Source organism: Aulostomus chinensis, chromosome 20 (assembly GCF_037954235.1).
Source record: "Aulostomus chinensis isolate RoL2024-O1b breed Wild chromosome 20, RoL_Achi_v1.0, whole genome shotgun sequence".
Taxonomy (NCBI): domain Eukaryota; kingdom Metazoa; phylum Chordata; class Actinopteri; order Syngnathiformes; family Aulostomidae; genus Aulostomus; species Aulostomus chinensis.
In genome coordinates, this window is record NC_141339.1 from 2110287 (window position 1) to 2240595 (window position 130309).

The 130309-nt window shown below is 47.7% G+C and overlaps 6 protein-coding genes and 1 long non-coding RNA gene across 9 annotated transcripts; 5 read left to right on the forward strand and 2 right to left on the reverse strand.

The window, feature by feature from the left end:
- The first annotated feature begins 14466 nt into the window (after positions 1–14466).
- Positions 14467–19145, forward strand: zfp36l1b (ZFP36 like 1 zinc finger CCCH-type b). The gene is made up of 2 exons (XM_086190566.1): positions 14467–14663; positions 15780–19145. The coding sequence occupies exons 1-2, from the start codon at positions 14610–14612 to the stop codon at positions 16776–16778; spliced, it is 1053 nt and encodes a 350-aa protein (XP_086046692.1). The 5' UTR covers positions 14467–14609; the 3' UTR covers positions 16779–19145.
- Positions 19146–26330: 7185 nt separating this feature from the next.
- rad51b (RAD51 paralog B) lies at positions 26331–47233 on the reverse strand. Of its 2 annotated transcripts, XM_086190564.1 has the most exons (10): positions 46989–47233; positions 46387–46500; positions 45018–45122; positions 44697–44833; positions 44507–44626; positions 43423–43606; positions 41257–41299; positions 40055–40173; positions 35464–35542; positions 26331–26650 (listed from the first exon to the last, which is right to left on the reverse strand). In XM_086190564.1, the coding sequence occupies exons 1-10, from the start codon at positions 47070–47072 to the stop codon at positions 26544–26546; spliced, it is 1092 nt and encodes a 363-aa protein (XP_086046690.1). In that variant the 5' UTR covers positions 47073–47233; the 3' UTR covers positions 26331–26543. The 2 variants fall into 2 exon arrangements, with proteins under 2 accessions (XP_086046690.1, XP_086046691.1); XM_086190565.1 differs by lacking the exon at positions 40055–40173.
- A 2011-nt stretch (positions 47234–49244) lies between these two features.
- On the forward strand, positions 49245–55622 carry nus1 (NUS1 dehydrodolichyl diphosphate synthase subunit). Its single transcript, XM_086190573.1, has 5 exons — positions 49245–49868; positions 50613–50744; positions 53276–53428; positions 54277–54376; positions 54843–55622. The coding sequence occupies exons 1-5, from the start codon at positions 49475–49477 to the stop codon at positions 54931–54933; spliced, it is 870 nt and encodes a 289-aa protein (XP_086046699.1). The 5' UTR covers positions 49245–49474; the 3' UTR covers positions 54934–55622.
- Positions 55623–57196: 1574 nt separating this feature from the next.
- Positions 57197–71673, forward strand: slc35f1 (solute carrier family 35 member F1). 2 transcript variants are annotated; one of them, XM_086190556.1, is made up of 9 exons: positions 57197–57547; positions 59819–59994; positions 64368–64495; positions 67518–67677; positions 67810–67966; positions 68331–68383; positions 69518–69672; positions 70548–70766; positions 71313–71673. In XM_086190556.1, the coding sequence occupies exons 1-9, from the start codon at positions 57453–57455 to the stop codon at positions 71667–71669; spliced, it is 1500 nt and encodes a 499-aa protein (XP_086046682.1). In that variant the 5' UTR covers positions 57197–57452; the 3' UTR covers positions 71670–71673. The 2 variants fall into 2 exon arrangements, with proteins under 2 accessions (XP_086046682.1, XP_086046683.1); XM_086190557.1 differs by having other exon boundaries at positions 70548–71463.
- A 1703-nt stretch (positions 71674–73376) lies between these two features.
- Positions 73377–82476, forward strand: serinc1 (serine incorporator 1). Its single transcript, XM_086190558.1, has 10 exons — positions 73377–73533; positions 74129–74290; positions 75377–75570; positions 76120–76199; positions 76991–77128; positions 79320–79489; positions 79926–80016; positions 80302–80443; positions 80556–80780; positions 81455–82476. Exons 1-10 carry the CDS (start codon positions 73495–73497, stop codon positions 81591–81593), a joined length of 1380 nt encoding a protein of 459 aa, XP_086046684.1. The 5' UTR covers positions 73377–73494; the 3' UTR covers positions 81594–82476.
- Positions 82477–82838: 362 nt separating this feature from the next.
- hsf2 (heat shock transcription factor 2) lies at positions 82839–95514 on the reverse strand. The gene is made up of 12 exons (XM_086190555.1): positions 95275–95514; positions 94760–94868; positions 93033–93160; positions 91619–91743; positions 90800–90875; positions 89907–89968; positions 89396–89474; positions 89104–89237; positions 88236–88517; positions 87010–87112; positions 86179–86245; positions 82839–85539 (listed from the first exon to the last, which is right to left on the reverse strand). Exons 1-12 carry the CDS (start codon positions 95365–95367, stop codon positions 85208–85210), a joined length of 1590 nt encoding a protein of 529 aa, XP_086046681.1. The 5' UTR covers positions 95368–95514; the 3' UTR covers positions 82839–85207.
- A 15236-nt stretch (positions 95515–110750) lies between these two features.
- LOC147242184 (uncharacterized) lies at positions 110751–117985 on the forward strand. The gene is made up of 4 exons (XR_015110763.1): positions 110751–110793; positions 114620–114754; positions 115371–115489; positions 117757–117985. It is a non-coding gene; the product is annotated as an uncharacterized LOC147242184 (long non-coding RNA).
- The last annotated feature ends 12324 nt before the right edge of the window (positions 117986–130309 follow it).

The window sequence follows — 130309 nt, forward strand, 5'->3', positions numbered from 1 at the left end:
CGCCTCGCCAGCCTGCAGCACGGGAGCGATGTCTGCTTTTCTCAGACGAGCGTGCGCTTGGTCAGTTGTGTTATGGGAAGCCAGAACTCCCTCCCATCGGTGTTATTGAGTCCAGGCCTGGGCTGCCTGAGAGGAGATGTGACCACAGCACAAAAGCTCAACACTGAGATCTCCCCTTTGAGTTCCTCAGGCTTCCTCACTACAAAGCTGTTCAGCGAAGTGATGTGGCCTGAGATGTGTCCCTGAGGAGAAGAGCCACATGAGAGACACACGGCAAGAAAAAGGTCTTCCAGCTCTAAGAAAATCCAGCTCCGTCTTTCTCCCACAAAAGTGGGAATGAGAAGGTTTCCTGCAACGCCGCTGTGTTCTGCCGTGACCCCCTGCTCTCTGCGTCAGTGCCGTCTAGACCCTCAACCTCTGCTCAACTCTTCCTTTCTCTCCACAACTTTGTTCCGTCGCAACAACAAAAACCCAAATCCTCATCCTGCTTTCAGCTCAGACTCATGGCCTCATTAATCTGTGTTTATCATGTTTCTTTTAATTCATGAGACATTTTGCCTTTGTGGTCGCTCCAGATGGAGGATACTGTGGAATGGATTAGATAAACGCAAGCTGTAACTATGGGCTCACAGAGTTGAAGCAACATTGAGTCGTTTGGAGGAGTGACAGCACCCTCTACTGACGCTGGGCTGCGCTACACTTTAGTTTTGGATTTACTCTGTATTCTCATGGACTCTTTAGTTTTAATCTTTGTGGCGCTTGCGATTTGTTTATTTTTCTGATCAGATGTTTTCTCTTTCTGTTTTACTTTGAAAATCACTTTGAAATGCTGTACTTCCTGTCTTTGTCTATTTTCCTGCTTTTTTGAGTGAGTTGCCTGTGTCTCCTGCAGCCAGCCAGTTCTCGGCTCGGTCCTTGGCTTGCTCTCCCACCTGGTTCTTGTTGTGTCCTTAGTGGAGTGGGTTGGATCAAACCACCAGAAAAAATCCTACCTGCCGTCATGTTTATAGACCGCAGCGTCAATGATTAACACGCTAAAATGAAACTGTGTCGGCCGCCCACCACCGTCACCAGAAAGCGAGTGTTCAGCTGCGTTCCACATGACCAGCAGCTTCCTCCCGTCAAGAGAATGAGGATCAAATGAATAAATGTGCTCCTCATCATAATGGCAGGATTCAACACAGAAGTCACGCTGCCGTGTTTCTGTTCAGTTGGGCTCCAGATGAGCTTGCTTCTCTCTGAAGGCTGAACACAAACCAAATGTAGCTCATGAAAGGGACGGAGGAATCCACAAAACAAAACTCCCCTGAAACTGAAACAGTAAGCGTGCGCGTGTTTATAGGTCAGGACAGGAGATACTGGCCTGCGAGGAAGCTCCTGAAGGACTGAACGTGCTCAATAATGCTGTTTGGAAGGAGGTTCAAGATGATAAATGCTGAAGAACAAGACAACACAGACAGGAAGAGTTCATGTAATCTTAGTTGTAAAACGTTGTGTAAACATCCATCATCCATCATCCATTCATTTTCTACCTCTGGGAGGCCACAGTGCTGACCGCTGCTCCACCGTGCCTCCATGTTGTGTCCAGTAACAATCTGTGTTTCTGATGCACACCCCCCCCCCCCCCCAAAGAACTATGGGTCATTCAGTAAAATGTGGGGTGACATAACAATGGAATATACAGTAATAGATAAAATACATAAAAAATCATGCAGATTCTCAGATCCACCAGTGTCATACAGGTTGGTGCGACCTGGACTGTCAGACATTTGACTGACAGCTGAACTGTCCCGGACTTGAAGGTGCTCCTAATATTGCATGAGTGAGGTTCGAACGAGGGAGAAACCTCCTGCTCCTGCTGCCACCTGCGCACCAAGTGAGTAACACTCATGCAATTCAAGAGTGATGGGTGTCTGTCAGGCCAGCTGTGGCTCTGTGACCCCGACGGCCGTGACTCCTGGTGCTCCAGTCACTGCTTTGATTACTTTAGCATGAGAACAGTCCAGGAGCCTCTGATATTTCCAGGCTAGAGTTGTCTCATAGCTCAGCAAGGGACCAACAGTTACAGGAAACTCACTCCCACGCTCCTCTCTTCCCAAAAGAACCCCGCCCCCCCAGGGATTAGATAGGAAGGCATTTTCCTGAAACTCGTGCTCTGCCAAAAGTGGTTTACGATGAACGAGTGAAGCTTCTGCTCCTGTTCTCACAGCTGCTGCGTCCCATCAGGAGCTGCAGAGTAGTTTCACTGTCACGTGAGCCTCAAAGCCTTTTCTCTGATGATGATGTGGTCTCCAGCAGTGAGAATCAAAACTCTTTCCAGCTACACTGAAACAGAATGTAGATTCCAAACCAGAGTCACTCCACTCACTTTGACAGAATAATGAACTAAAGGAATTTCAGTAGCATGAAGTCGCCCATCATTGCCTCTGAGGAGCAGGTTGTGTTCTCACGCGTGTCTGGCCGTCTCTGGTGGGTTATCAGAGTGGTGGGGGATGGGCTATGACAGAACCCATGACATTTTGGAGCGGATCTGAGTCATTGGTTGTCCACTCAAGTATTTTTTAGCTTTTGTTTGGTCGAGTTTATGTTTTAGGTGCTCAGACACATCAAAACTTCATCATCATCATGAAACTGGCACGCCACAAATACCTTTTCTGGGGCAACGGGTGCGACAGCTGCTGAGGGATAACGTGACGATGATGCAGCGCAGGATCAGTCTGGCTCAGAGGATGTGGAGGCGCTGTGTTTAGATCTTGTGAGGGGAAAAAATATGAGGAGACATTAGTCACCAAGCTTCACTGACATGTCACCTGTGGGATGAATGTCCAGTAAATGTCACACATCACACAAACGCTCAATAAACATACAGACATCCTCTCCCCGGCGCCCCAGCCTGGGTTGGTCGTGTGCCCAGGTAGCACCACACAATCAAGGGCTCTCCACTCGGGATCCACAGCCTGATCCTAGCTCCTCGTCAACCAATCAACCAATCCCAATCAACCTCTGCTGCTTCAGTGGAAACTTATCGTAGGTCCTGCTGAGGGATTCGCCTGAAAACTCTCTGCATCATTCCACATTGCACCTTTGACACTACGGCTTCCTCTCACGTCACTGGTTTCAGCCTCCTCTTCTCCTCCGTCCCGCTGCTCATGACCCTGAACTCAGTATCAACGCATTGTTTTGGAGGACGCCTCTGTCCTAAAATGCATCTGGAGGAGAGAGGAGGCTCGCTGGAGGGGCTGTTAGCAGGATGCACAGGTGTATCCTCGATGGAAGAGTTTCCAGCACTTGTGCTGGTGTGATGGCTGGTGAAACAGCTGGATAGTACAAACCATGAGCAGCTAGTATCGGGGGAGGGGCTACATGCAGACGCACCTGTGGATTTATAAGTTGTCACTCAATCACAATCACACTTTCAACACCGCTCTGCTACAGTCATGCATGTCTTAATATTTCCTGCAATCCCATTACAACAATCAGGACATGATGTTCACGTGTGCAAACATTTATACGAAAATAACCTCAAATCTTCCAATCAACAAGAAAATCCTCTGCTCCTCTGCACAGCTGAGGTAGTGAACTACAGCACGACGACAGGAAACGCAGCATTGTTAACGCTGCGCCTCCTCTGGATGTTGTTGATGTGATAATCAGAGATCTTGTTGTGGACAGCGTCATCGACAGCAGGCTGCGGGTCTCCCCTGAGCTTTGTCTCCCCCGACATCACTTATGGTTGCCCGTGTGATCATTAGCATGCAATCTGATGCCTTCCCCAGTCAGCAGTCAACTATCCAGCCAGGCGAGCCTACAACAGCTGTTTGACGTCACCTTCAGAGTGCAGCAGGACCCACAACTGTCTGTCCTGAGTCAGGCTGTAGTTTCTGACTTGTGGGGAAAAAAAAGAAAAACCTTTCAACTTCTGTATCTTGTCATCAAACGTTTCTTTAACCAAAGCACACAAATTCATCCTGATGTCACCGATCAATATTCTTCAACCTCTGCTCTGATTACGCCATTGATTGATGTTTAATGACTCTCCTGATGTCTCTCACTATCACAGACTGCTTCTATCCCTGTTTACTGGCTTTTGTGAATATTCTTAAACTCTTAATGTTCGAGCCAGACGTCAGCAGCTCCTGTATCCCTCACTGGAGAGCCTTCAGAAGACACTGTCACTGACACACAAGTGCAAAAGGAAGAGCGAAGGATTGAACCAGCAGCACCAGGCAATGCAGGACACACCCTGAAGGCTCCTGAGGAACCTGTCAAAAAGGCATTTATGTATTTGTTTTCTCATTTGTTAAAAACAAGCCAGTTTGGTTTATTTGTCAGTGAAAATGTTGCAAAGAAATTTAGTTTGCAAGTGCTCATAAGCTTTGTTCTTGGATATGAAACACGAGTTCCTGAAGTAAACTTGAATGCTGTGGTTTCCATTAATTGCTATAAATGAGATGAATTATAAGTTCTCATGCTCCCTTTAGTTCCCGGGGCGCCTGAGTGCTCAGCAGTCAGCGTACCTGCGGTGTCACACATGTGCAACTTCAACATCTCACTGAAGCTGCGACTTCTGGACACTGTTAGCTCATGGCTCTTTTTTTTAATGAAAATTTCTTCTGGCCTTTAGAAATTGCACCTTTAAATCCATCCATCCATCCATCCATCCATCCCTCCATCCATCCATCCCTCCATGTTCCCCCTCTTCTCCTGTTCAGGGTGGTGGGGGTGGAGCCTATCCCAGCAGCCTTCCCCCTGGACAGGTCACCAGTCCATGGCAGGGCCAACACATAGAGACAGACAACCATTGGCTCTCCCAGCCACGCCTACGGTCAATCTAGAGTCTGGATTAACCTGGTCCCTCTTGATGTCTTTGGACTGTGGAGGAAGCTGGAGTACCAGAGAGAACCCAGCAGGAACAGGGAGAACATGGAGACTCACACAGAAAGACCCTGTGCTGCAGCCGGGGCTCCACCCACAACCTTCTTGCTGGGGGGCCACGGTGATGTTATTCCAAATGCAAATATTGTGGTATATGTTATAGAGTAATGGGCATGAAGTTGTTAGTCCATACAGTGTCTGTATACTTCAGATATCCTCATAAGGGGAGGTATTTTGATACTTTGATGCTTCGATGATCCACCAGATTGTGTTTTCTGATGCCTGGACTGGGCCAGACAAATAAAACACACAAAATCCCCTCATAGAGGATTTGAGGTCACAGAGACCCAAACCAGTTTTTCCCTTTTCTGTATTCTTGGAAAAGTAAATGATGCAGATGGAGAATTTTACTGGCGATTAAAATGTTCGATCATTTTGAGAAGCACTGACCTTCAGTCCAGTGGTTTTATTCTTTATCGGCCTTACAACTGGCTTTACTGACTTTGAGAAGACAATCGTGATGTTGGATTTATTGAAAATATTGTATTGTGCAAAGGTTCCCTGTCTGCTGGGTAAACGCACCGATGCTGGAGGGTTAATACTGACAAACGCCACACGTGCAGACGCTCACACGACAGATCCAAACATCCTCGCAGAGTTCTCAGGGATTTTCCTTTCACATCAGTTTTCTTTATTCCGCTTAAAGAGGACAAACATTTGATATGAATGTCTATTGTATTATGTGACGTCAAATGGCATGAACAGGAAGGCCACCCAGAACAGTGACACGGCTCACAGGAAGTGTCTATGTGCATTGTGCCCGTCGCCATGAGTCATTCCCTCACTTGTCATCAGGTCTCTGGTGTTTTGAAGAAAACAAATCTGAAGGTTTTCACTGAGCAGAGGGAACGGTGAGGGGAACGGTGAGGCCACGGCTGCTCAAACTTGTCTTTGGGCGAAGAACTAAAAGGTTTGGTCGCCAAGTCATCAAGTGGGCAAGCAGGTGAGCAGGTGAGTCACAGCTCAGCCTGTCTGTCATTCACCTCACACAACAAGTCCAGCTCCTGAGGGTAGAGGGAAGTGGTAAGTGGGAGGTGAGTTGAGCTCTTCCAGGACAGGCTCCGTGTGTGCCTTTGCTCATGTACGTTAAGTTTCATCTTGGATGAGGAGTTCGCAGTCGGATGTTATGTTATCAAGGCATCGATCAAGTCCACAAACTTCGATGTGAGCAGACCATCTAGCCAGGCTGGCAGGGCAGGGAATGATGGACTTCTGTATTTCATTCATGATTAAATCACTCTGGAAGTGATGTCAACAACGCTGCTCCCCACTGTCCTGGTCATGCACAGTCAGAACTTCTCATCTTTTTTTTTTACCCCCTCCCCCCCAAAAATACTGAAACATTACTCCATGAGGTATTTTTCTAATGCAACTAAAAGCAGTTGGGGCACAGACAGGGAGGCACCCATGTAAACTCCTCCAGCCTCGAGGGTGAACGGGACAGTCTCCCGAGGACCCCTTTCTGCTGGCCAGATCCAGCACAGAAACCCACCAAGCACTAAGGGATACGCATCCTGTAATCCATGCACATCCGCAGGGTCCTGTCTTTTCCGTGGGAAAGGGAGGGATTATGGGCTAAAGCTCCCTTTAATAGCCCTGCTGCACAAGTTTCAGTTTTGCACTTTCACCTCCTCATTCTGGCTCAGTCAAACTACAGTAACGCTGCTGGACCGAGGCCCCGCGTATGAAGACCTGTGGAATTTTTACTGAAACATGTCGTATGCTTAAATCTGTAAAAACTCTGCATGCACACACACACACATGCACACACACATACACACACACACACACACACACACACACACAAAGAAAAGTCAGATATGAAACAATGCACACGAATGATTGCAAGCATATTTCCTCCGTCCATCCCAGTGAGCATGAAATTGAGCCTGGATGCATGAGTACAACAGTCCTTCCTCTCTCCACACAGATGATTATAACAGGCCCAGTAGTAAACACACACACACACACACACACACACACACACACACACACCTCCTTGATCTGGTCACATGACAAAGGTGAGCCAAGTGAAGACCAAAAAGTGAAACGTCAGCCAGTTTGAGAGGCAGCACACAGCCCTAAGTGTTTTTCCTGCCTGTCTATCCTTCATATCTCCGACACCATGACAGCTCAGAACCGCACACAGGGACGCTTGCATGTGTTGCGCCAGGAGGAATTCCATGGTTTTGTCATGTGATATTCGTGCGTTTAAATGTTTGTCACCATTCATTTCACTTCACTTCAGGGAGATTCTACAAAACCTTTTCCTGTGAAACTCCAGCAGGGATTTTTGGACTAAAAAAAACTTCACCCAACTTTCCTTCAGTATATGACGACTGGATCTCTTGGTGAACTATCCCTTCAACATTAAATATGAACTTTTAGTGAATGTATATTAGAAAGTATAACTTGGAATAGTAAGTTAGCACCTCTGTTCCACCTTTCAATCATTTCTTTGGCATTTTGGGAAAAGAAAACCTGGTTCATGCAGCAGAGAGCGATAAATGCTGCACTGGCCAGTCCCAGATTTGAGCTCAGAGCTCTTGTTCAACCGTAGACCTCTAGTGGAATAACATACCATCGTGTATGAGACCAAATAAATCAGATATCTGCTCTTCAACACCCCCATCCCTCCCATGCTTTCTTTTGCTCCATCAAAGTGCAGACCTCAGTCCCCCATAACAAAAACAACAAGGGGGAAAAAAGCGTGCCATGGAAGATTTTCAAAAATAAACCACAATGTATTTTGTATTGCTAAATACCACCATGTCAACTGTCAGGCGCCAAGCACTGGATGCCAAGGTCTGTGGGATCTCATTAGGCCCAACGTGTTGGTGGGAAGATTGCCACAGCAGATTGAAGGGTGTAAGAGAAGACACGGAGAGGGGCTGTGGAGCAGAAGCCGGCTTTGACTTAAAAATACTCCCTGTGAGTGTGGTCGGTGCGCTTGGATTACTGCTCCCTGGAAATGAAAAACAGCCTCATACTGCACTCTGGGAACACCAGAATACAGCCAAGAGGGTTATATGAAGCTTCACTGACGAGAAACTTTCAGAGCTTATCTTTCATTATCATCAACACTTACCTGAGGGACTGAGTCCTGACCCCAAGTGTGGAGCAGTTTGACCTTCACTCTATTGCACCACTGTGATGAAGAGAAAGCTGAACCAGAAGGAGAGGGACTTGATCTACCTGCCAGTCTCCGTTCCTACTCTCACCTACGAAAGAACACGATCATGAATACAGGAGGCAGAAGTGGGTTCCCTCAGGAGGGTGGCTGGCATCTCCCTTAGGGTTAGGGTGGGAAGTTTGGTCATCCATGAGTAGAGCCCGTTCAGGCATCGACTCAGGTGCATCAAGCTGGAGGAGGCCACGCAGCTGACTGAGGACAAGGAGGGGGGACTGCATGTCAGGCGGGACATCAGGATCCCCTAGTCAGAGCTGGTCAGTGTGGCCAGAGAAGTGTTGGAGCTGTTGACTTAACAACCCAACTTTAGATCCGATCAGCACCAACAGGCTGGTTTTCTGCGGGGGCTCTGGCATATCAGTGCTGTTAAATAAAACGTGCAAATAGGGAGAACACAGTCATTGAACAACGCACGCACACCAAAACACAGAGACACACCGTAGTTACACAACTGAACTTTTTCCAGAAGAGCCTTAAAAGCAAAGACATCTAGATGTGTGCGCTTGTTGCCTAGGGCTGCCCCCGAAGAGTCGGCTAAATGTTAGTCAGAGGCGAGCCTCTCGGCCAGACCAAGCTCCAGTGACTGGGGGGGGGAATTCCACGAGCATCAGTCAGAGACATCCTCATAGTCACACATCCTCAAGCTTGCGGACCCCATTCTTGAAGATGTGTTTATACTTTTTACCCATTTTAAAGTGTACAATTATAAAGAAAACTGATATAAGAGCCCGATGTTCTCTCTTAATGACATCACGTTACAATGGAACCTTTCTCATTCCCCATATGGCTTACATCAATTCACCCGGACACAGCAGGTTTCTACTAACATTACTGTAATAGCAAGAGTCCGAGTAAGGACTGAATTTGACCATACATGGTTTACACCACTCTCCACAAAAATTCTACTGGTTAGGTAGAAAACCACTGATGGTTGGGGAAAGATCACGGCCATCCTGCATGCACCCCTCGCGGTGGCCGAAGCAGCCCCACACACTTGGGGCTGTGCTGAGGAAAGGACAAGAGTCTTAAAACTACAATCCCATTTAAGTTTATAAAACTCACTGAGGTCTAAGGAGCAATAAGTGTATTTTTATCCCAGACACACCTTGAAAACACGCAGTTGGTTCTGGGAGACACATTTAGAGATTCAACGAGCAAGAAACCTGCAGCACTCTCCCCCAAGGTCAAGCCCTTTTGTGTCAATCAATGACCAGTATTTAGCCTCATACCAGCAGGTCCAGACAGAGACCACGAGCTTAAGCAGTGGATACACCTGGTTCTAAATCAATCCTGGCCTGAGTCTCCTACAAGGGAGACGTGGGACCCAAATAGCAGCTGCATGCTGCAACATCCAGGGTGGGATTCAAACAACGGTTTTTGCAATTGTTGTAGTGCTAGCATGGAATGCTAGAGGAAGCAACAGGACCCCAGATAACAAGGGCTACCCATGGCTATGCCTGCCCCTATAGTGGGTCTCTGTGTTCAGGTACGATCATGCAGGTATGGTCCATAGACTGGTCCGTACCTTGCTAGAATAACTAAGGGTTTTCATTATTATGATTGTTATTTCTGGCTACTGAGATAATCTCTCATTCAAGTTAAATTGTGAATATATTCTCGTCCTCCAGTGACAGGTTACTCTATCTTCTGACAATCCAGAATATTTGCATGTTCGCCATTTTGAAATGTAGACAGTTCCATTTTTGAGCAGAAAAGCCTTTCTCTATTTTTAGGATTATGCTATTTACTTGATCCTGTTTTATTTTTTTACCCTTTCTAAATGTTTCAAGATTCACTTTATGGGAAAAAAAAAAGTATGAGACCACCTCCACATACTGTAACATCTACAGGGTTTTTTTTCATGACATCCCATTCTCAATCCATAGGAATAAATATGGAATCACTCCCCCCTTTGCAGCTGTAACAGCGTCCGCTCCTCTGGAAAGGCTTTCATCTGGATTTTGGAGCACATCTGTGGGAATTATTACATCCAGAGGAACATTTGTGAGGTCAGACACTGATGTTGGACGAGACGTCCTGACTCGCATCAGTTCGTCCTGAAGGTGTTCCATGGTGATGAGGTCACAGCTCGATAAGGACCAGTCAAGTTCTCCCGTACCAAACTCACCCCTTTACGGACCTTGGTTTGTGCTTTGGGGCACAGTCATGCTGGAACAAAAAAAGAGCCTTCCCTAAACTGTTCCTACAAAGTAGGAAGTATAGAAAAGTCCAAAATGTCTAAGATTTGCTTCCACTGGAACAAAGGTGCACCGGCCAAACCCACTAAAACAGCCCCATAGCTCCACCCCTCCCAGCTGGCAGGGTGCAGTCAGGCAGGTCTTGTGCTCCTGGCATTCACTGCCTCACCCAGATAGAGAAGTGTGATTCATCACTCCTCAAAGCACACTTCCACTGCTCCTGGTCCGGTGGGGGCTCGCTTTACTCCACGCCATCCGTTTGTGTTTCAAGATGTAAGACTTGCTTGCAGCTGCTCAGCCATGGAAACCCACGGCAGGAAGCTGCCGGCGCTCAGTATTTGTGTTGATATCGATGCCAGAGAACTCTGCAGTCATTAAGTCAGCACTATGAGCCTCCGCAACTTCATTGTTGAGTTGCTGTGGTTCCTAAACACTTCCACTTTTGGAATAATGCAACATGGAATATCTAGAGGGGAAGAAATTTCATGATCTGACTTGCAAAGGTGGCATCCTATTAGAGCAGCACACTCCAATTCAGAATCACCCATTGGGTCACAAATGTTTGTAACAGCAGACTGCTTGGCGAGGTGCTTAACACCTGTGGCAACCGGCCAATGACTGGCATTGTCATTGGTAGGGCGTTGACGTTGAGATTGAGTTGTTGGTTGATATTAGTAGTAGTAGTAGTAGTAAATGGACTCAATTTTATAGAGCGCTTTTCTACCTTAGCAGCACTCCAAGCTCTTTACAGTGTCGTCTCAGTCACCCGTTCACACTCTGATGGTGGAGCTGCCATGCAAGGCACCAACCTGCTTATCAGGAGCAATTATGGGTCCAGTATCTTGCTCAAGGACACTTAGACATGGTCACCGGGGTCAGGGATCGAACCAGCAACCCTTCGGTTGCTAGATGGCCACTCTACCCCTGAGCCACGCCACCCATGTAGAAGTAGTAGTAGTAGTAGTAGTAGTAGTTGAAGTAGTAGTATATACCTAGGAATCTCCTTGAATCCTCTGTGTGGATCAAATCCCCCCAAACCACCACTGAGACTAAACTGCATGACAGAAACTAATGGCTGTGAAACAAGGAATGACACGAGCTCTCTGGCGTTCTTCTGTACTGTTCCACAAACCCTAAATGACAGTTGGCATTGATTCAGAGTTTAGTTTAGTTTATTTATATTCATATTGCACTTTTCATACAGAAACTGCAACACAAAGTGCTTCACAGAAATAAAGGAAAACAGGCAACATTAAATAAAATATAAAACAATACAATAAATGTTAAGAACCCGGCCTTCCCAACCCACATGACCACGTACATGCATGCACCCCCCCCCCCACACACACACACACACACACACATACACACGCATACACACAACCACACACTGACTGTCAGTAGGAACATGGCAGGGCACTGAAAATCCTAGTGAGGAGAGACCACCTATGGGAGCCATCCTCACCGGGAGGTGCCACAGCCCACAACCACAGGGAGCGCCGCCACCGAGACCTGTGTACCACTCATATAAAAGTGATCATTAATTACAGTCACTGAGGGCACGTATGATGGACATCATTTCTGTCACCTTTACCTTCTACTTCACCATATAAAGAACACACTGCTTCCAGTATTCGTGCTCGCTATCGGTATTGATCCACTGTGGATAACTGCAGGAGATATTGTGTGTGGTGTGAGGGTTCTGGGGACCCAAACACAGGATGAGAGCTCAAGGAGGAGGGTGGAGTGGCTGCCTGGAGGACTTTGGGCCCTGATGTAGCTCTGTAGGCAGGGAGAGAATCCTTGGAGAGGAATTTGTTCGCAGGTGGAGATCAAATGTGTGGAGTCATTTTGATTTTTCATCCTCCTCATCCTTCTTGGACCCAAGAGCTGAGCAGGCCATAATGCACGGGGCTCCAGTGCAAAGAGAAGAGGACTGTTGTATGACAAATACACTGCACAACTCAAAACAGCCCACCAGACATAGTTCACAGGTCACTGCGAGTTCAAAACCCTTCCTGCTGTTATCCAAACTATTCCTCACCAGCCACAACTGCTCAGCAATACATTCAATCAAGCAACATATGAAAGTGATCACATTCACCCCTCTAATCTACAGCCTGCCAGACCAGATCTGAGGTCTGAGGCGGACGACTGGAAGAGCTCCAAAACAACCAACATTATTAAGTTGTGGTGAGACACGGAGAGAAGCCCTCCGAGAGATCATAACCCAGAACACTGCAATAACTTAATCCAGGCGGAACCAAAATAGAGGCCATTTAATGAGGATGGTTGACAGAACTATGGAAACCATGGAGAGTATGACTCCCTCGTGCATAACAAAGGCTTCAGCCAATCAGCCCAAAGGACGAGGAATGTAGAACAAACCAAACCATGTGATGGGAGCCAATTAAAGAGGGAACCAGGTGAGGAGAGAGACTTCAATGAATGTGAATATCCTTGCTGAAGATGAGGACAAATAACTTGACACCTGCTTATGGTGTGTTCTGAATCCAGATGTTGATCTCTGTATAGGTTTGTGTCAGACGGTGCCTTGGACAGACCGATGCTAAGATATGGTACCATACGATACATTGTGATACAATGTGATGCTATACGATACAATACAATACGATGCGAGTTGATTTTACAGGAAATGCTGTGGATGTTTTTTCTAAATTTGTAGATATTTAGATTTGTGGATGCATTTGCTGTTGTTGTTTTTGTTGAGTGAAATGTAACTTGGAGATAAACAGATAACAGTGAAATCTCAATAATCAAAACAGTGAAAATGCAGAAAAAAAGTTCAAATTTGGGGTGGCCCGGTGGAGCAGTGGTCCTCACTGTGGCCCCCCAGCAAGAAGGTTGTGGGTGGAGCCCCGGCTGCAGCACGGGGTCTTTCTGTGTGAGTCTCCATGTTCTCCCTGTTCCTGCTGGGTTCTCTCTGGTACTCCAGCTTCCTCCACAGTCCAAAGACATCAAGAGGGACCAGGTTAATCCAGACTCTAAATTGACCGTAGGCGTGGCTGGGAGAGCCAATGGTTGTCTGTCTCTATGTGTTGGTCCTGCCATGGACTGGTGACCTGTCCAGGGGGGAGGCTGCTGGGATAGGCTCCACCCCCACCACCCTGAACAGGAGGAGAGGGAGGACATGGAGGGATGGATGGATGGATGGATGGATGGATGGATGGATGGAGGGATGGATGGATGGATGGATGGATGGATGGAGGGATGGATGGAGGGATGGATGAATGGTTCACATTTGCAGTTTCAAATCTGATGACTGAGGCCATCCCATCTACGATCATCTCACATGCTGGTGTGGGGCCCTCCCCGTCTTTCAGCACACCCTACGGAAGTCACAAAGGAATGATCAGCATCTTGTCCAGCCTCCTGAATGAAAAAGAAACAAATACATAATTAAAAATCAATTTCCAGTTTCTGTTTGTAGAATCCCATCTATAGAAGAGGACAATGCCCTCTCATCAAGTGGCTTCATGAAAAATGATCATTCTAGTTTTTATTTCTCTGACTGACGCTGCATCAGTTTGCTACAAACAAATGTAGAGGCTGATAGCTTTGGGATTAACTCTTTAACTGACATAGTCATAGTAGAAATCAGCAAAGTTTTGCTTGCCAGCTTAAGCTGCTGGTTTAAATATATATGTACATATATATATATATATATATATATATATATATATATATGTGTGTGTGTGTGTATATATATATATGTACACACACAATGTTGTGTTCTGATTATATATGTATGTATACATATATAAACACATAGTATACATGTAGTAGTATACAGTATAGTTTACATACATATATACACATACGCATAGTATATGTACACACATATATGTATATACTATATATAGACGATATATACATGTGTATATATATATATCTATGCACTGTGGGCTTGACATGTACACACAAGAACAAAATGAAGTACGATTACCCCGAGTAACAAATGAAGAGGCAGGTGAGTGAATTCAGACATACAGATGCGGGATAATTTCACACATAGACAGGTGCAGTTACATGATTTTCCTCTAGAGGCGCTGTTTCGCTTCATGACGACATGTCCCCGGTGTGTAAGCAGCCGGAAGCCGCTCACTGCGCATGCGCGGTGCCTGGTGAAAAGCAACTGCGCACCACCGCGGAGAGACAGAGGGGGCTCTCTGTGGGGCAGGGAACGCAGGAACTCGAACTATCCCAAAAAAGAAAAAAAAAAAAGAACCGAAACAAAAACACACCAACTCCTCTACTCAGCAAGCATGGCAGCGACTATTATTTCTCCATTCTTCGAGTATAGTGACGTTTCCAACAAGGTAATTGACGTCTCTTTTGAAGGAATCAGTCGAGTTTTTCGTTGTTTTTTTTAACCGAGAAAACAAGCTAGCATTAGCATGGCCACTTTCTCTGGTGGCAGGTTACATGTGAACGTTCTGAGTGTCGTGACGGGTGATTTAAATAATTGAAACATGTTTGTTGGCTAGTTAAAGCTGCATTGTGTCTCTCGGACTCACCTTTTGTACACAAGTGTAACACAAAGTTAAGATTTATAGTGCTAGCTGACTTGGAATTTCTGGCGCAAAGTTGCAGAACTGAACATTAATTAGCTTGCTCTAAAAAAAAGTACGTGTGACGCCGAATGAAGTAGGCAAGTGTTGAAGGCCAGCTGGTGCGCCTTACGGGCTTCTTGACAGGGTTCCACAGTCCAAAGGTAAGCGAGGCGAAAGCGCCGGAGCTCAGCTGCGTTATCTCTCGCTCCGCGTGTCTGCGGTCAGAGGGCGAACTTTGTTTGGGTGGTTGAAGGTCGGTGATGGTCGTGCAACTGCAAATCTTTGAATTGCGTCACAGAGTTCGTGCAGCGTTGTGTTTTTCATCGAAGTTGACGGCTCGCTTCCATTCAGGTTGCAACGGGATCAGAAAAGTGACCTCAGCGCATTGATTTGGCGCTGAGTAAATGTCTAAAGGCCATAGGAGGGAAACACTGGCGGTTCAGTCGCACTCTGACAGCCTGCAGGCTAAAGCTGTCTGAGGTCAGGCTTGTGTACACCAGCCATGAGAACACCCGCCTACTCTGTCCGTGATTTATCGTAATTGTACAGTAATTTCAGTTTTCATTAAGAAGTTCTTGTCTGAAACTTCCAACTCCTGACAGAATCTGCTGTCTAGCCACTGTATTTTCAGCCTAATTGTGCTGCCAATTGGTCTTTTGTCTTTATGATTTTGCTCAAACAGGAAGTGAACTTGAAGAGTGATGTGTCCATCCTCTGACACCTGGAAAAAGAGATGGATGCTTTTTTGTTCCGGCGCAAATCTTTTAACTTGTCTTGTAGCTGCTGTGACCAGGTGACGCAGAGGCTCGCTGATGATTAGACGGCTGGCTCAAACTGTCAGACTCATCACTGTTGATCACGTGTTCGCTCTTCCCTTTGCAGACCAAGATGTTGAACTACAACACCAGTTATGGAGGATCTCACCTCACATCTGCCCCATGCTCTGGTGCCATACTCTCCCCCTGCACCCCCACTGGGTCCCTGCTGGACAGGAAAGTGGTGGGGGCCCCCTCTGCAGGAGACCTGCTCCAACACCGTCACTCAGTCAGCCTCTCCAGTGCAAAATTCAATCAGAACCAGTTTATAAACAGCCTGAAGTCAGATCATCTGTTGGGCGGCAGCAACAACAAGGAGAACAGTTTCCGTGAGCGGTCCTCCTCTGAGCTGGGCGACGGGCTCCAGCCTGCCACTCAGGCTTGTGTGAGTGGAAGCAGCCAAGTCAACTCAAGCCGCTACAAGACGGAGCTGTGCCGGCCCTTTGAAGAGAACGGCTCCTGTAAGTATGGAGACAAGTGCCAGTTTGCTCACGGCATGCACGAGCTGCGCAGCCTGAGCCGCCACCCAAAGTACAAGACTGAGCTGTGTCGCACCTTCCACACCATCGGCTTCTGTCCCTACGGCCCCCGCTGCCACTTCATCCACAATGCAGAGGAGCGCCGCGGGCCCCCGCCCCTCTCTGCTCTCAACAAGATGGAGCGCCCGCGGCTGCAACACAGTTTCAGCTTTGCTGGCTTCCCCAGCTCCAGTGGTCTTCAGGACAGCCCCACCTCTGTCACCCCCCCACCCATCCTCTCCACTGAAGACCTGAGTGAGTGGCAGAGCAACCCCTTCACCTACTCTAGCCAGGAGCTTGCCAGCCTGTTTGGCCCCAGCTTGGGGTCCCCACCTTTTTGTGAGTCTCAGGGGCCGGCCCCACCTTCCCCAACCACCCCTTGTTTTTTCCAACCCACTTCAGAGAGCCCCCCCAGCCCCCCTGACTCTCTGTCTGATCAGGAGGGGTACCAGAGCAGCCTGGGCAGTCAGAGCGGCTCTGAGTCCCCCCTCCTGGATGCCACCCGCCGCCTCCCCATCTTCAGCAGGCTCTCCATCTCTGATGATTGAAGCTGTGAAAGACTGGGCGCCACACGGGGGGCAGATGGAGACCCTCCTCCATCGCCTCCCGGCCCTGTTTACAGGAGAAGAGTCACGTCACAATATCAGATGCCTTCCCTCTCATGAGGATTCATTTTTTGGAATTTTAAATCCGATCAAGTGTCTTCACCACGATGAACCCGTGGTGAGCAGGATCATGTTCATGTGCAGGCAGACGCTGGTGGAATCATTGTGAAATGTAGCTTGTGTGCGTGTGCGCGTGTCGTTGACGCCTCCCAGAGGCTTGGGACACCTCAGTGTTTGGTTTTATGGATCAGAGCGAGGCCGTGAGATTCTGTTGGTACCCTGGTGTTCATAAAGCCATCAGTAGGCTTCACACATCCACCGTCATGTTCCCTTCACTCGTGGTCATGGTGATGTCATGTTCTTATTTTTTAAAGGCTGTGAGTCGCTGGTGCTATGTGCCTTGTTTTCATTGAGCCGTCGGCTGCGGAGCAAACTGGAAGATCTCACGTCGTGGTGTCATTTTACTGTGCAGTCTCACCAAGATTGGCTCTTCATTTAGCAGCACCATCTCTGACATCACTGCATGTCATGAGTTCACACGTCTGTCAGGGTTGCTGCTGGACTCCAGACTGACGAATCACATCTGGCCGCCAGATTCAGGCCTCCTGATTTGCAGAGAGAACGTTTGGATTTGATTTTACTAATTTGAATGTGTAATCAATTCTTTCAGTTTTGACCTCAAATCTATTTTTAGTTGTGAATATTTACTGTTCGGCCAGGAAATATTTAAAATTATCTCAGAAGTTGATGTTCACAGTGGCAACTGAAGAAAACTATCATACTGTAGGTATTTGTACCTCTAAGCTGACCCAGTGTAGGTGAATGGAATGCAGTATTTGCTGCTCGCAGTATTGAATAGTATATTTAATTGGATTCAGCGGCGGATGAATTTCGACGTAGAAGCAGTGAAGGCGGGGTTCTGTGGGTCACTGGCCGGGTCACCAGCAGACCCGCTGATGTTTGAACTGCCCCTCCTGATCAGAGTATCCGATGCCACTAAAGACGACGAACCTCCAGCTGAAACCAGGCTGAGCTAACAAACTATCCTCCGACGGCGTGGAGCAGCGAGCGGCACTTGTGCCTTCTCTTCATTTTCCACCTCCATCTTTAGATTTCAAGCTCTGCTACATTTTCCAGCTTTTTTTTGTGTCATAAAACATCAGCACCCCCCCCCATTATGTTATTATTGTATAGTTAATTCCATAAAGCCTTGTGTAAGGGCTTAGGATGTCTGCTTATTTATCAAATTATATTTATTGCTGATCTGAAGCATTTTTATTTTGTATTTATCTGGTTAATGAAACAATAGAATATATATTTTCTTTTATGTTAAATTATGATCTTCCTCATTAATCACCAGATTGTGAACCTTTTATTTTATTCACAGTTAATATATTATGCTGCAATGCCTTTTTTGTAACTTGATTTTATTTTGAAACAATCTCAGTTTTAAACGGAATGCACAACAGATTTTAATTTATTATTTGCTCCTCCCACGTGGTGGTGTGCAGGTGGTGGTTGTCACCATCTGAAGGCACAAACACTGGTTGTACAAGTCAAGTCCCCCAGTGCATGATGGGAGTGACAGTCTGCAGCCGCCTTTATTCTAATCAGGTGACCAAACTGGAGCCCTACAGTTAATTGTTGAGGCAGAGTGAACAGGCACACAGGAAGGGCTGCTGGGTAACGGTTCCACACTTGAAATTGCACTAAAAGTTTGAGGAAAAGCTGTCTGTAACCCTCAGGTGTGTAGAACGGTAGCTTCAGAGAGCCGAGCTGGCGGCGTGTGTGTTCTCCCTCGAAGTGACAGGAGTTCTGGTCGGAGTGACGGCACCTCCGCCTGCGTGGACCGGCTGGAGCTCAGGCTGCAGCTCGAGCCTTGAGAATGTAGACTGCTTCTCCAACAGTCCCATCTCTCTTATCGCTGTAATATTGGGGTGAAATTGATTATCAGTGTTACCGGGTGTTTAATTCGGTGACCGAAGAGTAGTTTTTAAGCTCTTATTTTGAAAAAAAAGATAGCTTTCCTTTCCAGTACCAGATTTACTTGCACTTTTAGTGATGATGTAAAGTTATTTTTGACCACTTTTTCCCATGAAGTGCCTAAAATTACATTCCAGGTTTCCAAAATGTGCCTTGATATTTTTCTATGGGTGGAACGGCGTAGTCCTGAAGGTGAGGCAGCTGTTGAATGTATCCTCGGGCAGCAGCTGCTCCTCACAGCAACGACCATGTTGATGGTTCATTTTGTTATGACAGATTGCAGTTAAAAACCAATAAAACATGTATTTATACTGAAGGTGTGTGTTGGTGTTTGTGAGAAACTAGTTTTAACTGTCAGCGACGCTTCCATAAAGACACCAGTGCACTACTGCAGTATTGTCCTCTCCAAGCAGTTTTAGTACGAATACCACAACTACCTGCAGTGTCTTCAAGCTTGGTGAGCTTACATGCTGTTGTTTTCTCAGCTCTGGCCAACGTAAAAGCTGGCAGGTTTCCACTTCCTCAAGTCCGACCCTGAGGTGCACCATTTTACCTGACGCGCCCCAAATGAGACAATTAGTTAACGAAGTGTTTTACTGTTACTGAGCTCATGAATGTAAGTCAAGGAGCCCAAGTACAGAAGTCACGATGCTGTTAAAACAAATGAGGCATTGCATTTCAAAGACAATCTACAGCGTTGGTGGCACTGGAGTGTGGATGCTGCAGGGTCCAGCACAAGGAACCTTCCCGCTTGCTGCTGCGTCACTGAAAACCTCCAGATCAACAAGTCAGGCCACGCCTCCAGAAATCAGAGGGACTTCAGAGCAAATACATTTGGTCTAAATCAGAATTCAAACATATATCTTTGCTCCTGCCTGGTTTTCGTTGCAGACAACCAGCTGTGGCGTCTGAACGTGTCACCGATGGAGTCAAAGTCAGCGACACCGTCAAAACATATTTACAAGAAACACAGGAAGTGAAATAGCTTTTGTCACAGCTTCAGGTGCTTAAGAGGTTTTGAAAGAATTCCAAATACAAGATTGCATCTCCAACAACTAAATGACTTTCTACTCCTGCAGCTTGTTTCGGTCTTGTGGGTTATTCTGAAGTTTTTGGAGCGTGATGCCACCACTAAGATGATATGAAACCTCATAACGGGGTTTTACGGGAGGGAGGCTCCTTCTCAACAGACTCTGGTCCCGAGCCTTACTTGTTGATGCTGCCTTTGGATGAGAACGTGTGGAGCTTCATCAGGCCTTTACGGCACACAGATTAGATTGTGTCTCCAAGTCCCATTGCATGCTAACTGAGTCCGACCCGGATGACAATCACGCAACTGTTCCTCTGGAAATGTGAAACATCAGCGTGCGGCTGCCCGACCGCTCGCAGCTGCTTGTCTCGACGCTCGAGGGTCACCAGTCTAAGAGTGTGGCGCGCGCAGTTCAATGGGCTCAGGCTACGGGGGGGGGGGGGGGGCTGCACCATGACGAAGTCCCACATGGTTTCAATACTGGGAGAGCTCTCACTCAGCAGTGTGGACTGGAACCAGTCACAGGAGTCTGGACCACATTCTCTCGGGGGTTTCAAACGCGTCCTGGGTCAGAGCGAAGGGTCAGCTGTTGTCCTTTGTTTAAACTGAAATCCAGAGTGAGAATGGCAGCGTCTGATAACGTGAGAGGCTCAAAGCGAAGACATCGTCGTCATCATCATCATGGTTGTTGTTATGGCTGCAATGGATGTCTGTGCTGGTTCTATTCGGTAGGAGCTTGCTGAGAAACACTCCCATCCAGACTGTTTGGTTTCTCTCTTCTGCCATTAATTTCTCACTGCCAAGGATGAGGAGAGCATCACCGGCTGCACTGCTCCCTCTCCTGTTAATGAGTTAGCACCTCTTGACCATCAGCTGATCTCTCTCTCTCTCCCTCTCTGTTCAAACAGCCAACACCATCAAAAACAAGACTATCGTTCCGCCAGCATGAGAATGTCAGTGATCGACTGTCTGGCCGAGTTGATCTGCATGAACCACAGCATCAAATAAAGATGTTTCTTCTCTGTTCATTCCGAGCGACATTCCCATGCGCGCCTTCCATGCGTCCAGGGGTCACATTAGCGTTCACGCTGGATGAGGCTACGACCACGTCAGAATGCGGTCTGAGCGTCGGGTCCTGGACTCACAGCTGCCCACCGAGGCCGGATCTCTCCAGGATGCCTGGGAATAGCAGATCTGTGCCAGGTCAGAAAGTGGGAAATGTTTTGGTTTTTTTAAACTTAAAAATAAAAGTCTCTAAAAGGTGTAAAGTGTAAAACCAAACACTGACTAGTGAGCCGTTCCAGAATGTCAGAAGATCAAAGTCTCAAAATGTCCTCATGTGAGATTAGAGCCAAACTAGTTCAATTTAAACTCTGAGGAGGATTTGTTGGACCTCTGCACAGGGTGGGGCTAAGACTTTGATCCTGGACCTGTCTGTCTTGTTGTCATCGGGTCCAATCATGAGGGACAGCTGCCCGTTAGACTACTGTCCTTACAGGCCAGGACTTCCCATAGTTTGATTAAGAATGTAAATTCAGTGAGTGAATGTGTGTTCTTGAAACGTATCCCGGGGTCGGTGTCTCACACGCGTGTCCACACTCCAGACTTCACAGGAGCACAGCAGCTGGAGAGATGGTGTGTTCACACACACCAGAGCGACTGATGACGGTGGTTAAACATGGCGGTGGGGCGAGGAGGGCAGAGGAAGGTGGAGGGATCAGCTGCTAATGGTCAGGACTGAAACGGACTTATCAGTACTCAGCTCGTTAACAGGATGTGACAGGCTGTGAACGTGGCACCCGCTCCCACGCTGGGGAGCCTCCAGGGGAAGTTTGACTAGTTAGCCAGCAATGGCGTCACTTGTGGTGGCTTCTTCTGGTTTCTCTGACCAGTAGACAGACAGTTCATTAATTTTCACTTTACTGGAACACACTGCAGATGGCTGGGATGCGTTACTCTCAGGTGGGCGAGAGATGGGTGCAAAAGCAGCCGACTTCTCATCGGAATGAGGGCGTAACTTGAGAACGACAAATCAAAACTTGATGAAGGCGGGGTCAAGGGTGCAGGGGCTGTTTTAAAAAGAAAAGACTTTGAAACTGGAAAATATGAGGTGCTCTTGTAAAATGATCCTTTTTATTTTCTGTAGTTCTGTAAAAACTGGCACTCCTCAGGGATCAACCCTGGGCCCTTTGTTATTTAGCACATGGATTAATGACGTCGCTTGTTTGTCCATCTGCCAACACGCAAATGTACACTGATGAGAGTCATTTATGAACACGCTACTAACTGTTGGCGTGCTGCAGAGTAACCAACTGTAGTCCCCGTCCATGAGTCTGATTGGTGGAGAAACTCAAGTAACAAGAACAACCTTAAAGAGACAAACCACCCTGATGTCGTGGCTGGAGATGTTGAGGTCATATGTGGTTATAATACTTTGGCGTCACTCTAAACTTAAATCTGAGTTTAAACTGTATTCCTATGTTGTTAACAGTAGCCAGACCTATCCAATGTAACCTGTCTGACTTTCTCCAGATGTATGTAACCAGCAGCCGTAGCAGCGAGCGCCTGTATGAACGCCACTACCTTTTCCCAAAAATCACATGGTTTCACAAGCCTGTTGCAAGCAGGTACAACTACTTTGAGTGACCGACACCTTTAATTAAGGCTGAACAGCTTAATTTGCGGCTTTTAACGCGAGTAGTCTGAGGAGCCTTTCATTTGAAGTGACCACATAAAAATGGTGAACTTTCCCTTTAACTTGAACGGTGCTATGTGGATAAGTCGCTGCAAACCAGCAACTTTGCTGACCTTTGAGTGAAACGTGAAAATGAGAAAAACCAGGTGACCAAATTAGTGGGGCTTGAACTGCTCCACCGAAGAGACGCAGAACGAGTGTGAGTGAACGCTGTCAGCTAAAGTAATCTGGAAGTCACCGAGCGATCTAACAGAAGTCCAGTCGGTCTCTGTTAGGAACGTCCAAGCGCGATCTGACAGAAATATAACCAGCACAGCTGTGGATGCACTCACCGGCTTTTCAACGCTGGGTGAGTCACCCAATCACCAGAGGGGACATGAGCGGGATACGTTCCTGGTACGCTCCATGAAAGTCCAGCTTAAGCGTTTTTGTCATAACACCCACAGTTTCTTAGTTAATAAATCAGTGTTTTTTTCTCCCATCTCATGCATGAGACCAGGCTGCTGCATCTATCCGGCTTCACCACGTGTTCACATTTGGTGACTAACACTGATTCACCTTTTAGTGTCAAATGCAACTGAGGAGAGGAGCATGTAGGCTTAAGACAAGGCGGAGGATCTGGTGCCTCTGACAAATCATGGCGGCCAACAGGCACCCAACAGTTTCTACTTTGACTTTCGTGCCCCCACATAATCCCCAAATACACTTCTAGAAAGTTACGGCAAATTAGTATCATTTTGAATTTAAAAATAATCAACCCTCAAGTTCTGAAAGAAAAATTTGAAGTTCCCATCAGGCTAAAAATGTCATTTCCTCAGGTGGCAGCGGTGGCGATCCCTCGCTCCTCTCACCGCAACCATCAGCACAGGTGTTTCTTGCAGGTAATCCAACACTTAAAGTGTAATCTGGTAATCCCTTGGTAGTCTGTTAGAAATCTTTCCTCCTGTAAAGTAGATTCACATTCACGACACGGGAGCAGTTTTTTTCTATTTCTACATTTGTGACTCTGATTTCTCACTCATGCTGGTGGTCATGTGATTCCCATCATGTCGCATCAGCAAAAATACAAGCTTGGCTCCGGTGACCTGAACACCTTTTTTCCTTGTAGATATCTGCACCCTACATGCTGGGCAGGCCTTCTGACCATCTTTCATTGTGATGGAGTGGAAACCACAAGCTGTCCTCAGCGAAAGGTTCTGGACCGACAGAGAGCCGTTCCCTTCGGTGGGTCCTTCTCGAGATGTCTTTGAAGAGCCTTCTGAGTTTTTGTCTCAGATGGCAATAATTCAGACCATGGACGAACCAAGTTGTGTGTATTGACTGGGAGACAATCTTGGAAAAGCATTTTAAACTGGATGCTGTTATTCGCCAGCTGCAATCTTCCATCCGAGCAGCTGGAATGCGCTTCAGCGAACTGCGGTGTGGTCAGGAGATATGCTGTAGAATAATTTAACATTCCTCTCCCATGTGTTCTCATCTTCATCCTTCTTGGCTCCAGTTGTGTTTGCACTGTGGAGATTTTGTTATAGATAAAAAAAAAAGGAAAAGAAGATGAACTGTCTCAGCCGCAGAAGTGCTGAGCGCGGCCGCTCCCTGCACCCGAGGCTGAGCACGGAACCCTTAAACTCACCCAGCAACCTGTCCAGACGGCTGGAACGTCCCGCTGCCTCTTTGTCAGTAAAATGGCATCCCCGGCATCGTGTGGGTGAGGGTTCTAGTACCCTGGAACCACATGAGCAGCTGTGTATTTATTAAATCTCTAACAATATGGATATCTGTTTGAGGAGAAGAGAGGCGACGTAGTTTTGAAGCTGTGATTTACGATGAGTCAGTCACATTTCTAATGACCAGAAATAAAGACGCTTTGGTAATACCGGGATACAGTGAGCTGAGGTTTGTTGGGATCTTTTCGCCGCCACGCCGGTCAGTGAAGCTGTAGAACGCAGCCAGCGGCATCATCCCTCCCTGGCCCGCAGGCCAATTCAGGCTCGATCTCGTCATCAAGATCAAGCTGCTCAAATTCACCCGTCCTCCAGAAACCGGGACCCGTCTTCGCCAAACACGAGATACAGTCTCCTGGTCAGTATTCACAAAGCTGCTGAGAAAAACTTCAGAGCAAGGGGCGGGGCTATGGATGACATCATCTTTCAGGCACAAGCTGACTTACTCTACTGACAGCGACTGGCTGATGAATCTGAGTTTACGTCAATGCAGCATAATTAAATACGTGATAATGAGATGAACTGCGTCAAACTGTCACACATCCGCCGTTTCACAGCCATGACACAACGCAGGTGTGGGCAGCGAAGCCAGCTGCTCAGCTTTGATGCTTTAATCACGCGCCCTTCAGATTCAGAACATTATCAGACCAAACAAGTCAAATCATGATAGAGGTAGGAGCCATTGGCAGGTTGTGTGACGGCCAGGACCGTTGGGCCAGCTTCACAGTCTCTGGGCCACAGTGCTGCATCGGCTGGATGGGGGAGGGGCAAACTAATCAGGGAACACTTTTTCATTGGATTAAAATGAGCACACAGCCCTAAGTGCAGGATGAGCCATCAAATGTTTCAAGGAAAAGATTTTGTAAAACCATCTGGTTCTTATTTCTTGATATATTTGATAATTATCAAGAGATAACAGAACCTTTAATTCTCCTCTCACCAGTGAGGTGCCCAGATCGCTCCCTCCTCCAGGGCCAGAGGAGCCAGTCCAGCTGGAGATGTTGTTTGCTCGAGGGCTCAGAGAGAAGCAGAAACTTGGAGCTGGTGTTCACCGAGTAGCTGAGCTTCCAATCTTCTACTTATCAGTGAGGAAAGGGAGCTGAGATTAGCAGTGGAGGGCTGCTTCGCTGACGAGGCTGAAACTGCTGGAATCAGGCCGTGAGCCTGCAAGGTACAACCTTGGCGGTTTTACCCCCCCCCCCCCAGCTTTGCCTGCACATTTGGATGGAGCTCTCCACACAAGGCGTAAGCTATTTCTGACTGTATCACTGTTGTGATTGGTCAAGACTCAGACATCAGTGTCATCTGATTGGTCCTCGTGGGTCACCTGAAGAAGGCATCAGAGCCAAAACCTTGTAACAATAACGTTAACTGAGTTTTCCCACTCCAATTCTTGACTTCCTCCTGTTGAAAACGTCTGTGATCGTCTGTCGCTAGGACGCATCAGGTTTGACCCTTCGTGTGAAGAGAGCCGTCTGAATGCATCCATGGAAACACGTAGGTTCCCCAACACACATGAAGAAGAGAAGCCAGCGTGATGGCGAGGACAAGGAGTAGAACACGCGGGTGCAGCAGCGGCGGAGCTCCTCCTGATGTCCCTCACGTGTTTGCTCCTCAACAAAATTCTATTTTTCTAAGCTGAAATTCCCGTATGTCGAAACTGACAACCTCACGGCGGACGGACAAATACGGATGATGCCACTGAGGAGATTTCAGATAGATTTCAACGGAAAAGTTAAGAGCTTTCAGCAAGCTAGAGCTCACTCAGAGTAATTAACCCTTTCAGGTCACACAGCAGATGGTCAGCTGGTACGGTTCCAGGTCCGGTGCATCGTCCAGCACTCCACTGGAGCTCTGCTTGATATGTTTAGGAAGCACGGCGACCCTCCAGTCCTTCTGTCTGAAACCAGAGACACTCAGGCTCAGCTTGTTCTCTGGGACATGAAGGGAACCTCGTCGAGTGCAGGCGCGTTCCTTAGTGACCTCACTATCATCCCAGTAACGGGACCGACCCACATACACACAACAGAAGTACGGGGAATACGTAAATACACAATATACTTGTCTGTACTTTTCCTTTATTAACAAAATAAACAGAGAAGCTAGCTTACTGGTTGGATGCTGGCGAGCAGCTAGAACGCTGCCACGGCCTGAGTTCTAGAACCTCCACTTACTTTCCCCTCACCACTTCTAGCAAGTTTACAGAATCAAAAGATATCTGAACGCAGACCTGCCACACCCGCCTGCTGGAGTTCAGTTGGTGTGGTCCGTGAATCTGGTTAGACCGAATCCAGTTGGGTTGAATCTAGGTTGAATCCAGTCTGCACCCTGATTGGCTGGAGGCCTGGATCAGTGCCCTCATACACGGTCTCGTGACTGTCCTTTCCTAGAAAGCAAACAGAGACAACCAGTCAAACACGCCATCATCTGTCAGGCTTTCCTCAGGCCAAACTCCATCCAGCTCTCAGCTGCGACGTCTGTTTCACAGCTTTGGCAGCAGACGGTCACAAGTTGGAGCCTGAGAAGAAGGATTTCTCTGATGCAGTCAAAGGTCCATGTGGAGGCATTAACCCGTCCACAATGAAGTGCTGTCCTGAGACCAAAATGACAAAGACATCGCAGTTGTGCACAGAAAAACCCAAAACTTTAGAGGCGGATGCTGGACCAGACGATGACAGAACTTGAAAACAGGAAAGATCTGCTCTCCCTCAGACATCTGAAATGAAAATTAACACTCCTTCCTCCAATAAACACCCCGATAGCTTTTTAAGAGGCACAAGGAGAAGCGGTTGTACTGCGGCTTTTTAGTTGATTTCACACATCAGAATCTCAGTTGTTTGCCTCCTCCAAGGTGCGAGAGTGTCTAAAAGCGTGGATGAGCTTTGGTTCACAGACGAGATCATAAGACCTTTGTACAACAGGAACACGGGGAGAGGCATTTTTAAGAGGTCAAAGGTGACTGACATCTCATTCAAGTTATTCTGTACTTGGTCCTCTAATCATGTCAATGTGTACTTAAACTACGTCTCAGGCCATAAGGAGCGAGTCACGTCGAGTGAGTGTCGGATGTTTCCCCAGCACCCCCACACTGACCCACTACGGTGACAGAGTTCCACTCCAAGACCGGGCCCCACACCAACCCACCACCAATCAATCCCCCGGTGTGTTTGTGAGGAGATGTTCTCCTCCAACGTGGACAGAAGAGGCTTGGATAGTCTCAGGTGGCTGACAGTGACGGCGTTTCTGTTCTATTTTGTGTTTGATTTCCAGTCCCAGCGCCGTAAGGTCAAGGTCAGAGCGGCAGTGCACGGGCTCAGACGGGCTGAATGTGTCTGAGAGGTGAGGAAGTCACAGAAGTTACCAGCAGAAGCAACAAGCTGTCACCAGCTCCAACGTAGTCTGTTGATAGTGAAGCCCCGACCGCTCCTCATGACAAAGATTGTGACCACATTCACCCCGGATTTGTGTTACCATTACCATTGGGGGCAGGGTTGGTGGAAATGGGGCTGTACGTACTAGTCTGGTACACGGAGAGGTCCCCCTTCCTATGCAAGAACTGGACTTTTAAAATACACGTTAACCTGCTAGCAGGACTGACGTCCTACTATTCATACTCAGAAACCTGCTGACAATGATGGAAGTCAAATGACGCTTCCATCAGCGCGAGATCCACCTGGAGCTGTGAGCAGGTCTAACAGCAGCAGGCAGCTGCCCTCCAATCAGACTCGCTCCCTCACTGGTCCACTTGTTGAGGTACGAGACAGAAAAAAGCGAACCAGAGGAAAGACTGACTGCCAGCACCTGTGAGGGGCACAGCGCCCTCCGCGTACAGGCACGCAGCTACAGGAGACCACCAGTCAAGTGGTCTGGTCCAACTGTAGTTACAGCTGCACCCTTAGGAACCCACTGATTGTTTCTTGTACGCATCATTTCCTCTCTTCAATCCCAAGATTCTGCCTGAATATGGAGCAGATTCCACTTTGTGTTGTGCAACTCCTTCCTGGTGGAACTGGAGTACTGACATCACCACCAGTATGCTTTTGTTGGACTCTTCCTTCGTAAGTGTTCAGTGCACAGATGTTTTCTCAGCTTTCAGACACACACCTGAGCCCAGAGCGCGACAGAAGAGGACAAAACGACCCAGAGCTTCTCTGCAGTAAACAACTTCCAGACAAAATGTGCGGTTTCGGCCTGGTATAAACAAAGGGGTCGGGTCCTGACCGAATAATGGCTTCCTACACATCTGATCCTTGTTTCTGTGGTACTGAAAGCTGCATTAAAAAATACTCATTTTTAAATTACCTTTACACAGGTGACAGGTGACGTGATTACTACCTCATTGCAATCCCTCCTGTCAGTGAGGGTAGGGGCGTGGCCTACCTGGGGAAGCGATGGCACCAGGACACACTATCAGAAGGAGGAAAGCGGCAGTGGGATGCTTTTGGAAATGTTCAGAACCCCCCAACAAAGCCTCCAAATCCTCCAGACCTCGACCCAACAAAGCATCTGGGGGGTGTGCTGGGCAAACGAGTCTGATCCACAAAGGCCCCGCCCACCACGCCACTTACAGAATCTGCCGTTAATGTCTTGGTGCCAGATACCAGAGCTCACCTTCAGAGGTCTGATGGAGTCCAGGCCTGGATGGTCATAATGTCACAGCTGATCTGTCTGCAGTTTAGAAATAATGCAGAAGCTCACTTGTTCTCTTTGTGGGTCAAACCTACAGGCTCAGGTGACTCTCAGGTGTGACTTCAGTCTGTCTGACTGTCCTGCTGCTCATGTTTTGACAGAAAGCCCCACCTCAGCATGGGGGGTGGATGCAACACACGGTGCCCACTAGTCTCACTGCATTGAGGTATACTGACACGGAACATTCCACAAGAATCTCTGCTCTGAAAGCATTACCATCTCGTGATCATGAGACTCATAAGGAATAACAGTCATGCCAACAACAATCTCATGAACTGGACGGACCTGCTACCATTTTGGAGCTGCTATTAGTTTTAGAGGGGGCAGATGTCTCTTGTCCTGTCAAAGGCACACACACAATTTGAAGAGGCTGTGTGGAGGGAATACAGAGCAGCAGCTGGCCTGAGGCGAGGCTGAGGGGCAGCAGCGGCGTGGACGCTCTCACGCCACAGTGATACTCCATCAACAGAAGGAGTAACAGTGTTAGCTTATGATTCATGTCATCGAGCTCATGATTTCTTTGGTCAGCAGCTGCAAAGCACGACACTAGAACTCTCCTCTGTGTCCCTCACGTCCCAAGCTGCGGCATGGCTCTCTTCCACAACAGATAATGGACCATAACAGACTTCTTGATAAAATAAAGGTAATTTCAAAAAACAAAAAAAACTGGCCAAAACAAGTGCTTGATTGAGAGAGTAAGAACTGTATAAAACTCAGAATTACTCAGGGAGGGGAAATAGCAAGGGAGGGTGGTATTTCTTTACAAGAGCAGCACAAAGAGATCTTTGTGTGCAGTGCTGAGAGTGAAGTAGAGCCAGGGCTTAGGGAGTGTTTAACAGTGCGCGCTGACTGCATTCCTGCAGTCTGATTACGCGCCACTTTTCATTTATTCTCCCTCAGACTTAACTCTTCCCAGCCCGTCGTCTCCCCTCATCCTTCCTCTCCTTTGCCTGAGTTTGTTCCTGTTTAACCCTTACGTACTGTTCGGGTCAAATTTGACCCGGACCATACTGTGACGGTAAGGGATTCGAACAGTATGTGAGGGTTAAAGGAAGTTGGTTACTCAGGTGGAAGTTTGAACTCTGCTGGCAACGATGTGAAGGTGATTAGGCTGTTAACTGATCATCCAACAGAAAAGTAGTGCTGGGAATCAGAATCTACCAAGTTAATCAATGAAAATCCGATGATTAACAGTGATTCATCGCAAGATGAACCACGACTACCACTACCACTACTACTGGTATTTTTGGGGGGATGAAACAAGATCATGTAATGGAATAAAGATGTGAGTGGAAACTTGTTAAACTTAATATCTCAGTTGAAATGATTTTGAATTGGAATGTCTTGATTTGTGGTTCCGTGTTTGGTTATGGTTGGCCCACATATGATAATCTGCAAATGCAGGTGGGTGGGAACATGCTGCGCCTTCTGTTTACTGAGATCTCAAAGGAAGACATGTTTGTAGTTCAAATGTCTCGCCTCAAGTTCCAATATCATTTGGTGAAAAATGGGTTTTATTCAAAATGTCGCAGAGAATTAAATACGACACTCCCTGCAATCATAATGCCGACTGGTGGGGTGCACTGTTACCATGGAAATGTATGCTGAACCAGGCACTGACTGCCATTTTTCCCAGATGAACTGACACCCATTCACACCTGGACCACCTCCATCTAATGAATTGAAAACCGGTTGTGTCAAAGACTCAAGCGACACGTGGGACAGTATCGGGTCAGTAGAGGGTCACACCTGCCAGCATCTCCCCCCACCAGTGAGACACAACTGAAGAAGCCTCTTGTATGAGAGGAGAAAGATCTTCAGGAAAACTGAAAAAAGTCCAGCATCCTTCGACGCAGCAGTTGAGAGATGACCCGGTTGACCAAGAACCTTCACCATCGTCTTCCTCACCTGAGGAGGAAGAAGCAGCATGCCAACTAGACTCGTGCTTTCAGAGAACTCACTTTTTTAATGGGGATATAAATAAATAACTGTACCCATCACAGAGCTGCACATAATACGCTGAGTGTCACGATAAAAAACAAAACAAAACAAAACAAAAAACAAACGACACCAGGACGTTGAAACCCCATGTGGGGCGTGGATGGTTTCTGACTGTATAGCTGGAGCAGCGCACCATAATAGTTGCTTAAGATGTGTATCCGGGGAAGTGCTTTGTCCAATTTTTGCGTAGGACTAGAATAACTTGTTGATGATTGGCGCACATCCCGTGAAGTCTGTTGGCCCTGATAGGACAGTGATGGGGGCATCAAACACAGCAAAAACCACCAGCAATCACACAGCTAAATGAAGCTAACTCACTACCCTCCTCACACAGCTGCTGAGCATGAAGAGAGAGCGGTTGTGGTTCCGGTGTAGCAGGGTGGAGCAGGAGGCTGGTGATTTCTAGAGGAAGGAGGTGGCAGGTCAGATGGGCGATGAGGAGCAAGTGAGCGCGTCCAAAATGAAACCCTTCACAGTGAGATCAAAGACAAATCCGGCAGATTAAAGTCTTACAGGATATCAGCGTTCCTGAAGGCTTCCTGTTTCCTGTCCTCAACTACCAAGTCTTTCCCTCTATCCCCCCTCCACCTACATTATTCACTCTGCAGCCAAGTCGCACTCCGCACACAGGGGTGCCATTATACTCTTCCTGCTTGCTTTACATCATAGTTCAGGACAAGCTGATATAGGAGGGTATAGAGCAACATTCCCACTAGAGCCCCTTTCCATCAAACTGGTGCAGGTTCCTGAACCAGTGATGTTTAAGACTGTCAGAACCTTGGTTGTGGTTATGGTAACACTGAGTGCTCGCACCAGTATTGAGCCTCAGAGACATTGCATCATTGATGGAGGGCAATTGCACGAGTCACGATGGAAGTCACATTCCAGTGCAGAGCTGTCTGTGTTGTAGTGGTAATAAAAGAGGTGGTAAATAATTAAATTCAGTCGCACACATAAAGACTAGATGTACAAAACAAGAACACAATGTATTAATTTCATTGGCTCATACGCAGGTGATGCAACACTGCTGAAGGGGCATTGGACACATGTCTCACGTATCACTCACACTGTAAGAGAGTGAAGGGGGAGACAGGAAAGAAGGGGAGGAGCAGCTGAGAGGTTATCACAACCTGATTTGGGAGTTCAGACGTGAGAACGCATAGAACGGTTCAAAGTAAGTTTTGCGAAAGGTCACCAAACCTGCCCCGAAGTGGGAAAGGCCCACGTCTTTACCCGCCTTTCCATCTCTCTCCTCATAGCTTGTTTTTATTTTAATTGACTCCAAAGTAACGGCCCAACATTGAAGGGAAATTTGAGTGAGATCCCAAATCCCTACAGCGTTTACATTTCTAGGTTATAACTGACTGGAGAACCAATAAGAACGTCTGCATGCAGACCATACAGGTTGACTTATTGAAAAAGTGGTAGTCAGGATACTAAATGGTCCGCTGCCTCGGGTTATTCTCCTCAAGGATACATTTGGTACAACCAGACCTTTGTCAAGGCCAGTAAAGCGCAATCTGGTCTTAGTCTACTTTTATGGTTGCTGGTTAGATCATGGGACCGTTTCACAGTGTTGTTTTTTCCACCTTCAAGTGCAGCTGGTCTCAGACTCGGAGACGCGGCGGCTGGTGTTGAGTAGACCTTGTCCATGATGACAACCAGCACTTTTCAAGGAGAATAAAACATCAACCAGCTGTCATTTTTAGGTGATTTAATGAATCTAAAAACAGCAGCAGAGGTTGTGTGTGTGCTGACCTAAATTAGCCCCGGTCTGCTTCAGTCAGCGGGGGTACATAAGACTTTTGCAGCAGGGTAACTGAGGGATTAGATGGCAACAGAGTCAGTGGACCAACTCCACTGGAACAGCTTGAGTATTCCGTGAGAAACGTGTAGAAAGCAAAAACAAAAACTACTGTAGTGAGGGGTCCAAGCCCCAGTGGGCTGGAACCACAGTGTGCAAAGTGGGGCTGGGAATTTCTGTTGTTCTTTCTGTTCTGGAGGTAAAATTGCTCCCGCAGCAAAAACTGGAGAACGCAATGTACCGGTAACTGAAGGGTCCAGGACTGGTACAGACCACTGCAGGTACATAAACTACAAGCAACGTTCTGTAGCTTCCATATACAATAATCACAAAACCTAAAAAAAACTTCCTAACCTTACTGAACTTTGGATTCATAGCCCACCTGACCCACTGAACCTTTGTGCAGAATTTGGCACCAACTGGCCACTAGATTGCACCAAAACCAGAAGTAAATCATATCTCAGCAACAGTTCAAATGAACAAATCAATACCAAATTTGATATGGTAGTTACAGCAACATCCAAATCTTACGTACACAAATGCAATGGAATTTTAGGGAGGGTTGTAGAATGCAGGAGTTGTTGTATATCTTGACTGCATGTAACCCAGTTAACATGAAACGTGGCTCATGTTTGACAAATGCCCTACTTTTCTGAACTCCACGCCTCTTAGTCCCATTTACATGAAACTAGAAACACATAAGGTGTGTAAAATGTCAATGAAAAGATATTAAAGCAGTTCACAGCAGGTGACGGCCACAGCACCCACAGATCATGTCCTCCAGCGCGTCATTTAACAGGAGTGCTACAGATAGACAGACCTGAAAGAGGCAGCGATGTGCCGCAAGGAACTGTCATTGTCACTCTTAGAGTTTGTACCATGATAAAAAAAAGGGTAGCATCAAGTTGTTGACATTCACGAGGGGAAGGAAAGTAATACATTTTTTAAAAAAATCAAGACCACTGTTGAAGCAATATGGCTCACCCGAGGAGCCAATCTCCAGCGCTACTGCCCGCAAGGTAACCTCTTTTTTTGCGTCGTCTCCATAATGTTGTCATAAAGCTCTGGATAGATCTGAATATCTCTCCTCATTTGTTTTTTTACACAAAGCAGCTGTCAGAAAGAGGGACGAAGCGGGAATTTACCATTCCACAAAGATGTGTTCTAGCTTCTAGTAGAAACAAGCCAGTGGGAGAGGGGCATCGAGGCTGGACGATAGGACAGAGGCGTCACGTACTGTGGTGCGGCACCGCCTCAAGCACTGACGCACCATGAGCTGCCACCACAGGGGGGCTTTTAGTTGAAAAGAATAGGTGCAGATCTTTTTACAAGCATCCTTTGTCCATTTCAAACTAAAGCACACAGACTTGTACAGGGCTTGTTATTTGTTGGTTTGCAACAAATGTGGGCTTAGGAAACCTTGCCAAGCATCTATAAACCAGAAAGATTTCACAAATGGTTTCAGATTCAGTTTCCTGAATGGCTGCCAGATGTGTTTGTGTTTCCCACTGTTCAAGACAGGAAATACACAGACAGAGAGCTGACAGGAGACGGGGCTCCGCTCCGCTCTCACGAGCAATGACAGCTACGGTAAGTCTGCAGGTGCTTTGTTTCAACCATTCATTTTGTCTATTATTGCTTCAGGTGTACAATATGACAGTAATGAACTAGACCTTCATGAATATGGGTAGATTAGGGAAGACTTTTAAAAGCATCATCTATATCAGTACATCATGTCCTGACACACCAAATCTTGGGTCTACACCAGACTCCCAAAATGCACCTCAGCTCCCTCGTACACACGACCACACGGAAGGAACCGTCAGCAGGAACTGATAACATTTGGAGTTTTGTACAGCAGTTCAGTTGTACAGTGACAGCTTCTTTTCCTTTCAAATGCTCTACCAGTTGGGCTTCTCCAGCCAGGACTGTAAATAATACTGAAGGCAGTAAGTAAAGTCCCAGACATGCAGAACTGCAGAGGTGCGTTCACAGACCTCCCTCGTGTCAGGCAGACCCCTCACCTAGTCTCTAGCTTTTCTTTTTTTTCCTTAAGAGAAAGAGTTTGTCATAAGTTAAACATAATTTGCTTTGTTACTTTGATATTAAAAAAAATTGGAATAATTAGTTTTAATCCAGCTTTTTTCCACGTGTGTGGGGGGGTCACAAAGGCACACTGACACTATTTTAACACAGCAGTATCAGTACCATGGAAAGCATCAGTCAGAGCCCTGAAAATTGTGATACTATAATCAATAAAGTAAAAAAAAAAAATCCTAAATGTGGCGATTTGCGGGTTGTTTTGGGGCCATGACACGAGTAGTTTTACAGCTTGTGTGTGGTGATTGGCTTTCATAACAGTTTAGGTGGGTCTTGAAAAACCCTGAACCAGGCATCACTAGAGAGAAGTGTGGGAGTTCACAACAGCTGCCCACAAAATCACATCAAGTGTAGTGAGCTGGCCTTCAAAATAAAAGCAGCAATACTTCATTAATATTATCAGAGCAGGCTTTAAGAGCCTTATTCTGAAAAAAAAATCCATAATGTAGGACCTTATTACTTTTTCAGGTTTGAGAATTTCGGTATTCAGTACATCAGTCTGGTCCAGTGTTCCACTGAATATCAAACCAGAAAATGTGGACAGCTCCGCAGCCAACGTTTGAGTGTCTCACCAGGGGAGTCAGACATTCACTCAATTCACTCACCATCTACACAGATTCCTTGCTTCTGAATAGTGTAGTTCAGCACAGCAAATGGGGCCACTGGTGACTTGGCTATCAATATCTGAAAAACAGGCAAACAATGAAAGAAAGACTGTAAATACAGTAGGCAGAGGGGGGGAAACCGCCTGCTAGACAAGAAGAAGTTATTAACAGAGGAGGGATTAAGTTTTTGTTCATCATTTAGAGAATGAACCATGTCAGTAACAGAAGATGAACACTTAGCATCAGAGCCCTCTGGATTTGTTTTTTCTGACAGCTAAAATCTCTTTAAAGGAACAATATGTAAATGAGCAGCTAGTGTCCAACATTGGTACTGCAGTACAACTACAAACACCAGAAAACGCAGTCACCCCTCCCCTGCAGCCAGTTCCACGCAGTAAGTTGACAGACTTTAACAGTGCGTTTTTCCTTCATTAACCACAAAACGGATCCTGTAGACTTTGATAAACAAGCTGTTGATGTTAGTTGCATGTTTGAGCTGGCTATGTTTGAGTTAGCTCGTGCTAAGACTGTTATATCTGCACCAAAGTTAAAAAAAAAAAAAAAAAAAAAAGCATTAAGATCCAAAAATCGTGATTGATACTGCAAAGTGGCTGCCAGCTTTACCACGAGGTACAGTTAATACCTCACTCGTACAAACAGATAACATCTGAATCATGATGTAACACCCGCAACACACCCTGTGTTTCAGCCTGGCTGTCCCCGAAGCAACCCAATATAGACAGAAAATAAAATATTCCAACTTTCATGTATTGCAGGAGAATCAACCAAATTGTAAAATTAAGTTGCTACAGGCTCTTTGTTTCTTATTAATATTACAATACCACAGTCGGTCAAAGATAAGAGGATAAAATATATCGACAAGAAACAACAAAAAACGAGGAAGTACAATAAAGGTTATCAAATGTCAGAAAGAAAGAAAATTATAAGTACAAAACAACAAAAAAAGGACTAAGACAACAAGTTATCTAATCCCTTCTATTCAAGACTCTCCAGCTGGTCCAGAACGCTGCTGCCCCCCCGACTAGAACTGGTAGCAGAGACCAGGTCTCTCCTGGACTGCTTCTCTGCATGGCTCCCTGTCAGATTCAGAACAGAATTCAAAATTCTTCTTCTACCATCAAAGTCCTCAACAGTCAGGCTCCTTCATCCCTGACAGAGCTCCTAGTCCCCTATGATCCAGCTAGAACCCTTCACTCCCAGGATGCAGGGTTCCTGCTGGTTCCTAGAGTTCTAACAGTAGAATGGAGCCAGAGCCTTCAGCTATCAGGCTCCCCTCCTGTGGAACCGTCTCCCAGTTTCAGTCCAGGACCCAGACCCCCTCTCTAGGTTTAAGAGCAGACTTAAGACCTCCTTGTTGATCAGGCTTATAGTCAGGACTGCTTAGGCTGGCCCTTAGATCTGCTGCTATAGGCTCAGACTGCTGGGATCTCCCATGATGCACTGGGCTTCTCTCTCCTCCTCCTGTCCTCATACGTGTTCCTAACTCCTCTTCTTCTCCCCTCATTCCAGATCCTGGTGCTGCTGGAGGAGGCTCCAGACCTGAAGAGGCTCCAGCTGCCACCCGTTGCTCCACCTGCTCACGTCCCCGTCTGTCCATCAGTCTCTCCTCCTTTCTCTCTCTCTTTATCTCTGTCCCTCTCTCTCCTTCTGTCTCTCTGTCTTCCTCCATTCTCTGTCTTTGTCTCTGTCCATCAGTCTCTCCTCCTTTCTCTCTCTCTTTCTCTCTGTCCCTCTCTTTCCTTCTGTCTCTCTGTCTTCCTCCATTCTCTGTCTTTGTCTCTGTCCTGCTCTCCTGCTCTCTCTCCGTCCCCACTGATCCTGGATCTGCTCCACCTTCCTGCTGGTAAAGGAAGGTTCTGGTGGCTGCTGTTGCAGGATGTGCTGCTGATGGAGAATTGTTGGGTGGAGGTTCATTGAAGGAGGGAGGTGCTGGACCTGCTCTACTTGGACAGAGTCAGGATGGAACTTTGGTTGGGATTTGGTGACACAAATAAAACTGACTTGACTTGACTTCATAAGAAGTAGCATGGCTCATTTTTACTACCACATAAAAGTTAATATAAAACTGCGTCTTCTTCAGACTTCTGTTACAAGCAGAGTTTAAAACAGTCACATAATTTCACTACTGGGCTTAACACTCACTGTCATGAGGTCAGTTCGTATCACCTGTCACACCACAAAGCACGCACACACTAACATCCACTGGTGACCCACGTCACTCCAGTTTGAAAAAAATAAAACACAAATAAATAAAACTAAAATAATGATGAATAAGTGTAGCAAATGCACTTGTGTCCTTAACCAACTACACAAAAGGTTTTATTTTATTTCTTTATGAGCTCAGGTTACATTCTTTTGTCTGTCACTGACAATCTGTCATTGTGGCCTCACGTAAGAAACCACAGTCTGGTCGATACACAGAACACACGGAACCTTACCAAACGCAGCCCTTCAAGACCTCCAGGGAATTGAGATGTAGGAGAGTGTGCCATTAAAGACTAACAGACCAATAAAAGGCCAGTAACTGGACCAGAAATTCCCAGTTCCCATGAAGGTACAGTTCCAAGCAGTTATCAGACTGCTGACTGGCCTGCTCCCTGGGGTGCAGCCCTAATGAACCTATTTCAAGGCACACGCTGTGTGGGAAACAAGCATGAAGCGCACCGCTGCCTGGCCTGGTCTCAGGAGGTGTGGTTCAATGTGAGGAACCTATTCAAACATGCAGCTAACCAGCTGCAGATGTCCCGTTTCTTGATTGGAGTTAAAAATAAACTTCAGCACATTATTCCACAGCAGATTATGTTACGGTTATTTTGGCTAACCCAAAAAATCAGGTCTCCGTGAATAATGTGCTCGTCAGTTGAAACTCACACCACGTCAGGTTCAAGCTCCATGCAACCTGGATGATTTACAATTACTATCACTGAGTCTCCTACATACAAAGCTACGAGTGGTATGAGAGCTAGTAGAGCTACTAGTGCTACAAGAGCTACTAGTGCTTCGAGAGCTACTAGTGCTATGAGAGCTAGTAGAGCTACTAGTGCTACGAGAGCTACTAGTGCTATGAGAGCTAGTAGAGCTACTAGTGCTACGAGAGCTACTAGTGCTATGACAGCTACTAGTGCTATGACAGCTACTAGAGCTACAAGAGCTACGAGTGCTATGAGAGGTAGTAGAGCTACGAGAGCTACTAGAGCTACAAGAGCTACGAGTGCTATGAGAGGTAGTAGAGCTACGAGAGCTACTAGAGCTACAAGAGCTACTAGTGCTACGAGAGCTACTAGTGCTATGACAGCTACTAGTGCTATGACAGCTACTAGTGCTATAACAGCTACTAGTGCTATGACAGCTACTAGAGCTACAAGAGCTACGAGTGTTATGAGAGGTAGTAGAGCTACGAGAGCTACTAGAGCTACAAGAGCTACTAGTGCTATGAGAGGTAGTAGAGCTATGAGAGCTACTCGTGCTGTGAGAGGTTAGTATTAGGTCAGCAAATTGTAGGATTTATCTGGATAAAACAACTGCGGCTTAAAGGTTTACGTACACACTTACATTTATCTAAAACGTGCCTAAACTGTACATGAACAGAAGTAGTACAACAAATGCAGCAGCTACTCTGAACTTGACTAGAGGACTGTCGACTGGGGAGTCCCTCTACTATGTTGATAGTGAGACCTCAACTGCTTGTTTTATGCAGGTCCCATATTTGAAGCACCACACGCAGGACACAGGTACCTTGGTTTTGTGTTCACAGCCTTATCCCTGTCTATCAGGACTGATTACAACTGTTAGCATTGCAGATGTTAGCAGGCTTTTTGGCTGCTGCAAAAGGGACACGTGAAGGAAAATGAACGTTGATCCACCATCATCCTCAGGCTCTTACCGGTACGCTGGGCTCAAGAGTTTGTATAAAGTATAGAAGTATAGATTCCACCACAGATGACCTCCTCAATTGAGGCCAACACTGTCACAATCCCATTTCTATCCTGATGCATCAAACAGTTCTCCAGAAAGGTGCAAATCTGAGGTCCTTCTCCATGGCGTCTCTGAGCTCCTCCCACACCCACTGAGCTGCCTCCCACAGCTGAGGCTGCTTTCCTCTACAGATACCTTGCAAATTCTCCAGGAGACCCCGGAAATAATAAATTATATCCCAGAAGGCCTCCTCCTTCACTGGAATGGCTTCCCCGACCACGAGTTAGCGCAGCAGCCTCAGTTGATTATGATGGGAGCCATCTGCAACCACAGCTGTCTCACATTGCGGACGTGTGCAGCATATTTCAGTCAGTGCTGACAAACCTGGACTCCCACTGCTGAGGCTGCATTTCTGATGCTGTCATTTTCTTGGCAGGAGGCTTTGCTGATCCTCTTGGACCACATGCAGACCGGTAGACCATATGTGACCGGTGATGTCACAGCAAATGTATCCAAAATATAGTTTCCACTCTGTGGACCTTGACAGGTCTTCAAGTAGGATTAAAAACTACTTTAGCTAAGTTGAAGTAGAAAATGTAGAAAACAACACGTCTCAGCTAAAGCCACAAATGTGAATCCTACTCGAGCATCTCACCTGTCTCTGGACACGGTCCACATACTGGACTATGAAACGAGTGTTGACACTGTGACTCCAGGTGTTTCCCAGAGCTGCGGTCACAAACCCAGAATCCCCCTCAGCAGACGGTGCGGATCCTGAAACACAGCAGAGTGGCAGGACGGCGAGCTGATGATGGGCTGGGAGGTTAGACCTGCTCTAACTCGGAACGATGCAGATGTCAAGCACTAATTCTATCTTAAAGAGCAGTGACTGTGCCGTTTGTCATGATCTATAATCAGTTAAAGAGATGGGCAATAGCAACAAGACTCGCTCAAAGCAGAGCACAAGCTTGGACCATGTTGGGTCAGTGTTCAGAAACCTGACCAATTTATCATGGGGATGGTGGGCGTGTCCATCACGTGAATTCCTGGGTGTTAAATGATCATACAGGACTTACTCCCAGTTCCACCTGCATGGGAGCAACATGCTGTCACGTGTGCATGTGCCATGGTCTCGACAGCTAGGAAACCTTTTTGTCTCATTATCAAATGTGTCTCATCTCTCTGCTGGCCTGGGAACACCTTGGGAGGAGCTGGTGGAAGTGGCTGGGAGAGGGCAGTCTGGGTTTCCTAGCTGAGGCTGCTGCCCCCGCGACACGGACCAACTGGATAAGCAGAGAACGACGAGGACGACAACGATTATCAAATGTCTAACCTTTACAGTTAAATAGTAAACTGTCCTATCATTAGCTTGAGAATCGGGTTACATTTCTATTTAGTCCACTTAATTCACACATTCTGACATCTAAACCTTCAAATGTTTGTTGGCCGGCATATATTTTCTTTTGCTGTTGACGTTCACCAGCAAGTTCTTCTGTTGAAATCCCATTCAGTGACTGCAGAAGCCGCAGCAGTGGTTGATTTGTTGTTTCTGTAAATAGATGAACAACCTGCACAGCTTTGTTTTCACTCACGTTGCTCGGCAACCACCTCTTACCATCAGCTCTTCATCTTGTAGTACGTCAAGATAAAGTAGGGGATAAACATTGCAAATAAATAAACAGATTGAATGCACATGCTGCACAACTCGCTGCATCACGGTGGTGCCACAACTGAGAATGAGCAGCCTTCGGAGGGAGACCAGATTAACGACCGCTAATTGATTATTCTTGGAGGCTCTAATTCTAATGGAATTTAGATAAAAGTCATTCTCAACATTAATATGTCAGTGTCACTCACCTTGATCTCCAACATGAGTTGTGACCTGGTTGGTCAGCACCACCTAGAGAGAAATCATCATCTAAATTAAAGAATCATTTGCTGTCAGTAGCAATGTCTCACACATATCTGCTCTCGCTTCTGAGTTCAGTGGGACCAGCACAGACGCATGGACACTCTTATGTACAGTACACAAGCACACACGCACACACACACACACACACACACACGAAAACGATTGTGTTTTTCAGCCAATACTTCCCGTTCAGTGTCAGAGAACATTTTTTTTGTACCCATCTGTAGCTGTCACATTCGGTATCACAGTATGAGTGTGCTGAACTACAAACCTGAAAGGATTTAGGGTGGCCAAATAATGGTAGTTGGGTTTAGTAAATCCTCCCTCTGAGATGGCCAGTAAGGCCTGACTTGACACCGCTAACACAGGAAAGGTCACCCCCCCCCCCCCCAAAACCTGCTGCACAGCGATGAGTCGGCCTGAGCACGAGCCTCTACGCAACCAGGCATTGTGAGGAAGGCAGATGAGAAATAGAGAGACAGGCACACAGACACACACCAACTTTGTCAAGGTATTCTGGGTACTGCAGTTGCATGTAACTGGAGAATTGAAACTTCTGGACATTTGCGTAGTTCATGTAAACAAATTCGAAATGCCTATTTTTATTTTCAAAGACGGATTCATCCATAAATTACAGACTGATGTTCACAGACGATCATCTTCCCATGGACTGAAATCCCTCATGAGGACAGAATTCTAAACATTTCAAATATGAACAGTTTTTGAAATGAATTCTGAGATGTTCCACAGTGCATCTACCATGAGGTAGAAGGAACACTGTCATTTTTTTCCCATAAAATTTGGAGATTTACTCAGAGATTTTGCAGCTGTTTACAGTGCTGCTGAATATGCAGATGAGCAGGACTGGTGCAAAATGTGAAAGGAGAAATACGTTTAATATATTTTACAGTGATGAGCTTAAAATTGTTTCTGGCTCAAAACAAATGAAAACTGGAGACAGACAGACAGACAGACAGACAGAAGGGCCTCCCAGCCTCTAATGATGAGCTATATTCTGCACTTGGAAATGTTCCTTTCATAATATCATGGAGTTACGGCAGTGATCAAATGATTGGCGCAGCTTCAGTGTAAGACATCACCTACATCTAGTGGTTAAATAGTGGTATTACAGCAAGTACCTGGTAACACTGCAAGTACTTAATTTATCACTGGTTAAGAATTGTATCCAGTAATGCACATGAACAAAAAATAAACTCAGTAAATAACTATTGTAATCTTGGCGAATTTATAGAATATCTAGATGTACATTTATACAAATAAGATGCTTTAGAAACTCCGATCAACCTGAAATTCATCATCACTTCAAGTCATTGTAGAACAACTCCTGAGTATTTTGTCTTTGTGTGTTCACTGTTGCTGTTCAAGCAGAAGCTCAAAGCTCACAAACGCCTCAAAATCAATTTCTCAACCGATGAAGGAAGCAGCTCCAACACAGAGAGTGACCTTAAAAACCTGCCTCCCCACTGCTCATCGAACATTTCTATGCAGCAATGCTTTCTCTTTAGAGGGAGCCATTTTCTTATGAGCGTCCAGGTTTATTTCCGTTCTCAACAAACAGTTCAGTTGTTAGTGTTTTCTCATCCTGCCCCATGTAAAATGATACGGGATCATACTTATCTTTATGCATCAACCATTTATAACAGATGACATACAGTCCTTCAACACACCGTCGGTTAGCATGTTGATCAAGATGTATTACGCATTCTTCATGAATGATAAATTACGCATTTACTAATATTCGAAGAATGCTTCATAGTGGGACTTCTCCATACTCATAAGTTCAGGACTTTTCACTATAAAATTGAACTCAAGTTCAACACAAAGTTACTTCGTTGGTAAACTGTTCCTCAAGGCCTGGCACAGGAGCTTCCCTCACCCGACCGCGACGTCTCCTGCTTTTGGTGTTTGGAATAATCGCATTTCAGTGAGACACCAGGAAGGAAAACACCACAGCATCTCCTCGTCTCCTCGCACAGGAACACCATCAATCAGTGTTTTTAAAAGTACGAATGATACTATGCTCGTTTCAGTCCGGCCGTCAGAGAGGAAGCCCCTCCACCCTACCATCCTGAAGCTGTGTGTCCACTTACAGGTATGTTGAGCTGGTGGGCCAGGTATTTGAGGGTGCTGGCTTCATGTCCCAGCAGGTTGCTACGGTGCATGAGGTTGCCAGGCAGCGTTGTGTCAAACTCCTTCCTCACCACTGAGGCCACAGAGTCAAGGATGATCAGACCTGCTCCAGTTGTGATCAGGTCCTCCTCCAGTCTCTCCAGTCTGATAGAGGACACAACAGAGATGCCGTTCAGATGGGACAGAGACACCAGTTAGACAGCACCATCCCTAGCCACCTGCCACCTGGGGTCAGGAGGGACATGACAAAGGAGGAGGACATGTTTTCTATCTGTACTTTTAAATGTGACTGAAATACAATGTGCCCTTCGTACACAAGGACAACCAGAGGTGGACCCACATGCAGACGCTCCGCTGGGGCCCAGCACTGTCGTAGCTTGATATCATGAACTGTTGGAAAAATCCCCCCAGCTGGCCCAGTACGCAGGTCACTCCATCCTTCCAGAAGCCTGCTGAGATGAGCCTTTGCTCACAGTGATGACTTTAACATACATTTACCTCAATGGTCTTCTCTCTCTACCCAACTGTACCCAACATCCCATAACACTGCTCCTCCTCCTCGTATTCATGGCCAACACCACCAGTCGGGCCACCAGACCCCACAACACCCGACAGTTTAGTTTCATCTTATCTGCTGTGAATGTTCCCTCATCAACTGTTGTGCTCTGGTGTTTGCTGCAGCTCTATCCTATTCTCAACTTGTCTTCGCCGTTCTGTCTTCTAGTTGTCACTCGTTTCCATTTAAATGATGCATTGTGGTCACTTTAATAATAATACCAAGATCCCACAGCTGGACATCAGCCACAGAGGCTAAAGCTGCCCCACTCCTCCTGGTATAGTTAATTAACGACACTATTAAATAAATGAAGTCAGTGTGTGCATCACTGGTGCTTGAGGAATGTGGGCCACTAGGAGTGAGCACAACGTGCTGTGGAAAACCAGATCCTAGAGTCTAAAGCAAGTCTCGTCATGCTGATACCAAGCAGTGGACGAGTGGCATTAACAAAGCCCAGGATAACGTTGGTTTCATAGAACATCAACAACCTGTTGAGGACGTCCTGACAGGTGAGCTCCCTGAAGAGGTGGACCCTCCCAGCCATCTGCTGGACTCGCTCCTTGCAGGTGAAGTGGTCTGGGAACCTACTCTGTCCAATCTCCACCAGCCTGATGACACACATGGGGAAGTTCAATCTAAACATGTCTCTTTGCTCACGGCGTGCATGTGCCGTCTTACCTCTCAGCAGAGAAAGCCGACTCTGTGTCGATGTAGATCACACTGCTGTCCAGGCCGCCCAGGTGCTTGGGGAGAGTAGCCACGACACTCAGCATCAAACACAACTGAGTCTTCCCACAGCCAGATGGACCCGCCACCTGTCAAAAGCCAAAAAGCCGGGTCCTCTTATTTTGACCACTGCAGTGAACTGACGGGAGGCAACACTCTGATTCACAGGTGGGTTTGGGTCAGTCACTTCCCTGTTGACAGACTTGAATCAAAGGAAATATAGTGAGCTCAACTGTGTGGGAAACGATCCATAAGTTTCTGTCTTGGGTGTACCTCTGTTATGGTCCCACAGGGCAGGCCTCCTCTCAGCAGCTTATCCAGGGCAGGCAACGATGTAGAGAAGCAGGAGTTGGTGCGCTGCCCCCATAAGTCCAGAGCCTACAAAGAGATACATGCACGCCAATTTGATTGTTTCAGTTCTTATTTAGTCTGCCATGCTTTTGCTCTTCACCACATCGCACAATAAGAGTCTGAATCAGGGGGTAACCCCAGGTGGTACGTTTGACCTGACCTGAACTCGTCACTGCCCCCAGCTCTCACGGTTTCAGGGGATGAGAACATTGTTTCTAATATCTCTATCTCCCACGCTAGACACTCAACATGCAGCAGGTCCAGCAGCTCTTTCAGCTTCTTACCTAAGGTCATCATTTGATCTGGTCATCATGAAACACAGACGTCACGGGTTCAAACTAGCTCAGTAACCATGGTGACAGGAGGGGAGGGCAGAATGAAATGGTTATGTGTGGAGGTGCGTCAGGTTGTGCCATCAGCTGCAGAGATCCTGACTTGCACCGGTCACTGGGAGACCATCCATGAAAGAACAACTTGTCTTCAACTCACTGGTGCATGTAGGAGTTGTCCCACGTCACCCGGTGTGGATGTGCACCACTGCTAGATTGCTTGGATCATCTTTGAAAGACTGAAACGTTGCCGATTATCTTTTTGCCCACAGTTTACATGCTTCTAGCTTTCCAAGACTTTCAAGGATTTTTAAAAATGTCACTAGCTTTCTAGGCCTGGAATGGAATTTTCAAAACCCATGACTTTCCCTGTTCACAGAATTGGAATCCAGTGCAGTCGATCCCATACAGTGAGGCTGTTGCAGGCCTTATATGTTCATGAATTTTTGGTGGTTCTTGGTGTTTTTTTTGTTTCGTTTCTTATGATCTTTATCGAGCACCTTGCAGTTTAGGGGTGCACACAACCAGGATGAGAGAGTAGCCACACACACTAAAACCTCTGTTCTCTTTATTTTTTCAACAAATAAACCCTGCAGAGGCCGTGCGCCATGACGTCAGGGACCCAAACCAGTTCTTCTCAGTCGAGCAAAGGTCGCCACATTGCAATCAACATCCCAGCCGGAACTACGATCCTGACTGGGCACGATGATTTGACTCAGTACGTCCAAACATGGCCAACAACTATAAATGTGTGTTGATGACCAGCTGCTGCGGACGATGGCCGACTCCGCGAGAGAGGATGAGGAAGCCTACTGCTGGACAAGCCAACATCCTGAAGCTGAGCTGAACCAGAATACACAGAGGAGCGACTAGAGGAAGCAGAGCTGGGGACTTTCGATCACTTGCCCAGAGTATTACGCAGACTGTGCGATCGTTAAATCTGAAGAAGCACCTGTACACACCGTGGTGAGCGGCGGTGCAACAGCTTTGCTGACGGACCGCAGCAGCTCTAAGGCCTTCTGGTAGCTCATCCCTGCAGCAAGCATCACCTCTACAGGAGTCAGGGACAGCAGGTCCTGCAGAGGACACACAATAGATGGAATGAAGCTGGAAGTAAAGCAGAATCCTCTCGCCTCTCTGTGGAAAACAAGACAGTCTAATACATTTCTATGCCATTGAGAGTTCCAGAATAATGTTAATCTTTTCCATTTCATTGTGGATTCCACTGGTGTTCGCCACTTAACCCTTCCGGGTTAACATAGCAACATAAAATAGCTATTTAAAAAAAAGGCAAAGCTAATAACTTCTGAAAAGAGAGGCCCCACATCTGTCCAGAACATTCGAGAAATCTCACAAAAACCAAAACACAAGTGTGTGACTGTTTCTGGGTTCGAATCCAAAATATGAACTATGAACTTGGGATGAATGAAGTCAAACGGGATTTCCTTGAAACAGGACTTGTGAGCTGGAAGCCTCCAGTTTATCTCCTCACCTCCGGAACGACTTGGCCTGTGACCCCAGCAGGGTGAAGCGCCGCCGAGGACATACGTCAGCATCAACTCACCTTACAACTTTCTATGCGATGTCGCTTGAGTTGCTCACAAAGTTCTTGAGGAACGCCGCTTCGCTTCAGAGCTCTGGTCGCCATGTTGGCTCCTCTTCTCTGTCCTGGTGCCCCAAACTGAGGTCGAAATCAATGAAATTACACATTTGCTCATGAACTTGTTCGGACCACAGGAACGAACAGCTGCCCGCCTCGCCTTCGTCTTCTTCTTCTTTGGTTGAGGCAGACTACACGCTTCAGCGGTGTGTGACTGCCCCCTGCTGGTATCATATCGTGGAATCTTAATATCATGGTGGACATCATCGCCACCTACTGTTGTGTTTTATAATCATAATTCTAGGCAAGGCAAGGCAAAGCAAGGCAATTTTCTTTGTAGCCTGTTTTCCCCACCAGTTTGTCTCCAGGCTTCATGGCATCATAACAACATCCTCTGCCCTCAGAGCCTCACATCGACTGAGGAGAAACTCCATAGAAAACCTTGAACAGGGAAAAATCTGAGAAACCTCAGGGTGAGGAGGGGAGGAGGATCCCTCACCAGGAGGGACAGACGTGCAGTAGATGTTGGTACAGACAAGAAAACAGTTTATAACACAGAATGGAGGAAACATGGAAATGTTAATAACAGTTGAAGAAGGAAGCTTCTGGTAGGGGAGGCAGGGAGAGCAAGCCAGCTTGATGGGGGACTGGATGGTAGACTGGTTCATGGGAGGGGAGCGCAGGCCGGTGTAACAGTAGGGAATAAGAGGGGGGGGGGGGCGATGCAGGTGGCGGTTGGAGCTCTGGTGGATCTGTGGAAACACAGAGAGACTGAGAGACACCAAGGCCAAACTACAAAGTGCAACAAGTAAAGAGGAGAGGAGAGGAGAGGAGGGGAGAGGAGAGGAAGGGAGAGGAGGGGAGAGGAGGGGAGAGGAGAGGAAGGGAGAGGAGGGGAGGGAAGGGCTCCATGTAACCTGATGTGTCCCCCAGCAGTCTAAGCCTGTAGCAGCATAGCTATCAATGGTTCAGAGCTACCTGAACCAGTCCTAACTGAAGGCTCTGTCATAAAGGAAAGTCTTCAGCCTGGACTTAAACGAAGTCAGAGTGTCTGCCTCTCGTTGGAGGTGGTAGAACCTGCACTTCAACACCAAACCTAATAATTGTGCATGAACGTCGTAGGATTTAGAGGAGTAGAATGCCTGACACTCGCCAGAGCTGCACTTGAATCTGAACATATCAATATTTGCCTTGGTTTGACTTCTTCCATCCACTGCAGAGCAAATAAAAGTCATTGTTTCATCTGCTTGAGCACATAAATTATCTGTTGCTCTTTTACTTACAATACAACTTAACTTCCTCTTCTGCCAGATTAAATGCTGTTCTTATTCTCATTCTCTGGATTCTTGCGTCCATCGGGGTCGAGGCCCTCTGCTGCTTGTCAGTGTTGCTTCACTCATTCACTTGTGCACTTTTAAAAAGCCCAGTAATGTGTAAATATCCCCTCACTTTCTTCCAACCGTCCAGGCTGACTAATGTGCGTGCATCAACAGCCATGAAGCTCTTTTCTGGCCCTTCATTCAGACAGAAGACAGTTCGTATCCAGCGTTTTTTTTTTGAATGAAAAACATTTTGTATATTCATATAATCCAGAAATTATGAGGCATTCTAATTCTTTAAGTGGGAACTGCTTTCTCTTGCAAATACCATGTCAAACACAGATTCTGGTATTTATCTAGTATTTCTCCATCTGAATACTAGAGTAGAGAGGACTGAGGGCAGCGCCCCAAAGGAGAGTTGCTCTCTGAGAGTTTTTAACACCACTGGATCTTTTCCAGGCTCCAGGGCAACTTCGTTATTTACTATTATTCATGCTTTAGATCATAAAATATCAGCTCTTTTTTGGGCTTCATCCCACACCCTACAGTCTTTTGATTTATTTGCCAGTTTTCTCACTTATTCTAAACAGAATTGTAGAATTGCTTTCAAATAATTTAGTTTTAAATCTAACAGGAGCAACGCTTTTGTTTGTCGTGTTTTTTTGTTGTTGTTGTTTTGTTTTGTTTTTTGCAAGTTGGTTTCCGGTAACTTTTTTCCACAAAAACTTTATTTCACAAATTTTAAGTTTACAAATTGTACAACTTCAACATTCCACGTGCAGGTCACATGAATTCAGACCACAGCGCGTGAGCAGCAGGGAGGCTCGTCTGTGTCAACCTGCTCTCGTGGAAGTTGCTTCGGGCTTCCTGTATCTCACCACTCGTCTGTTGAATTAAGAAACGTCATGACTTGACTCAACTCGGGACTACGTCATCCTTGTCTTGTCCAATCAGCGAGCTACGTGTATCACGTTGAAGGTTCAGAGGTCAGGGGTCGCCGAGGAGAGAGGAAGATGGCGGCAGACGGGCTCCGCCGTCGGTAACTCCTGCGCTCCTAATCCTTGTGAGCGAAGCTGCAGGGTAGCGGTGTGTCTGCGCTGGGCGAGCCCTCCTCCCCGCTCCGAGGCATCGATGGCGCTCTTGTACAGCCTGTTATGGCGGCTCTTGCTGGCTCTGGTGCACGTCAATAGAGCGCTCGTCACCTGGCTCCGTGTGCGGCTCCGGAGCTGGAAGGGCCGGCTGTGGGAGCGGGCGATGGCCGCGCTGCTGCTCCCAGTGGCCTTGGCTGGGTTCCCGGATCACCGGAAGAAATCAAACCATAACGCCGAAGCCGCTCCGCTTACTGGAAACCGTCCCGCCTGCCGCCGGCCACGGTGGCTGACTGACGGCAGGTCTCTGGAGAAGTTGCCGGTCCACATCGGCCTGTTAGTGGCGGAAGAGGAGCCCAGCTACACGGACATCGCCAACTTGGTGGTCTGGTGCATGGCCGTCGGCATATCCTACGTCAGCGTCTACGATAACCACGGTGAGCGTTTCCCTCCTCAGCAGAATTAGGAGAGAGTTCGAGTCAAACCAGGCTGTGGTTTCCGTGGATACGTGAGCTCACTGGCTGGTGCAGTCGAGTAGTCATGCACTTTAGTCACTCATTCATTGTGACAGTCTTTGAGTTTAATGAATTCAACAGGCGAGTTTAACCCCCACCTCCACACCCCCCTTGAAAAATGATGCACCTCTGGTGGTTTATGCCAGTACCGTCATGTGACCGCTCCACATGTTCCTCGCAGATGCAGATGTGGTTCTGTCTCTCTGACTGTGATTCCAGTCCAGTTGTGTGTTTCGCTAAAACCTAATGCGAAGTTCTTAACACGTCCAGTGAAGGGATGACTCCTGCTGTGGGGGTTGGCAGCTGGTGACGGTGTGGGTTCAAAACGTCTTCACAACTGTCACGTGACTTCGCTCTCAGGCGAGCAAATGTGTGATGTTCACTCCTGCAGGAGAGGAACAGAACCCACTTGATCAAAGTGGACCACAGGAGAAGGCTCCCAGTGACGGCGGAGGCTGGCCTGTGCTGTGACCGCCAGCTGGCCCCCGACGCTTTGACTGTCACGTGTCCGTGTTTCTTTGTGTGGTCCAGCAGGACAGAACCCTGTCTCTTCACTCCCAGCTCGTCCGAGCTTCGTCTGCGTTCTCCTCAGAACTCAGTAAACCCAGCCGTCTCTTTCCTAGCAAAGATGTGCTGATCATTGTTTCTTTGGCTTTCCTTCCTCAGGTATTTTTCGGAAGAACAACTCCCGTCTGCTGGAGGAGATAGTGAGACAGCAGCAGGACTTGCTGGGTGTGGAGGCATCGAAATACAACGTGGAGTTCCTGAGCGAGTGCGCTGACAAGCCCCAGCAGCCTGGTGAGCAGCTCGTGTCACCGTGCCTCGAACTTCACCTGGTTGTGAAATCGTGCACACAGGTCGATGGTTGCCGGGCTCCCGGGTGCAGTTTAGGTCATGAGAAGGTTTTTCTTTCCTTTGCGTATTAAAGACATTTTCATTTCATGTGTCCAGCTGGTGTAGCGGTCTGTTACAGGGCCTCCTAACACCAGGTCGCTAGTTTGATTCTCAGCTGGGTTGGGCCTGCCTTCAGGTGCTGAGCCAGAATCAGACATGAACATGGCTGTGCTAGCATATGCAGTGCAGCAGTGGTGATGAGGAGTTCACACACTGTGGAGTCCTCTGAGGGCAAGTTGGTTCACACAGAGCAGCGGCAGGATCGGCGACGGCAGGTGGGAGACTCTGAGCTGCAACTTGTGATCCAGTGTTGTTAACTTGGCCTTTGCATCCAGGGCGAGCTGAGTCAGAGTCCTGGGTCCAGCGCTTTATCATGAGAGCGCAGTGAGAGAAGTACACAATAAAACAGAGGTTTTATTCGCTATTTTCAGAGTCACAGTTGCTCTCCACGTTCAATCTGGAGGGAAAGGGGGACGGGAGAGTCCTGGTCTACAGCTCCACTCTCCCTGTGTGGGGTCAGACTAGTTTTCCAGGTCATTGTTCCAGCAGATAAAGAGAACAGGTTTCTGTCCCTTGGGATCTTTTTCATATCTGGATTCTGGTTAAAAGGTTGTCCTCATTTCCTCGATGGACCTCACGAGAAGATAAACAGTCTCAGTCTGGAAGCCACAAGCCTCCCACTCATAAAGCACAGGAGTCGTTAAAACATCATAAAAGCAGACTTTGTAATTGAACGCGAGCGGATCATGTGGGTCACGAGGAAACTTGCAGTGACGCTGCACATACATGCACGTAGCCCTGGGCTCCACTGGCAAGGCACAGGGTGCAGCTGGAAGACCTGAGAGATGTGTTTGGACCAGAATCAGGACCAGAACCTCTCTGTCCCTCATGAATATCTCCGCCTCTGTCATGTTGGCCTCCGGTGAAAACAGTCAAGTGCTGCCTGTTCAGATGTGCCCCGAGCGATGCCAGGGCCAGACCTGAGAGCTGATCAGGCGCCGCTCGCAACATCGGCATCAGCAGGCATGAAAGCGTTTCTGAATACACGTCAGTCTGATGGGTGATACTCAGACGGACCCAGTTGTGCTGAAGGCTCTTCATCTTAGCTCATCTTTGTCGTTTGTGAGGTGGAAACATTGCAGTAAATATGTAATTATTATAAGAATAAAGAATAAGTCATTTCTAAAGGGCGGCCCGGTGGAGCAGTGGTCATCACTGTGGCCCCCCAGCAAGAAGGTTGTGGGTGGAGCCCCGGCTGCAGCACGGGGTCTTTCTGGGTGAGTCTCCATGTTCTCCCTGTTCCTGCTGGGTTCTCTCTGGTACTCCAGCTTCCTCCACAGTCCAAAGACATCAAGAGGGACCAGGTTAATCCAGACTCTAAATTGACCGTAGGCGTGGCTGGGAGAGCCAATGGTTGTCTGTCTCTATGTGTTGGCCCTGTGATGGACTGGTGACCTGTCCAGGGGGAAGGCTGCTGGGATAGGCTCCACCCCCCCCTTAATGAGGATAAGCCGTGAAAATGTCAATTAAAAAAATCATATATTGATTATTACCAATTAATTTGGCTGACAAATAATTTGGTTCTGAAGTCAAACTTCAAGTAAAAAGGCACCCACAAACGCTTCATAAACTAAAGCCCTCATTTCCTGTTCAGGTACGTAAACCTCAACATTCGCACAACTTGTGTGTGTCAAAGAGGCACTAACTTGTACAACGTGTACGTAATTCATGATGTTTTTAATTTCGGAGTATATTCTACCTCAGTTGCACAGATACGATGTATCTTGGAATGTTTTGCAGGATATTGATTATTGCAGAGGGGATTTACTGAGCCACGTTAAGTAGTCGGTGACTCCTGTGAGCGCTCACACGCGGCTCTGAACCGACCGCTGAGCCTTGAAGGACGTGCCTCCTACGAGCGCCTGTGACTGCAAATCAGCAGATGCAGCGAGGCTCATCCTCCGTCCACTGGTCAGAAATTAAAATGAGTAAATGGGAAAATCCCTTGTGTCATGGGCTTCATGTCCTCACAAAATCTGCTGCGTTTTGCTTGTGAATGAGTGCACGCTTCTGCTTTAACAGAGGACATCAGCTGATCAGGTGCTGCTTGGGTGCTGGAGTGATCCGGGCGCAGCCAGACCTCCACTCAGAGCTGCTTCACGGAGCAGTCCTGGACAGGATTTAATACCACTTGTCATCTTTAGCCACTCGACCTCCTCTCTGCCACGACATTTCTCTGAATGACGTTGGGGAAGTTACTGAGTTAAAGGACACGTTTCTTTTTTTAGTGAATCCAAGATTTCACAAGAAAATGTGTGAAATCATCACAGGCAGCCAAAGAGCCCATGTGACTTAAATGTGTTGCAAACAGGAAACAGCTACACAGTGGAAGATAATCGTGTGTGTGTGTGTGTGTGTGTGTGTGTGTGTGTCAGTGCTGTCTTGCAGGCCCACTGTAAAGGTTCTGTCTCCAGCGGATGGGAAGCAGAGCATCGTTCAGGCAGCACAGCAGCTCTGTCGCTCTGTGGAGAACAAAGAGAGGAGCTCCAAAGAAATCAGCGTCTCCATGTTGGATACACTGCTCAGAGGTGTGTGTGTGTGTGTGTGAGAGAGAGAGAGAGAGGCATGTTGTATTTGTAATTATTTATTTACTGTCTTATTAATGTATAAATGCATGTATCCTCGTGGCTAAAACGAGTGGAAACTTTCGAGTATAGTGTGTAGACCTTCAACCACCTCAGTCCTGGAGGTAGAAGGACCTTCAGCTACTTCAGTCCTTCAGCTAGTGGGGTCCACTAACAGGACTGCTTCTCCCTCCTTTAGGTTCAGAGGTCTCTTTGCTAGTTCATCTCAGTAGCTGGAGGTTTGAGAAGGTAGTTTTTGATGAAGCCGCACCAAAAATCATACAGAATGCGAAGCTGGTGTTGTAACAGCTGGTCGTGCGTCTTGCACTGTGGGTGGAGCCGTCTGCTGCTGCAGGAGATGCCCAGCGCACCTACGGGGTTGTCCATGTCTGATCCTGGCTGGGCTGACCCCCCATCCTCCTCACCAGCTCCTCACTGGAGGACAGTCCAGGACAGACTGGGCCCTCTAAACCACTTGGTTGAGTCTGGTCCTGTCCCAGAGTGTTGCTGGGAAGCCACATCAGCCTTACTGTACTCTCGAAGAGGGAGTGGACCAAACCCTATCCTGTCTCACCGTAAACCGGTTGGTCCCTGTCATGAGGTGGGGTCCCTGACAGAGGTGTCACCGGTACTCTGAGGTGACGGCGATACTCTGAGGTGACGCCGGTACTCTGAGGTGACGCCGGTACTCTGAGGTCACGCCGGTACTCTGAGGTCACGCCGGTACTCTGAGGTCACGCCGGTACTCTGAGGTCACGCCGGTACTCTGAGGTCACGCCGGGCTGATTGCATGCATGCTGCACCTGTTTCAGAGTCAAAGAATATTCCAGATCCTGAGCTGGTGGTCAAGTTCGGTCCGGTGGACAGCACGCTGGGCTTCCTGCCCTGGCACATCAGACTCACTGAATTCATGTAAGTAACGGTCACTTCAGTTCTGGATCGTTCGTGTGACTACTTTTCCGTTACACGGATGTCTCCCTGTTATTCAAAAACAATACAAAATGCATAAAGTTTGTTTGCATGCCAAAGGCCTTGTGACTCATGCCTGATGTCAGTAAACCAATCAACAAGCAGTCTGCGAGCTTTGGTCATCACCAAGAGAGGGGGCTAAGTGGCAGGAAGACGTCCTGAGGCTGGCACCTCTCCCTCATGGAGCCGCGTCGCTCTGCTGCTGAAGCGGCAAACTTTTGTTGTCCCATTTTTACTTGAGCTAATTACTGTTGTTCTGCTGCTAATCAGTGACCGCAAATTTAGTATTGACATTGAATGACACTGCCTTTAAACACAACCTAAAAAGAAGCGCATGTTGTTGAACTGCTGCGTGCGGTGGGTTTCCCTCCTGGGGGTGTTTGACGTGTGTGTCCTGCTTTGTCCTCAGCTCCCTGCCCTCCCACAGAAATGTCTCCTATGAGAACTTGTTGGGTGCCCTGCAGCGCTATGGTGAATGTCAGCAGAGGCTCGGCCAGTGACGCCAAGGTTGCTGTCAAGTTCCTCACAAAAGAACAGTTCTGGGGTTCACGCCGCCAGACGAGAGGTGGGGGCAGATCGTGACCCCCCCATGCCTCGCTGTGTCCCTCATGACTTCTGTTCTACGCTTGGGCGAAGCCTGGATCTCTAACAGACTAAGACAGTGAGCAAACCAGGAGACGGCTTGCTCACTTCCTGCCACCAGCTCTTGTCTTACTAAAAACAAAAACCCTCACATTCCAGGCCTTCTGGAACATGCTCTCCAAGCCAAGAGAAAATAGCACATCAGAGACACTCGAGACTGACATGAGAAGACTGTCTGTCCTCTCAGACCCTCTCACTCACTGTTGTCATTCAGTCTCCAGCTGCTGTTTACCACTGAGGACTCCGCTCAGCAGACAACAAAGAAGAAACCAGGCTTTGTGCCGTCCTTGTGGGGCTTCATGGGGAGTACAGCTGCATCTTAGGGAGAGACTCGGCTCAAAAACAGGACCCGAGGAAGAGGAGCTGGGGGACAGGATGACTTAATAAAGTGTAAATAAGACAAATTCATGTGGCAAATTCAGTGTTTGTCCATGTGGTCTCCAGCTTCCAGTCATGTGTTCCAGTACAGTGTCGTGTTGCTTTAGACACAATTTTGTTGAAGACCTGTTTGACTGATCAGGGCTCTGAAATAAAGAAATGCACTGAGTGTGTGTGTGTGTGTGTGTGTGTGTGTGTGTGTTTACTGGGAGCTGAGTCCATTTAATCATCTTAAATAACAATTCAACAAAATGATGTTATGCCCTCTCATTCTAGCTTGAAATGATCAGTTGATCACTCAAATGGAGGACAATACTTATGTCTCTGATGGACGCTCGCTGTCTGCATCTCCCTAAGAATGAAATGCGGCTCCTTTTACAAATGGAAATCTTGAAACGAGTCCTCATTTTGCTATGCTGCTGTTCCCAGTGCTGGTTATGCTACCCTGTTGGTTACACTACAGCAGTAAGTATGGACAAAGAGGCCCCTAGCACAGCCTGCCAGACTACTGAAGGGGTCTGGGGGCACCCCCCTGTAGAGGATCAGACGATGGCGTGCTGTGGTTAACGCTAGGTTGAAGTTCAGAATGAACACAGATCTCACCGTCACTTTGACCAGCCTCCATTACAATGTGACCAGTGTGAAGTCTGACAAGTCGACTGGACAGAAGCAGTATCATGGCCCTCCTGATCAAAATGAACTCCTGATATCTAAAACGTGACAGGAGTCAACACGGAGTAGTGACTCCTCACGGATGAGAAATCCAGAATGTTGTTGTGACTCCAAGCAAAACCTCGATCGCTGTACCTCGAGTGTAGACAAAGTAACTAGTAATATGGAATGCAGTACTTATAAAGTAGTCTTTGGGTGGGAAAAAAACCTTTCTTGAATAGCAACTGTAAAAGTACTTTATTCTTCCTGATTTTCTCTATTCCAGTGTTTTGGGCCCTCAGTCCTGGAATCGCTGACCTCTACAGGTCGTGTTGGTGAAGCTGTCAGGCTTCAGAGTGACATCACGTCCTCCTCATCGGGTTTGGCCTGGCGTTTTTAATGCAGCATCTTCAAATTAAGTGGCTTAGGTAAATGTAGGAGAGTAAAAAGTGAAATACTTCCTTTGAAATCCTGCTAGAACCTTCACGTCTGTTCTGATTGACCCTCCAGGCTTGCAGGACTGGCAACTTAATAAATGTAAAAAAAATAAAAAATCCATTCTGGAAGACAGAAACCACAGAATTTGTTCTGGCTTGTTCTCCACTCGAGTGTGAGTCAGACCAAAGGGAGCACTGACATAAAAGTGTACTTCCTCACTTGGTGGTCACCTGACAGCTCTTGCCAGGGTGAGGGTCAGCTGACCTCCTGGCTCCACACACCCCGACCTCCCCTAATGATTTCGCCTATGCTTCTTTTGCGGTTACTGCTGCTGCTCGTCTTCATTGGTGAATTTTGGAATATTTCCACACTTGTTTGTTAAATTTCATTTGTGCCGTGTTGATCTCCTCAAGTCAAATAATTTTCACAGCTTGTTGTTTTATTATGCGTTCGAGAGCTGACGTGTGGAGGGAGAGACCGGCGCGGAGCACTCACACAGATTAAAAACATGATGAAATGTGAACACGAAGAGTCGAGGTTTGTTTCTCAACTATGTTGCCGTTGTTTCGTATTCATCACTGTTGTTACGTAGCCTATTACGTTTTTCTCCCGTGAGGGTCACTTTATGAAAGGACGCCACCTGGTGGTGCAATCATCCCCGACGCACGCTGGACCTGCTCCCGACTCTGGCAGCTTTTGAACAGGGAAGGGCATCCCAGAAGCCGGTCTGTTCCCCTTGAGCAACATCTCTACTACGCAGTGTTTTGCTGCACAGAGCTGCAACCAGCACGGAGCTGCGCCTCCTCCACCTCCTCCTCCTCCTCCTCCTCCTCCTCACCCTCCGCCACCTCCTCCTGTCTCGGTCCTCCTCGAAGCAGAATGCGTTGATACCCGCTCGGCTAGTTGAAGGATGATTTCTGTCGTCTCCACTGTGGAGAGCGTTCCCAGAGGTACGGGCACACCGGCGCCCAGCTTTTACCAGCGCATCAGGAAGGTCTTAACCAGGTAAGATGACGGTGACGCGCGGATCCGAGCATCCCTTTACATTCGCTCCACGCTCAGTGAGGACGGCAGCAGCCGCTCTACGCTGCAGCCGCAGGAGCCTCTCTCCTTTTGTTTCATGCACAACCTGTAACACCAGCCGACATGTCAAGTCCAGCTGCAAGGATCGGCGCTGAGCAACAGATGTCAACGTGGACGGCATATTGCGTCTGCATGGACATCACATTCGTGTGTGTGTGTGTGTGTGTGTGTGTGTGTGTGTGTGCGCGCGCAAGCAAGCAAGCATATGAGTTTGGGCATTCCTGCGCCCTGTGCTGCTGGAGCAGAGCATGGGCATGGGGTGTGCTGGTTGGGTGCATGCAGGCTCACCAGGAGGCTGCCATGGCGGGGTCATCAGCCCGCACCGAGGCTTGGCTGCACAATGGCTGCCGTAGGTTTCCTCCGTCCCTGTCTCTCTACACACCTCCCTCACTCCCACCATTTCTTCCCAACTCCTTTTTGTATTTCACTTGCACAGTCTCCTGGGGTGAACACACACACACACACACACACACACACACACACACACACACACACACACACACCAGCTTGTCCCCTACACTTTCCCATCTGCTGTTATTTCATCCCTGGCTTCCCTTGTTTGTCCTGGGGCTGTTGGACTGGCTGCAAACCGAACCCACGGTACTGTTCTTGTGTGTGTGGGTGTGGGTGTGGGTGTGTATTGTATTACACAAGTGCTGTGTTTATCTGTCATTTAGAGACTAAAAAATCTCTTTTTAATAATCATTTCATTTAAGGTGAAGGTTTTGAGTGAGGTTGACATAAGGGTTTGTGTCAAAGAAGAGGGAATACGTGTGTTTGTGTGTGTGTGTGTGTGTGTGTGTGTGTGTGTGTCTGTGTGTGTGCGCGTCAGTCAGAACAAAGCAGACTCACTAACAATTAAGAAGTTGACATGTTGTACCAGTCAACAAGACAAGTATCCCAGTGTCTGGAGGGCCAAATATCACCTGACTCACATGGCAGGCTGGTGCAGCTCAGGTGTTTGGGAATGAGAAGCAGAGACGTGACGTCATAAACAGGCCACTTCCACCTTCACAAGAATCCCCGTCTCATGCCGACAGGCCCGACAGGGATTCTTTCCAATGATCAGCCCCCTCCAAAGGTCCAGATTGGGTTTTCGCTAATTGTGAGGACATCTCTCCCGCTCCTCCTCAAGTGTCAGTGCAGTGACTCGACTGAAGACCAAATGTGACCCGTGGTGTCCTGTCTCCCTCATGTGAGCCAGTGACATGAATGAATCTTGTTTTGAGTCGCTCCTGCTGGGAACTGGGGACCTCATCATTAAATATAGGGAACTAGAACGTGGTTTCTGATGTTCTGGTCTTACGCATGTTGTCGATATTTGGGCAACTGAATTTAGTATGAGGCAGCACGGTGGAGCAGTGGTCCTCCCTGTGGCCCCCAGCAAGAAGGTTGTGGGTGGAGCCCCGGCTGGAGCACGGGGTCTTTCTGGGTGAGTCTCCATGTTCTCCCTGTTCCTGCTGGGTTCTCTCTGGTAGTCCAGCTTCCTCCCACAGTCCAAAGACATCAAGAGGGACCAGGTTAATCCAGACTCTAAATTGACCGTAGGCGTGGCTGGGAGAGCCAATGGTTGTCTGTCTCTATGTGTTGGCCCTGCCATGGATGGATGGATGGATGGATGGGATTTAGTATGCTTCTGTCTGCATACCTACACACTCCTTGTTTGAGTATGCAAACCACCTGTGCAGGTGTGTGACTCGGCCTTCCACGGTTCAGCTCTAAACTGGTGCATGTGAACTGGTTCTTCCAGCTGAACCAAGGTCCAGTAAATCTCAAAGAACAGCAGTTAGAGAACCTGCAGCAGTGAGCAGAGGCAGCTCCAGAGGTCACCTAGCTGGTTCCCCTGTGGAGGTTCTTCTGTGTAGAAATCAGGTGACTTCAGCTCCCTCTGTCAGTCAAATGCTAAATGAGGTCGCATGAAATGTCAAGCTGTGTGGGGAACCTGCACAAAGTGGATCTGGAAAGGGAGAGTTCCCTTCAATGACCCATCACAGGAACAAGAACGTGTGATGCTGGCTGCAAAACAACACTGACAAACTGGCACTGAGGCTGAGTACCCAGACTAATGAGAGGGAGGAGGGTAGGTGGCGAGGGACAGGTCGTGGTCCACGTAAACCCAGCTGTCCTCACCTGCATCTTGTCAGTGACATTTGGACATCCAACTGAGATCAGATGTTTGATTTTAACCGGCAGGGAGCTGTTTGTGACCCTGGCCCTGGGTCAGGTCCTGTCCCTGCTCATCTGTGCCATCGGTCTGACCAGCAAGTACCTGGCTGATGACTTCCATGCCAACACACCAGTGTTCCAGAGCTTCCTCAACTACATCTTGCTGTTTCTGGTCTACACCACCACACTGGCAGTCAGACAAGGTAAAAACACAAACTGTCAGATGTGTGTGTGTGTGTGTGTGTGTGTGTGTGTGTGTGTGTGTGTGTGTGTGTGTGTGTGTGTGTGTGTGTGTGTGTGTGAGAGAGAGAGAGAGAGAGGTATTCAGCAAATGTGTTAAGTAATGCCTGAATCAACAATCTGTTACATGAAAATTTTTTCTGCCGATCTTGGAACCCAGGACCATGTACATGAGATAATATCTGTCAGGTTTTATGGGTCAGTATTAAAAAGAACCATCCCATGTCATCACTTTAACCACAACAATATTCCAGAGTGTGTCAGTATCCTACTTCTATTCACATGCAGTTGTTCAAAGATTGTGTAACTGATCATAATAGCTGCTTTATATTGATAAATGTTTTTAATGGTTTTATTTCCACCACTGAAAGATGATCTGAACCCTAGAAATGAGCCTTTAGTGGGTCCTACATCCATTTCATGAAAGTTAATAAGCAGAGATTACATGAAGATGGAAAATGACTTTCCCTCAGAACTGAAGCCTCCAGAGCTCACATTCATGTGTGAGTCCTGCATGTGTGAGTCCTGCATGCGTGAGTCCTGCGTGCGTGGGTCCTGCATGCGTGAGTCCTGCGTGCGTGAGTCCTGCATGCGTGGGTCCTGCGTGCGTGAGTCCTGCGTGCGTGAGTCCTGGGTGTGTGAGTCCTGCATGCGTGAGTCCTGGGTGTCTGAGTCCTGCATGTGTGAGTCCTGCGTGCGTGAGTCCTGGGTTGGTGAGTCCTGCATGCGTGAGTCCTGCGTGCGTGAGTCCTGGGTGGGTGAGTCCTGCATGCGTGAGTCCTGCGTGCGTGAGTCCTGCGTGCGTGAGTCCTGGGTGGGTGAGTCCTGCATGTGTGAGTCCTGGGTGTGTGAGTCCTGCGTGCGTGAGTCCTGCGTGCGTGAGTCCTGCGTGCGTGAGTCCTGCGTGCGTGAGTCCTGCGTGCGTGGGTCCTGCATGCGTGAGTCCTGCGTGCGTGAGTCCTGCATGCGTGGGTCCTGCGTGCGTGAGTCCTGCGTGCGTGAGTCCTGGGTGTGTGAGTCCTGCATGCGTGAGTCCTGGGTGTCTGAGTCCTGCATGTGTGAGTCCTGCGTGCGTGAGTCCTGGGTGTCTGAGTCCTGCATGTGTGAGTCCTGCGTGCGTGAGTCCTGGGTTGGTGAGTCCTGCGTGCGTGAGTCCTGCATGCGTGAGTCCTGCGTGCGTGAGTCCTGCGTGCGTGAGTCCTGCATGCGTGGGTCCTGCATGCGTGAGTCCTGCGTGCGTGAGTCCTGCATGCGTGGGTCCTGCGTGCGTGAGTCCTGCGTGCGTGAGTCCTGCATGTGTGAGTCCTGCGTGCGTGAGTCCTGCGTGCGTGAGTCCTGCATGCGTGAGTCCTGCGTGCGTGAGTCCTGCGTGCGTGAGTCCTGCATGCGTGGGTCCTGCATGCGTGAGTCCTGCGTGCGTGAGTCCTGCATGCGTGGGTCCTGCGTGCGTGGGTCCTGCGTGCGTGAGTCCTGCGTGCGTGAGTCCTGGGTGTGTGAGTCCTGCATGCGTGAGTCCTGGGTGTCTGAGTCCTGCATGTGTGAGTCCTGCGTGCGTGAGTCCTGGGTTGGTGAGTCCTGCATGCGTGAGTCCTGCGTGCGTGAGTCCTGCGTGCGTGAGTCCTGGGTGGGTGAGTCCTGCATGTGTGAGTCCTGGGTGTGTGAGTCCTGCGTGCGTGAGTCCTGCGTGCGTGAGTCCTGCATGCGTGAGTCCTGCGTGCGTGAGTCCTGCGTGCGTGAGTCCTGCATGCGTGGGTCCTGCATGCGTGAGTCCTGCGTGCGTGAGTCCTGCATGCGTGGGTCCTGCGTGCGTGAGTCCTGCGTGCGTGAGTCCTGGGTGTGTGAGTCCTGCATGCGTGAGTCCTGGGTGTCTGAGTCCTGCATGTGTGAGTCCTGCGTGCGTGAGTCCTGGGTGTCTGAGTCCTGCATGTGTGAGTCCTGCGTGCGTGAGTCCTGGGTTGGTGAGTCCTGCGTGCGTGAGTCCTGCATGCGTGAGTCCTGCGTGCGTGAGTCCTGCGTGCGTGAGTCCTGCATGCGTGGGTCCTGCATGCGTGAGTCCTGCGTGCGTGAGTCCTGCATGCGTGGGTCCTGCATGCGTGAGTCCTGGGTGTCTGAGTCCTGCATGTGTGAGTCCTGCGTGCGTGAGTCCTGGGTTGGTGAGTCCTGCATGCGTGAGTCCTGCGTGCGTGAGTCCTGGGTGGGTGAGTCCTGCATGCGTGAGTCCTGCGTGCGTGAGTCCTGGGTGGGTGAGTCCTGCATGTGTGAGTCCTGGGTGTGTGAGTCCTGCGTGCGTGAGTCCTGCGTGCGTGAGTCCTGCATGCGTGAGTCCTGCGTGCGTGAGTCCTGCGTGCGTGAGTCCTGCATGCGTGGGTCCTGCATGCGTGAGTCCTGCGTGCGTGAGTCCTGCATGCGTGGGTCCTGCGTGCGTGAGTCCTGCGTGCGTGAGTCCTGGGTGTGTGAGTCCTGCATGCGTGAGTCCTGGGTGTCTGAGTCCTGCATGTGTGAGTCCTGCGTGCGTGAGTCCTGGGTGTCTGAGTCCTGCATGTGTGAGTCCTGCGTGCGTGAGTCCTGGGTTGGTGAGTCCTGCGTGCGTGAGTCCTGCATGCGTGAGTCCTGCGTGCGTGAGTCCTGCGTGCGTGAGTCCTGCATGCGTGGGTCCTGCATGCGTGAGTCCTGCGTGCGTGAGTCCTGAATGCGTGGGTCCTGCGTGCGTGAGTCCTGCGTGCGTGAGTCCTGGGTGTGTGAGTCCTGCATGCGTGAGTCCTGGGTGTCTGAGTCCTGCATGTGTGAGTCCTGCGTGCGTGAGTCCTGGGTGTCTGAGTCCTGCATGTGTGAGTCCTGCGTGCGTGAGTCCTGGGTTGGTGAGTCCTGCGTGCGTGAGTCCTGGGTGGGTGAGTCCTGCATGCGTGAGTCCTGCGTGCGTGAGTCCTGCGTGCGTGAGTCCTGCATGCGTGAGTCCTGCGTGCGTGAGTCCTGCGTGCGTGAGTCCTGCATGCGTGAGTCTTGCGTGCGTGAGTCCTGCATTCGTGAGTCCTGCATGTGTGAGTCCTGCGTGCGTGAGTCCTGCGTGGGTGAGTCCTGCATGCGTGAGTCCTGGGTGGGTGAGTCCTGCATGCGTGAGTCCTGCATGCGTGAGTCCTGCATGTGTGAGTCCTGCAGGATTGTCATGTGCTCGTTCATTGGTTGCAATTGTGCCACTTCTTTTGATTTGTAAAGTCAAAATGAATGTGAGAAAATGATTTCACGTCAGAAAAAGCAGCTTATATGGTGCAAGTATGGTGGAGGGTGGGTGCAGTACTTGGCTCTGTGACGGTAATGTTGTAAATGTCCTGTATGGATGGAGGAGATGGCTCAGTACGACTGTCGTCCAAAATATCAAGTAGCAATCGAGGATGTGAATCTTTATCCCAGCATGTCGCATCTGCACTGTTCCCTTGGAACTGCTCTGCTAATTTATCATTAACACACGCTGGTGAATTCCTTTCATTTAGACAGTCTTCATGGTCATGTGACTGATAAAGAGATCCCAGCCCTGTTGAGTACAATGAGGTGTTACCATTACAGACGTGTCCCTCATCTACTCAATGTTACCTGGATCAGGTGAACTGGATGCTTGGAGGGTGCGACTCTAACGTGAGGCTGCTTGTTCCTCGTCCATCTCCTGATTCCCACCAAGCCATGAAACCCAGAATGTGCACAGACATCCACTTTCCAAACACTGTGCATTGTAAAAAAACAACAATAAACATCGATGCGGTGAGCTGAAACTAGAACCGATGCAGAACCGTGTCTTCAACAGTGAGCACCGCTCACAGATATCAATGTTCTCTCGGAGAGCGCCACTGAAGTGCTGTGCTCACACTGTGTTTTGGTTGTATTTTTCATGCCTCTGCACCAGCGACTGCCGTAGACTGGAGACATGACGTTCTCGTGTTGCTCGCATGTCCTTGTTAACGAATGTCTCTGGAGGACTTCAGGGGAATTGCTGCAAATTTGGCAAAATGTCCTCTGGGACTTAAGGATGAACTGAGGAGATTTACGTGGACACATTTCCTGTTTCTGATTACAGTGTGCAGATATTTAGATGTGTGTGTGTGTGTGTGTGGGTGAGTGTGTGTGTGTGTGGGTGAGTGTGTGTGTGTGTGTGTGTGTCCACTTAAGACACTTTACTTGGTTGATATACTGTTGCTGCAGTTTGAATTACTTTCATGTGACTCACATTTCCAAATTAATGTTGAAATTCGCACACTGATGCATAATGTTTCATGATCTCCTGTGTGTGTGTGTGTGTGTGTGTGTGTGTGTGTGTGTGTGTGTGTGTGTGTGTGTATTATACTAGGTGAAGGAAACTTGTTGGCCATTCTGAAGCAGCGCTGGTGGAAATACATGATTCTGGGTTTGATAGACATCGAGGCCAACTATCTTGTTCTTAAAGCTTACCAATACACCACGCTCTCCAGTGTACAGGTTAGTGTCAGTGTCAGTGTGTGTGTGTGTGTGTGTGTGAGTGTGTTTCTGGTATAATGACATAATTTCATTTGTATAACACACACATAAGTATGATATTTCAATCCCGTGAAGGCAATTGTATCATGTCTCTTGGGGAGGAGCTTCATCGTATGGGGGGGGGGGGGGGCTATGGGAGGTACCATGTAACTAACACATTCATTCATGCATAAGGAAGGCATCAGGAGCAATCAGGAGTCCAGCATCTTACTCAAGAGCACTTGAGCTTATCTCTTGGGGATGAAGCTCTTTCACATGTGTTGCAGCTCTGAAATTGATTCTCTGCACGTTCAGGTTCTTCATCACATTTGTTTGTTGAGATGGAGTCACCATTTTGTCCAGTCTTTATTTTACTGCCTGTGGTCGGCGTGCCCCAACTCTCTGCTGGTTGTAACACAGTGTCAATCCTGCATTCATCTAATTTGAGCAATCACAGCGCTGACAAGCATGCTGCATCCTTACTGGGTGAGCAGATTGTGCCTTAGGTCTGGAATTTGGTGCCAAAGTCAGCTGGACTCTTGGTGCTATCGTTAGCATGTGACGCTCCAAACCGAGCTAGCAGTTCTCTAGCGAACCGGAGTGCACAAAGTAAAGTTTGTCTGCTTTCATCACATTTGCACCATGCTGGAGCTCACTTCCAGCTCTGACACAGTTCCAGACCTCACAGTCACAGTGAGAGCTCCCCTAGGCTGAGCCCAGGAGAGCTTGACAGCATCATGGTGGCGTGTTGGCTAATGGTTGTTCTGTGGTAAACAACATCAGGAAGGATCCCAGTCGCCGGATCACTCCTGTGCAGGCTTCAGGTGACACGTCCAGGTCCAGGATGTTTTGGCTTTGATTCCAAAGTGCAGTTATTTACTGCACACCGTGACTTGCATCAAGCCTGCAGAAAATCTGAACCTGTCTGTGCTCCAGCTCAACGAGTAGATCCACTCTCTACGCACATCTATGACCGTAGATGAGAGTCTCGTGATGTGATGTTGCACACAGAGATACGTTAGTAACAGGCTCACATTACGTAGCGGCAGTGCATATGGGTCCTATTACAGTCTTTCCCAGAAGGTCATTAATTCTCTTTGTGTCTTGTAATGAGTCCTTATTGAAATGTTACAAATACATGACGTTAAACAGGCAGTGAGGCTCTTATCCATGCAGAACGAGGGAGTCAGCTTACATTTCTGGATCAGATTTGCAAGAAATCAATAGCAGTGAAAGTAGTCCGGCTCGCTGTGAGGACCTGGGAGCATCCCTCCAGGATAGACAGGCTGGACACAGGAACCCACGGGCCATAGTTTTAGAGAGGGTGTTACTGCACATCACATATCAACCACTGAGACTCGCCGTGCTGCCCGTGTGAGCTGGAAGCCTCCATCCTGTAACAGACTTGCTCCACCCTGAGTCGAGTCCCTCTGTAGTCCTTTTAATACCTGCTCAGTCAACACAATCCACAGTCTGGCAGCGTTTCTCCCACTCTAGACAGATGGCTCCTCGAGCTGCCGAAGATATGAAATTCATGAGTTTGTGCACACATTTTCCTCCTGGCTGGATATTTGGCTGATACACATATAACTGAGCAGAAAAGCTGCGATGGACACCGTAGAGCTGCACGCTTAACAAGTCCGATAAATCAATGTGCTGCTCTCTCAGAGTGAGAACAAAGCAGACAGGCCCGGGGTCTCACTGATGAAGGGCGCGCACACACAAAACGGCGCCTGAAACTTGTGTACGCCACTTACTGCACAACAGTTGGGATTTTAAATAACAACATCAAACTTGACAGGTGAACGTGGACACTGGTACTTGAGCTCTGAACCAGCGAACAAACATTTTGGAGACTGAGATGTTGAGGTTGAGTTTATGTGAAGACAGAATCAATATGGAGCCAATAAAGTCCATGATCCGTGCTTCCTCCTCCGCTACATCCTCCGACACCAGAGGGGAACGGCGAGCAGCGGCCATGTTATCCTAGAAAGTTAGAGAACCGGCCCTTCCAGTACCGACATCTTCATCATCCTGGAGCTACGGTGTGAGATGACGATGAAGATGATGATGATGACGCTGACACATAGATGATGCACACACTCCCATCACCTTCATCACTCATCTTCATCACATACTCATGCATCATCTTCCTCATCCTCAGTGTGTGACTGATACGGTCACAGCGCTGCCAAGTTCACCACCACGACGCTGAGCTACATTTTACCTGTTGAACGTCTTTGTTAAGCAACACCGGGACGCCACTGATCAATGACATCATTGTGTTAGGGTGTGATGTCATCAGTCAGAACACTGCAGCGACACTCGTGCGTAATGACTCGTGATCCACGCGTCCACTGATCAGCTGACTGATGTGCTGCTTCAGATCAGCCATTGACGGTTGAATGTGGGCGTGTCCTGGGTGGGGTGTAGACTGTGATTTATAAGAGAAATCTGAATATTTTCGGACGTTCGCCACTTTTAATGAAACCCACGCGCTCTGTCATGAACGAGACCCCAGATCAGAATCCAGTTGTACCAGAGTCTCTGCAGTCCTGGAGACTGGAGGCCATTGTGGTTTAACCACGAGTGGGCATTCATATATGATGTCACAAGTGTTTGATGGGTGTGTAAGAAACGCAGCCTGAAGACGATTCTTTCAACCAAGCCTACTCACAATGACACAAGCTTGTTATTGCAGGAAAAATTGTTGACCAGGTAAATATAAGCAAAGAGAGTTGGTTACACGGGGTCACACAAGCTCGCCAAACAGGTCAGAGCTTTCGAACGCGTGGTGCCATATGGGGCTCTTTGCATACTTGATGTAGGTCAGAACAGCCCTCTGGGAGAAAATGTTTCCCACCCTGCTGGTAGACATCTATTGGTCCAGTCCATCATCGCCTGTCCAGCACACTGCTGATGTCTGCAGTTCAAGTCATGGTCACCCACACAGGAGGAAACAGCCTGAGCAGGGACTGACGCTTCCTTGTCGCCCTCCTCTCAGCTGCTGGACTGTTTTGTCATCCCGGTGGTCCTGCTGCTGTCCTGGTTCTTCCTCCTGGTGAGGTACAAGGCTGTCCATGTTGTTGGAGCGGGACTCTGTCTCTTGGGAATTGGCTGCATGGTGGGAGCTGATATCTTACTCGGCCGCCAGCAAGGCCTTGGTATGTGTACACACACACACACACACACACACACACACACACACACACACACACACACACACACACACACACACACACAAAGTCATGTTGCTCATTTTGTGTGCTGATGTTTTTCTTCCTTCATGTGTCCAGGAGAACAGAAGCTGTTTGGAGATCTGCTGGTTCTGGGAGGAGCAACCTTGTATGGGATCTCCAACGTCTGTGAGGAGTTCATCGTGAAGAACCTGAGCCGCGTGGAGTTTCTCGGCATGATGGGACTCTTTGGATCCTTCTTCAGCGGCATCCAGCTGTGAGTTTGAGACATGAACCCCAGTTAGACATCAAGGTTGAGGGGGCACATGGAGGAGAGCTAGCCAGTCAACACGTAGACGCGCACATACCCACTCTGTTGTTCTGTGATGTAATCAATTCTCCTGTTTTCTGTCAGATCATCAGAATGAAGGTTAACGAGTTTTTACACTGACAACATACCAGAGTTACAAAATCACATATTCATAGACTTCTGCAGGAGCTGTCAGCATCAGATCAACTTTCCAACTGACTAACAAAACTCTACCTGACCTGAACACAGTCAGCTGGATGCAGCAAACTCACAGCAACCCAGCAGTGTTTGCACTGTTTGAAGAACCACATGTGTGTGTGCTCTGTTGCAGGGCCATAATGGAGCACAAGGAGCTGCTGAAGGTTCCGTGGGACTGGCAGATAGGTTAATCCCTGCACACAAGAACCCACACGTACAATAAACACGCTACGAAAAACCCTGTAGAACCAGACCAGTAGTCTTGTGTAGAGGTAGAATGAGGTGGAATCTGTGTAAATGTATTCAAGGTTTGAGTACTTTAGCGAATGGTCATGCAATGTGATAAGTCCTATAATATACCAGGAGGGTTTTGCTTGTTTTCTGTGAGTATGTTCCATTTTTGCTTGTGTTTATGTCCATTATTTTAAAGGTATTAAACATGAGAATAAGGCTGATTACTGGATGCAGACTTGAAAACGAGAAAAAAATTACATGCCCACCCCAGTTTTCTTTAATGCCGCTGACGCTTCAGCCCTCCAGCCTTCTGCAACATCAACAATAGGAAGAAACAGACACTTATATAGGCCACACCCCCTTGTAACACACCTGACCGAGACCAGACAAGCAAGCTCCAGCATGTTGGTGTCCCAGTCCAAACAGATAAATCCAGAAACCTCCCCACTTGCAGATTCTCCATTACACTTTTAGGACATGATATCAAAAACATGCACAAGGAACACATTCAGAGTAGAGTTCTAATCAATGTAGAGAGAAAGTGGAGAGCTCAGCTGTAAATCTGCATCACACACAGCTGGAGACGTATGACAGAAAACAAGGCATAATCTGTGTTTAACCCATGAGGTACCTGGGTTCTCAGACGGTGGAGCCAGCAAGGTTCTCGCCTGCAAACTGAGATGTCCAAGTCTTCCCTTCCCAACACTAGCATGTCTTCAGAAAGAACCTGGATGATCTAAAGCAGCTAAACGTGCTGCCACGGGATAGTTCTAGCGTCCGATTGTGCTTTTATGTTCCGTAATTCAAGTCATTATCTGCATTCAAGAAAACTGCAGATGGAAGCAGAGTGTGGAACTCTTTCTTCCCTTTTCCTTGTTATTTTTTAATTTTCCTCAAGGGACGGACACTGGAAATGAACGGAAGCTAAAAATGCTGTGATACATTAATTCACAATTTTCCTATCAATCTGCAAATGAACACAAAATGAAATTTTTCCCACATCAAAAGTCATCAGACTGCAGCATGTGATCTAGTTCTGGTTCTGGTTCTGGTCTTCGATGCTAAGCGTCCTCTAATTGCTTGCAGGTCTTCTCTACGTTGGTTTCAGCGCCTTCATGTTCTGCCTGTACAGCTTCATGCCTCTGGTGATGAAGAGGACGAGCGCCACCTCCGTCAACCTCTCCCTGCTCACGGCCGACCTGTACAGCTTCTTCTGTGGTCTCTTCCTTTTTCACTACAAGGTACCATTCAACCCCAGAGACGCTTTAGTCCCTCTGTCTCGCTTGGAAAGGCTTGACCTTGAGATAAAAACAAAGTATTTTTAGTCTTCCGGGACACAGCTAACTGGTTTTAACAGTATTTCCACATGTAGGTGTTTCTAAGGTAAATAGTGGTCACAGTGCATTCAGACAACGGTCATTATTTCATAGCAGGCGACTCTCAGGTGATCAGAGGATGAGAAGAGAGGACGTGGTTAAAGTGTCGGGTATCGAGTTCAACTAGCGAACAAACATTCAAAAACACACTCGCTTGGGTGTGTAGTCACAAAAGACATCACAACATCAATGCACCAGCACCGCAGGTGTCCTCCAGGTGACGTTTTGCTGGGCAGGACGTCACAGCAGGTACAACAGCAGACGCGGCTCGCCAGCGTCTTCCTCGCTGTGTTACAGCTGCTGGATGTTTAGGTCTCAACAAAATTCATACCCATAAACCTCTTCAAGGTATTTTCAAAATAATTATTTGATATGCAAATTCTATACATGTTTAAAGTCAGCAAGTCCTTTTGGACTAAATAGAGATCAAAGTTACTGACTATATAAAAATATACGCAACATATAGAGTATAGTAGGCCAGAGGATGAGGACTCCACGAACACACTTGTCTGCGCTGTGTCGAGGCGCTTCTGTCTGTCTGTTACATTGAGGAGCCGCTGTTCTACCCTGAGGCGTGAAGGTCACTGTGCTTTTCTGCAGCAGGGTCCATGATGTGTAAAAGCGTCGCTCCGCCTCCATCAGCCCCCTCCATCAGAGGTTTTAGCTCTAGGCGGGGTGTCCGCTCGGGTTCTAGGGCTTTCTCCTCGGTCTGGTGAAGTCTGTCTTCTTGTGTGTTGCAGTTCTCCGGCCTCTATCTTCTCTCATTCTTCATCATCATCTTGGGCCTGGTCCTTTACTCCTCCTCGTCCACCTATGTGGTCCAGGACCCTCGGGTCTACAAACAGTTCAGGAACACAGCCAGCCAGCAAGCCGCTGACCCACCTCAGCTTGGCTCTGGAGTGCCGGAGCCCTCCGTCACCTACACCAGCCTGGGCCCTGAGCCGGGGGACGAGCCTCCTGTACGGGTAGCCTAAGATCTGCCTTGAGAGAGTTGAGTCAGTGAAGCTGAAGGATCAGTGAGTCAGCTGCAGCCTCCTGGTTCAGCCTGATGTTGTGTACAGAGAAAGACAAGTAGCTGTAGCCAGTGTGCTGAGCAGGGCACCCGGTGATCCCCTAGCTAGGTCCAGGTCTCCACGTCAGGGCCAGCACTGAGGGATGACGCCTCCACCCGTGTACCCAGACATGTACGCAAAGACAAGAATGTAATTAAAACAAACGCAAACGGAGATTAGCCTCAGCTAGCCTGATTGTAAATACTCATTCTTGTATATAGATGGTACTGTAATGTTATGTACTCTCCTGCTTTCTTTTTATATCTGTCAAGAATATCTGTGCTCAGTACCTGTGTATATTCTGTCCCCAGGATTGTATTGATTACTTTGATGAGTGCTTGACGGCTTTGCCAAGATTGATTTAATATTTGTTATCCACCTGCTCAAGCTGAAAAACTGTTACTTGATAAAGAACAACACAAACTGGAGTCACTTCACATTCTCCACAAACAGGGAGCGCAGCGGTCCTGGTCGTCCAGCAGACTGAGCCTCGCAGCTTCTCCACAGTCCTGCGCTGGTGTGAGCATCAGCGCCGTAGCATCCACCCGACACACTGAGGTCCTCTGCTTCTTTTTTTCTGGGAAATGTTGCTTTCCTCAACAAAGACATGATTCTACCTTCTCTTTGTTTTCACCTATATTCAATGTTATAATGTTTTGGCCAAAAAAAGAGAAAAATAAAAATAAAACAGGATGTTATCCTGACAGTGTGAGCAACGCAATGCAGCGTCGTCCAAACCTTCATCTCGAGGAAGCAGATTTAGAGGGAAAACGTGAATCAGGAGAAGATTCAAAAAAGAAGAGGATGTGAACAAGAGACTTCAGCGCAGGTTTGTGCAAGTGGAACAAAAATAATGATTTATGTGTTACTTGCCATTTAAATGTTCGCCTCCCAACTCTGGTGACATCATCAGGGGTGACTGAGCATTTTTACTGCCAGTTACACTGTTCTGGATCATCAGAGACAGCTGGCAAAAGGAGAAAAAAAAAGAAATTTTAATTAAAAAAATGACAAATTCAGTCATTCAGGGACAAGAGACTGGAGCCTGGGTCTACATGATCAACAATGATAAGTCAGGTTTGCTGTTCCTTGCTCAAGTGAGGAAATTAGGAAAGAAGTGATCATTTTCTGACCGTTTGGCCACTGGGGTTCGTTTTCTTAGTCGAACAGTGTGCACAGGTTTGTGTCTGAGGCCTCACTCGTCTGAGGTGCCGCTCAGCGACCGCCATCTCTCCCTCAAGCTGCGAGGATTATTGGAACGAGTGAGTAAGTGACGTCTCCGTCCAAAGACAACAGAAAGTGGGACGCACCCACCCGCCATCGCTGTTTGCAAATCTGTGGACAAGAATCACGAATCTCACACTTTCCCGACTGTGTGTGCGGATTTGTAAACCAAGGTTTCAATGGCTCGTCTTTTTCCTCGCTGGCAGGGATCCTGTTCATTCCGAGTGTGGCAGCTTGACCTCTTGCCTAGAGCGTTTGTGTTTGCTTCATCCCAGTCCACAGACACATAGAGCCGGGATGTGATCCGATTGCTCGGGTAAATTGATACACGTCCTAAGACCCAGCTCACACAATGAGTGGCATGTTAACGAAAGGTCGGGCCGCTCTGTCCTCAACCTCACACCAACAGAACTCAAGAGTGCCAGTGGAGCAGCGAAGCTCGGAAAGGCAGAAAGAAAGAAAGCTGAGCTGGAGCTGAGGACCTCCAGCCACTCAGTCAGCCACTCACTGAGTCCCTGCTGCACGAAAGGGCGAAGAAGCTTTGTGATTGGACGTTTCCACTGATGATGTCACCTGTTTTCAGATAAAGCATCATGATTGGATGATGTAAATGATGATGACGGCCACACACGTCATCTCACTCTGACTGTCGGGATGCTGGTTTTAGTAACGGTGACGTGCAGACGTCGCCGCTGATCCACATTCAACAGTGCATTACATCACGTGCAGATTTCTGATTTTAATGTCAGAACACTTCTACTGACAGGGTATGAGCAAGCTCATCTTCATCATCAAATCCTCGGTGGTGCGGTGTCACAACCTCAAGCCCTTTCAAAGACCGAAATCAGGAGAAATTGTTCCAGATGATCTTCTATAATCCTAGTTTACATCATTTTTTATAACTCCTCAGAAACTTGGTTCATTTCTGCTGGATCCAGTAGAAACAGATGGAAATCAGACGGACGAGTGTATGGAAGATGTATTTAACTAAAGTGAGAACGATTTTTTGGAAAATACATTTAGAAAACCAGGGAATAGAGATGTTTATCCTGGCAGTAAATGTGGAGAAAGGAGATTAATCTAACATTCTAGAGTCTGTCAGGATTAATGCGTGTCGATTTAGGGAGGGAGACGCTGCTCTCTGGACATTCAAGACAACTTGCTTTAGTGTAATTTAATTAAAACGACGCTGGGATAAACGTGAGACTTGTAGTTGCAGAGAAACGTCAGGGTCTATACTAAATCGTGATGTCACCAACTCCGCCTATAGGGGGCGACATGTGCGTTTAACGCTGCTTTGTATTTCGGCTTTAAAAGGAGAGAAGAAGAAGAAGAACTCATCATCCATCTTCTGCTGTGGACGTCGCAGCCATCTCTGATCCCGACCCGTCAAGAACAAACGTCAGCCATCATGGGAGCCGTGCTGGGCCTGTGCTCCATGGCGAGCTGGGTGAGTCTCTCGCGCTTCCACAGCCGCGGTGACGACGCTGCTAGCGACTCTCGCTGTGGGAGTGGGGTCGTCTCCTGAAGCAACGTCGTGACTGCGCAATAACAACAGCAGGCTGGGACAGGTTGATCGTGACGCACACACACACGCACACACATTAATTTATCTACAGGCTAACCGTCCCTTATGGAACGCTCCAGTGAAAGAGGCTGAGTATTTAATGTCTCGGTTGAACTGCAGGATTGACGGTGTTAGCTTAGCTGCGGTGTTAGCCAACCTAAACGGAGCGTTTGTGTGTCGCACTGTCTATTTCCGCTGATTAACGACGCCGTCCTGTTAAATGTGCGGTATTCATGCAGGTTTTTTTTTGTTTTTTGTTTTTTACCGGTTTTTAACGGCTTAATGTCGGTGAACGTGGTAAACACGCAGCTGTCGATGATGTCAACAAAGGGGGGGGGGCTCAGGGTAGCTGTTGCGACACCCGAGGCAGCCTCGTAAACAGTGTCAGGTATCAGTACACAAACACACACACATGGGCCCTTTTCTAGTGTCCCTCTTTATGTGGCAACAAACCGACGTCATCCTGGTCTGTGTGCAGATCCCGTGCCTGTGCGGCAGCGCCCCCTGTCTGCTGTGTCGCTGCTGTCCCAGCGGAAACAACTCCACAGTAACACGCCTCATCTATGCCTTCTTCCTGCTGCTGGGGGTGGGCATCGCCTGCATCATGTTGATGCCTGGCATGGAGGGGCAGCTAAAGAAGGTATACACAATACACACACACACACACACACACACACATCCACTGAATAGTTCAAATACTCGCCATGGTACAAATTTCAGGTGCTGGAGTCCGGCATGGCTCAGAGGTAGAGTGGCCATCCAGCAACCGAGGTTTCGCTGGTTCCATCCCCACTTCCCCTGGTGACCATGTCCAAGTGTCCTTGAGCAAGACACTGAACCCTAATTGATCTTGATGGCCCGTCCAGGGTGAACCCCGCCTCTCACCCAACGTCAGCTGGCTTAGGCTCCAGCCTCTCAGTCCCAACAATCAAATCAAGAATCAAAGCAAAGGCTAATTAAAGGAAGTCGATGTGTCTTGTTGAAGGCCGACCAGAAAAGATGAGTTTTTAAGTGAGACTTCAAAGATGGAATGCTGGTGGGCTCCTGGTTCCTGGTGTCTGTTTCTGCCGGTCCCCCGGTGGCGTTCCAGTCGCTTGCTTTGACACTGTAAGAAGAATCACAGCGAGACCTTTGTATGTCATGGCGATGACATTCCAGTGCGTCTCTCCTCAGGGAGCGACACGAGCGCTGACATGGACTTTATTTTTGCGTCGTGATGTTTTAGCGGCTACGTTTAAGGAGAATAGTTTGCAAATACATTCATAAATTCCAGTTATGAAGGGAATAGTTTTGACTCGATATTATTAGAGGACTCAGGTTGTCCATCCATCCATCCATCCATCCATTTTCTATAGCACCTATCTGTTAAGGGTCGGGGGGGTGGAGCCTATCCCAGCTGACATTGGGTGAGAGGCGGGGTTCACCCTGGACGGGTCACCAGTTAGTGGCAGGGCCATCAGGAGCAATCAGGGGTTCAGTATCTTGCTCAAGGACACTTGGACATGGTCACCGGGGGAAGTGGGGATGGAGGATTGCCTCTCTACCTCTGAGCCACGCCTCCCCTGGATCAGATTGTATTTTCAGTAAACTGTAACAAGTTGTCCTTTTCCTGGTCGTGGTTCCACTCCAGGTGTTTCTACCTGATGATGATGATGATGATGATGTGTTTTACTGGCTGGCTCGCCTCCGTGATTAAGTCTCGCTCTGGGTCTGTCCGCTGCTGTAGATCCCAGGCTTCTGTGAGGGAGGACTTGATTCGTCTATTCCTCTTCTGGAGGGTCGTGTCAACTGCGACGTGCTGGTGGGCTACAAGGCCGTGTACCGTGTTTGTTTCGGCATGGCCATGTTCTTCCTGCTTTTCTCTCTGCTGATGATCAAAGTCAAGAGCAGCCAGGATCCTCGAGCTGCGCTGCATAACGGGTGAGTGGATATCCAAGCGCACACGCGACATATTGGCTCTTCTGCTCACTCCTTCCTCTGTTTTGGGCAACACGTCACACGACTCAGAACTCATGTCTGTCTTATAAAAAAATCAGCTAATAAAGTGAGCCTGTGGATGAACCTGATTGGTTCAGCAGCGCTCGTGTGGGTGTGGACGTGCGAGCAGCTCCTGATGGTTTATCGGTGGTAGTATTGTGCCACACTGTCAACCCAGCCGTGTTTTCAGGCTTTAGGAGTCGATTGGCTGGTGGACAGGCCAGCTTATGTCTGGTGTTCCACACAGAAACGATAGAGCGGCGCAGTGACGAGTCACAAACCCAGAACAGTGAGATGTTTGATTGTGTTTTCAGTTAAATGGAGCTAGCTCAAGCTTGATACATTTTTTTGTTCTATGGCATAAAATAAATCATAAATGCCATCATATTTCTAAGCTTTTCAGTGTCTTAAAAACCAGGGTTGCTCACAGGAGCCTGCAGAGGTTGTGGAAGTCATTAAAGGTCATCAGGGTCATGTCTGTCTCCTGTGCAGGTTCTGGTTCTTCAAGTTTGCAGCAGCTGTTGCCATCACAGTGGGATCTTTCTTCATCACAGAAGGCCCCTTCACCACAGGTACCCCTCATTCATTGTTGTCTTTCTTCCCTGCGGTGATGGCGGGGGTCCAGCATGCCCCCCCCCCCGACTGTCGATGTCAGGTCTGAAAGGAGTTAGGAATGATGACCAAGAGAGCAACAGACTGCTTGTGTGCATTCAAAACCAGGCAAAATGTCACCAGCACATTCTGACATTGATTTCGTCATCAAATGACCTGTGAGGTCATCGTCGTCCTCCTGACATCTTTTTAGCGATATATTTGAGAGGTTTTTCAAAATTTAGCCGTTTCCATTACCAGTTTTTTATTGCAGTATTTAGGTTTTGCACAATTCTAGGGGGGATGGAACCGCAGTCATAGAAGACGGTGTGTTTCCTCCCGTGAGCTCCCGTAGGTCTCCTGGCTGCTGGAGGCTCAGCTACACAACCTGCTGACTCATGACTTAACTCCAACTGGTTTCCTCGTGACTGCTGGAGGTTCCTCAGCTGGAGCCGTTCCTTACCAAATACAGTTCATGTTAACCACGTGAGAGTTCCATCGTACGAGGCGAGGCAGATGCTCCTTCGGAAGGTTCTCTCACCATCAGATTAGAAGACTTGTGATGGAACAGGCTGGGCAGGTTGTCTCAGAGATTCTTGAGGACGGCTCCTTCCCACCGTAGAAATGAAACTATTTAGATGAAGGAGATTTGACATCTAGACTCCAGTGTTGCTGCGTCGACTCGGCTCCTGCTGGGGAGGAGCAGCAGCTTCAGACAGCAGGGCATCGTGACTCCTCCTCACGTGTTAAGAACATCTCCTGCTCTCCACAGTGTGGTTCTATGTGGGCATGGCCGGGGCCTTCTGCTTCATCCTCATCCAGCTGGTTCTGCTCATCGACTTCGCTCATTCCTGGAACGAGTCTTGGGTGGAGAAGATGGAGGAGGGCAACTCCCGCTGCTGGTACGCAGGTATGGTGACCGTCAAAACGTTCAGTTTCATTTCTCAGAACGATGGCATAGAGGAGAGCCAGGAGGCACTTTTCCCTGTGGGCTCCAGCTCCTGGCGGGTGAAGGGAGGAATTCAGCAACGAGGAATCTGTGTGTGCGACCAAGCGTTGCAGCTTGTGACTGATGATGATGATGATGATGATAATTTCAGAACAAGACGTAGAATATATAACGTCTGTCTGCTATGAATTGAACGTGCCACTCTGAACCATAAATGTGTTCAGATTGTCCCTAAAACAGACTTGGATGACATCAACAGCAGCACCACTGGTGATGACATCGTCAGTTTGCTCACAGCTCCCTCGCGCTGGAGACATGGCGGAAATCTAAAATTGATTGTTTTTATTGGCTCGTCGTATCAGTGGAGGTCAGCGGTTTTGCAGATATTTCTGATTAGTTTTAAAGCCAGTATCAGCTGATGATGTGTTGGAGTGTTCTAGATCAGCTGATGATGTGTCAGAGCGCTTTAGATCAGCTGATGGCGTGTTGGAGCGCTCTAGATCAGCTGGTGGTGTGTCGGAGCGCTCTAGATCAGTTGGTGGCGTGTCGGAGCGCTCTCGATCAGCTGAGGCCAGGTTCCTCCTGGTGTGGAGGAGCGCTCTAGATCAGCTGGTGGCGTGTCGGAGCGCTCTAGATCAGCTGAGCCCAGGTTCCTCCTGGTGTGGAGGAGCGCTCTAGATCAGCTGGTGGCGTGGAGGAGCGCTCTAGATCAGCTGAGGCCAGGTTCCTCCTGGTGTGGAGGAGCGCTCTAGATCAGCTGATGGTGTGGAGGAGCGCTCTAGATCAGCTGAGGCCAGGTTCCTCCTGGTGTGGAGGAGCGCTGTGCTCTCTGACTGTTGGTGAGTGAGCCGTTGTTGGCACAGAGAAGAGAAGCTTTTGGCTCTGTGTGATTATTGGCACCGCTGGCTCAGTAGCACTGCTGCAGCTGCTGCTCATGGTTCCATCTATTCATGAATTTGCTCCTCAGGTTAGTTTCCCATGATTAGTGTTGTAAGGAAGAACATTTCCAGCTCTAGGTCCACCAGTACCGGTTCCCCGCGGGACTGTGTCCTGTCCCCACTGCTGTTCTCCCTGTACAACAACAGCTGTGCCTCCCTCCAACCGTCTGTCAAGCTCCTCAGGTTTGCGGACGATACCACCCTGGTTGGTCTCATCTCCAAAGGTGATGAGACAGCCTACAGGAAGGAGATAGAGCGGCTGCGGAGTTGGTGTTGTACCAACAACTTGGAGCTGAATGCTCTTAAGACAGTGGAGATCGTGGTGGATTTCCGCAGAAATGCAGCCCCTCCTCCTCCCATCACACTGGGAGACTCCCAGGTGACTCAGGTGGAGTCATGCCGGTTCCTTGGCGTAACGATGTCTTGGGACCTGAAGTGGGAGCTGAACATCACGGACCTCCTGAAGAAGGCCCAGCAGAGGCTGTTCTTCCTTCGGCAACTGAAGAAGTTCAGGCTGCCGAGGCTCATGATGGTGCAGTTCTACACGGCGATTGTAGAGTCCATCCTCACCTGGTTCCCTGCTGCTGGAGACATCTCCAAGCTGCAGCGGGTGATTCGCTCGGCAGAGAGGGTGATTGGCCATCCTCTGCCCTCTCTCAAGTCCCTGCATGACAACAGGGCACTGAAGAGGGCAAGGAAAATTATGGCTGACCCCTCCCACCCTGGCCACGGCCTCCTCACCCTGCTGCCCTCTGGTAGAAGGTTGCGACTGCCAAAGGCCATGAAGGCCCGCCATAGAAAGAGTTTTTTCCCCTCTGCTGCCAGACTCCTTAATGACTCTGGCTTCCCGTCCACCGTTGCCCCCTAGTGTCACCAGCACTGCGTCACCGGGAACATTGTTGCACCACAAACTATAACTGTGCACTGTGTTGTCTTGTGTGCTTTTTTTTCGTGAAAAAAGAAAAAAAAAGAAGAATGCACTCATGTTAACGTCAAAACAAATTCCTATGTGTGTGGCACAAATGGCAATAAAAGGAATCTGAATCTGAAAGTCTCCCAAATCTTTCCCCGGATGGAGGCAAGGAGAATAAAGAGCACAAGAACACGGTCACACAGAGAATGTCAGCGTTGACGTATTCCTCCCAGAAGCCTGGACCGTCCTCGGCTCCTCTGTGTGTGTAGTGGTGTGTAACGAGTGTGTGGTGTGTTCACAGCTCTGCTCTCAGTCACCACCATCAACTACCTGCTGTCCCTGGTCTCGCTGGTCCTCTTCTATGTTTATTACACTCACTCCGACGGCTGCACTGAGAACAAGGTCTTCATCAGCATCAACATGCTGCTCTGCATCGCTGCGTCCATCCTGTCCGTCCTGCCTCAGATCCAGGTTCAGTTTCACTCACTCACTCAACATCATTTAGAGTTTAGTGGTATTTGCCTGTTTGGGTGTGTTGTCTTCTCCTCCTTGACTGTAACCTGTTGAGTGACAGCTGCTGTCAGGATGGAGGCAATGGGGGGGTGGACACCTCAGCCTCCAGTCTCTGCTGATACATAACAAGAGAGTTAATTTGTAGTGTAGTGTTGTGTTTTGCTTCACCTGCCATCTTAAAAATCATAGAAATGTGAAACAAATATTCTACTTCCACGAAGAAAGGAACACATGATGGATGGTCGGTGTTCTGCCGACTCTGCTCTCTGACCCGCACGTTCCTCAGTGTTGTCATGAGCATCTCCATGGGATTATGGACCAGATAATATAGGAATGTTTTTCACTTATCTGATGCATATCCTGTGTGTGTGTGTGTGTGTGTGTGTGTGTGTAGGAGTCCCAGCCCAGGTCTGGCCTGCTGCAGTCCTCCCTGGTCACCCTCTACACCATGTACTTGACCTGGTCGGCCATGACCAACGAGCCTGGTGAGACAGTGAAGCTTCTCTTCCACAACTCTGAATGACGCAGTTGTAGTTTTCCATCTCCTCCAACCATAGACACACACACACACACAGCTGCTCCCATGGCTTCTGTGGGAGCAGCTGTGTGTGTGTGGATGAGACGTCTGAAGATGCGGGAGTAGAATCAAAAGCCTTGAAGATGCTGTGTAGGTCCAGACCTGCGTATGCATCTGTCCAGAGTTGTGTTGGCTCCACGAGGCTGAAGTTACCCAGCAACAACCAGTCTTGACTCCTCTTTCTGTCTCACAGACAGGAAGTGTAACCCAAGCCTTCTGGGTATCATTGGGCTCAACAGCACCAGCCCTGCCGGCCAGGACCACGTGGTTCAGTGGTGGGACGCCCAGGGGATTGTTGGATTGATCCTCTTCCTCATGTGTGTTCTCTACTCCAGGTGAGGAAGACTCTGCACTTGTAGTGTCAGGTGATGAAGAACCTGCAGCTGTGGGTGTCTGGGCTTGTTGACTTGTCTCGCGTCAGCTCTTGTTCCTCTCTGCTGTCCGCAGCATTCGTAACTCGTCCAACGCTCAGGTGAACAAGCTGACTCTGACCACCGACGAGTCGGCTCTGATCGAGGACGGACCCCAGACTGAGAGCTTTGAGGAGGGCGGCAACCTGAACCGGGCCGTGGACAACGAGAAGGACGGGGTCACCTACTCCTACTCCTTCTTCCACTTCATGCTGTTCCTGGCTTCACTCTACATCATGATGACACTCACCAACTGGTACAGGTAGGGGTGTGTGTGTGTGTGTGGCTCTGATGACTGAGATGATGGGCGTGTGTATGGGGGTCGCCCAGACTATTGGCTTTGTTGGCAGTTTTCAGGAATCTCCATCGACCAAGAAGACTCGATGCAAACCCTGGCTGAGGACTTCAGTCATGTACTGACGGGCTGTGGAGCGATTTGTCCCCGACAGTTGAGACAACTTCTGATAACTGTGTCAACTTCCCTTCACGTCCAAGCGGTTCTCAGCTGTAGGCGTCAGTTGTAAGACGACCGAATGAGAAACATCATGAGTGACCAGGTGAAGATGAGTTCAGCGCAGTCGCAGGGAGGAGGAGGAGGATGTAGCAAGGATCTAAGAGGCTGACGCATGTTACCTCCAGGTCCCCTCCATCATCCAGCTCATGCCAGGATTTGATTGGATGTTAAGTCAGTCTGTAGCGTGATCATGTAGACTCCCGCCATGGTAGAAGCCAGTGGTTTAGTTTCTCCAGCGGACGCTCAGCCTCCTCAGGGACGTGAGACTTTGTTGACCTAGTTACAGATATAGGACCTTTATTGTGAAAGATCTGCATGACGCAGTCTCCCTGCAGCTCTGTGAGTGAGTGTGAGCTCTGAGTGGAGACGGTCGACTCCTGCTCTTCAACGTGTTGACCTTTGCCCTTGCGCTCTCTCTGCAGCCCGGACTCCAACTACAAGGCCATGACCAGCAAGTGGCCGTCTGTGTGGGTGAAGATCTCCTCCAGCTGGATCTGCATCGCCCTCTACGTGTGGACGCTGGTGGCTCCACTGGTCCTGGTCAACAGAGACTTTGACTGAAACCTGCACTGACCCCACCCATGCCCCGCCCCACCCCGCTGCTCATGCACATGTTCACGCTCTGCTTCACTGGTGTTTAGTTTCAGCGAGGTCATTACCAGAGTAGGGAGGCGGCTGCCACCAGGGCTGCGCTCAGACTGGGGAGTCTGGTACCCTGAGAGCAGAGGTGTTGGTGTGTCGCTCCAGCTCTGACCTCAGCCTGGTGTCACCTGCTAACATGTCCTAGTGAAACCTCAGCAGCCTGTTGTAGTGGTTCCTGTGCTGTTGCCATTGTAAATAGTTCTTGTGTATTACCAGTGGATGACTTCTCCTTCTTTAAAGACTCAAGCTGCATGCGTTTCCTTTTGAAACTTGATGTGACATTAACAGCAGCCGTATGTGAGGATGATGATGATGATGATGATGAGTATAGCTGCCCAACAGTCGCACTCGGAGTGTAGTATTGCATATAAATGCTGTTAGTTGCAACATAAGGGCCAAACTTGTGGGTATGAGCTGGGTTCCAGCTGTGGCACTGATGGACTCATCCTAGATCACCACTAGACAGGAGTACTGCTGTGTGCACGTGCGTACGTGCACAGTATTCTACCATCGTGTTGAAGCTCCACCCGCTGCGTTTGTGCTCCAGCCTGCTCACCGCTCCACGCATACACGACAAAGGCATTCCTGTTTTGTTGGTTCGCTCTGAATTTTGGACTTTTAACTGTAAAACTGATTGTTTTGAAAACTTCAGTAATTTATTTGGTGTTTGGCCTTAGCATGTAGTTAGCAAACATTGTGGCTGGATGTTTTTGTCTGTGCTTTTATCCTAATTCAGTTCCCCCCCCCCCCCCTTTTGACATGTAAAAGTAACTCGTTTAATAAAATTGAGGAAAAAAAAAGTCTTGTTCCATGCTTGTCCCCTCCCACTAAAAGGTTTTGTGCTTCTGGTTCTCGTCCATCCCCCCAAAATGGATCCTTCAGAGTGAGGATGGTGGGAGGACTTAAATATGGCAACTGTGGACTTCCTATTATTGCATATATCAACTACTTGGAAAAAGCTGATGTCTCAAGTTTGTCAAAAAGGGAAGGCGAGGGAAAGGAGGGATACAAAGAGAGGAAGGAAGGGTGAAGGAGAAGAGGGGAGGCGAGGGGCAGGAAGGGTGAGGGAAACGTCCCCTCTCACCACCTCTAGTGAAGTGATGTCACTAGAGGGAGGTCCAGTCCTGTTGCATCAACAGTAGAGCTCAGCGAGTGTTCAGTTAAATGCAGCAACACGTGCAACAGGCTTTATCAATCGTGTACTTTATTGTGAAATGAACATTTTTTTAAATAACTTATGACTTAATTGCAACGGCAAGACTCGCCAGGAGAAGTCATGTGACCTCTGAGCCGGAACACAGCTGAGTATCAACAGCGTCTGAGGTGAGGAGCGGCTGTTCCAGAGGGAATGAACGCAGAGATGCAGGCACTTCTATCACAACATGAACATACAGTACTGAGGCATCAGCTCCACTACAGGAAACCGGTCATGTGATTTACAGCTGTTCCACTGTGGGATCAGGACTCGGCGTTCCGCTCACTCCTTGATTCTCTTCCAGCAAATTTCCAGTTCGACTGAACTTGATCTGAGCATCAAAACCCTGCAAACAAATCTGGGCAAATTCTTCAACTATTTGTTTCATGTAGTTTCTTTTCTTGGTAACTGGGACAACAAATCCTGTTCCTCTTGAAATATGTCAATAAAGCTGATTCAAACTGAGCGTGTGGTCTGGGGAACTGTGGTTTTCAATGTAGCACACACACCTGGGTTGTGTCCCGAGAACGACACGTTCTCGAACAACACAAGGAACGTAACGGATTGCTGACCGGCCAGAATGTTCAGCCACGTCACTGGACTCCTGCCAACGTTCCACCATGAAGAAGCCACGTCCGCCACACCTGGACACATTTAGCTGTGACGCGTCCAAGAAAGAGGAGCTCCAGCCTCCTGAGCTGAAGTAGCTTTGGTTCATTGCCATCAGCTGATCGAACCAGTGTTGATGAATTCATATTTGAATGCCACGGCTCTGTGGTTAAGTGAGGAGGCAAATATATGATCGTGAACTTTTCCAAATGTTTTGGAAATAAAGCAAAACAACTTGTAAACATTGTGGTTGTCAGAAATCTTCTTAAATTATAAATACAGCATAAACCTGTCATGCCGATTATACTGGCCACCATAAATATCAGTCACCAGCCTGCAGCGTCTGGCCTCCCAAGTTCAAAGGAACAAAACGGGGTACTGGCGCGCCGTGCTGCCGCTCGCTATCATCTGATTGGTCGGCTTTGTGAAGCCTTCTGAGGGGAAGCGCACAGCAGACACCTGCTTCATAGAAGCTAAAGTTCAGGGCAGCTTTCACATCATCAAATTTCTTGAAACTTTTGAGAACTCAGCTTTTGAAAAAGGATCTAACCAGAAATATGAGTTCACAAGATGGTTGCAGGGAACTTCATGCTCCAGCAACTCCCGCCTGTTCTCAACCAACCTTCCCCTGCAGTTCATGAGAACACCAGCGGTTCTCCCACCATCATAGGAGAGTGATGAGGTTGATCTTCATACCGACTCACACTCAATAAAATCACTGTTCCAAGCAGGAGAGCCTAGACAACCTTGTGCTTCAGCCGGAGAACCCCAGCCGGAGAACCCCAGCTGAAGAACGCTAAATGATCATAGAAGAACACATCACTATTCAGTATCAGCGGATGTTTTCTAATGTGACACTTGTCTTCTCAGATGGGCGTGACCCTTCACCCGCACACCGACACAATCACAGCTGTCAATCATCCGCTGACCTGCCGCTTTGAAATGTCAAGACCAGGATACATAAACCAGACATCACCATGGAAACGGTCAGAGCTGTAAAGGCCCCTGTTAAGATCTCTCGTTGTCCCAGTTCTCAAGAATGTTGCTTTCGCGTGTGAACTCAGAACTGAACCCTGATCACAAAACTATCAGCAGGAATGTGGCTTGATGAGACAGAAACGTAGCAGAAGAACCCAAATCAGAATAAATAGACTTTCAGAAGTATTTACAAATGTACAGTGAAATAGCAGGTGAGGACGCCTCGCCGCTGAGGGGACCTGCAGCTGATGTCTTCAGCCTGGAGGTGAGGCTTGGGGGGGGGTCCAGGTCCAGCAGCTGCAGGTTGTGCCTGTCTGGCGACGCTCAGCTGGCACAAGCGGTCACCTTCTCAACCTCTATTTACAGCCTGGTGGCAGACTTGTCCTGCCACTCAGGAATGCCATGGAAGTTCATGTACATAAAACAGTGCAGTTTGTGTTGTTTTGCAGTTTTGACCAGGATTTTCCACAGGAAAGCATCTGGAAGTGGACAGAGGACAGTTCTGCTGCATACCTGCATGATGAGTTATGGATGTGGTCTATCTTTCCATCTGTCTGATTCCAAGGGTTGACGGTGTGCAGGAGCTTTATGGCGAACATTGTGTCAACTCTGTTCTACAAGTTATCAATAACAGTGCTCAATATGTTGAGCCGCTAAGGTTGCTCATTACTGGAGAGAAAAAGGCACAAACTGCAGCTGGACAGGCGCCGTCTGCTCGGCGGCGCCGTCAGGAGAACCACCTGCCTGCTGATCAAACTCTGTCCAGCTCGGGGGAGTCAGCCTCTGGTCCCCGAGGACTCAGTTCACACAAGTAGAAGAGGGTCTCCTCGCTAGCCTCCGCCTCTGTCAGAGGCTCCAGGCGGATCAGGGAGCTGCGGCCCAGCTGCTTCGACTCAAGTCCAGTGTCCAGCAGCTCTGAGGGGGGCTCAGCCTCCACAGAGACGCCCGAGGTGGAGAACTGAGTGTTGGAGGAGGCTGTGCTGCTGCTGCTGCTGCTGCTGCTGCCTGGGTTCAGCTCTGGGGGAGTCCAGCCATCCAGGAGGGCCAGCAGAGGGCATGAAGTGTACTGGATCAACTGCTTATCTGAACACAAATACCAGGATCATCAGCTGGGAAAGAGACGGATCCATGACAGAGTGATCACAACCACGCTGCGAGCTCACTGACAGCAGCCAGTCGACCCGAGGCCACGCCTACTTACACAGGCCCCGAGTTACATTTCTGAAATGACAAAAAACTACAGACAAGTGTCACTTTAAAGGAACAGTTTTAAAAAGTGGGGTGGCACACCGAGCGATCTGTAATCAATGCTCCAGAGATACTGACAGCATTTTCCCGCTGGTGTTGCCAGACTCTGTTAGCCTTCACTTTGTCCTCCACTCTCCTGAGGTTTTGCGGAGGGACGGCCCAGCCTGCCGCACTGGGACCTCCATGAGCCTCTCACTGCAGCTGCAGATCTTCCTGAGGCCCACAATGATCGTCACATTTGTGACGACTCATGGAAACCGTTTCATAACTCCCATAACTCAGTCACAGAACACAGCAGGCGCTCACAACGCCACCTGACGGCTCCTGCTATCAGACGCACGCCATCAACAGTAACTACCAATCATGGGGACTATTGATGCCTTGTCCTTTATGTCAGTAGTACAGGAACATTTGAACTTGCCAAAATACCAATCTGATGATTTGGGGTGCAGAAATGGGCGGAGCCTTACTCACCTGCGTTGTCTTCCTCTGGCCTGCCTCTGTTTAACTGAGCTGTGTTCTCTTTAAAGGACAGATTCTCCTGAAAACACACGGAGGAAACCATGCAGACGTCAAACCAAAATCTGTAGAAATCAAACAGACGGATGACTGAGCTTAACTGTTAATAACTGTACCGACACTAAATGACAGCGTGAAAAGGCAGAGGAAGGCTGACTTTGACCCACTTTCTGATGTGGTGGGGGAGACTGAGGAAGACAAAGTGACGTCATGGGTTTCCTCAGTCAGCTGTGTGTCAAACCTGCCCCAAGTATGAGCTGACTATCAATGCTGTCAACACTGACAGGAGGTACATGATCCATTTGGCTGACAGATACTTCAGTTGGGCTTCTAAAAATTCGTCTTTAAAAGGACAAAAACAGGTTAAAGATGTGAAACGTCTGATAAGAAATCAGCAAAACAGAAACCACCTCGAAGAGACATGAGTGGTGGTCGTCCAACGACCCCTCACATCTGAGATACGCCACCTACTGGACGGAGCCTGCATCACAGATACTCTGCAGGCTCACAGGCTGTGTGTGTGTGTGTGTTCATGACAAGTACATTTGCTTGTTGAAACTATAACTTATCTTTGGAGCTCCTTTATGAATCATTAAGATATGAGCCAACAGCTCTCTGCTGCCCCGCTGCACTCACAGCTATGAGACATTATGATCTATTACAGCTACATTTTCCATCTCAGCCAAAGAGCTGTAAAGGAAACGATCAGACACGGCGAGTTGGGTCTGAGGGGGTTTGATCATCTGGGATCGTCTCAGCTTTGATGAGGAAATCCTGAAGTTTTACCTCTAGGGCATCGACATCAAGGCCAAACTGTTTTCCACAAAGCATCGCCTGGAAGTCCTCCAGGCTGCAGTCAATGCTGTCCAGATAATCCATCAGCTCCATCCTAGACACACACACACACACACACACACACACACACACACACACACACACACACACACACACATTGCAGTGTTCGAAGACATGACGGGTCAATGGAAACCATAATCATGGATAATGATTTTTAGAATCTCATGGCTCAGTAGTGCCCCCTTGTGACGGCACGTATGGATGTGTCTTCCTGGAGCTGGACTACCTGTTGATCTGAATGGGCTACAGGTACTGCCTCATGCCAAGAGAACTGCAAAAGTGTAAAACTAGAGTAAAACTGGTCAGGAAGGTTAAGGAGGGGAAAACGTTCTGGGTTCACCTCCTGCAACCCCTCTCTTTTTTTTGGGGGGGGGGGGGGTCTTGCTGTCGCCTCTCTTGTCCACCAGAGCAAGTGAGACTGATTCCCAATCACTGCCTCACTGGACAGATCGATCTTCCAGAATATCATTTATTCAATGTAACAAATAGTGTGTTGTATGTTGTCTCAATACCACAGTGGGCAGTAAATCCAGAGTTCAGAGTGCATCATCACTGACCGCAGTGGGCTGCAGAGTTTTCTCATCTGGTGCATTGTGGGATAGTCAGTAAGGCAACAGAAATCATATAAAAGACTCAGTTTTCATTCCAGATGAAGATCCTGAGTGGTTTCCCACAGTCATGACATTGAAACTACAAACCCACTCCTCCATCTGTTGACACCGGGTCTGTTCCCGGTGCCTCTAAGGACTCGAAACATCAACATGAAGCCACCTGAGCACACGGGCCGCCCTTAAGTAGTTCTCAAATAGTTCTTGATGCCCTGAGGAAGACACACTACGGCACTGACGCGTCAGCACTGAACCTCCGTTGGAGCATCAAGGGTGACCTGCGTCCTCCAGCAGCCTCTTGTGCTTTGCTGACTTTGAAGGTAGCTTTAGAAACGTATGCATTCATCAGAATGAATGTGGGGCGTTCAAACATCTGAGGTTGGATAAGGGTTAGTCAGTAACATTCAATCTGCAGAACAAAGAGCAGAACGTTCAGAAGTGACCTTTTACAGAAACGGAACTCAAAAGTGGTCTGTGCTTTTTGAAGGAGTTTGTTGTGGCGTTCTTTCCAAATCAAAATTGCAACTGAACATGGTCGAGCGCACTTACTTCCCCAGCAGGTTGATGTTCTGTGATATTGCTCCGCTGTCTTTCAGTATGGAGTCCATCATCTTGACGGGGTCCTCCAGACTCAGGCTTGAAGGTTTGTTGAGCTGCAGGGTGCTGCTCGTGGGCCCGCTGGTGTCTAAAGAGCTGCTCCTCTGTTGCTCCGGTGCTGGCGAGGCAGCAGCGTCTGTTTCTCTACCGTCGTCTGTGCAGGTGGCGCTGGCCTCGGTCTCTGCTGGAGGCGTTGAGCAGGTGTCTACCTCTACTTCCACAATCTCCACATCACTGTGGGAGTTTCAAACAGTGCGTTAGAAAGTAACAGACTCACTCAGAACACTGCCTCACATTGAACCTGTACCTATTAATAGTTAATATCGTCATCTTCTAACTGTAAAGCAGGAATTTGGGCGACTCTATTATTCCGGCAAAAGCCACTCATCATCAAACTCGATGTGTGTGCTCGCGGGTGCCTCGAGGAACCGCAGTGCAGCGTTTGAAGGCTGCGGTCCGAGGGGAACTGAGATGAAAGATGTGATTGTGAACAGCTTTGATGCCGTTTGTCTGAATGTGGCCATCAAAGCTGTCAGAGATTAAAGATGACGGATGACTGAAACATCAAAGTCACAGGTTGTCAGAGAGGTTTGGTTGGTTGTGTCCTCAAAGAGCTGAGGGGTGGGGCAGGTCGTAGTAATGACATCCTATCATTACAGGGAGGGTCTGATGTTCCGCCACATCACACCATCACCCCTTTAGCTGGGGCAGATGATTTCCTTACAGCTCCTTTGGGGGCTGGAGAGTTTGATGTGCTGACTCAAAAAAGGTGCTCAACGTATAAAACAAAGGTACTCTCCTTTGTGGTTTCTAGTCTTACCCCTGCTCGTAGGGTCTTGGGGACCCCTCTGTGACCTCAGTCATCACCTGAGCATCGTTCTCCGTCAGGTCACAGATGACGACGTCATCCAACATCTCGGAATTCTTCACACTGTTCAGACTACTGACAGAGGACTGAACAGAAGAGAACGGTCAGGATCTAGACTGCGACGCTACCACTGCACAACACTCTCAGGAGAACACCAAGAGACGATCAGAGTGTAGCTGACTGACCGGCGCTCTCCATGGCAACACTTCACACGCGCACCTCAGCCGCATCGCTTGTTACTCACCTGCTCCACACACACCTTGTCATCATAGATCTCATGAATATATTTAGGCTTCTTTCCATTGCTGTTCATGAGAATTGGCCTGTTGGAGAGAGCAGTGACACATCAGCAATTATGCTCGCTTTACTGCTACCAACATTAGCCATTTACAGAGTAGCTTTTCAAAACAAAAATCATCGGCTTCACATTAATCATGAGTCAGAAAATCACTCTGAATATTTGCTGGCTACAAACTGTAAAATCAGGATGAAGATGGCATCAGTGCATGGATGCTCAACTCTCTTTGTAGTTCTCTGGCCTGACCTGTCTTGTCACCTGATGGGACTGCTGTCATTCATCTGGGTGACTGTACCGACGCTACGAGGTTAATCATGTACTCCAAAGACTGATCCATTTGTCACATGCTTACCAAGAAATAAGAATCAATTCTAGTAAAACCTAGAAGGTTCAGTCAGTTAATGGACCTGCTCTCACTCTAATCCCAGCTGAAGCTCCTGACACAGTGTGAACTCACCTTTTGCGCTTCAGATTCAGGATACGGTTGTTCTGAACCAGTGTGACGATGAAATGTATCAGCTGAAAAACAAAAGCATCAGAGCAGTCAGTCTTCCACTCAGTCAGCCCCTGACACCCTTCAAGCCCCGTGAAGACGAGACTTGCTGGGCTTTGTTCCCATCCAACATTCAGAACTCTTGAGGAAGAAGAGAGAATAAAGAATACCAATTTAATAAGAGAGTGACCGGCGCTGCTAGCAATAGCTTCCCGTGTTTATCAGTCAGAGACTCAAGTAGAAGAGAGAAATCAGACAGAAGTTGGACCCTAACGAACCAGATCAAACCAAACCACCAAAGAGGTTTGATGCAGCAGCAGCATGCATTGATTAGACACTGTAATTATGCAGATGCCAACTAAAACTAGACTAAAACAATGAAATGTAAAAATTACTCGTGTGAGTACATCTAATATGCATTTTCATCTTAAGACTAAATGAAAAAATAGCTGCTAAAATGTACTCTGCTCCTGTCTAAACCACTATGAGATTTTAGAAAGTAACTGGCCAGTAACAACTGAGTTCCAACTGCTGTTCTTTCACCCGGCAGTGAAGGAGCTCCTGATTGGTTCTCCTTGTAAAACAGAGTGGTAGAAAATGGCATCTCTTGAAGCAGCAAGTGTTAACGTTAGTGGAATACACACAACTGCAGCTGCACCCGCTGCAGGAGCAAACTCAGAAGCAGCAGTTGAACAGGAGGATCCACGAGCGCAGGCGTACTCTCCTCCTCAACCAAACTTTTGCTGCGGTCGGAGTTGTGTTGACTTCCTGTTGGTTGTTCTTTTACTTCTTTAAGAAAACAAAATCAACAACAGCTGTGTAATTAAAAGGCTGTTTAGCTGCAGACACAGCCTTACCTTCTTGATGAGCTGCTGGTGGTGGGCGTGTTTCTGTCTCAAATCAGAGATCTCCGTCCACAGTGCTTCATTCTCCCTAAACACAAACGATGTGTCAAATGATCTCGTTTGTTTGTCACAGTACAAAATCCCTCGATACATGTAGGGCCTCCTTTAGGACCAGGAGGAGATGCTTGGTCTTAAAGAGTCAAGTTCCTTCTCTGCCAACATTCAGCAGCGCCGCAAGCTGTTAGGAGTAGTCAGGACATGGCAGCCAGGCAGAGATAGCATGCGAGATGTTTTGGGAATACGTCTTGATAGTGAGCTTGTTGATGTTACAGAAATAAAGACGTTTTCTCTCGAGCAGGGAACATGGGTTAACACCACACCATCCTCCCCAGAACCTCTGTGTGCAGTAGGGAGCCTCCACCCACAGAGACGGGCTCCGTGCTAATTAGCTTGGCACAATGACTGGTAGCGGATTGGCCGCTTAGCAAACCTCAGCTGGTCTCTGTGGGTCCAGTCGTCCCAGCGCACACAGAGGAAAGGGGATCTATCCTGTCTGGTTCTGAAGCGGACGGTAAATAAATGTAAGAACAATCTTCTCCAAAAGTTGGCCTGTTTCTTTCGTTAAGGGTGAAGCTGACAAGGGAGTTCCAGGTAGCGCTTTGTAACATGTGCATGAAGCACATTAAAGGTATGGTGAAATGATGTCATCAAGAATGTGCAGCACCTGAGGCAACACTAATAAACAGTTCTAATGGAGTTCTTCTGAAGTTGACAGTGCTCTACTCAGGATTTTCCCTGGCGTTTGCAGGATGATCTGCGTAGGTCACTGACCTCTTCAGGGTTGCCAGCCGAACATCAATGTTCTCCTGCTTGCTGTGAACACTCTGAACACTCGCTAAGATCTTGGACAGGTCCTCTTGTCGGAGCTTATGGTCCTCTGGCCGAGTGTTCGACACCTGGACAGAGCAAATAACCATCAAGTCTAGTTTGTAACATTTGCTCAAGAACAGGAAGCAGCAAACACAGAGCAGCTGTGAGGACAGATGCACCGATGGCTCAGTTCTGATTGATGAGTGATGGCGGTGAGTCTGACAAGCTGAAAACCAGCTTTGCTGATTCAGACTTTCTGTCCAAGAATGACACTTGACAGAAAAAATGAATATAAAAATCATCTTTTCCTCAATTGAACCTTTTGTTTCATAATTACAGAAATATTACTCTTACAGTTTCCCCCAAATACCACGAGGTTACTGGACCTTTTCTACTTCAACAACCCTACAAATACATCAATAAGCGCTCTCCTACTGGAGGAGAACAAATAACCTTTTCCAACCAAAGCAGTTGAATGCAGCAGCCAGGAGAGGACCAGAGAGGCTGTGGCTTCAGGCCTTTGTTAGCTTGCTCACACGGCGCGTGGGACTCTGAAGTGTCTGGTCAGGTCGGTTGTTCCTTGCGGCTCAACTGCAGTTTATTTTGGCCTTGTGTGTTCCACTAACTGAGAGCTTCATGTCCGCATCACAGTGAAGAACTTCCACATTGACCCTGAACTTCCACCGTGGCCCGTTCCGGCTGCGGTGCCGATCGTGTCTGTCCTCTAACCGCCGGCTTTGTTAACTGAGTGAGATCCTGCTGATTTGGTCGTTGCCTCTTGATTTCTGAGTTTCTTTCTTTGTGCACGTCGAGAACATGTTTATTTTGTGTTCTATCTGGGTTCTCCTTTCACATCAGAAACCTGCACGTGGTGTTTTATTTTGAAAATTGAAGGGATACACAATGTGTTTGTGTGGAGATTTCCTATCTGACTCCATCTGCTTTTTGTAGGTTGATACACCGTCCATCTTAAAATAGACTTGCTGCTATTCCCGGCAAAGCGGCACACCGCGGCAAGTCACTGGCTAGGAATGAGGACCACGCGCCACTGAGCAGCCTCTTACTGGTCAGGAGGACCAGCTGTCCAATTCCCTTGCCAGGTAACTGTTGCTACTTAACTGTGGTTTAAGGAATATTTATACCTTGTACATGTGATACAAACCAGCCAATTACAGAAAAGGAGCAGGTCGCTCAGGAGGGCTTGTTCTGAATGGTTTTCTTAGACTATTATCAATAAAAAAATGTATTTATCAAAGAGCCATTGTTGCAAGTGAAACAAATAGACGCACTGACAGTCTTTTAAATAAGGACTCAAATCAACAACTTAAAAATCAGCAAACAGCATCCATCAACAGAGAGTGAGAGGGGAGCCCACCTTCCTCTTGATGTTCTCCAGCAGGTCATCCTGCCCGTGTTTGAAGTAAGGGTGCTGGAACTCCACGGGACCGTCCCTCTCCTGCTTAACAATGCCTGTGTCGATGTGCATCACTTTACGGAATCCGTCTGCGCACGCACGCACACACACACACACACACACACACACACACACACACACACACACAATATTAAAAACAGGAATGGCTGAACAGCATGTGAGCATGAGCCTGTTCTAGAAAGCAGGTTTTGTTTCAGAAAAGGCAGTTAATGCAAACCTGTACAAGAGGGGGAACTTTGGCCTGTTTCAGAAAGAGAGGGAAGCTCTGAGAGGAACACTCTGATACGGTTACTATGGTAACTGAGTCTGTGAAGCTAACCTGGGCAGGAGCAGGTTTTTCCAATCATTCAGTCTATTCAGCCACACGCATTTTAGCTGAATCTGAATGCATTTCTGATTCAAGCCCAGTGTGTGTGGGCATACAACATCACAACTAATATCTGTCCAACATGGAGCGCCAGTTTGTGGAGGATCAGGAGGCTCGTTACTCCTCAGGAAGTTACAAATATGCCAGGACGCCATATCAAGCCCCCAACTAGACGATCTGAGCGGTATCTTTGATCTTCAGTCTATAATACATCTGCAGTCTCATTCGTCCTCATATCACCAACATCAAAGCGCAGCCACTGAATAATATTAGCTTTGTTCCAGATATTCAATATGATCTTATATTTCATTTCAAACTGCTTCTCTGTTCAACTGTTGCCCGCAGGATGCTTCAGCACATACCACTTGTTTTCACCTGTAATTTATGTGTTAACATTCAAACTTGTGCATTGAGTTGAGCAGCGCTTTCCTTCCACTGCACTCTTAAGCTTCTGCAGCCCAGTCGGTTCTTCTGTCCTAAACTACGTTGACACGCCGTAGGAATGTGAGAGGATCGCTAATTTCAGAGGGGTGAAGAATGTGGACCTCTATTTGTCCTCTGTTGCCGTGGTGAATTCAAGAATAGGGGCTCTCAAGATGATGCTACTTTATAATGGGCACACGCCTCCCTCAGAGCGAACCACCTCAAACCAGCTGTTCTGAAACCAGAAACCCTGATTTCCCACCTGAGGGAAAACCAACTTGATACCTCTACTGGGGTACAGGGACACACGTCTGATAGTCAGAAAGGATTTGAGCTGCAGACGATGTGCAGTGTTAAATGACATTATTCAACAGGCTTTTAATTCATATTTGGTCTTTCCGGAGGGTTATGTCAGAAGATAAACATTTACAAAGTTAAATCAAGAACTCCCTGACAGAGTTGACAAGAGCTCCAGATATTTTGTGGAGAAATGAGCGGACACAGACGTTCTATGAGACTGAAACCAGTTAAAGCAGTCTTGTGTTGATGATTGCAGAGGAGCTGCAATTCTGTTTAATTATTAATGGAACTCTGCTACAATTCCAGGGACATTTGTCAATACAAAGAAAAAAAAGACCCGATGAGTAATTAGTCGATCTTTTCATTCCACACGTCAGTGACACACTGACAGTTAACACTTCGCGTCCAAGCAGTTTTCCAACTCAGCTCATTTCCCAGCAGCTTCGTTACCAGCAGGCATGGCTGGTGTCATTCAGAGCAGCCCGTTAATCTACCATCTCCACTCCTAACTGGGCCCATGAGTGAGCTCAGTGCTCTGATGGGGGCACGGGACGTGGGAGGGAACAGCCAGCCTTACACATGTTGAGCTGTCTGATGAAGCTGGCCATGTTGTTGTGCTTGAAGAACTTGGGAAGGATCTCCTTGGCAAAGCGTTGTTCATCCAACACCAGGAAGCTGTTGCCCTCCTGAAACCAAAGCACAGACGCCGTCAGACACAGAAGCGTCGCACTGACGAGTCCACCTTCGTTCACCGCGTCACTGAGACGCTTCCACCACAAGAACCTGCGCAATCAGACGACCGTTGCCTCAGTGTCCTGGCTGGTGCCTGGCTAGCTCGCAGCTGCACAACTGAAGCCAGACTTGAACTTAGCTGGATGTTAACGGTGATGTTTGGCTTCTATTAAATACCGAGCTCAAGCTGTGACGTGCGGTTGGTTCGAAGTGTCCGGTTACGTGGCTGACGAGCCCCGTTAATTCCATAGTCAGGCTACACCTGCTACATTAACGCAAAGCTAATCTGACTACACAACTAGCTGTCTGCTAGTTAGCCAGGACAACTAGCACGCTAACTGTCCACAGGAGCAGCCTTACCTGACTCCAGCAGATTAATTCGTTGGTGTCCGCATCTTCGACCAGCGTCCACAGCTTGGTGAGGAAAGCTGGGACGTTTGAGTTGTGTTTCATCGCGAAAATTCAACAATTATTTAACTTTAATTAAATGTACGCAATATTTGCTCTGTTCTCAACCTCAAGTGTTTAGCTGGGAAAGTCCGTCGCGTTGAGGGAAACGCTATTGGCTTACAACTTCCGTTTCCCGAGGACGGAAGCGGATTGGTCCAAAAATGGGTTTACGTAACATCCCTCACGTGTAACCCACGGCAACACAAACAAGACGACGTCTGATCCAAAACGAAGGCTCCGTGGTTCCGTCTCATCAAGTTTCCCATGAGATGACAACAACAACAACAACGACAACAACAAAAGTTATAACACTTATAGAAACACATTTTCTCCCTACGATGGTCCGGAAACAGTTTGATTACATGGCTGGGAAACAAATAAGATGAAGTTGTTGTGTCAGATTCCCAAACCAAAGTTCATTCCTATCCAATCGACACTTGTCATCCTGACACTCTGTCACGTGACTTCCGCTGCTCTGGCCCATGTTTTCATCAGGACTTGTTTAATATGAGTTTTATGTTTTGCTGTTTGTGGACACCAGGAGGACCAGCTGTTCCACCAGCGGCAGCTGATGGAATAAAACAGAAATAACTCCTAAATTCCTGATTTTTTTTGTAATCATTTAACATTACCAGACACTTCCTGCTTTCAGTCAGGTTCATAAATGTTTCAAACATCACGACCACCCACCTTTGGTCACATGCCCTCCATGAGTGGCGTTAATTGTGCCTCTCATTCGTTGTTGCTCTCTGTGGTCCTGATGTCTGACTCCCAGGAGCGTCGACTGATGCTGGCGTCCATCTTCTCACCTTTTACAATTTCCCTGGGGTCTGAGGTCAACATGGATTGGTGATAAATCGTTTTAATTCAAAAATGTATGTCTTCAGCCTGTCACTAGATGGAACCCTTGATGCACCGCGGGACCTGCTGACCCAGTACAGGCCTGCACTGTGCTGACTGTCCACTGTCAGGACAACTCGTCTCTTGACAGTCCTGCTGAATAGACAATGATTGAAACGGCACAGGATTTTGCTCGTCGACTTTATATTTTCACTTAATAACCTTACTGGTCAGCACTGTCGCCTGACAGCAAGAAGGTTCCGGGTTCGAGTCCCGGCTCGGGCACGGGATCTTTCTGGGTGAGTCTCCATGTTCTCCCCGTGCCTGCTGGGTTCTCTCTGGTACTCCAGCTTCCTCCACAGTCCAAAGACATCAAGAGGGACCAGGTTAATCCAGACTCTAAATTGACCGTAGGTGTGAATGTGAGTGTGAATGGTTGTTTGTCTCTCTATGTTGGCCCTGCCATGAACTGGTGACCTGTCCAGGGTGAACCCGCCTCTCACCCGTTGATGCTGGGATAGGCTCCAGCCCCCCTTAATGTAGGAATAAGCGGAAGACAATGGATGGATGGATGGATGGATGGAACCTTACCATATGAAAATATGATATATAAAGAAGATACTCACACTGAAGCGCAGCACAGTAACCATCAGTCTGGGCTTTGCGTACAGAACTGGATGAAAAACCACAACAACAACAGCAAAAAAAAAGACAGCGAGATTACCTGTGATAACACAGAAATAATCATTATTATTATTATTATTATTATTAATTCAGCGCTCTGCCAAATTGGCTGAGCACTGAAGATTCCAAACAGGCAGATTGACTTCAGCTCACCGACTTTCCCTGAACAAACAACAAACAAACAAAGTGTCATAGGCAGGTCCTACGTCCTGTTTTTTTGGGCCTCAGGAGTTTTTAATGAAACAAAATGAATTTAAAGACTCAAAATATAATTTTTTTTAATCACTGAGCCTCTCTGAAGGTGAGCGGTGGGGAAACAGTTCCTTCAGGGGCCACCTCAATAGAAGCTGGGCAGACCAGTGGGCCGGACTGTTTCTCTGGCCCCGCTGAAATCGAAGGAACCAGTAAATGACTGGGCCAGACTTCCCGGCCATCACTGGGGAGTGAGGTTGACAAGTGTTGGGCTAATTGGATTGGAGGGTAATATTACATCAAAAGACGTCACCCGCTCCTTTAAAATGGCAGTAATTAGGGCATTCTTTAACAGGAGGGAGATTATGGAGGAGCAGGGATCAGACAACATGACAACCACCAATGTGACGCGTACAGGTAGTTTCATGTCCTCCTACACAGGCTACATGGACATACCATGTGACCAACTTTCCTCTTTTTTAAACATAAAGATTTTACTTCCTCTTTGTTAACAGTCTGGAACAACAACTGGCAGTGTCAGAAGTGCACGAAACATAAATTAAGTTTGAAAACAGAATATTTGGTGGTTAACTACAGTTCCCAGTTCCTCCAGTTGGAGAGGACAAGCGTGCTTCTTCCTGTGCTTTCGCAGGTCGGATGGCCATCCTGATACAAATGGGAGTTTATCACAGACGACCGTGCAGGACAATGCTGTGTTTATTCCTGCTGGACGCTGTTGCTTGTTGTTGCCTGCTGGCTTTTCGTGGTTGTAAACAGAATCTCTGGCCCTCAATCCATTTCCTCATCGTCCGCCAACAGAAGGAAACTACAAGTGACTTGGTGTGAGAGCACATGTGAGCTGACCAAGCAGCAGAGGAGGGCTGCATCCATGCAACAGTGACGCTGCAGACGGTGCTGAGAGGCGAAAGAGACTCAGCACTCAAGCAGCAAACACAGCGTCAGAGCCCAGTGCTGAAGTGCAGCCACTAGAGGTCCTTGTCCCGACGGGTAACATGGACAGGCTGCTCACGCATCCATCCCTGTGCTTGTGTCTTTGTGGACCTTCACTGACGTTATCCCACCCCCTCGCGCTATAACCTAGCGCTAAAGCCAGAGTCTGAAGCAGTCTTTATTGAATTAATAGGAGGAAGTAACTTCTTCTCTGAGGGGAGGGAGGAAGAATTACAGGCTCTGAAATCAAACTGTGCAAATGAAAAGTGGCCCTTTGCTTGTGTGCAGAGCCAACTGACCTGGAATCCCAGCAGTATGATGCAACATTAATCACTCGATGATTTCAAAACTGAGGAAATTTAGGTTCTTTTACTTCACTCTATTCTTTAGATTCACGCCATCCCTGCAGCGCTTGGATGGATGAGGCCCCAACCAAAGACCTGCCAAAGACGCAAGAGTTCCCTCCAGGTTTGCTTTTCGTTGTTGGTGCGCGGTCGCGACAGGTGAGCTACAATCTACAGCTGAGGGAATCAGCAGTGCACAACCAGTCAGGTGGAAACAAAGCCAGGATGAATGACCTTTGACCTCATCGGTTAATTGGCTGAATTCAGAATACAGACTGATACACCGTTAAGACTCTGTTATTCAGGGGTGACTCACTGGGAGTGACACGCTACGCAGGAGTGCTCTGATCACATTCACTAAGTTAGAAATTCACTCCTGGAAGCTGCCCAGCACAACCACAGTCTGAGCTGCAGGCCACTGGAGCAGCGGGAGTTAAGGGCCTTGCTCAAGGGCATCTCAGTAGTCAGTTGAGGGACAATTCAGGGGTCAAAGGTCCCATTTTGGAACATGTGATGATGAAGGAAAAGAAAAGGAAAGAAAAAGAATCGAAAAAAAGGAAAAACTCTGCTTTCATATTTCCATTGTTGCCTCCTCTCCAGGCATTTCAAACCTCTTACGCGAGCTTGTGATTGGAAGGTTGTGGGTTCAATCCTCAGCACTGGCAGGATGGATCTGAGTGGGTAAAGTGACAACACAGCTCCGGGGTGCCCTTGAGCAAGACCCTTAATCCTGGGAGCTCCAGCCAGCAGATCAGCTGGCGGTCGCGCTGAGACGTCTCCAGCTGTGGGTGTGTAACTGTGTGAACGTGGTCATTGTGGCCCTGTAGGAGAGTGACTCAACTCTGGATGATCCGAGCGCTGAACCTGGCAGAGGCAAGGATGAGCGCAGGGGGGTGTGCTGCCCTCAGAGACCCTGCAGGTGACCCTGCTTCTGTAGGTGATGTAGCAGGTATGTCAGTAGACTTATTATGACCTTTACATAGGTCGAGTTGAACTGAGGCGTTTGTGTGTGTGTGTGTGTGTGTGTGTGTGTGTGTGTTTGTGTGTGCGCGCGCGCGTGCGTGTGTGTGTGTGTGGTTTAAGAACAGGTAAGAGGCTTCAGACTGAACTGTGATGTGGAGCTGGAACACAGAATGGTTGGAAAGAACAGACTTTTTCCATTGGATGCAGAACTTGGACATTTTATAGTTGTTGTTCTCTCTCATTACTTGATTAATATTGAAGTCTAGCAGGACAAAAGGGAAAAAAAGACAGCCTTACTTGCTGACCTCGCAGATTTATTTTTCAGTCTAATGAATAAATATGTTTCTGAGTCAGCCAAGTAAGTATTAACCGTTTTAGACTGCCAGTGCAGGACTTTTCCAGCACTTTCAAACAGTGTTTAAGTGTAACTCAATAGGTATGGCTTTTTTATATCAACTGGTACTGAATCCCCCCCCCCCACACACACACACACACACAAAATGATCTCAACAAAAATAAAATGGGGTTACTTTTTGTCTTTTTATCCTAGTACAGCAATAAAATACACCTCCCAGTGTGTAAAGACAACTTTTCTATGCTGCTTTCAATGTATCATGACCCCCCCCCCACAGATTATCTGAAATGTTGCCAAACAAAGATACCAGAGCTCGCCTTCATAACGCAAAGTTTCAGCGTGCTTTGACGCAACGTACACAGCAGCCATCTACCTGGTTCTCTTGTGACATGTTAGACTGGAGGCAGCATTTTCAGTCCTGCGTTGTTGTTGTTGTTGTGGTAGTTGGTAGTTGTTGTCATTGTTAGCTACTTTACCATTCCGGCAGCTATTGTTGTTCTTGCTGTAGTCGGCCCCACAGAGGCTGGGTCTGCTCCACCTCTCTGCCCAGACTCACACGGCTGCTATCGTGGATGCGCTAAATCAGCTGAAAACGCCATGTTTGTGGGTCCAGACCTCCTGAGGCAACTCCTGCTGTGATTTGGTGAAATATGAAGTGACTTGACTCGCCATATAAGCAGGTGGATAATGACATAACAACCTTAGAGGATGGAACATTAACACAAACATCCATCCATCCATCCATCCATCCATCCATCCATCCATCCATCCATCCATCGTCTTCCGCTTATTCCTGTTAAGGGTCGCGGGGGGCTGGAGCGTATCCCAGCGGCTATGGGCGAGAGGCGGGGTTCACCCTGGACAGGTCGCCAGTCCATCACAGGGCCAACACATAGAGACAGACAACCATTGGCTCTCCCAGCCACGCCTACGGTCAATTTAGAGTCTGGATTAACCTGGTCCCTCTTGATGTCTTTGGACTGTGGAGGAAGCTGGAGTACCAGAGAGAACCCACGCAGGCACAGGGAGAACATGCAGACTCACACAGAAAGACCCCGTGCTCCAGCCGGGGCTCCACCCACAACCTTCTTGCTGGGGGGCCACAGTGAGGACCACCGTGCAGCCAACACAAACATTCACATGTGAAATATTATTTCTCAGAGATTGAGTATTTTTTGAATTGGTCTGTTTGTCCAGATCCAAATATACAGCCCGTTTTCTCTTACTTCCAGACTTTTACTTACTTTTCCTTGGAAGCATCTAAACTAAATCTTCATGCCATCAAACATGCGTTGTGTTGACTTAGTTGAACACTCAACACGAAATAATTCAGCAGCAATAACAGGAATTTTTAAATTACAGGTCAGTTTTTCAGGTGCATGTTAACACTGAAACAATCAGAACCAGCTGGACTTAAATGTACTTCAACATACGACAGTAGTACTATAACTTCACCCTTCCAGAGAAACTGCAATATCAAAACCTCTGCCGCCTGATGGAATCCTAAAAAGAAACAAACAAAATAGGTGAACGTGTGCCAGCTGCCTGTACTTATTGATTATATGCACATTCACTCTGATTTCTGCTCTCTCTTCAGCAACACGCAAAGGCTGTGAGAGACACAGACCAGCGCAGAGCCGTTTTCACTCAACAGTCCCAGGTGGTCGCTCAGTGAGGGTGAGGGCACATTGTTAGACATACAGCTCATCTGCTGGACAGGATACGGGTGGTGTTTGTTGGACATAGAGGTGTGAAGGTTGTACAACGGCGTAAAATTTCATTTTGCGGTGGTGTATCCATGTGTCTTTGATTGTGGGAGTGTGCGGGGCTGGAGGCTGCGCGTGCACGGCCGAATGTACCAGAGTGAAACCACATGGGAGCAAACAAACATACAGTTGAAAGCTTGTCAGTCTGCTGTGGAACGACAGAGACCAGAGAGGAATGAGATCAGTCCTGTGAGTCCTGTGGGCACAGAGGTAAGACCTTAACTCAAGTTTGAACCAGAAAAAAAGGCTTCTCTTGCAGCGCGGTGGTGCTTTTGTTAGCACTAGATCCTCACAGCAAGAAGGTTCTGGGTGCGAATCGTGCCTGGATGTTCTCCTCCTCTCTGTGTGGGTTCCCTCCACAGCTCCAGCTTCCTCCCCTACTTGGCAAAAACTTGCAAATTAGATGAATCGAGGGTGTGAATGGTTTTCTGTCTCTACGTTTCAGCCCTCTGAGGGACCCGTGACCTGTCCGTGGTGTCGCCCCCTCTCTCTGAACAGACTCCAGCCCCCATAACCCTCAGCATGATAAGCAGTGCAGACAATGGATGGATGAACTACAGTAGCATAGATGGAAGAAATCTAAATGTGAAAGAAGAAGTAGATCTATTTCTCAGAATGGAACTATGCCGATGTGAAATTCACTGACGTGGTTTTTGAGCCTATTATGGCAACAAACTTTATGATGTCAGTCACTCAGAATAAAAAGGTTATTCACAGGTTCAAATCCAAAATGTAATAATGTCCGAGTCAAGATTCAAAAAGAAACAATTTGCTTTGTAGTTTGCAGGTACAGGGCAGGCATGAGTGTTGATACTGGAACGGTTTATCCGTCTCTGCTTTACTGTCACATCACACACACGCGGGAGGTGCATCCACCCTCACTGTAGGTGGTGAACGCTCCAGACCACAGAAGCACAGATGAACCCGACTACCTGCTCTGCGTTTACTGACGTGCTGTAAACTGGTTCTCCGGGCTGAAGTGATGTCTTTTTTTGCGGAAAGTTGAATCAGAAAGGATAACAAGACACGCGTGTGGGTGTGTGCATCAGTACAATAATCAGCTTTTACAACACACACCCTTGTGCACACACTGTGTATGCAACCACGATAGAGCTCACAGAGATGCTGTTCATAATTTGACCTTCAGCTCCCCTTTTGTTTCACCAGCAGGAACTGGGAGCTGCTCATTCTAATCGCATCTTTTCTTTATCTCGACAGTCAGCGTTCATCATCAGTATCTTGCTTTGTCTTCAAAGACTTTCATACATAAGATGTGTTCAAAACCCGAGCCGTGTCCGAGCGGAGCCAGGCACCTGGTCTCCTGTACAATCGCCTACAGTGCAGCAGCTTGTGTGGCTGTGAAAAAATGTTTGGGCACATTGTGACAAGCCAATCAGCGCTCGTTCTGCGGTGAACAAACATGCAGCCAACTGCTGGACTTCATCGCTGCTCTGACGCACCGCAGGTCCCAGCTCCCACGAATGAGTGTTAATCCTTTGAGTAATGAAAGGTTGAAAAATGTTCATTGAACAGTGCACATCTTCTGCAGCGATGTGAATGGAAGTAGCAGATCAGATGGAACCAGCAGACACCAGGTGTTGGTCTGGTGTTGTTCCCACCATCAGATGCGCTTGAAACATACTGAGGCCTTTAAGTGACACTTGAACCAAAAAGTTGAATATATGTCATGTCCTCTTGGAGAGGTTTGTCTTTTCCCTTCCTGCATCGCTTCTTTGTGACTCCAGATTGCAGAAAGACCCAGCCATGTATATTTAGCCTGAGGCTGACAGGCCACCTAAAAAAACTACTAACAACGGTGGAACTGTCGAAGTGTCAACTCAAAAACTCTCAAGTGCCTCACCTAGAATCATCCACGTGTTCTTTCTCAGGCTGCCCAGTAATCCAAAAAGAAATGATAATACTTCTTTGTGAGCTCAAAACACTCACTGGCGAGTACTTGAAAGGTAAAATACAATTTTTAGGTGAAGTATTGCTTTCGATCAGAGGGTCCAGCCTCAGTGTGTGCCAGCAGAGACCCTCGCAGAGCACGGCCCCGGTGTGTGATCAGCTGCTGCGTGACGAAGTCACCCACGCCAGAGAGATGGAGATGAATTAACCCAAGGAGGGAAAGTCAAACTGTCCTAAAACCATGCAGTCTTCTTACAATTCAAACAGCATTTACAAGTCTTCGGATGAAACATTAAACACTTCAAACCTTACAACTCCCGACCCCCCTCCCCCCCCCCCACCCCCGTCCCCTCTCCATGGGTTGACTTGGGGAAGCCAAGTTCCTTCTTTGTTTTGATTGAGCTCTGGCATTTACACAGGGTACCCCCAGTTGGGAAGTTAGTTAGACATTCTGGATACAACTCTCAACTCACATCACACACACACACACACACACACACACACACACACACACACACACGCACACACAGAAGATAACCTTTGTGAGTTAATTACTGCATTTCACTGCGATGGACTTTTACAGCCGGCCCAACAGAGCTGAGGCTTGACGGGGTTGGGGAAGCTGCTGCGGGGCCTCAAGTGAAGAAGAATTCAACAATGGCCTCCTCTAATGTGACCCCGTCAGCGGCCCCTCCAGCACAACTGTGACTTCTAATGAAGCAGATTGAGTTATTGAAGCTATAAATACTCAGATTGTCTCAGGACTAACATTTGTTGAGTGGATAAGAGAGGGTCTGTTCACTGCTGTGTTTGTGAGAGGCTGGGGGTGGTGGGGGGGCAGGTTTCTGTCAGCCTCATTTGGTACTTTGTTGATCTGCATCGAGTATTGTGAGGAAACGGAGAGAGAAACAAGCCGCATGTGCAGATGAATGAGCTGCAGTCCAGATCCACTGGAGCCGAGTTGAGTCGCACTGTTGTTTGTATTTCTATGGCAACTTTCAGCTTAATTTAGCAGTTCAGTCTTGTACTGTCGAGGTATTTTTTTAAACATACTGACAAATATGTGTGTTCTGACAGTCCTGCCCCTTCCAGTGCCGGGAAAGAACTTCTTGGTTATGACGATTGCTTTTGTGGTTTTGCTGCTGCAGTTGCTGACATCAACCTGTCAGAGGACAACAGATGGATCATAAATGTTCATTCATAGTTTGGATCCCTAGCTGAATAAATAATCTGAGACGTGAAGACAGCAGCGATCATGTCTCCTCAGCACTGGTCTCTGCTGCCACTCCTCTCTCCGTCTCCTCCCTGTTGATGCTGTGGAGGTTTTCCTCTGGTCCAGGGTTCAGGGTCCTTGTTGAGTGATTTCTGGTGCAACCTTCAATTTCAGACTTCATGTGAAGCAAATGTGTGCATGTAGACAACGTGGATGCAAAAATCAATTCTTAACAACCCTCCCTCCTGCCACCCTGCACAATCTTCGAGCCTGTTGTTGAAACACTACTTCTTCGTCTTCTACAGCAGTTTTTTTGTACATCCCAGAGGATGGTTGGCTGGCGCGGCTCTGCAGGGAGAGTTGTGATCCCCGGTCTCTTCTGTGTTGAACCGTCCTTGAGCAAGAACCTGAACCTCTAACTAATGTGTGAGCAAGCTAGGGCCTTCCAGAGAGAGCAAACGCTTAGTTTCAGGACCAAAGCCATCTCCTCTGCGCCCTCTGGTTGAAAGGCACGCGCACCGTGGCGTGTTAGGCCACTTACATATGTATGTGTTAGCTTAGTCGGTCAGAAAAGGAAAGAAAAGGTTGGTTTTGGTGGTTTTATCATCAGTCTGTCAAAATAAGCTGTGAGACTGAGCTAAAGGTTTACTTAGGTGCGTTTCATTTCCCTTGCACCCTGTATTAACACTGACACAGATTCATTTGGCACCTTGAATTGTACTCTCCTCTGAATAGGCTGTTAAAACTTTGCACTGGACCTTGAAGCTGGAGCACAGACAACAAATTTAATTCAGCTGCAATGGCAGAAATTGTTGTGCTACGTGGAGGGAAGCTAACAAAAAGAAGTTCCCATGACCACAGCCTGTTTTATTCAAGATTTTCTGGTGATGAACCATCAGTTTCAAAAACCTTTGGAGCTCTCAACTTGCCATTGTTTGGGGGGGGGGGGGGAAAGATTCATGTCCAAGAGTGAAATCCTTCTTTTCATCTATTTGACTTCTGAGCAACTCTACAGAGAGATGGTCGACTTTCTGTCCACTTGTGTCATTGAGCTTCAGTTCCAATACTGAACAACACACTTCCCTTCCTGAGTCGCCAAGGTTTTACCTGATACGACTCTGTACTGCAGCTTCCAGAGACTGCAGTGACTATTACATCATGAGGTGATGAAGTGAGCACTCATGTGAAACCTGTGAGGTAACCCTTAAACATTTCTTTTGGTGTACAAATGTTCCATTCTCCGCAGCAATGGGATGACTGAGGCAAATAAATGGGAATTTACAGGTTTGGCAATCACACCCCAAACTCACAGTACACGTGTAATGTGGCTAAACCGGCATCAGTAAATGAGGCAAGAACTTCACGGGGACTGGTTAAAAGAATCCCATTTTTGTTTCACATCATTAATGTTACTATTTTTAAGTGAATGTAATTGCCCCCAATTTTGCTCCCCCGTTAATTGGCAGCATATGTTGAGGTGGTAATCCAATCGAGAGCAGCAAATACCACTAAGAATGTCACATCGAGATCTTGTTTGGGGCTCAGCACTAATAGTATAAAGTGATTGCATATTCTCGCTGATCTGGTTGGTTCAGTTGCAGGTTTCAGCTGCCGCGTCAGTAATCTGATGATCAACGCTCCTCCTTCTTTTCTCCGTGCTGGTACCAGAGCAGCACAGCCTTCATTTCTGAGGACACCACTGTGTTGATCTCAGCGGGGGGCTGTTGCCAGTGTTCTCTCCGCCAGTACTGATATGTTGCTGATGAACCTTTTTTTATTACCACAGTTATCACCTTCATTCTTGAAATGCTGTTTGACCATTTTCATTGGCACCGCCCTGTTTAAAGGGGTGCGCTTGCGAGATGGCAGCGAGACACGTCACCATTTACAGCCGTGTTCATCACGCGTCTCCAGGTGTGTCTGGCAGACTGCTGGTGGTCTGGTTTTGTTATCACCTACACCACTTCGGTTACGCTTTTAGTCTCACACCAGCGACGCACAAATCTCTGTTTACCACAGACAAGTGTACGTCCTCGTCTGGGAAGCATCAGGACACATTTGTGTTTACTCTGCTAAAGGTATGTGGTCACATGTGTCCCAGACCACCTCTGTAAGTGGTTTAAGAATCAGTTGTAGCCTTCAGTGCCAGCTGAAAGCGTTGAGTTGGAGCAAACGTGCATCAGCTCCAAATAACGGTTTGCCCGGTTCCTAGCTTACCACCTGGAGGGAAGCTCGCATCAGTCGAGCCCCGCTGCACCGACCAGACCTGCTGGAGCTTCGGGGGAGCTGTCTTCTTCTATGGAGGAAACACAGAGCCCCAGCATGGGGACAAGATGCCTCTTCTTGCTCTCATGCTTTTGTTTGTCGTGTCTATTTATATCACAAAATACATGAACGCAACATTTAGTGCGATTCAAAACTAAATCTGATGACAGAGGCTGGGACCATCACCATCACCATGAGCAGCTCCAGGAACAGGGTTTTTTCCATCTGATACAACATCATGATGAACCTCTGTCACTGACCCTAACATTCATTATGATGCTGATGACGTCAGCATCCTGATACCATATTTGGCGAGCGTTCCCTGTCACTCTGAGGGTTGGAGTCCTGTGAACGGCTGTGGAGACGTATCCGGGATGTGCAGGGTTCCGTTTTTTGTTCTCCCAGAGTGCAACAGTGGCGATTTGACATGGTAACACAGTGATAGGTGAAATAACCACGAGCAATTAAATGAACCATGTGCCAAGTCATTTATAAATTACCTTTTTTAACTTTTGAAATCACGTTTATGATCCAAGAATACGTGTCGTGGATGCCGTGCTACATCCCCAACGATGCAGCTCAGCGGCCAGGAACACTGTCAGGGAGCCCAGCCCCCCTGGGAACAGGAGCGCTCCTCTCTCTGCTGCCACCTGCTCTGCTATATTTTCTGTTGAAAGGTAGAAATCTGAGCTGGTAAAATCGATAAAATGATGATGATAAAATTACCAGGGGGTCCTTGAGGGATGGACTGTTATCACTTTAAGGGGAGACGGATGCACAGTTACACTGTCAGGCTGGGATCAGGAGTTTTCTACACAGACACGTTTCCTGTCTGACCTCCAGGGCTGGGATAGGTTTCATTCACTGTTTTGCTCTTCTACTGGGTGATTCGTGTCGGAGCATGTTGACCATGGAGGATGAAGATGACCTGATGTTGGGGCCACAGTCCATTTTTATTTGAGTTATTTTTGTTTGTTCCTCTGTAAACCAGTGTGAATATAAAACATCTGCAGGAAACGCGAAAGGGAAGGTCAACGTGACGGCGATCAGGAGGAAACTGTTTTTGACCGTGTCACAGTGACTCAGCATGTGTGTTTGTGCTCTCATCTCAAAGAAGATGATCGGAAACGTGGCAAAAAAATGAACAATTAGCATTTACTTGTGTTAGAGTGAGCAAGTGTTGAATACCTGAATGAATCGCTGAGTCCGAACAATGAAGTGCCTCGGACGTTCTTCTATTGCTGAGCCAAGAACACGTCTGAAACACGTTCACCCTTCCGCCCCTCAGTGGCTTCGTCAAGTTCAGCAGTTTATCAGTTTAAGTTTAGTCCTCGTCTCACGAATGCATCTAAACTGGTCGTGAGCTGTTACTGTGTGGGAGCCCTGAAGTCTGCCGTTGTAAGACGCTTCCTGCTGCTGTGACCCGTCGGCTGGACTGTCACTGAGTTGTGAGCAGCTCCTTCACAGTTACCAAAGCAAAGCAGCAGGAATGCTAACGTCCTGATAGCCATCATCCCTCACGGCGTCTCCACATGTGATACAAACTGCTGTAATACAGAGGAACCGACAGGAAGAAAAATAAAGAGCGTGTGTAAAAAAAGGAAGAATGAGCATTTGAGAACGAGGTGTAATTACATGTTTTCTTGGCAGTGTCAGAGCTACATGCTTGTTTCGTGGTGGGAGGGTGAGTGCAGTGTGTGTGCTCGGTGAGCTGTGAGAGCCTGTACGTTGCGTACGCATGAATGTGGGCAGGAAAGCAGCTGGTTTGTTTTATATCTAACCAGCGGATATGCACAATGACCCTGTAACATGCATGCACTTATCAAACTGGCAAGGGAAGGTTGTATATCCTCTGCAGTGTGGGAAACAGCGCAGCGCAGAATGGAGTCTGTATATTTACATGGGCTTTAAAATGCTCAACAGCTCAACACTCCAGCCTTTCACAGCTTGGCCGCTCACGTCGTCACCGGCTGCGATACGCTGAACCGCAAACGCTCCACTGGGTCCTTTTGCTTTGGCTGTGATGATTTTTCAGGATTAGTGGGTATCATACAGAAGACGACTTAACTTAAAGGCTTTTTGAAGAACTTACTCTTTAGAGCAAAGATCCTTTCCCTTGGGATTCCTTTCCCTTAAAGAGAGGATTTGTTCCCTCTGTGACAGTAATGAGCAGCTCCCACAGAAAACCACTGTGTTGAATAATTGACTGTAAACACTCAGGGAATGTTAATTAAGCCTCTCACACAACCAAATAGATTCAGTGGGTAATTTTGTGCTCTGAGGAAGGGGAAACCTCATGCAGCTCAGTTTGTGTACAGCTGCAACTTCCACTAAAAAAATGTTGAAGGCAGAAAAGCTTTTATGCCTCCACCAGCGAGGACTTCTAAACATTCACAGGCTGAAGAGAGGCAGCAGGGTTTCAGCTACAAAGGCACTTCATCTTTGTCCCAGGCTGAATGTGAAGTGAATCAGATTGATGCTACAACTGCAAATAAAGTCAACGCAAATGGACACAAATTAGAGTTACAAATGCAAAGATTTATGTTCCCATCAATGAGTTTACAGAGATATGAGGTTCAGGGACTGAAGAGACGTGAGTCAAGATCTGAAGAGCCTTGAACATTCTTGCTACGCTACTTTCAATGTTTATGTCACACCAAGCATCACCAGGCCCCCCCAAACCCAAAGAGCCACGTAGGTCAGTGGTTCCTCCCCAGTCATAGGAACTCTCAGAGGGTTTCCTCAAATTACAGATCCTTCCTTTGCCACAGATCTTTTTCAACTCCATACAAAATTCCATTTAATCAACAAATAAATTTTTTGCCTGAGACGCTACAGCTGCCGTCAGCAGAGTGACATCATGTGTTTCTGTCCTCCACAACTGAGCAGGTGTTCAAATGCAGTAGTTCAAGTAAGGATGATTACTCGTTGTTCAAAAGCCACTTGGCTTCTAAATAAAGACAGTTGCTCCGTGTATTTGGGTTAAAGGCACAATTTAATTAATTATCACATCTTAAGGTTGAAATACAGGAAAAATCCTGGTTTGAGTAACCTGTAGATGTGATTATTGGTAGCCAGCTGTTTTTGTTTGCCGTCCTTCTCCTCTCGCCTGCTCACGTCCCCGTCTGTCCATCAGTCTCTCCTTCTGTCTCTCTCTCTTTATCTCTGTCCCTCTCTTTCCTTCTGTCTCTCTGTCCTCCTCCATTCTCTGTCTTTGTCTCTGTCCTGCTCTCTCCGTCCCCACTGATCCTGGATCTGCTCCACCTTCCTGCTGGTAAAGGAAGGTTCTGGTGGCTGCTGTTGCAGGATGTGCTGCTGATGGAGAATTGTTGGGTGGAGGTTCATTGAAGGAGGGAGGTGCTGGACCTGCTCTACCACACACACACACACACACACACACACACACATAAATAAATTACAAGCAACATTGCTACTTCAGTGACAGATGTGCTGCTGAAGTTTATCCTCGGCTATTGAACTGATACTGAATCGTCTTTGTGTATTTACTGTGCTGCATGAGTCTTGTGTCAACCCCAGAAGCTGGAGATGCTACCTGGTGAATCCTGATCAACTAAACTCAAGAATACAAAACCGTGGACTTCTCACCCTCCCTGGCCCGACTGCATCGGTGTTCTCAGACTGGTAATCAGTGGATCTGCCGTCTGCATGTTGCAGAGAAACTCAGCGATCAGAGTTGGTGTGGTGTTTGGATCACTGTGCTTGAGTCCAGCAGCGGAGATTCCAGGTTGTCTTGGAGAACCTTAGTTTCTGCCTCCGGCTAATCCTCTCACTCTCACTCTGATTGTGTGTGTGTGTGTGTGTGTGTGTGTGTGTGTGTGTGTGTGCGTGCCTGTTTGTGTGGTTTCTCAGAATCAGAGTTTGGCAAAAACAACGTCCAGCAGAGGGCCTTCTTTAATCATCTTTAACACAGGGAGTCTCAGCACAGAGGTAAAGGCACTGCTCCACAAGGTTCCTCTGTATACAACAACGACACACACACACACCTTACATGTTATGCGGTAACTCTTTTCCTGTTAGATCAACATAATGAAGAAAAGAAGAAAATATTTACAGCAAAATGAGGCTGTATCTCATTCACTGAATCTGCTCTCAGTAAAAGTTGCTTTCAGCAAGGTTGTGTTTCATACGACTCAGTCACAGCAGCTGTCACTAAATGAACGGCAGTTTTGGAAATGTTCTTTCACACACAACAGGTAGTTGATGCTCCTTCTAATAGGCTCGTGCCTGCTAGCAGCTCACTGCACATCCGTTCAGCCTCAGCCGGGGGTTACCGAGCCCATCTCCAGCTGCATGTGGTTGGCCGGTCCAGCAACAGAGCCTGTGTGGTCCCTTCTGACAGCTCAGCCGTCACACATTGGGACGGCATGGTCCAGGAGTTGGAGGCTCTGGCTGTAGCTACATGTAGCAAGCAATTTACAATTCACAGCTGACATTTGGAGGCATGTGCAAGCTTTCTATCAGTGGCTCTCAACCTGGGGTCAAGGTTGGCCACATTTTTAGGCCGGAAACATTTTTGTAACAATGCTAAAATTCGTCATAGATAAATTGGATTGTTTTTATAATACCACGAGTGTGGCTGCACTTGAAAACGACACTGTTTTATTGTTACACGTTAGCTGTGCCAGTCAACGTGTAACAACAACATGTTGCCTGTGGATGTGCGGTCATCAAATAAACACTAAAGCCAATATTGAGAGTCAAAGGAGCAGGAGAGGCTTCTGGAACACACAGATCCTGATGCTGGCCATGTCTGGATTTGGATTCTCGCAGGCTGGGTTCGCTTGACATCAGCGACCAGAGCTCTATAAAGGCCAGCAACAGCAGAATCCTTATTATTCCCTTTATGTTCTGTAATTCTCCTGTTGAGAGGAGATGAAAGTGCGTAGAACTGTTAGTGTTGCAGCAGCGTTAACGTCCTCCACAGCTCCATCACAGCTCCATCACAGCTCCATCACAGCTCCATCACATCTACAACCCTTAGCTGCAAACCTTGAACCTCCTCAGAGCAATCATCCAAAACCATAACACAAATGGAGCCAAATTCTGTGCTTACACAGAGACGTGAATGCTTTGAGCTCGAATGAATTTACAACAGGATCCTGCTTCAAAAACACATCTGTGATAAACCACCTCAGCATGACGTAGCAGCTTCACGCACATCTGGTCGATTCAGAAGCCGACACTGTTGTTACCAACACGAACGACCATAAACACTTTCATCATCCGCAAAGCCAAAAGATACAGAACCCAATCACTGAGCAACTGCAACACCACACATGAAGTGTTTGTTGCTGTTAGTTTAGTTTTTGTAGTTCCAGCTTCCAGGTGGAGGGTAGCTCGACCCAGGTGGATTCACTTCAAGGTGAATCGCGCACAGGCAGGAAGCGCAGGAGCTAGAATCAGACCACTGGTAAATACTTTCAAAATAAAGCAGCAAATGAACAAGAAGAAGCTGTGTGAATATTTTGACATACTTTAAGGCAACGTTTGTGCTGTGATGTGTGTGTGTGTGTGTGTGTGCGCGTGTGTGTGCAGGTGTGCACCAGAAAAGAGAAAATGAGAATGGTGCAGCACATCATTACTTGGTTTCTCAGCCTGCTGGCTTTTTACGGTGGTAAACGGAAGTTTTGGTCCTAGTTCAGTTCTTCTCAGTCGTTCCAGTCCCCAGACGGCAGGGCAACAGGCTGTATGTGCCCATGAATACCTCTTTGCCTAAATGATGTCATAACTGATGATCATTCACACGTTATTCAATAATGTTGTCAAGAAAAATACTTGCATCTAAAGTCGATGGCTTCAGAAAAGTGAAGCCTGCCCAACCTGAGCCTGTAAAACTCTGGCCTGAGCCGGGCCACAGCTGGTTCAGACTTCTACGCTGAACCGTGGTGATGGTGTTCAGGGCAAGGAGGTGTAGTCATCAGGTCAGGTCTTGGACAAACTGTGTATTACCACCCATTTTATTTCATCTCAAGAATGTCTCACCAAAATAGTCTGTAACTGTTGGAAAGCCTGCAGCATGCTATGTCAGTGATGGTGCCGTGTATCCACCAGGCCTTCGACCCAAAGAAGACGAACATGCTTCTGTCCATCTGTGTCACCCAAACTTGTTTTGTGTTAATCCAAGTCCTCTTTTAGCACATTACCTGAGAAATGTGCTGATGTGATGGCCAGCAAGAGGCGGGAACAACAATCTGTCAGTTTTGCACCTGTTTCATTTCACAATATTGTCATGTCTGCATATCTGCTCTCAGTCTCTGGATTCCAAAAGGCATCAGTGATACTCTCAGTAATACTACCTTCATGACAGTACTTTAATTTCCTGGGGCCTTAGAGCAAGACAACCTCAATAAAAACCAACAAATCCCCTGTAGATTTGACACAGCGCAGCATTCTACCCCCTGAGAGAGGACACACACACACACACACACACACACACACACTGCAGCCCTTAGAAAATTCATTACTTGCATAAGACAGACAATAAGGCATGAATTTATAAACCACATAGGAGTTAAATACAATGCTGCCGGTGGAGCACCAGCCTAACACAGGTCGGACCGATGCTGGGAAGGAAAGCGCTCTTTATCTGACCTTGGTTCACAGGTTCAGATTAGATGTATTTGAATGTTGGATACTGTGTTTTTATCGACTACTAGCGTCATAAAGTAGAGAACTTTGGTAGCAAGGTCAGAGAGAAGGAGGGAGGGAGACTCGTAGCATGGACACACATCCTGTGGCGTGAGCAGCTCATGTCTTCGTGTGCCTACGCCGATTTATGTTAATGGTCATTCTGAAGGCAGTAGTTTATGGTGCTGTCGACCTTTACTGGGTTTTAAGTGCATCTAATAAGTAGTCCATATCTTGTCCCTGGTTTTAATGCTTTGGCTGGTTAGTGAGTGTGTGTGTGTGTGTGTGTGTGTGTGTGTGTGTGTTTGTGCATTGTGAATAACACAAACAATAAATTTGGCCTTTCATGATTAAATTCTAGTATGCCAGTCTAACATAGTACATGTAGTTACTCTCATATACCTTAAGTAGCAGCAGAATCCTCTGCTAGGAATAGAATTCTACACCTGGAGAGTGAGAACTACACATAAAAGGAGGCGGGGTCGGGCGAGGCAGGTGCGTGGGGAGGGTCTCTGCAGGGCTGCTGCCAAGCCGCTGTTTGCATGTCACCTGTTTGCATTCAAACGCTGGTATTATCAAGCTCTCGGTCTTGAAGGGTAAACAGATCCCACATCACTGAATATCAAAAGCATGTCGTGAGTATGAAGAAAGCAAAAGTCAAACCACACAGGAAGCTCAAACACGCCAACACAACAAACACAATCAGCAGTGACAGTTGGTGGCTAGAAGAAGACAAATTTATTAGCCAGTACCATTCGTCTCCTCCGCCGGCGTTCTTAGACGCACATGGAGGAGCAACACAGAGACGACTGAGGAGTAGCCCTCAGTTGTTACCACGCCAGTGCCAGAGGGGCGGGGCTACAACACGGCAGCTTATACACCGAATCATCTTGATTACAAACCAGGAAGTAAGCGGTGCTACCTGCTGTCTACTGGTCAAAAAGAGATTATCCCTGTAACCCCAAACCAAGTCATCAGGAGCAAATGAGTTCAGTTTCATGCTCAAGAGACTTGGTTCCAATGAGAAACCCTTTGGTTACTATAGCAACCAACTAGGGTGGCCCATCTACAGATGCCATGTTAACTCGCTTCATTGCAAACTTATCTGACGTCAAACTTCTCTCAGAGATGTGCCTGCAACCATCCTGATGGAGGGAGAAGAGAAAACGCTCTCGGCGGTTTGCTGGATGCTGACGCTCAACAGCGGCGTGGGATGATGCGTGATCTTGGTGCGGTTGTTCTGCGGCTTCCACTGCAGCAGGTATTCAAGAGCTTTTCATTTGTTTTAATAGCTGTGTTACGCAACACCCCCTGGTATCCCCAGATGTCTTCAGTTCCTAGTATCCCTCTGTGTTTTATACATGAAAAGCCTATCACTGAGTGTATGGATAATGTGTGTGTGTGTTTGTGTGTGTGTGTATTACTGTGCATCTGTGCCTGTGTGTGTTGTGCTGTTTGAGTTTGGCCAACAGCACAGACAAAGCTGTTGCTAAGCTGGATCTTTTGCTGCTGAAGAAATGCAGTGTTTGTGCTGGGTTGACTGGGTGCCACCTCCTTGGTGATGCCCTGGGCACTGGCACCCTGACCAGGCCTCTCTTGGCTGGGTGCTGCCTGGATCAGAGGCTGCTCCTCTACCTCAGTCCTATTTCACCAGGATTTAAGGACTGAATCAGAAGACCCGTGCTTAGATTGAGAAATGGTCTTCGGTATGAATTCTCCCCCTGAATTAAACCAAGCATCTAAGAAGTTTGAATGAGTTCATGGTTGGGCATGGAGGCAATAGATAGGAAAAAATATAGATAAATAACAGATAATAACCTTGTGTGTGTGTGTGTATGTGTGTGTGTGTGTGTGTGTGTGTGTGTGTGTGTCCTGAGCATAAAACCATTGTGGTTCAAAATGAGGCTGGGAGGCCCCCTGACCAGCTTCTGAAACACAGAGCCGACACTTGGCACCCATGGGGCACTGCATCATTTGGACAAAGAGGTATTCATGGGTGCGTATAGCCCGGCCATAGACACACACACACTTGTACTTCTATACTTGTGAGGCCACACACTGTAGTATTGCGTCCTCCCCCTCGGGTCACCCCTTACGCGTGAGTGTAATCCCAATGGTTACCTCACTTCTCACTCTCAGGACGTATGCACAAACACAACATGCGTGTCCTCTTTATTTACAGTAGTTCAGGAACAAAAAGCGAACACTGGTCTTCCTCTTGTAGCGTTCACACGCTGCACACGCACGTCCTAGGAATGACCGAAGACAGACGCCATTGGTGCATCCCTATGTAGACTCTTGAAAATGTTGTACTCCCCAAAATGTTGTCAATACAGCAACAGCAGGGTGTGTATCTTTTTACTTGTTTTTAAACATGAATAGAAAATGATTTGATGTGATACAAACCAATAGAAAAACAATGAAGCATTAATGCTGTTTTTCAAACTTTTAGATGCATAATTAAAACTTGTAACGAGTGTTGATGAGGAATCTGGGACCTGTTGTGGTTCTGGGGCAGAGGAAGGTGATGCTTCCTGTATGCTGTGGCGTCTGTGGATGTGGGTCAGGAGATTAGAGACTGGATTCGTAATCTGCCACGTTTTGCTGCAACATATTCCATCCATCGAATAAAACCTCGTCTTAGCCCAAACGGCGGGGGAGCAGAAGTGTGGAGAGGGCAGGACTGCGAGGGGGTCTACTGACTCAGTCGCTGGATAAATGAGACCTGATGTGTGATCAACATCGCAAATGAGCCATTTTGATGTTTTAGTAGATGGGGATATCGTAGTCATGTGAAACAGTAGGAATCATGGACGGAAAAGAGCTATTCCTCAACAGTCAGGTGGTTAACTGCTGCTGGACTGACTACATTCATGCCACAATCAGGGAAAGGATCATGACGGAGTCCCACTTACTCAGAACTTTAGTGCTGAATGCAGGACTGCATTCTTCCTGGCCTGTTTGAGACTAAATTCAACTGTAAAATCAAATGGTCCCATAAACCCAAGAGCATGGTGGGCTGATTAATCCTTGGGGGGGCCACACCCAGACTGTTGACGGGTGCCACACCAAATTTCCCCTTGTTGTACTTCAATTTTACCACAGTGATTAATTATTAAAAACATAATGTACTTGCCTGCGACAGACTGGTGCCCCGTCCAGGACGAACCCCGCCTCTCACCCGAAGTCAGCTGGGATAGGCTCCACCCCCCCACCCCCCCAACCCTTAACAGGATTAGTGGTATAATAAAGATAGAAATGGATGAATGGATGCATGCATTTATCCTATTCAAAATCACTCCAAACAGCAACTTGTATCAACTCATGTAGGAGTCCTGTAATGAGCTCCTTAACAGCCACGAATTAAATAAAACTTCCAGAACAGTACAGTTCCTGTCCCATGACCACACTCACAGGTTCTATGTATGAGATCGGGAGTATTATCTCTAATTTATAACCCAGGCATGAGCTCCATGCACTTTGTGGTCAGCCTCCACAAACACATTGTCTTGAGCCTGCAGGCCGTATGATGCCCATGTCTGCCACAGAGGGTGCTGTGAAAGTGCCGAGTCACTCCAGCTATAATGACACAGAGTAGAATAGTTGGAGCAGACATCTGAAGGTCAGCCAGAGGTATGGAATAGTTGGATGTGCTCAGTCTGACTCCCAACTCAGTAAATGCTGACGTCTGGTCAGTGGCTCATCGGTGGATTGGAAGCCAGGCGGCTGTGGTGAGGACTCAGCCTTGATATGTGGTGCAGCAGATACTTTCAAAACTCAACCAGTTCAACTGGCTCACAGAACACTGGTGCGCTTCCTATTTGAGGGAAAAAGTTCTTGGGTTCGTGATGATAAACTTGGTGTTGTAGGGTTGTGGTCTATTTTAGTGGCTGTGGGTTCAGGTGGTGGTTGTCTGGAATTAGCATCAGCTATTTTTTATGCATCAGGGAGTAGCAGTGACCTCCAGCGATCAGCCGAAGCATGAACACCACTGACAGGTTTGGTACTGAGTTAAATACAACAGCCCTGCATTACATCCTCATCCTGAGGATTATCATGTCATATTTGGATGCTTTCAACAGGAAGCTGCTCCTAATATTCAGTCAGCTTAATTCATATGAACGGGATGAACAAAATATTAGATATCTGGTGGATCTGTGAAACCCCGTACAGTTCAACAGCACCACAAACTACAGCCTCCATAATGACGGATGGAAAAGTGAACACGTCTCTGAAGCAAATTGATGTATTTTTTCTTTTCAGTCTGAGGAGCAGAGGGATGCATGCTGGAGAACACGACTGTGCTGGCGTGGATACGCGAGCAGAATCTGAAAGGACCCGTCAACGGAGTAAATTCAGGCAAAATCATCATTGGCTTTGGTTCGGCTGAAAAATGTGCCTCAGGCTGCATTGCCATGTCCACCATGGATTAACACGGTACAAATGACCGAGCTGGGGCTCTGAGTCCAAACACACATTCTGCAGCTTCTGCTAACAGAAGGAAAATTTTCACTGTTATATCCTTTTCACACTGAAAAACGTGGGTCAAACCCCCGTTTGCTCAGCATTCAAGCTTCCAGAAGACCCGGGTCTGAACTCCGCTGTGAGGGCTGTGCGCCTGTGTTTTTCTCTCTTGTAGGTCATCGTGCTGACATCATCATTACACATAAACGTGTGCCGGAACACTGAGAGGTAAACAAACGACAACATGGACGAACGTTAGCGTTGTCGTTGCGTGCATTGCAATGTTGTCTCTTTTGCAAAGCATACAAACTCGGCGCAGATTGGAAAATGTCTGAGCGCTGAAGCAGCGAAGGAGGATGGCGTTTATGGCTCGTCTGGAAGGGAGCCGAGGAAGCTACAGGCGAAGCCTGACGGGCGGCACAGTGACAAAATCAGGATGCGACAGAAAGGTCGCGTGAAACCTGAGACGACCTGGGTTGCCTTTTTCACACTGCAGGCGACGTCAACGTGGGTTGAAATGCGGAGTCGACCCTTTCAGAGTGCCCAAAAGCTCGTGTTGACCCACGTTTTTGGTGCAGTGTGAAAGGGGCTTTACAGATGGGAGTAGAGCGCAGTACTACTTCCACACGTTCTAAGATTTGTAAAAATACTTTCAACAAATACTGTCATATGTTTGCAGAAGAAGAACTTTAATTACCACATTAGAACCCTTAAAACGGCCCAGTATTTCTCCTACTCCTCTATAAAGTCCATCACTGCTGTTTGTGTACTGGAGGCTAATCTTCCACATTTGATGTGTGTTTGCTAAGACGATGTCACAAATTAGGCTCTTAAAATGGCCAGATTTTCAATTTTGGGGGGCAAAAGCATAATAAAATTGAGATTTATACCATAATGTGTAGTGTAATTTTCATTCTGTTGATATGGATGTGATAAAATGAGCATTCAGAAAGATTGTCCTGGTGTGGTTCACACCTCACCATCCTTTCCTCACTGGATCAAAATGTCGGCCTGGAGCTGAAGTAGGTTCAGACTCACACACACAGCAGAGCCTGTGAGCTAACAGATCAATCACATCCAAAGGCTGCTTTAATGTTTGGAGACAGTCGGTGACTCTCCGAAATGGAGTGGGGGAGGGAGTGGATTGGGTGGTTCTCAGTGGGCTGATGTGTCAGGACTGGTACAGCGTTTAGCTCCAGGCAGTACCAGGTCCTGTCTGATCTTAATTCCCAAGAGTATAAGGAGATATTTCACCTCCTTCTTGCCACCAGTGCCCTCTATTCTCACACAGGGTCCATGTGGAAATTTACAGTACGTCAAATTCCAGAGGGCTTCGGCTCCCTTCCCAAAGAGAGGAATGCGAGATCTGACAACTAGTCATGAGACATGTAGCAGGTCACTGTCCATCGGTGCTTCCAGACCCAACAGTTCTAGGAACTCTCAGAGAGAGAGAGAGAGAGAGAGAGAGTCCGTCTTTAAGGGCTGTTTTTCTAGTGGCATTCGCTCCATCAGCAGCAGGAACTTCCTGAAGCGATGTTCGCTGGCCAGGGGTTGGGCTCCCAGCGCCACTGACGTCTGGAAGCGCAGACCATGGAGGACAAGATGATCGCTGCTTCTTACACACACTCCAGTGTTTGTGTGCTACAGCTGCCATGTTTAAGCACTTCAGACACATTCAGGCTAGCGGTAGATTTTGGGATAAAGTGGGCAACCATGTCCTGCCTGGGGCTGCTGTTGGTGCGGCTTGTGAGCATCCGGTCACCGGAAGGTGGGTAAGGATACGGCATGCTGGCAATCTCTGGGGACCACTGTGCTGCTAGACTGTGACGGCTGATTTTGCACTGTCAAAATTCTTTTGTGTCAGTCAGTAAATGGACGAACCAAGTTGAGGTTTGTTGCCAGCTCCAATGTCTCTGTGGTGGTTAACACGACGACCTAGCTCACTCGCTCGCTAGCAAGCCTCGGCACTGGCACGGGTGACCGGTCACAGTGCACTAATCACAGCTAACAGCTTAATGTGAGGTTAGCAAATTGTACGCAACACCTTGATGAAACAACCACCAGTTAAATGTCTGCACACGTAAAGATGCTTAAAATGTACTTAAACAGTAGAAGTACAACAACAGCGGCAGCAGCAGTACCCCCCCCCCCCCCGTGTATCTAGCAAGTTTTAGGGACAGCCAATCGCTACTGTCCTCAATGAGGAGTTAGCAACACTCATTAAATACAAGAGGAAGGAGAAAAGTGTGGCCACTCAGAGCTGACTTTGACAACTAAACTTGGACAAATGTGGTAAAAACAAACTGCAGTGTGTGGCGGTCCTGGTGTGGCGTGGCCACGTGTGGCGTGTGGTTGTGAGGCTGGTTGGACATAGGTTACTGTAACGTTTAAAAATGTAAACAGAGAGGAAATATGTCCAGCTGCTTTACTCAGAGACATCCCATTCATTTTCATTCAAATGTGCTGGGCACGTTCCTCTCCCTGCGGCCGTTCTTCTTTCGTCTCCACCAACCTCTGTTTCCGTTCTCTCTCTCCTCTCATGAACTTGTTTGGGTTTTGTCTCTTCTGGATGGTGGAGCTTCACTCTGCAGGATGGTGTGTGCGCAGCAGTGCTTATTCATCTCTTCCATCAGCTGAATAGGAACTTGAGTCTGGTGTTACATAAATGATATTTGTTCTGTTGTGTCCTCATCACGCAGGACTGAAGATGAGCAAAGAATCAGAGCCTGGAGCCTCCAGACTGACACCAATGTGCTGGACATGTGCCGACAATATCAGGCCTCCTGAGTGAACACCAGTGCTGTTTCTTCATGTCAAAGCCATTGTGAGTGTTAAAATATATTTGAAATGATGAAGGTAACTTTTTACTGTTATATGATGAGACTTTGTGAATTAAAATCAAACAGGTCATCAAGTGCAGTGGTGGGCAGTAACACATGGTTCGTGATGCACGTTTCTCTACAGCGACGCACAGACGTGGGTGTCTCATCTTGTTGAAAAGGTTTTGCCTCACCTCCTCTCTCCTTGCATCTTCTCCTCACCTCCTCCACTCCCACGGATGGGTGGTGGTGGGGGGGGGGGTTGAAGACAGGAGGAGAGGAAATGAGAATGTGAGATAGCTCCTCTATTATGACTGAAACGGTGATTTCTGGCCTGCTGCATGTTCCCTGGAACTAGCATGCCTTAAGCACAGACGATACTTGGGATGTTTCGTTGTAAATACTTGGAGCAGTCGAGCTACTGATGAATGAAGGAATAAATAAAGTTAACGATCAGTGCTTCTGGTAGAGAAACTGCCTTTTTCCCCCAAAAAGAGTGAAAAATGATAGAAACACCTCAATTACAAAATTTTGGATGATTTGAACAGAAGCAAAGACACGAGGAGAGGAAATGAGGATGTGTGGACGGGGAGCTGAGGAGAAGCCCTTGGCTCTGGTGGCACGCTGGGCCTGCAAACACGCTTCCACGTTACATAACAGTAAAGCCACATTTGGCATCAACAGATATTCGGCTGCTCCTGGCACATCACACTCGGCTCACTGTCGTTGCCATTTCTTCATCGCTGCTTCCTGAATCTCTGTCTCTCTTGTTTCAATCTTCAGTCAATCGAGCAGATGCCCCATCCCTCAGCTGACCTCTGACCTGTAACAAGCCTGAGTGTCTAAATGTCACCTGGAGGCTTTATCTATGCCTTGTTTCCCTCCCAGTCAGCGTGATGCTTCATTCCTGTGTCGCTGGAGAGCCGTCATACCTTCAGCTGGTTTCTGGGATCCTTTGTCTCTCTGCCCAGGTGTTGATGTGAGACAGCTAAACTAGGAGAGCATTTGATCGAAAACTTGTTCACAGTTCTTCAAACTAGTGTTTGCTCCAGGACGGACTCTGTGGTGCCAGTGTTTGGGACCTGCTGCGTCTTGTCAACAGACCAGGATTCAACACCTGCTTGAGCAAATGACCCTCTATAAATACACGCTCTTCTATTTGGACTGAAACAGGGGATTCTGCACCTGCTGCATGATCCCTGGAACTAGCATGCCAAAAGCGCAGATGATACTTTTGATGTTCTGTTGTAAATATTTCCTCATTGAGATTCAGCATGAATGTAGTCAAGATGCTTCAACTGACGCCAGTTCAGAGAACTGAAAACAACTTCAGCTTTATTCCATCATGATGAAATGAAGAGAAAGCACAAAACCGAACATCTGCTTTCCAAGGAAAGATCACACGTTTACATCATGCATGTGACTAATATGCACTTTGGTGAGGAGACAACATCCCAACATGTGGAGAAGAACCTCAGCAGTTAACCTGATGCACACGCCGTCATGTTGTTTTAATCAGATTTTTTCCCAAATGCTAAATGCTGTTATTTGAGCTGTTATCTTAGTGTTAATGCAGCACCAATCTGACATTTTGCACCCAAGGCAACTCCAGAGCCAACCCCACAAAACACTAATGCATGTGGGTCTTGACACGTGTCTTGGCTGACCCAGTTCCCTGGCCCAGAAAACATCCAGGTTTGTCAAATTTATGAGAGAGAAAATTGGATCCGCATTGGTGTAATGAATGCAGGTACAAGGCAAAGAGGACACAGAGCCCACATTCACAAAGCAAGGCAGCTAGGAGCAGTGGGGCTTTTGATTAATGAAGTTTAACAAACACTGCTTCAGATGGGGAAACTGCCTTTTCCCCCAGAAAAGAATGAAAAGCATGGAAACACCTTAAGAAGCTTTTGCATGTCCAACACGCAAGAAGCGAAGACATGAGGAGAGGAAATGAGGATGTGTGGACGGGGAGTTGAGAAGAGGCCCTCGGCTGTTGTGGCACGCTGGGCCTGCAAACACGCTTCCATGTTACATAACAGTAAAGCCACAGTTACAAAATTTTGGATGTATTGAACAATGAACTCTCGTTAAGTGATTTTAAAAAAAGAATTTCCAGGGGATGCTCCAGCCCCCCCGCGACCCTTAACAGGAATAAGCGGCAGACAGTGGATGGATGGAATTTCCAAGGGCAAGAAGGACATACAGGGATTTTATTCCAAACAGGTGACTTGACACTGTCGTCGCTGAGCATAAAAGCCTTTGGATAATCCAAACCAACTCATGTCTGATCAGGATTTTGACTTTGAAATCTCCACCAATTCATGCATTTCGATGCAGACTGACTGAGGAAACGATCCAGCGCGTCACGCATCCTGAGAGGGAGGAGCGATAGACACTCTGGGCTTGTCCTCACATTAATATTCTCATAACGGTATGGAAATGTGCATAAATCCACATTTCCCGGGGAAGCTGGAAAGTCCCGGGGCATCTGGTGGGCACATGGAGAGTAACAGGGCATAGTAACCACGGGGTGTGGGGGGGCCCATGTAAAATGTGCCGATAAGACAGATTTTCTCATTTAACCTTTTAGTATGAAGTAATTTTAACGCAATAGAGGCCTCTGAACATTCAAGCTACTGGTTGAACTATTATATTCTAGGCTCGGTTTGGTTTGGTGAATCCATTCCTCTGAGCATCAAACACAAAATGATTTCCTTTCCTTAATTCCACGAGTCCTCCACCCTCACGTTAGAGGGCTGACCGGAAGTAGCCAGCACTGCTGACAGAGCACGTGCAGGACACCTCCTCCTCCTCCTCCTCCCAGCAGCACAACGTGATCCTCACTTGGCAGCCCAGGGATGCTCATTTATATGAAAATATGATGCATTATAGCTTTAGAAACATGGCGCAATGCAAGCAAGATCATATTTCAAGAGGAAGAAAGTCTTTATTGTGCAGATTACAAAGAAATCCTGCACATCCAACTCAGCCTCTACAGAGCAATCAGAAGCCACGTGCCGTGTCCAGGGACCAAGTCCAGTTCTTCCTGTCAGACCAAGGAGCTGACAGGAGTACCAATACACACATGTCTGATGGAGGAGGAAACCCACAAAGGCACGGAACACGCAAGGGTCCTCGTGCAAAATAACGTGCCGCCTGCCCTCTCCCATCTTCAGACGTATCGCGAGTGAAGCCACCTTGAGAGTTGGTGATGCTCCACGGGTGGTGCGCCAACATTGACTATGCTGTTTGGTGACGATGTGAAACTGAGTGTGAAAACAATGAAAGGCCAAAGTAATTTGTGCACCAGTGATTAAACACGAATGTATCACCACGTATGCAGGAAGATAAGTGGATATAAAAACATGTAAAAGAATGCAAAAATACCCCCAATAGCAACAGGATCCTCGGCTGTGCTGATATGAAAATGTAGATTTAGAGATCACATTCGATTACTTGGCCCACCACGGCCACTCCCAGCATCGCTGTGATACTTGGGTGCAGCTTCAGTACAAGACCTTGTCTACGGATCCCCAGTGAGAACAGAGTCAAGCTGGCAGGTCAGTCATGTGTTCCAGGGATGTGCCGTAATACCTGCATGTCGTTCTATCGGCAGACACCCGCGACTGTTTTAATAAGTCCTTACGGTCTGATATGTCATTCATGATGAGGAAGCAATGCAGTAAATATAGAATCGGTATAGATCAGACGTTTAATCTTCTCATGGAGCTCAGACAGATTGATTGTTGCCCAAACATCATTCAGATTAGAGGTGAAAATGAAACCTGAACCCACCGTAAAGCCACTGACATTTTGCTGGTTAACATGCTGCTTTTCCACCAGCCTTTAAATGTGTGTAATAGCAGTCAATATACGTACTCGTATGCTGTCTGATCAAATGTCACTGTGTCCTGAGAGCCAGAAAGACGTGCTTGTGATCCCACCTTCCCAGGACTCAGTGTGTTTTCCTTGGTCTTGCGTGGGTTGCTTCCCGGGTTCCTCGGTTCTCTCCAGGCCACAAACATGCAGCTTGAGTTTTACTAGATACTCTGAACAGCCTGTATATCATTGCCTCAGTAAGCTCTGACAGACCTGAGGCTCCATCCATTCATCTGCCAGGAGCACACATGTTCAGACAGATGTTCTAGGACGAATGGAAGACAAAAACTGTAAAGGAACACAGAGTCATGAGTCTGCAGGACCGAGCTGCAGGATTAGATCAAGAGAACACCTGAACTCATCGCTGGGTTCCTCAAACAATTTATGAACCATTTCTGCAGTGTAGCCGAGCATTGTAGCATTGTAGACCTGCTGAAAGAGACCACCACCACATACTGGGTCTGCACCGAGGCTCTCCAGCAGAACATTGCCAAGGGCATCAGACCACTTCTGCCATCCACATGATGTCAGAGAAAACATGGTTCATCAGCCCAGCCCAGGTTCATCATTGCTCCATGGTCCAGTTCTGATACTCCCAGGCCCATCAGCATGGACAACCTGACCAGTCCCTAACACCTTTTTGTCAGAACCAGCTTGGTACCTGTGTGTTCTGAGACCTCTCTTTTGGAACCAGCATTAAACCTTTTCAGAAATCTGAGCTTTATTAGCTGTTCCCTGGGATCAGACAACACGGGTTCACCTTTTCTACCCACCTGCCACCGGTTCTCTGGTTTTCCTTCATTGGACCACTTTTGGTAGGTCCTGACTACTGTAGACCAGGACCACTCAACAAGACCTGCAGTTTAGGAGCCGCTCTGGCGCAGTCGCCTGGCCATCCTTGTTTGACCCGCGCAAAGCTCACAGCTTTGCTTCCAACACATAAACTTCAAGGACAAGAAAAGTATAACAATACAGACAATGTTACTGACTTCACCTGTCAGTGGTCATGATGGTTTACATCCCTTAGTTCTGACAACCAACCTCTACATGAATATGGACGGTGATCCAGATCCAGGATACTTGGAAGGGTTCTCCACCACTGACTGATTGGGCAAAACTTGAAATTTGAGTTACGTCTCCACAAATGCAAAACCATTTCACAAGTTGTCATCTCTCAAATAATGACCGGCCCACTGGTCAAACAGTGGCATTTTCCTACTCCCCTGCAGTGCAAACCCATTTCCATTTATCTGCTTTGATGTAAATATGTGACATAAATCTGAAGGAGGTCGGCTGGGATGATGGAATGGGTCTGATAACACCGGGGTTTGCATCAGGGGTCCGGTTTTACCCGCCTCAGCAAACACAAGTTTCTCATTAGCAATGAGCCGCCACTGTAAACGGCCTCTGCACGAGCACCACGCTCACAGTTGCTCTGAGCGTCTTGCCTGAGAGACTTTGCATTGGAGTTAATTTACAGCCTGCTTCACCCCATACAGACACAAAAGGGTGGCTTTCGCATTGGTGTCACAAGCCGAGCGCCGCAACCGTGAAAGAACTTGAGAACCCGATGTGAGGAAGAACTGGGAAAACATCGTCTTCTTCTTTCTTGTTTAGTTTGTGTTTGGAATTTGCTACAAAGACAATGTGTGTTCGTCGTACTTGCATCAGAATCTCTTGTTACGCAGGTCACTTTTCTTGCCATGCTGGACTCTGTCCACTCACCATCTTAGCGCTCAGTCCTCTCATACTTTGTTTATTCCAACAAGAAAAAGAAGTGCCCTGTTTCTGATTTTCAAGCTATGGGAGAGTGTGTCCACAAATGTACAAAAGCAGCATTTTTGGCCCTTAATGAAAAAAAGTAAAACTGAATGGTCCAATAAAAAGAACCAGGTATTCTCAGCCCAATCTGAGTACCGCTCTGTAATTAATCCCTGAATCAATTTTATTACACCCAACAGTTTTATGATGCAGTCCTCTGGTATTTGCAATGAAAGCACGGCAAAGTAACTCTTGTCTTACTTGGTGTTTGAAAGTGGCAGGAGATTTAGTTGCAGGACAATTCACACCACCAGAGCCAGATACAAACGTGTCAGAATTTTGGTGAAAAAATAATCAACTCCTTCTGGACAGCAGATGCTTGTAAGGTGAACCAGTGAGTGAGCAGGCCTGTCCATCCTACACACAACGTACTAAACGAAAAGAAAAGCGTGCTAATCCTCTTGGTCGTAGTTTCAAGTGAAACAGTCGACGGAACTCCGTGGAGCATTAAGTGGAAGAAGAATGTAATGAAAATATTTGTCTACAACAGCCTGGTAAACTGGCTGCCTTTTACTACTTGGGTTGTTCTCTCTCAGGATACACAATAATAATAATAGTTGTAATGATGAGAGGCCACCTAAACTGAGGCAAGATGCAGCAGGTCTGCAGTACTATACTACTACACTATACTACTATATTATCAGTAATGTCAATTTGTGCACAGACAGGAACTAAACATACTTGTGATAAGAGTCAGGAACCCAACATGTAAATCAAGAGGAAATATTTTCCCTCTGATTTCCTCCGGCCGCCTCAAATCTCAAGTGTTTTGACTGAGAGCTTTAAACATACTTGTTGATAAAGTGAGAAATATCTGCTAGGTGTTGCTAGCTGCTGCTGGGCCTCCAGCCTTCAAGTCGACGCCACTGAAGCAGGACTGCGTAACTTTGGCTTAGGCCGGTGGAGCGGGCGTCTCTGAAGGATCTTCGGTCATTTTGTTTCAAGCACGTCGAGTTGTTGGAGAACCTCAGAGACACGTGTAGACGTGTGTGTCTGATGAATGAGTCCATTTGCTCATCCTGCACCGACACAGCTCTGTACATGCAAAACAAGGCACGTGATATTATGAGCATTACACACTTGGCTCATGTCTGGTGTCTGGATTTTTCTTTTTGCTGGGAAACCACAGGAATGTCATATAGGCTACTGGTACAGGGAGGGAGTGCATGGGGGTTGGAGGGTGGGATTTCTGGTTTCTTAATCCAAGCTGTCCACTCATGTTCTGGGACACCAAAACCAGGTCATTTCCCACCATGTCCCACTAACCTGTACTTTAGGTTGAGTTTGCATTATTTCTGTTCCACTCTTCACTTGATGTCCTTGTGTTACATTACAGCAGTAATCTTTCTGCCAACGAGCTTGTTTTTTTCTACATATGAAATAAGGCGTCCTCTGCTCCCTCGCTGAATGATCCCCTTGGATGCCAGTTCTCCTCAGCACGTGTCCAGAAGCCTTCACATACAGGCATGGAGGTCACCGTTGGACTTGTAGGAAGGTGTAGGCAGAATGAACCGTAGAACCTTTTGTACTGGAGGCAGTTGTTCTAGACTTCCAGCCACAGCTCCAACCTGGGAGGCTTCTTAGCACAAGCCTGCTGTTTTATGAGAAGTTCTAAAAAGCAAAGGCCAGACACACGTGAGTCTGGTGAAAACAGAGCGTCTGTCTCCTCCGACTCCGTGATGATTAATGAGCCTAAATCTCAATTAACTGTTCACTATTGGAAAAAATGCACACCGTTACCATTCAGACACAGCGTGAAAGGTTCCCATCACTTTCTAAACATCAATAAACAACATGAGTTCTAGGCGCTAAAACAAACAGCCAGGAGGCTGCCAAAGAGACAGGGATGTGGCAGCCGTGGTCTAGCAACCGAAGGGTCGCTGGTTCGATCCTCACTTCCCCTGGTGACCATGTCCAAGTGCCAAAGGGACATTGACATGTTAGCCTGCTCTGTCCTACACAGCAGCAGTGAGACATGCTGACTCACGCCAGTATTAGAGGTTGAGAGCCACAGCAATGCACTGATGAGAACTTCCTGTTGGAGACCCACAAACTCCAGCGGCTCTGAGTCTTGGTGGCAGCCTTCTGAGCCACACTGTCCCTGCAGGAGCAAGAGGCACCCACAACCATTATAGACAATCAATAATACCCTTCAATCTGGGGCGGCGTGGATCAGAACTAGAGTGGTCGTCTAGCAAACGAAGGGTTGCTGGTTCCATCCTCACTTCCCCCAGTGACCATGTCCAAGTATCCCTGAGCAAGACACTGAAGCCCTAACTGCTCCTGATGGCCCTGTGATGGACTGGTGACCCATCCAGGGTGAACCCCGCCTCTCACCCAGTGTCAGCTGGGATAGGCTCCACCCCCCAAGACCCTTAACAGATACAGCAGGTGGTATAGAAAATGGACAGATGGATGGATGATGCCATTCACATAAAGGTGTTGCACTCTAGCATCCTGGCCTCCCCCGTATTCAGTTGACTTCTAAACAGACATTGAGATTCAAAGAGCCATAATTTGCCTGCTGCCATCAGTGAGGGCCTGTAACCATGACAACCAGGTGAAGTCCAACGATATTTCTGGGCTACAACTCTCTTAAATAGATTTCAGGCTTTGACTTATAAATATTGACGCACTTCAGGCAGAACAAATTCATACAATAAATTAAAGTCAGTTAGAGGTACATTATATTTAAATTGTTTAAATTAAAAATATACGCCATTTTCCATCTTACACCTGGACATAAACACTCGACAGTTTCAATTACTCTACATGGTTCATTTTGTTTGTAGTTTTTTTGTCTGTGTTTTGTCTAATTTGATACTGCAGTTCTTTAATTAGGGTTGAAATTGGAAGCCAGCTGCAGCCCAGCGAAGGCCCTGTTAATGCAATTGGCCTTTTTTTTTTTTTGGTGACAGAGTCACATGGTTTCTTTATGTGGTATCTGAGTCTGAGTTGTTTCTTTGTGCGGGGATGGTGGCTGGGTGGGGGGGTTAAGCAGGGTCACATGGTTAGTAGACAGACATTAAGGCGAACTAGAGACTAGACGGGATTTTTTTGGGAATATGAAGTCACTGAAGTGAACATTCCTGTCTCTGTCAAAGCTGCGGAACCTCACTTCCTCTGTGTTTAAGGGGAACAAACTCCTTTGACGACTTTCCGCTGCCTCGTGTGTTGTAACATGGGTCAGGATGGTCTAATCTTCCTGCTGCCCAGGTCACGGCAGGTGCGACCTCCTATCTGCAACCACTTGTACTGAGGACGATCAGTCACATCCTTCACTGGAACACTGCACTAGAACCACAGGTACTGCTGAGCTGGTGTTTGTCCGAATCCCCCTGCGATCCACTGTGTCGTCAATGCAGTGTCTTGTGCCGACTGCAGAGGTTAAAGTTGTTCCCCTTGCAGACAAAAGCCCAGGTTAGTGATTCCCAAATTCCATTCATCAGAGTGAAAACATACCTTCAAGGTATATAATAAGAGGGTTAACCCAGCACAGATTTTTCTTTAACTGAGCGAAAACCGGCTGTCAGTCAATGAGCTGTCTGGACTGCACTGAAACGAAACCACTGTCCCTGTCCCCCAAAGAGTTTGGTCTACATTTGCTCAGCTGCAGCAGACGCCAGCTGGGTGATGGCAACACATGAACTGATATAATCAAATGGTACAAGCAAATTATAACTCACGCTTCGCTTGTATGAGTGAATATGGTAATTAGTAGATTAACCATTTTCCAGGTATTTTTGTATTTTATGATTTCCTCCAACATAGGAACAAAATCTGTGAGAGGAGCCGACCTGCTGCTGACTAATGGATCGCGTGGCAGCAGA

Bases quoted from the DNA above. Each gene is read 5' to 3' on its own strand.
- slc35f1 (XM_086190556.1), top strand. From the start codon at position 57,453: ATGATTTCTGTCGTCTCCACTGTGGAGAGCGTTCCCAGAGGTACGGGC. The intron at 64,496-67,517 runs GTTAGTGTCAGT...CCCTCCTCTCAG, and splicing joins CCACGCTCTCCAGTGTACAG to CTGCTGGACTGTTTTGTCAT. The intron at 68,384-69,517 runs GTTAATCCCTGC...AATTGCTTGCAG, and splicing joins TCCGTGGGACTGGCAGATAG to GTCTTCTCTACGTTGGTTTC.
- hsf2 (XM_086190555.1), bottom strand. From the start codon at position 95,367: ATGAAACACAACTCAAACGTCCCAGCTTTCCTCACCAAGCTGTGGACG. The intron at 88,518-89,103 runs GTAAGACTAGAA...AAACTCCCACAG, and splicing joins CCAAGACCCTACGAGCAGGG to TGATGTGGAGATTGTGGAAG. The intron at 87,113-88,235 runs GTAAGTGCGCTC...GTGTGTGTCTAG, and splicing joins AACATCAACCTGCTGGGGAA to GATGGAGCTGATGGATTATC.
- rad51b (XM_086190564.1), bottom strand. From the start codon at position 47,072: ATGGCGACCAGAGCTCTGAAGCGAAGCGGCGTTCCTCAAGAACTTTGT. The intron at 45,123-46,386 runs GTGTGTACAGGT...ATCTCTTTGTAG, and splicing joins TTGCACCGCCGCTCACCACG to GCTCTGGACTTATGGGGGCA. The intron at 43,607-44,506 runs GTTGTTGATGTT...GTCCTCTATCAG, and splicing joins TGTCAGGACGTCCTCAACAG to ACTGGAGAGACTGGAGGAGG.
- nus1 (XM_086190573.1), top strand. From the start codon at position 49,475: ATGGCGCTCTTGTACAGCCTGTTATGGCGGCTCTTGCTGGCTCTGGTG. The intron at 49,869-50,612 runs GTGAGCGTTTCC...TTCCTTCCTCAG, and splicing joins CAGCGTCTACGATAACCACG to GTATTTTTCGGAAGAACAAC. The intron at 53,429-54,276 runs GTGTGTGTGTGT...CACCTGTTTCAG, and splicing joins GTTGGATACACTGCTCAGAG to AGTCAAAGAATATTCCAGAT.
- serinc1 (XM_086190558.1), top strand. From the start codon at position 73,495: ATGGGAGCCGTGCTGGGCCTGTGCTCCATGGCGAGCTGG. The intron at 73,534-74,128 runs GTGAGTCTCTCG...GTCTGTGTGCAG, and splicing joins TGTGCTCCATGGCGAGCTGG to ATCCCGTGCCTGTGCGGCAG. The intron at 80,781-81,454 runs GTAGGGGTGTGT...CTCTCTCTGCAG, and splicing joins ACACTCACCAACTGGTACAG to CCCGGACTCCAACTACAAGG.
- zfp36l1b (XM_086190566.1), top strand. From the start codon at position 14,610: ATGGCAGCGACTATTATTTCTCCATTCTTCGAGTATAGTGACGTTTCC. The intron at 14,664-15,779 runs GTAATTGACGTC...TTCCCTTTGCAG, and splicing joins ATAGTGACGTTTCCAACAAG to ACCAAGATGTTGAACTACAA.